We start from the raw sequence: 144,179 nt of genomic DNA, 5'->3' as shown, positions 1-144,179 counted from the left end.
ATTTTGTGGCATTTTTCAGAGTCAGGTTGTGATTTTATTTATCAACCTGTTCTTCATTTTGTTTTCCTTCTTCAATTCACTCTGGTTCCCCACCCCCCTTCCCTTAGGTTGTTCATTTTCCAGTTTGTTAAGTCAAGTGCTGAGTTTGCTCTCTGGCATAATGCTGGCAAATTTCTTCAGAAGTGTAAAGGACTGGTTAAGAGATGATTAGTGTATTACGTTTATATTTTATTTGTTATGATTCCATCCCCATTCATTTATCTATTCATTCACAAGTACTTATTTAGAAGAAAACCTTGTCCAGGGTGCTGGCGGTGGGGGTGGGGTGGTGATCAAAACACTGTCATTGCCTTCAAGGAGAAAAACCGAAACCAAAACCAAATCCACTGCCATTGAGTCAATTCCGACTCATAGCGACCCTATAGGGCAGAGTAGAACTGCCCCATATGGTTCCAAGGAGCGCCTGGTGGATTCGAACTGCCAATCTTTTGGTTAGCAGCTGTAGCTCTTAACTCCTGCGCCACCAGGGTTTTCAAGGAGAAAAACGTGGTGATTTAATGCCCTTTGTGGAGCAGGAGCTGTTTTTCCCTCTTTCTTGGGTCTGAACTGTTAGAATTCTACTGTGGAGCACGATGTATCAGTTAGTATCAGGCACTGTTAGTAACAAATTCAACAATTTAAACTTGCTATGTACATGTATGACTATTACGATCATTTACATGTACATGTATGACTATTACGATCATTTACATGAGTTTTGTATGAGTTCTTCTTGACTACCTATCTATAGATGCATGCTAGAATATACAGTAGCTCTTAAGAAAACTTGATCTGGGCTTTCTAGAGTAAGATGGGGGAGAGTTGCATCACAGAAGCTTCTTTCTCCTCATATGAAAAAACTAAAATAAAAAATAAGTTTAAGATGGCAATAACTACAGACACACACTGAAGAATAATTTAGTATGGCCAAGGGAGTCAAACGAATGGCTTTTATAATCAAGCCAGGAGGAGAGGCAGAGTATGACAGGCATGGTAAAGATTCTCTACCCCATCTGTCATGGGTTGAATTGTGTCCCCCTCAAAATTATGTTGAAGTTCTAGCCCCTGGTACCTGTGAGCGTGACCTTGTTTGGAAATAGGGTCTTTGAAGATGTTATCAGTCGATAAGGGATTGTACCAGAGTAAACAAAAAAAACCAAACCCATTATTGTCAAGTTGATTCTGACTCATTGTGACCCTACAGGACAGAGTAGAACTGCCCCATAGGGTTTCTAAGGGTTTCTAAGGAGAGGCTGGTGGATTTGAACTGCCGACCTTTTGGTTAGCAGTTGAACTCTTAACCACTGGGCCACCATGGCTACATACCAGAGTACGGTGGGTTCCAGTCCAAACCGAGTGGCATTCTATAAAAGAGACACAGAGACAGACAAATGTGCTGTATCTGCAAGTCAAGAAATGCCTAGAGTTGCTAGGGGTTGAGAGAAGACAAGAAATAATCTTCCCCTAGAACCTTCTGAGAGAGAGTGTGGCCTGTGGAACCCTGGAATCTGGCCTCCAGAACCTCCAGGCAGACAATAAATTTCTGTCACCCAATTAGTGGTACTATGTTACAGCAGCCCTAAAAAATGAATACACCATCCATCCCATAAGCAGGATGGGGAAAGAAGATGAATTAAATCTTGAAAAATATCACAGATCTCCGCCCCTTTGGTTCTGTTGGTTCATAGGGTCACTATGAGTCAGCACCAACCTGATGGCATCTAGCAACAACACCACTTCTTTAGTCCTCTTCTGTCCCACACACACTCATCACGATTTAAAGAAAAATGAGCAAGGGGCTGCGTGCTCCGTGTGGGGAAAACACACCAACCTTCTGAGGGTATAAAATAGAAACTGCTTTCTATCAACACACCAGAGGTGGTCAAGCTCAGCAGGGCTCACCTGCTGGGGAGTAAGCAAGACAGGGAAGTCTGAGAAATTACAGTGATCATCCAAATTGATTGAGCTTTAAAAGCACTTAGGGATTTAGTACGTTGTGGTTGTTAGTTTCCATCATGTCAATTCCGACTCCTGTTGACTGCGTGTGTGCAGAGTAGAACTGCTTCACAGGATTTTCGGAAGCAGATCGCTAGGCATTAGGGGGTAGGTTTGAACGACTGACCTTTCTGCTAGTGGTCAGGTGCTTAGCCATTTTTGCCACTCGGGAACTGCTAGGGATTCAGTATAAAAGGTGCCAAAAGAGAAAATAAAGCAAAGCCATCTGAGGGAAAAGATACTTGGCAAACTCGAGGTGAAATCCCATTTCCCGTTCTATAAACCAACCATTTATAGTTTTTTAAAAAAGAAAAGCTTGAGTGAGAGGGGAATGAGAGTAAAAAAAAAAAAAAAAAAAGACAGCGAATGAGAGAATTGAAGATCTGGGGACAATGAGCTACAGCCTAAGAGTTTTTTCATGCCAGTTGCCATCAAGTCAATTCCAACTCACGGAGACCCCATGTGTGCCAGGGTAGAACTGTGCTCTGTGGGGTTTCCAGTGGTTGATTTTTTTGGGAGGAAGATTGCCAGGCCTTTCTTCTGAGGTTTCCTCTGGGTGGACTCGAATCACCAACCATGGAGCTGAGCAGTAACTGTCCTACCCAGGGACTCTACGTGCTACAAGTAGCTTCGTGTTAATAAAAACAAACAAACAAAAGAAAACAAACTGGCCTGATGAGGAGGGGTGAACTAGGGCAATACACTTAAAAAACAAGTACCTGAATCATAAGTATACATCTTGATTAATTGGCAAAAAATGAACACACTCATGTGACTAGCGATCAGATAAAGAAGCAGAGCATTGTCAGTACCCCAGAGGCACTGTCTACCTCCCTAGGGCTTAGCCTTTATCTTAAACTCTAATTTCACAGGTTAGTTTTTGCACTTTATATAAATAGGGAACCATATAGGAGATTCTCTTTCTTGCACAACATTACGTGATATTCACCCATTGTGTACATGTAGTTTTAGCTTTTCGTTCTCATTACTGTATGGTATGCCATGTGTGAACATACTACATTGATTTTCAATGGTATTGTTGAGGTATTTGAGCAGTTTCCTGTTTGGAAATGCAATGAACATATTTTGCATGTCTGTTGGTGAACACATGTTGGATATAGACCCAGAAGCTGAAATGCTGGGTCAAGGAGTATACATACGAGCAGCTTTGGTAGCCAGGTGCCTCCAAGCAGTTTTGCAAAATGGTTGAACTAATTTGTGGCAGCAATCTATGAGATTTTTTGATTGTTCCAGGTCCTTGCCAAGCTAGTCTTTTTTTTATCTTAGCCATACATTTATCAGCCATTTGGATATCTTCTTGTGTGAAGTACTCATTGAAAACTTGAGTCCATTTTTGAGTACACTGAATTAAAAAAAAAAGAAAAGTATGAGAACAAATACCACAGCTTCAGCCAGACTGAGTCCAGCACAACTAGATGGTGCCTGGCGACCACCACTGACTGCTCTGACAGGGATCACAATAGGGGGTCTCAGGCAGAGCTGGAGAAATATGGAGAACAAAATTCTAACTCAAACACACACACACACACACACACACAAAACGACCGGACTTACTGGTCTGACAGAGGCTGAAGAAACACCAAGAATGTGCCCCCGGACACTCTTTTAGTTCAGTAATGAAGTCATTCCTGAGGTTCACCCTTCAGCCAGAGATCAGACAGGCCCATAAAACAAAATGGGATTAAAGGGTCACACCAGCCCAGGGGCAAGGACTAGAAGGCAGGAGGGGACAGGAAAGCTGGTAATGGGAACACAAGGCCAAGAAGGGAGAGTGTTGACCTGTCGTGGGGTTATTAACCAATGTCATACAACAATACGTGTATGAGTTGTTTAATGAGAAACTAGTTTGCTCTGTAAACCTTCATCTAAAGTACAAAAAAAAAAAAGTGTCTCAGTAATAGGAAAGGAAGATCAAAAGAATGTATCAAAATTATACAGGAGCAAATATATGGTGTTGATAGAACAACTCAAATGAAAAATAATTAAGACTAAAAGAAATGGCGTAAAAGGTATATAAAAAGCACTACAGTGAGAATGATTAAAGAAGGGAACAGAGTATAAAAACCAACAAACCAACAAACAAACCCCCATAGATAAAATGCATCCCATAAAAAGACTGAGCCAAAGAAATAAAGGAAATTCCACACAATGACAGATCTGACCACGGAAGAACTAAGAAGAATACGAATTCAGTAAAAAAGAGATTAAAAAAACAAAATGATAAGGCAATGTAAAGAGACAAAATGGGAGATGTTGGGGCCAAGGATACAAACGGGGGTGCTTAGTACAGAACTACTGAATAAAGTAGCATTAGCGAGGGTTAAAGTAGACGTGTTGAAAACAGAATTTCTGAAATGGAAAAAAGGCGTGGAATAATCAGAGTGATCTGATAGACAGAGAGCAGAGCCATAACTAAGGCTTGGTGGGCAGGGCGTGTGCCCTGGGCGCTGCTTGAGGAGGGTGCTAAGGAGTGCTTTCTATTGGCCATCACAGTTTCCTTCACCAGCTGTGAGAGATCATTCAGCAATTTAAAATGAATTGCCATAGGCCCTATTTCCCACAGATAAGCCCCCTGATACAGAGATTAAAGCAATTAGAGGGTGAGCAATAGATTGGAGAACAAATAACCACCATTCCACACCAAGATTATCGGTATAAATGAAAAAAAGAGAGTAAACATGGGAATAGAAAAAAGTGTCCACGAAAAGAATCATGAGTGCTTTTATAGAAAGAGGGAAGAACAGAAATTACAGATTAGCAGGCCCACCAACTTCTAGGAAACACTGACAGAGGAATGTTCGTCACCAAGGAATATTGTGAAGAATTTATTGAACTTCGAGGACAGAGAATTCTGCGAGGATCTAGGTAGAAAAGACCACATGCAGGAAACCTCAGACTTCCTCTGGTTCTGTGGTGAGACAATGCCTGTAGAGCTCTGATGGAAAGAACTAATTAAAAAAAAATTATGCAAACTGTGTTGTCATGTAAACATAAAGGCAAAAGATATCTTTAAACAAATGCAAAACCTTAGAAAATACAGTTTCTACTACTTCTCCACCCCTGGGTGGTGTGAACAGTTAACGTGCTCAGCTGCTAAGGTTGGTGGTTCAAGTCCACCCAGAGGCTCCTTGGAAGAAAGGCCTGGTGACCTACTTCTGAAAAATCCGCCACTGAAAACCCTCTGGAGCACAGTTCTTGTGCTCTGACACGTATGGCATCACCGTGAGTCAGAGTCGACTGGACAGAAATTGATTTTTTCCTTTGTTTTTTTTTTACTGGTCTGAGCCGTGGTGGCATAGTGGTTAAGAGCTTGGCTGCTAACAAAAAGGGCGGCAGTTCGAATCCACTAGCTGCTCCACGGATACCCTATGGGGCAGTTCTGCTCTGTCCTATAAAATCACTATGAGTCGGAAGAGACTCCACTGCAGCCAAGTTTTTTTGTTTGTTTATATCACTTAAAATAAAAATTAATAAATTAGACAAAAAAATCTCACCAGGCTGATGGAAGGAATGCCATACAGAAATTCTCATCCACTGTCCTGAACTCACCCCACAGAAAGACGAGCAGGTAGAGCTCTCAGTTCCTGAGTGTGTGCTGTTTGACCCTGCGAAGGAACTAGCCAGTGTGATTACTGGGACACGCAACTCCATTTCACCAGGTTCCCAAAACCCCTGAATCGAAACACTCTTTCATTAAAATCACCTTTGAAGTAGAATTTTTGTAAAATGGCAAAGTCCAATTGCAAGAAAAATTTAAAAGTGGAATTTCAGTAAGAGTTTAGAGACATTTAGAAAGTTTTCGTTACCCTCCCCATACCAGATTTGAGACACTACAATGCTATTGACATTCTTGCTTTCTCTCAGGCTCTAAATGTCCACACACACACAAAACCAAACCAGTTGCTGTCGAGTGGATTCTGATTTGTAGTGATACTACAGGACAGAGTATAATTGCCCCATAGCATTTCCAAAGAGCTGCTAGGTAGATTTGAACTGCCAGTCTTCTAGTTAGCAGCCATAGTGCTTAATCACTGCACCATCACGACTCCTAACGGCCATACCTTTCAGTAATTTAATACATAGGCTTTGGGTCTTTGGCATTTAGGACATGGTTCTTTAGAATTTAAAACTTTCCATGTTCTTTTCTCTTCATCTCTGTCTTCTATTAAAATTGAATTCCCTCTTCATTCTTTTGATTCATTTTCTATGATGCTGCATAACTGCAGAGTGCACGTCTATTTAGACAGGGAACCTGGAGCTTGAATACAGTTTCCAAAAGGACTTTGGAAAGGTTGATATGCCTTAAATACCCTGCAAGACCATCTGAACCAGCCTCTCAAAGATAAAAGTGAAAATTGCTTCTGTCTTGGTTGTTTATTTCTTATTAGTTTTAAGACAAATGAGATAAACATCTTGTGGCAGAATTCTTTTTTAAACTTATTTTAATAGATTTATTTAGATACAAAACAGCTCTGTAGTATAATAAATGCAACACAGATGTTCTTTATCCTTTCTTGTAATCCCTTTTTAAAATTTGCTGCAATAGAACTGGTCAAGAAAGCAAAGAATTTGTGGCTTTTAAAGGGTTGTGTCTTTTGTATGGTCTTTACTCTGGAATCAAATTTAAGGTCTTTGATTCTACTGTATTTAATAGTGTCTGCCCAATATTAACTTCTTTTGTGTGTTTATAGCACTTATCACTCTCTGAAAATCGTTTTTGGTACATTGTGTATCACATGTCTTGCCCACAGAATCACAGGTAAATTTCTCATCAAGCTAATTTAGGTTAAGCTTCAGAGTCCGTCACAGGTCTTGGTGAGAGCTAGGAGCTGAGTTCAGAGTGAGGAGGGGACCCCAGGCTACAATCAGGAAACCTTCCCACGTAGGCATTTCTGGTAAATTGTCTACGGACCTCTCAGAAGAAAGGGAGCTGAATTATCCAAAGCCCAGAAATGGGTTGAAATTTCTTCTCTTATTCTAAATATCCACTTTTGTATCAAATTTTGCATACTTAGTCTTGTAGTTTTTTGTTTCCCTTAAAGAAGTTTACATAATCTCTAAATTATGTACATTCAGATTCTAGAATTCTTGGATCTGTCACTGACTAGAATGTAAGCGCTGTGAAGAGGTCGTGTCTGCCATGCTTGCTTCTGTTCTAGAAGAGTGCCCAGCATACAGGGATGCTTCATAGTCTTTGCTGAATAAATGTTGACATGTGGAGGGTCAGAGAGAAGGAATTTTCAGCCAAGACAGCTGAAGTGAGGAAAAGGCTTGTTCCAGAGCTGTAGGAAACTCAGTGTGATTGGAAAACACGGAACGACAGGTAGAAGAAAAAGAGAAGCACTTGGAGATGTAGGCAGGGTCCAGGTGATACTAAGTGCATTGGAACATTTTAGGGATTGTGATGGTTAAGGTTGTGTGTCAACTTGGCTGGGCCGTGATCCTCAGTGGTTTGGCAGTTATGAGGTAGTTTGGCAGTCATGATGTAGTTTGGCAGTCATATGATGATATAATCACTTCCATGATGAGAGTTGATATAGTGTGATCACCTCCATGATGGGATCTACTGTGAGTAGCTGATCAGTTGAAAGGGAATTTTCTTGGGGGTGGGACCTCCAATACAGGTGAACTTTCTGGCAAAGCTTACAGGTTTTTGCTAACTTGGATCCTGCAGCTGGCCCCTGCTCATCTGAATTCCTGTTCTTGAGACTTGAGCTAGCAGCTTACTTGTCAATCTTGGGATTCGTCAGCCTCTGCAGCCTGGGAGCCAGGGGCCTGACATCTGAACTGTGGATCTTGGGTTCTTCAGCCCTGCAGCTAAGTGAGTCAGGAGAAGCCTCCAACCTGACTCATGAACTTGGGACTTTCCAGTCTCTACAACCAAGTGAGCCATTTCCTTGATATAAATTTCTCTCTCTCTCTCTATGTATATATTGCACTGTTTTTGCTTCTCTAGAGAACCCAGCCTAAGATAGCATTTAAGCATGACTGGCTTTTTAAATAGATGACTGTGACTGCTGTGTAGAACATGGATTAGGAGGGGAGGGACAATAGTGACAGCAAGTCTCCAGAAGAGTGGCATTGGTGACAGAGACAAGAATGGTGGTCATAGAGATGGAGAGAAGTGAGGGGTTCAGGATGGATATGGGGGGTGGCCAAATCAGCAGCATTTTCTGGTGGACTAGATGTGGACAGTGAGCAAGAGGAATCTACAATAGTGCTTGGGATTTTGTCTTGAGGAAGATGTTCTTGAAGCCCTGGTGGCTCACTGATTAAGCACTATGGCTGCTAACCAAAAGGTTGACAGTTCAGATTCACTAGCTGATGTTGGAAACCCTATGGGATAGTTCTACTCTGTCCTGTAGGTTCACTATGAGTCCCAATTTACTAGACAGTTGCGGGTAAGATGTTCTTTGTTATGTTGCACAATCTTGGGGGAAAATACAAATATAGAGTCTATGTAGCAACCAGTATGACAATGTTCTTCCTTCATAACAGAAATTTATACTTCAATGGCAGATTTCCCCTCGTGCTTTGAGCTATAGATTGAAAACAAGCTAGCACCAGTCTTGCATTGACTTTTTTCTAAAATATAAATTCTGGATAAATAGTTCCTTAAAATTCCTGATTCATGACAAAGCCTATCAAACCTCCTTGCACATATGTCCTCTGCTTTATTCCCCTGTTACTATGAATACTTTATTTTGCGCTGTTTATGGATGACCCTTACTCTTGGCACTGGATCTGACCCCCATCTTCATTTACCTCTTCAAGAGCATGGGTTATGGGGCTGTTTCTTCCCATTCTTTCATCATCGATATTTTCTTCTTCTCTAGATCATCAGCTTCATCAAATAAACCTGTTTAATCTCCCCTCCAGCTATCACCTCGTTCTTCCCCTGTTCCTCACAGCTAAGGTGCTGTCTTCTGTACTCACTGTCCCCATTTCCTGTCCTAGTCTCTCCTGAACCCAGTCTAATAAGGCTACTTTGCTCCCGAATTTCACCCAAACCATTCTTATCAAGATCATCAAGGACCTCTGTGTTGCCAAATCTAATGGTTATTTCTCAATAGTCATCTCATTTGATCTCCAGCAGCATTTGACGTAGTAGATCAGTCCCACCTTCTTGAAAACACTTTTTTTCCTTGGACTCTAGAATATTCCTTTCTCATGGTTTTCCCGCCTCACTCATTGCATTTTTTCAGTCTCCTTTGATGGTTCTTCCTCATCTTTCTGATCTCTAAACAATGGAGGTCTTCAGGGTTCAGTCCTCTGACCTGTTCTCTTCCCACCTCCATTTTCCATGATTTCATTTAGTCTCGTGGTTTTAATATCATCAATATAATGATATGTTATTTTATAAATGATACCACCACCCACCTTTCAGTTTGTTGCACTGAGGTGGCTTGTGTGTTGCCGTGATGCTGGTAGCTATGCCATTGCTATTTCAAATGTCAGCAGGGTCACCCATGGTGGCCACATTTCAGCAGAGCTTCTAGATTAAGACATATGAGGGAGAAAGGCTGGACCATCTACAAAAATTAGCCAATGAAAACCCTATAGATCACAACAGAATATTGTCCAATACAGTGCTGAAAGATGAGCCCCCAGATTGGAAGGCACTACACAATATAGCAGGACAATGAACTCAAACACAGCAATGATGATGAGGATGGTGCAAGACCAGGCAATGTTTTGTTCTTGTATACTTAAGGTGAAATCACCATGAGACAGAGCCAACTGGACAGCAACTAACAACAATAACATGTAATGATAACCTGCCAGCAGCAGAATGTTAAAGGCACAAGCTCTGGAGCCAGACTCCTGGCTTTGAAGGTTGCCTCCACCACTTACTAACTTTTAAAATATAGGAAAATTGCTTAACTCCTCTATGTCTCAACTCCTTCATCAGTAAAATAGGCATAATTATAGTATCTCCCTATCAAGTATTGTGAGAATTTATACTGGCCAGATTTAACCAGGAAAACATAAACCATTTCAAGTATTTGCAACAAAAGTAATAGTGCATTTAGGTAGCGACACAAAGGATTCAAAGAGCCGAGAAACCAACCAGGAGATGGTGAGGAGAACTGGATATTAGTAACAGCACTAAGCCACCACCATTACCTGGAGGGACAAATCAAGACTTACCATCTATTCAAGACAGAGTGGTATTGGCATAAGGGTATATGCATACATCAAAGCAACAGAAAGTCCAGAAACAGACCCTCGCGTATATGGTCGATTGAATTTTGAAATGGTGTCAAGGTAACTCAATGAGGAAAGTGAATTATTTTCAATGTATGACACTGAAAAAACTGGATATCTACTTGGAAAAAAATAAACCTCACACCATATTTAAAAATTAGCTTAAAGTCAATAACAGACCTAAACTTTAAAGCTAAAACTACAAAACTTGTAGAAGAGAACACAGGAGAAAATTTTTTGCAGCTTTAGTGTAGGTAAAGACTTCTGGCACATAAAAACAAACCATAGAAGAAATCTGATGAATCGGACCTTGTCTTCCTCTGGGTTCTTTAGAAGAGCAAAGCCAGTGAGACATGTACATATATGTGTATGTGTCGGTAGAGAAAGACTCACAGCGATCCCATAGGACAGAGTAGGACTGCCCCATAGGGTTTCCAAGGAGTGGCAGGTGGATTTGAACTGGCAACCTCTCAGTTAGCTCTTAACCACTGAGTCACCAGGTCTCAAAGAGAGAGAAAGAGATAGATTTATTTCAAGGGATTGGCTTACATAATTGTGGGGCTGGCGGGTCCAAAATCCATAGTTCAGGCAGCAGGCCAGAGACTTCTGCAAGCTTACACCCCATGATCGGAGGTCAGGCAATGAGAAGAGTACAAGGTCCAGAGAGAGCAAGTTTTGCCAGAACATCCACTAATATACTAGAGGCAGACCACACCTCCGAGAAAATGCCCCTTTCAGCTGATTCGTTGATCGCGTCAGATCACATCATAGAAGTTGTTTACATTCCATTCCATTACAGAACAGCGACCAGTTCAGTACCTGTCAAACCACGGAGGATCATAGCCTAGTCAAGTGGACACAAAAAATTAACCACCACAGCCTTCAGCACAGTTAAAATGTCTGCAATTAAGCCTTCGGTTGCTAACCAAAAAGTCATCAGTTTGAATCTACCAAGGCTGTAAGTCTTTACAGAAGCAGACTGCCACATCATTCTCCTGAAGAATGAATGATAGGTTTGAACCACTGACCCTTCTGTTAACAGTTGAGCTCTTAGCTACTGCACCATCAGAGCTGATGGAATGTGAGAGAGTTGGAAATTCGTTTTGTTTCCTCCTATATCTGCAACATCTGGAATGGAAACTTCCATGTAATAAGCACTCAATAAATATTTACTGAATAGTCAATGTATTCCATCTGAAGGCATATGTCAAACACAAACACACTATATTTTCTTTGATCTGAACTGTAGTATCTCTCTTTATGGCATGAAGTTTTATTTTTACTCTGTCTTCATTCCCTAAAACAATCACTCTGCCTCCATCACTTCATTGCGTGACTTTGCTGGAGTTAGAACGTGTATGGTACGAATGCTTCAACAGGCCTTCCATCATGGTTTCCTTCCCACTGAGCCTGTGGACTCAGTCCTGCTCTACCCAGAACTCCAAACAGACACCACTAATTAATTGGACTTAAGGGGAAATGTAAAACCTGTTTATTATCCTGGATGTAAATTCAACTCTCCTTGGTTATTGCTTTAGTCTTGATTTCAAAACTGGAGGCAGAGCCAAGATGGTGGAATAGACAGACAATTCCAGCCAGCCCTCTTACCAAAAAGACCAGAAAAAACAAGTGAAACAAGTATATTTATGACAAGTTAGGAGCCTGCACATAAAGGCAAGCATAGAAAATGAACTGAGGGGCAGGGGGAGGAAGAGACGGTTCAGAAGCAGAGAGGAGTTACCGGACTTGAATCGCAGGGAGCCCCCAAGCACCATTCCTGGGAGCAGCTGTGGCAGGCTGGTACTAGCATTCGGCTGCAGTTTCCTCAGGGAGACGCAGCCAGCCACGCTGCCTACTTACACCTCCGGAACCAGAGAAGAATGGTGCTCTTGGCAGAAGCTAATTACTTGCATATATTTTATGGCGCTCTCCCCGCCACCCTGCTTCCAAGCTGGCTACAGCAGCGGATTTCTCTGGGCCTGAGATAGGCCCTGTTGAGCGCCTACAGCCATCTTCTCGGCCTTGGAGAAGAAATAAATTTGCAATGGGAGGAAAAGATAATTTTCAAGCTCCACTAACTGGTGGAGCTCAGGACAGAAGCGGCTCCTGTCCAGGCATAAATGGTCTGTGGACTTTGAGTACCTTTCCTCTCTGTATGGACCTGTGTGGGCCTATATCTGGAGAATAGGCCCTTACTGGCAAATTCCAACCATTTCATCTGTGTGGCAGAGAGGTGGGTGTTTGATGTTTGACATTGCTTTGCCTATTAAGCAGGGTCCTCACCTACCCATATCAGGGGCCTAAGGACGGGTAGCTTCACTCAGGTCACCCAAATGCCCCCGACAGGTGTCCAAAGATAGCTGGCACCTCCCAGTCCTCACAACCAAAAACATTGGGTGCCCACGGTCCATCTGCAGAACCCACCCACCTGTACGCTCTAGGGAACAGGGACATGCTTCCCTCAGAGATACATGGGGGATGATTCTTAGCCCCCTGCCTTGTTCAGAGTGTGACCCCCCACTTCAACTAGATACCCGTACCTACACCAATCACCCCTGCCCCTCTAAGACTGTAGGACAGAGCCTGTACCACACACGTGATGATCAGCTACCTGGATACCTAAGCCGAATTCATACAGGAAAAGTAAATGGACTCCTAGACTGATATAATTGATAACAGCTCTAGCCATCTGGAGACAGGATGTCAGAGCTCCAAAGGTGAAAATAATCAAGCTAGCTCACTCAAGCAACCCATTGGGACATATCAAAACAAAACAAAGCAAGAAGCTATGACACAGTAAGCAAACATAAAATAAACTAATACAATAACTTAGAGATGGCTTGGAGACAACAGTCAATATCAAGTCACATAAAGAAACAGACCATGGTCGTGTCAACAAGCTCTCAAAACAAAGAATCAAGAGATCTTCTAGATGAAGGTGCCTTCCTGGAATTACCAGAGGCAGAATACAAAAGATTAATATACAGAACACTTTAAGACATCAGGAAGGAAATAAGGCAATATGCAGAACAAGCCAAGGAACACACAGATAAAACAATTGAAGAAAATAAAAAGATTATTCAGGAACATAATGAAAAAGTTAATAAGCTGGGGAAATCCATAGGCAGACAGCAATCAGAAATTCAGAAGATTAACAATAAAATTACAGAATTAGATAACTCAATAGAAAGTCAGAGGAGCAGAATTGAGCAAGTGGAAGGCAGAATTTCTAAACTTGAAGATAAAGCACTTGGCACTAATATATTTGAAGAAAAATCAGATAAAAGAATTAAAAAAAATGAAAAATCTTAAGAATCATGTGGGACTCTATCAAGAAAAATAATCTACTAGCGATTGGAGCACCAGAACAGGGAGGGATAACAGAAAATACAGAGAGAATTGTTGAAGATTTGTTGGCAGAAAACTTTCCCGATATCAAGAAAGATGAGAAGATATCTATCCAAGATGGTCATCGAACGCCACATAAGGTAGATCTTAAAAGAAAGTCACCAAGACATATTATAATCAAGCTTGCCAAAACCAAAGATAAAGAGAGAATTATAAGAGCAGTGAGGTATAAACGAAAAGTCACCTACAAAGGACAGCCAATAAAAATAAGCTTGGACTACTCAGCAGAAACCATGCAGGCAAGAAGGCAATGGGATGACATATTTAAAAAATTGAAGAAAAAAAATTGCCTGCCAAGAATCATATATCCAGCAAAACCATCTCTTAAATATGAAGGTGAAATTAAGACATTTCTAGATAAACACAAGTTTAGGGAATTTGTAAAAATGAAACCAAAACTACAAGAAATACTAAAGGGAGTTCTTTGGGAGTTAGAAAACTAATAATATCAGGTATCAACCCAAGACTAGAACACTGGGCTGAGCAAACAGAAGTCAACCCAGACAGGGAAATCCAAAAAACAAAGCAAGATTATTAAAAAAAAGCTCAAAACAGGGTAACAGTGATGTTATTATATAAAAGAAGACAACATTAAAATAATAAAGAAGGACTAAGAAATGTAATCATATACCTTCCATATGGAGAGGAAGATACGGTGATACAAAGAAATAAAAGTTAGGTTTAAATTTAGAAAAATAGGGGTAAATAATAAGGTAACCACAAAGGAGACAAACTATCCTACACATCAAAAAATAGAGATTCAGTAGAAACAAAATCAATCACAATGAATAAGAGGAAAGGACAATATATAAAGATAATCTACTTAGCACATAAAATTAAGTGGGAAAAAGAAACTGTCAACAACACACAAAAAAGACATCAAAATGATAGCTCTAAATTCATACCCACCCATAATTACACTGAATGTAAATGGACTAAATGCACCAATAAAGAGACAGAGAGCAGCAGAATGGATTAAAAAACAAGATCCGTCTATGTGCTGCCTACAGGAGACACACCTTAGACTTAGAGACACAAAGAAACTAAAACTCAAAGGACAGAAAAAAATATATCAAGCAACCGAAACCCTATAGGAGAGAGTAGACTTGCCCCATAGATTTTCCAAGGAGCTCCTGGTGGATTTGAACTGCTTACCTCTTGGTTAGCAGCTATAGCCTTAACCACTACACCACCAGGGTTTCCATATCAAGCAAACAGCAATCAAAAAAGAGCAGGAGTGACATTCTGAAAAAATAAGCTTTAAAGTTAAATCCATCATAAAGGATAAGGAAGGATACTACGTAATGATTAAAGGGACAATATACGAAGAAGATATAACCATATTAAATATTTATGCACCAATGACAGGGCTGCAAGATACATAAAAAAACTCTCTCAGCATTGAAAAGTGAGATAGACAGTTCCACAATAATAGTAGGAGACTTCAACACACCACTTTTGGTGAAGGACAGCACATCCAGAAAGAAGCTCAATAAAGACACGGAAGATCTAAATGCCACAATCAACCAACTTGACCTCATAGACATATACAGAACACTCCACTCAACAGCAGCCAAGTATACTTTCTTTTCCAGTACACACGGAACATTCTCTAGAATAGACCACATGTTAGGTCATAAAGCAAGCCTTAGCAGAATCCAAAACATTGAAATATTACAAAGCTTCTTCTCTGACCATAAGACCATAACAAAAGAAGAGATTGAAAAGGTAATCAAAAAACTCCCAACAAAAAAAAAACCCTGGCCCTCACGACTTCACTGCACAGTTCTACCAAACGTTCAGAGAAGAGTTAACACCACTACTACTAACAGTATTTCAGAGCATAGAAAAGGATAGAATACTCCCAAACTCATTCTATGAAACCAGCATATCCCTGATACCAAAACCAGGTATAAAAAAAAAAAAAAACACACAAAAAAGAAAATTACAGACCTATATGCCTCCTGACCTTAGATGCAAAAATCCTCAACAAAATTCTAGCCAATAGAATTCAATGACATATCAAAAAAATAATTCACCATGACCAAGTGGGATTCATACCAGGTATGAAGGGATGGTTCAACATTAGAAAAACAATGTAATCCATCCTGTAATTAAAACAAAAGACAAGAATCACATGATTTTGTCAATTGATACAGGAAAGGCATTTGACAAAGTTCAACACCCATTCATGATAAAAACTCTCAGCAAAATAGGAGTAGAAGGAAAATTCCTCAGCATAATAAAGGGCATTTATACAAAGCCAATAGCCAACATCATTCTAAATGGAGAGAGCCTGAAAGCATTCCCATTGAGATCGGGAACCAGACAAGGATGTCCTTTATCACCACTCTTAATTGAACATTGTGCTGGAGGTCCTAGTCAGAGCAATTAGGCTAGATAAAGAAATAAAGGGCATCCAGATTGGCAAGGAAGAAGTAAAAGTATCTCTATTTGCAGATGACATGATTTTATACACAGAAAACCCTAAGGAATATTCAAGAAAACTACCGAAAACTAATAGAAGAGTTCAGCAGAGTATCAGAATACAAGATAAACATACAAAAATCAGTTGGATTCCTCTACACCAACAAAAAGAACATCAAAGAGGAAATCACCAGGTCAATACCATTTACAATAGCCCCCAAGAAAATAAAATACTTAGGAATAAATCTTACCAGAGATATAAAAGACTTATACAAAGAAAACTACAAAACACTTCTGCAAGAAACCAAAAGAGACCTACATAAGTGGAAAAAGATACCTTGCTCACAGATAGGAAGACTTAACATTAAAAAAAATGTCTATTCTACCAAAAGTGATCTATACATTTAATGCAATTCCAATCCAAATCCCAAGGACATTCTTTAATGAGATGGAGAAACAAATCACCAGCTTTCATATGGAAGGGAAAGAAGCCCCGGATAAGTACAGCATTACTGAAAAAGAAGAACAAAGTGGAAGGTCTTACTCTACCTGATTTTAGAAACTATTGTACCGCCACAGTAGTCAAAACAGCCTGGTACTGGTACAACAACAGATACATAAACCAATGGAACAGAATTGAGAATCCAGACATAAATCCATCCACATATGAGCAGTTGGTATTTGACAAAGGCCCCAAAACAGTTAAATGGGGGAAAAGACAGTCTTTTTAACAAATGGTGCTGGCATAACTGGATATCCATCTGCAAAAAAATGAAACAAGACCCATACCTCACTCCATGCACAAAAACGAGCTCAAAATGAATCAAGGACCTAAATATAAAATCTAAAACGATAAAGATCATGGAAGAAAAAATAGGGACAATGTTAGGAGCCCTAGTACATGGCATAAACAGTATACAAAACACTATTAAGAATGCAGAAGAAAAACTAGATAACTGGGAGTTCCTAAAAGCCAAACACCTACGCTCATCCAAAGACTTCAGCAAAAGAGTAAAAAGATTACCTACAGACTGGGAAAAAATTTTTAGCTGTGACAATTCCGATCAGCATCTGATCTCTAAAATCTACACGATACTGCAAAAACTCAACTACGAAAAGACAACCCAATTAAAAAATGGGCAAAAGATATGAACAGACACTTTACTAAAGAAGACATTGAGGTAGCTAACAAATACATGAGGAAATGCTCACGATCATTAGCCATTAGAGAAATGGAAATCAAAACTACAATGAGATTCCATCTCACTCCAACAAGGCTGGCATTAATCCAAAAAACACAAAATAATAAATTTTGGAGAGGCTGTGGAGAGACTGGAACACTTATACACTGCTGGTGGCAATGTAAAATGGTACAACCACTTTGGAAATCGATTTGGCGCTTCCTTAAAAAGCTAGAAATAGAACTACCTTATGATCCAAGAATCCCACTCCTTGGAATACATCCTGGAGAAATAAGAGCCTTTACACAAACAGATGCATGCACACCCATGTTCATTGCAGCTCTGTTTACAATAGCAAAAAGGTGGAAGCAACTAAGGTGCCCATCAACGGATTAATGGATAAATAAATTACTGTATATTCACACAATGCATCGATAAAGAACATTGATGAATCTGTGAAACATTTCATAACATGGAGGAATCTGGAAGGCATTATGCGAGTGAAATTAGTCAGTTGCAAAAGGACAAATATTGTATGAGACCACTATTATAAGAATTTGAGAAATAGATTAAACAGAGAAGAAAATATTCTTTGATGGTTATGAGAGAGGGGAGGAAGGGAGGGTGGGAGAGGGATATTCACTAATCAGATAGTAGACAAGAACTACTTTAGGTGACGGGAAAAACAACACACAATACAGGGGATGTCAGCACAACTGGACTAAATCAAAAGCAAAGAAGTTTCCGGAATAAACCAAATGCTTCTAAGGCCAGCATAGCGGGGGGGTGGGGGGGGGGCTTGGGGACCATGGTTTCAGGGGACATCTATGTCAATTGGCATAATAAAATCTATTAAGAAAACCTTCTGCATCCCACTTTGGAGAGTGGCGTCTGGGGTCTTAAACGCTAGCAAGCAGCCATCTAAGATGCATCAGTTGGTCTCAACCCACCTGGATCAAAGGAGAATGAAGAACACCAAGGACACAAGGTAATTATGAGCCCAAGAGACAGAAAGGGCCACATAAACCAGAGACTACATCAGCCTGAGACCAGAAGAACTAGATGGAGCCCGGCTACAACCGATGATGCCCTGACAGGGAACACAACAGAGAACCTCTGAAGGAGCAGGAGGGCAGTGGGATGCAAACCCCAAAGTCTCATAAAAAGGCCAGACTTAATGGTCTGGCTGAGACTAGGAGGACCCTGGTGGTCATGGCCCCCAGACCTTCTGTTGGCCCAGGACAGGAACCATTCCCGAAGCCAACTCTTCAGACATGGATTGGAGTGGACAATGGGTTGGCGAGGGATGCTGGTGAGGAGTGAGCTTCTTGGATCAGGTAGACGCTTGAGACTACGTTGGCATCTCCTGCCTGGAGAGGAGATGAGAGGGTGGAGGGGGTTAGAAGCTGGCGAAAAGGACACAAAAAGAGAGAGTGGAGGAAGGGAGCAGGCTGTCTCATTAGGGGGAAAGCATTTGGGAGTATGTAGCAAGGTGTGTATATGGGTTTTTGTGTGAGAGACTGACTTGATTTGTAAACTTTCACTTAAAGCACAAAAAAATTAAAAAAAAAAAAAATCTGGTCAAAGCACCTAGGCTGTGTCACACCCTGGCTGTGTGGTCTTGGGCAAACTGCTCAATTTCTCAGCTATCAAGTTCCTAATCTAAAATGAAAATAGTATTTTCTAGCTCGAATGGTTGTTTTGAAGATTAAATGAGAAAAATTTATAAAGCGGTTAACACATATTTAAGTGCTTAATAAATGCTAATTTTTCTTCTCTTTAAAAGCCCATTTTTAATTGTCTGATTCCGTTTATAGAAAATGTCCAAAATAGGCAAATCCATAGATACAGAAAGTGAATTAATGGCTGCCAGAGGTTTGAAGGGTGGTGCAGGAATGGAAAGGGGCTGCTAATTCCTAGGACTTTCTTTTTAGGGTGATGAAAATACTCTAAAGTTGATTGTGGTGGTAGTTGCACAACTCTGAATATATTAAAAACCATTGAATAATACACTTTAAATGTGGGTTTTTTGATATGTGAATTTTATCTCAATAAAGCTGTTACCAAAAAAAAAAAAAAAACTGGCCAACAAACACGGGCCCATGGGGTCCCGTGGAGACTACACGCTCCATAAGGTTCTTCCCGCTTTGTGGGGAAGGGGAAGAAGAGGCAGAGAGCAGGCTACGAAATGACTGCTGCGTATTTTATTAAGATCCCAGGGGACTGGTTTAAAAATAAAACTTCCAGTCCTCCTTCATCATCTGTGCTTTATAAAATCTCGACTTAATTGTTTCACATTCCTCTGTAGCACCCTGAAGTCTAATCAATCACAGATCTCAAAGGCGTCTCAAACCCTACAAATTGCTTGCTTCCTTGGATATAATGACAGCCCTTTGCAAATGCTTCTCTTAACCTTTTCTGAAGTTGAACAGACACCACAAGTACAGCGAAACAGAGCTTCCAGGAACCTCTTGCCCCTAAAATCAAAGTGCTAACTAGGGTCCATAGTTGCGATGAAGTTTCTGGATATAAAATATTTACTATTGCCAGGGGATCTCCACCAGGACAGGGAAGCCCTAACTGAGGGGGAAAATAAATCTCAGAAAAAGCCCCTGCACACCCTGCCAAGTGGTCGAGACTGCGCTTTGCTGGTGATAAGCTTCTCCGATGGTCCAGGGACACACCAATCCAAGTTTTCTTTATGATCTCTGGTCACACTGCTCTGGTACTTGCTTGACAGATAACCAAAACCTACTGATGTGGACTTGATCTGACTCATAACGACCCTACAGGACACAGTAGAGCTGCCCCATAGGGTTTCCAAGGCCGTAATCTTTACGGAAGCAGATTGCCACATCTTTCTCCCCAGGAGCGACTGGCAGGTTAGAACTGCCAACCTTTCCATTAGCAGTCGAACACTTAAACGCTGTGCCACCACAGCTCCTGCTAGACAGGTAAAGGGTTTCTATTTTAACTCCTCTCCAAAGACCAGTTCTTCAAAACCTGAATCTTACTGTTAAGTTGAGGAGGGAGATCTACCTGTTATGCAGAAATGACTTTGAAAGGAGTCTTTTTTCTCGAGTACTTTGTACAGGCCTGTATGTAGCCTGATTCTTTAAGACATTTGGGCAAGTTTTCAAAATACACACTGAGTTAGTACTTTAATTTTGAATCTGTTGGTGTTTATGTATCTTTGGATTAAGGGATGTGTCCCTGTGTAGATGTAATTAAATTCCATAAGCTCTCAAATTTATTCTGGCCCAAGGGAAGAAGGTTACCTGGGATTTTCATTAACATTTTAATTAGCCTTCTGGTGTCTTCGGACCCCTGATGGATTAGTTTTGTTTTTAAAAGAACAAAGGTGTATCTGTTCATTGTATTCATTACAGACTGAACGTCCTTTATGAAACGCCCTCAACTGCTTTGTAGTTGTATTTTTTTATTTGATTTATCTGCTATTGTAGCCTTGAAGAATTGATAGAATGTTTTAACATCAACAGGAAACAATGCTTAGCAGACAAATGTTGCCTTTTAACATTGAACTGTCTCTTATTACTACACTTTTTTAAAAAAAGTTCAATTAGTCTATATTCTCACATGAGTTTTAATTGTATTGGTGCTTATATCAATGTTGTTGTGTGCCATCAAGTCAATTCCGACTCATAGCGACTCAATGTGACAGAGTAGAATTGCCTCATAGGGTTTTCTAGGCTGTAATCTTTACAGGCGGAGACTACCACATCTGTCTCCAAACCTTTCCCCCTCGGAGCAGCAGGTGGTTTCGAACAGCCAACCTTTCAGTTAGCAGTCAGTGCTTCACCGTTGTGCCATCAGAGCTCCTTGTTTATGTCAATAGGCATTTTGATTTGATCCGTTAAAATTACAGTATAAGGAAGCTTGTTGTTCTATTGTTTCTACTACAGATTTGAATGGATAGAAAATAACTTTTGAAACACATAACTTGCAAATAAGGGAAAACTGATTATCATAGAGTTAGCCTTGAAGATGGGCAATATTGTGCCTTCTAATTCCAGCAATATAGAAAGGGATTTCACTGTATTTGTTTATCCCGTTTATGGTGTTTTGTCAGTAGACGGTCGAAAGGTAGTGATATATGAAATCGTTTTACTTCAGGCTGGGCTTTTGATCCTGAACTTTGTGAAAGTCGGAATTCAGTTGCAATATAACGCTCCTTCTACTTCCAACGTTTGAGACTCTGAGGTTATTTTCCTCCTCTGATAGTCAGTCTCCCTGTCTATGAGATGTGGATAACCTTCTTCCGAGGATGTAATCAGATATACGCGCAGAAACAGAAAGCAGACAATGAAACATGGCAGTCGCTCTTGTCTCCTTTCCTTTCCTGACTCCTGTCCTCAGACATTGCCCCGGCTCTTCTCTCTGCTCCCAGATGTGGCTCCTTTCCAACATTCAGGTCTCAGATCGGACGTCACCTCACCAGAGAGTAACCACCCAATCTGAAATAACCCCCACCTCTAATTAGTCCCAACCATTTTATGGTGCTCTAAGCCCTCAAGACTAGACACAATTACCTTGTCGGTTTCCTTGCTTATTTTCTGTCTCCTGCTTATTAAAGAACTGAAGCTCCTGGAGAGTAGGGACTTTGTTTTGTTCATCAGGGACTCCCCCTCCACCCCCCCCGCCCCCAGAGCCTAGAACAAGTCCTGACATATAATAGGCAGTGAAATGAATGACTACATGGTGATCACCCCTTCTTTCCTTTAGCAGAGTCCTTTGGTATCCAAAAGAAAGGCAGAATCATCTATTTAGGGTGGTATTTTCCAATAAATAGGGGTCCCTGGGGAGTGCAAAGAATTAAAACTGCTTGGCTGCTAACCTAAAGTTTGGAGGTTGGAGTCCATGCAGAGGCACCTTGGAAGAAAGGCCTAGCGATCTAAAAAAATCTGCTTTTGAAAAATCAGCCATTGAAAACTCCGTGGAGCACTTTTCTGCTATGACACACGTGGCATCTCCGTGAGTTGGGGTTGACTCATCGTCAACTAGTCTGGTTTTTTGTGGTTGCCAATGAATAGATTTCTAAAGGTTAGTGAGTAGGTGACTGAAGGGCATTTCCCTTTATTTGATCGTGCTGATGAAAAGTAAAAATAATACCCGAGGCGAAATATTTATTTTATTCATTCTCTCGATGAACATTTTTGAGTTTGTGTGCCAAAGGTCCCTGGGTGGCGCCAAGAGTTAAAACTGTGAATCACCCCAGTGCTGCCACAGAAGGAAGGGCTGGCGATGTGCTTGCCTAAAGGTTACAGCCGAGGAAAACCCATCGGGAATTCTGCTCTGCAGCAACGAAGTCTTCGGGAGTCGGAATGGACTTAATGGCAGTTTTTTTGTTTTGTTTTAATATTATTCTTATTCTGTGCTAAGGATTGTGCTAGCTGCTGAGGTTAAGGCTTGTAAGACAGAGTCCATATCTTTAAAAAGCACCTAATGGGCCCAGTAAGCCCTCTCTGCCTTTAATCTGTTATTTTAAACCATCTATGTTTTTATACCTTCAATGTTATTAAAATGCTAAAACTACTATATAAACCCCATTCTGAGGGATTCTGTGAAGTCCTCGGGTGGTGCAGACAGGGAACATGCTCAGCCCCTAAAAGAAAAGTTGAAGGTTCCAGTGCAACCAGAAGTGCCTTAGAAGAAAGGCCTGGCAATCTGCCAATCTGCTTCCCAAAAATCAGCCTTGGAAACTCCGCGGAGGGCAAGTCTGCTCTGTGCCCAGGAGGCCGTCGGGGGTCGGGCGCGGCGCAGAGGCAGCTGGTGCTGGTGGCGGACTCCGGAGAAGGAGGCCTAAGGCAGACGCCTTGAAGCAGTGATAGCCAAGCTGGGCCTTACAGACTGACCTGAGGCTCTGGGCGGGGGGGGGGAGGGGGAGGGGCCGTCAAGCGGTGCGACTGGCGTGAGCAGTGACCCAGAAGGGCCCGGGGTCTCTGCCTGTGCTGAGCAGTGACCCAGAAGGGCCCGGGGTCTCTGTGTGTGCTGCGGGGAGGGGAGGCAAGGGACGTGTGGGGAGGGATCAGCCTTCAAAGCTCAAGGAACACAGAAGGAAGTACTCAGAGGTGGGACTGGAAGAGAAGCTGGAACCATAAGGAGCCATAAACACCAGGCACAGGGCTGTGGATTTTACACTGTAGCCAGTGGGGAGTGTAGACTTGATCAAAGCTGCATTTTAGAGAAGTTATCTCGACGGTCTTGCACCAGAGGAATAAGAGAGAAGAGGGAGAAGAGTCTTTGAGAGCTTAGAGCAGGAATCCTTTCAGCAGTCCAGGCAATAAATCAGGATGCCCTGAATCAGGGCAGTGAGACAAGTTTGGGGGAAATTCAGTGGGGTAGCACTGCCAAACCAAAGATGCCTCTGGAAATCACTGTGTGAGCTGACAAATACAAGAAATGCCAAGAGAAGACTTGAAGTTTAGATAATGATTTTAGGTAAGTTTCCATAAGACTGGAAGTTTAGGTAATGAGTTCTGGCTTGTCGAAGTTGAGATGCCTGCAAGATACCCAGGCTGATAGATCTGTTGGGTGGTTAATACTGGAATCAATGTCTGCTAAAGTTACGGTTACTATCCAAGCGGTCCGATGGCACAGATGAGCACAGTGAACTGGTTGTTTTGTAGGGAGACATACAGGAAGAAGTAAGAAGGAAACATCATCAGCGTCCCCCTGGACATATGTGTTCCTACGACTTACACCAGATACCAAGAGAGCTGGATCAGGTTGCTGCCTAATAGACTTACTTTTCTTATAAGGGAAGGAGGTGTCTGATTCTGCCATAGACCTTGAGGACAAGTAATGATAATAATAATTTGATATGCAGATAACAATCATTTATTAATTGGTTAGAATGGCTAGGCACTAACTCACTTCACCTTCATTTTATGAAGTAGGTATGTTATTATTATCTCCATTTTATAGACGAGGAAACAAACATATGGAGAATAAGTAATTTGCCCAAGTTATTTATGTAGCAAGTGAGTGGTGGAACCTGGTTCCAGAGTTCAAGCCTATGTGACTTGCAAAATCTGATACCTGGTGTCTGTTCATTTCTATAAACATCTGATACTACTCACTTTCGACTTTGTTTCTCCTTTTGTCTACAAATTTCCAGCATTCCCCCAAATTCATTTACCCTGCACTCTGAGGCCAGATTTCAGAGGAACAAATCAGAAACCTATCACAGTTTATCTCCAGCCACCTTGAAGACTAAGGTGCACCTGACCCGAGCCATGGTATTTTCAATCGCATCATATGCATGTGAAAGCTGGACAACGAATAAGGAAGACCGAAGAAGAATTGATGCCTTTGAATTGTGGTGTTGGTGAAGAATATTGAATATACCATGGACTGCCAGAAGAATGAACAAATCTGTCTTGGAAGAAGTACAGCCAGAATGTTCCTTGGATGCAAGGATGGCAAGATTCTGTCTTACATACTTTGGACATTTTGTCAGGAGGGATCAGTCCCTGGAGAAGGACATCATGTTTGGCAGAGTACAGGGTCAGCGGAAAAGAGGAAGACCCTCAACGAGATGGATTGACACGGTGGCTGCAACAAAGAACTCAAGCATAACAATGATTGTAAGGATGGTGCAGGACCGGGCAGTTTTTCATTCTGTTGTGCATAGGGGTCACTATGAGCTGGAACAGGCTCGACGACACCTAACAACAACAGTGAAGACACAGTCGGCTGAGCCGACGTTTTATGCCAACACTTTCCTGCTCTTTTTTTTTGTCCTCTACTGGCAGGCATGTGGTGGCCACAGCTAGGTGGCAGCTGGGTTGGTGGTTTTCTCTCAGAGCTGGGGACAGAGATGTGTGTGGCTACTATCGCACTCCACTTTCCAGCAAGCTGCGTTTCTCATTGTCTACCCCTGGAGGCCGGACCTGACAAGCCCGATCTTCCTTCAAATATTTGGACACAGCCTTGGGGCGCGGTGGTTAAGCACTCGGCTGCTAACTGAAAGGTTGGCAGTTCACGGCAGCCTGCTCCGGTAAAGATCACAGCCTTGGAAACTGTGGGTCAGTTCCACTCTGTCCTGTAGGGTCACTGTGAGTTGGAATCGACTTGAAGGCAACCAGTATTATGTTCAGAGATACTATTTTGTCCAACCATAACAATTCTACTTCTTCAGCAATTTCCTGTGTGGTATGGTTTTGAGTCACTTTAGAGTCCTTCCTGCTTTCCCAAAAGTCTCTGGTGCCGTGCCCCTCTGCTTCATCCAGTACCGGTTCCACCGTGGGTAGGACCATTGTCATTTCTCGTTGTAGAGAAATTCCAGTGTTTATGGTTTATGCACCTATCAGTCTGCACCTTGTTAGAAAGTTTATCCTTGTGACAAATTTCCCTGTTTCCATGTTACTTTCGAATCTCTACATTTTAGATCGTCAAATTAGGACAACATCTCTGTGAAGAGTATCAACAAAATGTTGATAATACCAGTTATAATATTAAAAAGTGAGCTAATATCAATGTTTAAGAATCAGGCTGAATGACTTCAATATCCTTCTTTCTGTACAAATTTACTGTTCTCTCCTCAAACTGCTGGGCTTATTTATCATTTTTTTGTGCAAACATGAGTCATTGTATGTAGCAAATTGTGAGTCATTGTATATAGCAAATTGTGAGTCATTGTATATAGCAAATTAAGCACAAAGTTGGGGGTGATGAAGAACCGCCCAAAGTGAAATACTAACAGCATAGGATGTATCGGTGTAGATAAGACTCTTAGGCTCCACATGAATTTAAACTGTCTATCATTTAAAAAACATGCAACAGAACTACTACTTCAGCCAAGAGTCTACGTGGTGGAAGCTCTCCCACATTCATGCAGGCATCCTTCCCCTGGGTTTCAGAGGAATAAGCCCCCAGTCCATCACAGTGTATCCGAGGCCACAGCACGAGCACAGCCTGTGGAACAAGGAACCCCACTCTTCAGTCTTCGGCAATGACAATCAACAACCAGAGTCACGGCCAGTCAAGGGGCCACGCAATTGCTCCCACACCACAAACCCCAACACTTTTACATTTCCACCACGTTCCACATATCCCCCACTCCAGCTTTCTGACTTGTTTCCAAAGAATGCCTGTGTGTCCTCTCAGTGTCCTCTGAAGCTGTAGATTCAAGGCTGAGCCCACTCACTCCCTGTTTTAGTCACCTAGTGCTGCTATAACAGAAATACCACAAGTGGAGACTTTAACAAAGAGAAATTTATTCTCTCACAGTCTAGGAGGCTTGAAGTCCAAATTCAGGGTCTCAGCTCCAGCGAAAGGCTTTCTCTCTCTGTCGGCTCTGGGGGAAGGTCCTTGTCATCAGTCTTCTCTGGTTAGGAGCTTCTCAGTGTAGGGGCCCTGGGCCCAAACGATGCGCTATCCTGGCTATTGTTTCTTGGTGGTATGAGATCCTCCATCTCTTTGTTCGCGTCTCTCTTTTATATCTCAAAAGAGATTGATTTAAGACACAATCTCATCGTGTAGATTGAGTCCCGCCTCATTCACATAGCTGCCGCTAATCTCATCTCATTAACATCATAGAGGTAGGATTTACAATACATAGGAAAATCACCTCAACTGACAAAATGGTGGACGATCACACAATATCCGGAATCCTGGCCTAGACAAATTGATACGCATTTTGGGAGGACACAATTCAATCTATAACACTCCCCCGAATAAAGAGTTTAGCAGTCTTGGGAGTCGAGCTTTACTTTCTAGGCACGTGGAGATCCTGCTTTTCATCACCCAGACCACCTCAACTCTAAGTTCAGGGCCGCATTTCCCTGAAGACCAGCGCATCCTTTCCTTTGCCTTGGCTCCTCTGCTTCTTCAGATCCTGCAGCCTGGCTCCTGAGAGAGCAAGAACAGTCCACTTTCTCTGACCCTGCCCTTCTCTCTGAGCAGTCTTCAGTGAATACATCTCAGAAGTTGCCCAGTGTAATGCACTTTACGGTAGCAAATTCACTCTTCTGTTAATTTTCAATCTGAACCATTTTTCAAATAACAAAATCTTACCCAGCAATTCCAAATGTAAAGACAGAAAAGTGGAGGCAGATTGGGATGTTGGGTGCTGAAGTCTGTATTTGGTCCCTCCCCTGATTGATAATGCCCCACAGAAAACCAAAAACCCTGCTGCCTTTGAGCTGATTCCAACTCACAGTCAACCCTATAGGATAGAGCAGAACGGCCCCATAGGGTTCCCAAGGCTGTCATCTTTACAGAAGCAGACTGCCACCTCTTTCTCCCGAGGAGCAGCTGGTGGCTTTGAACTGCCGACACTGGGGTTAGCAGCCGAGTGCTAACTGTGCCATCACACAGTTTAAGAAGTGGGGTAGGGTAACAGAAAATACAGAGAGAATTGTTGAAGGTTTGTTTGCAGAAAACTTCCCCAATATCATGAAAGATGAGAAGACACCTATCCAAGATGCTCATTGAACCCCACACAAGGTAGGTCCCAAAAGGAAGTCACCATGCTGTTGGCTGTAAGGACTGGGAGGCACCGCTTATTCTTGGACCCCTGCTAAGCCTATGTAAAGACTCATTTTTTTCCTTCTCTCCCTCCTTTCCTTCTTTCCTTCTTTTTTTTTTTAAATCCATATAGCTCCACTTTTAATTTGAAGTCATAAATTCTCCAGCTTATTCTGAAAACATTTTTTTTTTGCAGGGGGAGGTCTCTTTCTCCTTTGTTAACTAATCCATTAGCTTTTTCTTTGGCGTTCTACAGAATGCCCTGATGTTACTTGATTTCAGAATATTTCCCTGTATGTTTAATTTTTTTCAGCATGTGTTTACTGAACATGTACTGTGTTCCAGACGCTAGAACAGAACAGTCAAAAATCTCTGCCTTCCTGGAGCTCTCAGTCAAGTGGAGAAAAGCTAAAGGTAAGGACAATGAATAAGTAAATTATTTATTAGAATGTCATAAGTGTTAGGGAGAGAAGAAAGCCAGCAGGGTGACTAGAGGGTCTGTGAGGGGTGGTTTCTGTTTAAATCCTGTGCAGAGACGGAGGTGACCAATGGGCAATTCTTGGGGAAAGAACATTCCAGGCAGGGGACCAGCTCAGGGACACAGACCCCAGGTGGTAAGGGGTCTGGCAAGCTGGAGGATCGGTAGAGAAGCAAGAGTGGATGGGGTGGTTTGAACAAAACTGAGAGCCGGCGGAAGATGACTTCGGAGAGGTCATGAGAGGCCAGTCTTGCAGGGCCTTGTTATTCCATACAAGGACCTTGGCTTATTCTGAGTGAGAATGGGAAGCATGAGAGAGTCCTGAGTGGCTGATGACAAGCTCTGATTTATACGGCCCTGGTGGTGCAGTGGTAAAGCACTCAGCTGCTAACCAAAAGGTCAGCAGTTCAAATCCACCACCCACTGCTTGGAAACCCTATGGGGCAGTTCCACCATGCCAATAGGGTCTCTTTGAGTTGGAATTGACTCGCTGGCAATGAGTACGGGTATACTTTTCAAGGATCTTCTGGCTGCTGGGTGGGAAGAGGCCATAGCAGGGCAAGAGTGGAAGCTGGGAGGCCAGTTTGCAGGCTATTACTTTAGAAAGCCCACAACTCTTCAGTTCATCTCAGTGAATACACTGTTGGCCACTTACTGTTTCCCAGGTGCTGGGATGGGTGCTGGGGAGATGATGGTCAGCAGGATTTGGCCATCAGTATTTTTTTTTTAATTAGTTTTCTCTACCCCAAGACTTCCTGTTCATTTCTAGACCTGTATACATTCAGCAGTTCCTGTAATCCTCTTATCCTGTCGTTCCCACTTCTAGGGAAGAACGGATATTTGAAATTTTCTATTCTTACCTTACTTAAGAAATCTTTGAATATATTCAGCTACTCTAAAAAAAAGGCCATATCTTTTAGACAAACTAATTTCCTAGAGTCTTTGATATGGAATTATGAAACATTATCTGCTCTAGCAGTTTAGATAAAAAATCAACCCAGAAAAAAAGAAAGAAATTCTGTTGTCTAATGCATGGTTGCAAGGCGGGGGTTCACTAATTAGCAAAGCTTAGCAACCTCCTGCTTTGACGCACCCAGGGAAGGAGGCGTGGCTGGTGGAACCGTCGCAAGATACGGCGCAGGCTTGGGTTTGCAGCATCCCCAGTGATCCATCTTGTGACGGTGAGCACATCATGCCTAATCGTCAGCCACCCTGGGCCTCAGCCTCATCCACAGTTAAATGGACACGGGAAGAAGCCTCGCTCTTCCTGCCTCAGGAAGCTGTGCTTTGGAAAGAAGAGTCGGTCTGAGCATGTGCTTTGTAAAAGTGCTCAGCCCAAGTCCTCTGGCATTGTTTTCCAAACACCGCCTAGCCTCTATGGGCAACTGTTTCAGAGCTTTCCAACTTCTTGAGAATTCTGTGTCCAAGCATGTTGTTGTCAGCTGCAGTCGAGTTGCCCCTGAATCCTGGCGACCCCATGCACAACAGAACAAAACACTGCCCTGTTAATGGGTTGCGAAATCCCCACGATTGGTTTCGGCTCAGACCATCGTGATCCGTTGGGTTTTCATTGGCTGATTTTTGGAAGTAGACCTTCAGGCCTTTTTTTCTAGTTCGAGTTTGGCAACTCTGCGGAAGCCTGTTCCCATCAAAGCAGCACGCAAGGCTCCCCGCAGCCTGTGCTCGAGGTTCACTGGTCGGGAATAGAACTCGTGTCTCCTGCATGGAAGGTGAGACTTCTACCACTGAACCACCACGGCTCCGTGTCCAAGCACAGGCTTTCTTAAATGTTCTCTTATATGTGCATCCCAGAAGGCTTCCCTGTTTGATTCTGACACTGGGAAGTGGGTTGTTCAGGTTTTTGCTGCTTGCAAGTGACGAGATTGAATGGGTGTCTGTAGAGGTGGGTTAGCCTGTTCTGGTCTCAGGCTCTCAAAATCTCTGAAAGACCAGGGAAACCCTTGAAAAAGGACGCTAAACCTGGTCACAGATCCCACACAGATCCTAAGGACTGCTTCTGCAGCTCTGTCCTCATAACCACAATTTGCCCTGGTGGGAACGTGGTGAATACAGGTGGGAGGTAAGAGAGAGAGCTCGTTAACTGCGCATTGACCAAGGAGAGGAACATGGTCCAGAGAGCATCCACCTTCACCACCCACCTTCACCTCCCATTACGTAGAGCTCGAAGAATTGTTACTGTGTATTACTCAGCAAACAGCAGTTTGATTCCTAGGCTCTTATCTCTGTTTCTACTTGTCTTTAGGTTCCTACAAGTCCAAAGAACCTAATTAATTAACCTAACAAGTGTTTATTAGGGACCCACTGGGTACACATGACTGTGTAGTACTAGGTGTGATACCAAGGATTTCGTGATGCCGGTTTAAGAGTCATTAGCAGGGGCGGGTTACCCTCTAAGCAAGATATGCACGGGCTTACTTGTGCTTACTTACTAATCTGTAGTGCACAGTTTCACCTGTGCAGATTAGCAAGCAAGCACAAGTAAGCCTGTGTGTACCTCACCTAGGGGTTAATCCGACCCTGGTGATTAGCTATTAATAAAGTTCTTTATGGGATATAATAATGAAGGAGGAAAAAATTATGAAAATTTTGTAGCATACCATTTCATGAAAAAATGAATCTGCTAGAAGAATTCATGAAGTCCTATAAGCACTAATTCATGTAATTAAAATTACAGGGCCCATTGAAAGTCTACTTCGAGGAAGTTGGGTGTGGAGCACTGTTAGATCGAAAGTATGTTGTAAGATAATACTAAACTTTTATGTGCTATTAATATATTAATATAAGGGAGGCTTACAATATATATTGAGGAAAAACCAACCACTTTTGGTTTTGAATGGTAGAAAATTCGGGGGCCTTTGGCAACATTGAGGGTAACAAACAGAATAAGATTAAAGAAAAAGAAAACCCTCAGATATGTAAGTTTACTGTGCTCGTAAAAAGCATACCCGTATTGAAACGCAGTACCCAAGAACATATCAGTATGGTCGGTGACAGTAGAATTAAAACAATGACTTGATCTGAATTTTAAAAATAGCTACACGGAAGAATAAAGATCACCATGTTTAATCTTTCAGTTTCACCAAGGAAACTCAGAGAGGTTAAGCCACTTGCCCAATTTCTCTCAGGAAGCAAACGGCAGGACTAGCCCGGACCTCCTCAGCTCCTGCTGGGGTTCAGTGCTCCTTGCCTCACCCGCTTCCTTGGCTTGTTGGAGTTGCCTGCAGGCTTGTTTCCATGCGCGTGATGGCACACTCCCGCTTACTGAGCAGTTGTATTTAGTTTACGTCCATCATTTGGAACCATTTTCACAGAAATGACAATGAAGCAGGAGCAAAGCTATCAAAGCAGTTTTACTCTGTGCGGGTGGTTTCCTGAGCGGTTTTGTCCATTGACACTCTAAGGAAGCTTACCACATAGGCCAGATGATAGGAACAATTTTCACCTACAGAAATTTGTCTAATTTCTCATATTAAAGGGCTTTTTTTTTTACTTGTTGCAGAAGCGAACACAGCTAGACCCACTTTACTGTACCCACCGCCTTCCTTACTTACAAAGCCGTGATTGTGAACCTTTGAAACAATCACTTAAATATGTGTGTGTGGGGGTGGAGGATTTGCAAATCAAATCACATAGTTCAGCTAAATATAACCTTTGTCAGCAGAAGTAACTTGTGAGCGAATAAAAACTACGGGTTAGAATCTACTGTGGACTGTAACATGAAATAGCATCTACTGTTCTGGCTAAAGTGCTTGGCTGCTAACTCAAAGGTTGGTGGTTTGAACCTACCAGCTGCTCATTGGAGAAAGATGTGGCAGTCTGCTTCTGTAAGGATTACAGCTTTGGAAACCCTCTGCCCTGTAGAGTCCATGTGTGTCAGAATCGACTCCTTGGTAATGAATTTGGCTTAGGTTTTGGTTCCTATAGAATTTTCAGACTAACTGTGACCATTATACTTCAGTCCAGAACCAACCCAATAATGTAAAACTCTTGAAAAAAAATGACCCCTTGTTGTAGGGTAAAAACATCACAGTGTTTAGTAAAACAGAAAGAAAATTTTTTATCTGGCATGTATTCAAAAAGGCAAAAGTGGGAAGCGGGTAAGCATGCTGCCAGAGGAATGCCCGAATCTAAGGAAATTACAGAATAGACAAAAGTGGGAAAATGGACGAGCATGCTGCCACAGCCATGTCTGCCCGAGTCCAAGGAAAGGTACAGATAGATGGAAAAAACCACTGAAACGTCACCTTTTCACAGATGGGTAAGAAATTGCGATCCTAAATTTTGAGTCATCCTTCTTAACAATCATTGATACAGGTTTCAGTAAGGACAGTCAGGAGGGTCTTCGTTGGCCCAACAAATTTTCTGTTAACTAAATGCTAACAGAAAAAGAGTGGAAAATCTTTCGTGTTTTGGCTTAAGTGAAAGTTTCCCTAAAAGATGTTTTCCAAGACTATTCTATTTATTGTCTTTATACCTCAGAGCCCAGTTGATGTGTCCTTGTGAGACCTTGTGAGCCCAGCTCCAGCTGGGTCACTTTCTCTGTGCTCAGGAACAAGGAATAATGACTCCCATATTATTTCCCAAATCATTGTCTCCTTTTGATTGGAGATTGGAAATAACACATCCATGATCAATACCTGGACTTAGTCAAGCACCTAGCTGGGGACCATGGCAGGTTCTTTAAACTCACGGTACTGGTTTTCCACTGGACACCACCTGTGTTATTAAGTAAGGGTGACGTTCTCATCAATTGCATTGCCGAAGTGAGCAGACTCAATGTACATCAACATTTTAGCCTGAGGCTTTTCTTATGCCTTAAGTATGTAAGACAATAGAATATAAATTTTATCATGCCTATTTAATACTATCAGGGGAAACCCTGGTGGCAGGTCAGCAGTTCAAATTCACCAGGTGCTCCTTGGAAGCTCTGTGGGGCAGCTCTCCTCTGTCATAAAGGGTTGCAATGAGTCAGAATCAACTTGATGGTAATGGGTAATACAATCAGGATGCAGGCTAAGGATATCACTTTTCCTTTTGATAATGATCTAGCCCATATACTTATTCCTGAGGGTAACCAACCAAATAAATCTGGTGTTCGTAAGAGTGTTAGTATATAACCAAGTAGCTTGCTGTCTAATTCTATGTATGTTCTCTTCTCCTTCTCCTGTGTTACTTATCCAAATGCAACAAGAGGTTTTTGCTACAGCACAAACTATACTTTCTTGGGATAAGAAAAAAAATCTTAAGGCTATTTTGTTACCTCATGTCACCTTGGCTTATGAAGTCAGAGATCACTGTTGTGTTCCCATCTCACTAGTAACTTCATCTGCTATTTGTCCCATAGTAATTGATAAATTTCTTAAAGATTTTTCCAATTCAACTATAAGTGGGAATTAAAGCTCTTAGAAATGACCAACCCGAACCTGAGTGTTATACCAATGGACTTTCTTCTGACCCTTATTTTACAAAGGGTAACAGATTAACATTACCTTTCCAATATTACAAGCATCATTGCTATGAATACCTAAAGGTAACCCTAAGGTTTAAAAAGTGCATTGCCCACACATTAGTCAGGAGTCTAATCGAGAGATTGCCCATGTAAATTCACTATCAGTTGGAAAGGGATCGTCTAAATAAGTGTAGTTGGATCTACCATACAAAAACGTATATCCATAAAGCACACAAAGTTTGTCTAGAGAAAACAGAAGGTATAGAAAAATTTACATGTGACAAACTAGTTAGAGAATTTGTGATTAGCGAGATAATACAAGATGGACTTCTGTAGGAGGTCTCCAGTTAATCTCTTTAAAACATAGTAAGTGTTCTTCCTGAGGGCAAGTTGCCCCTCCTTGGTTTACCTATTAACAGTTCTGGGTCACTTTTTCAGAAGAAGTGGGACCTAAGATAAAATGGAGCCTGATCTCTTCAGAGAACTTTGTTTCTTGAAGATACATACATTCTTGCATAGTAAGAGAGAGTTTGACTACAAACATGGGACAGGTATTTCATACAAAGTTGCCTTGAAGACTGATTCAACTATTTACTGATTTACCCTAAACCTAATACTCAATCTAATCTTTGGAGTCTGTTTCCCAAAACTGACTGAATTCTTTAAAAAAAAAAAAAAAGAAACACAATGCCCAGAGCGAAAAGTTTTACTAGTTTATCTGGACCATTGTTTGACTTAAATTGGCTTCAGGAACCAGTTTTTTTTTCTTTCTCAAAACTCAAGGTTCAAAAGGACACCCAAAGGTGATGGCCTGTTTGGGTTGCCCCAACCTCCATGAAAGCCAGAAATCTGGATTCCAGGAGAATTACATACAACTCTCTCATGGTTCCTTCCTTTGGATCATGATCTTGCTACAGAATCTTTGATCAAAAACATTTAATAAATGGTAGTTGGGCACCATCTGGTTTTTAAGATCCCAGGCACCATACGGCAAACTAGGAAGTAGAATAGAAACACTAACAATGATATTAGCCCAGTTGTCTGAAATAACCAGTGAAACCATGACTCTAAGGTCTTTGAACCAAGGAAACAAATCTCGTGATGTTACCTAGTCAGGGTCCACGCCCTGGAGCAGTCGAGCCAATGGAACATATTCCACGTCAGGAAGAGTGAGAAACTTTATTAAGGAGATGTATACAACACCGGCGACCCAGCAGAAGCGACACAGGCTGTCTCTATGGAGTCCCAAAGAGCAATTTTACATTAGAGCTTATACAGAATTTTACAAGGGTTAGAAGCGTCTTTGGTAGTCGGCAGGTGGCCTGGCCTGAGGAGTTATGCATTATAAGATAGTGACAAAAGACTGTTTATCAGATTAAAGAGATACAGGCTGTACATCTCTTTATCAGGCCAAAGATATACATATCAGACACCTAGGCTCTGATTTTCCTGTGGGGAGCTTGTAAGCCACAGGTGGTAGGACAGAAAGAAACAAAGTGATTTGCATCAGATTAAAACAAAGCATAAAGTCATTAACATTAGGTCAAAACAAAGTCATTAACAGAGGTATGTGGAGGAGGCAAGCAGAGAAAGGAGAAAAACTTACAGGTTCATCATGGCCTTAGTTATGTCAAGCTCTCAGTCACCCATTTTGAAGAAGGAGAAAATATGCTGGGGAGTATTAGGGTCACAAGCAGCATCAGTAACTGCTTTTCATGTGCCTCTGTTTTCTGCAAAACCTCAGGTTGTGTATTATTAATATATAAAAAAAATAAATACAGCAACATTTATCTCTTAAGGCACAAAACCATTCCTTGAGAGAGTAGGAAATCTAATGCTATTCTGATTTGTAAAATAATAGCTCAAATTTCAGACACTTCTCTGGTTTTGATATTTACAACTTTGCTATGTTTATGAATTAAAAAAAAACAAACCATTGTCGTTGAGACGATTCCGACTCATATCAACCCTATAGGACAGAGTAGAACTGCCCCATAGAGTTTCCAAAGAGCTCCTGGTGGATTTGAACCACCAACCTTTTGGTTAGCAGCCACAGCTCTTAACCACTATGCTGCCAGGGTTTCCAAGTTTACTGGTAAAAAAAAGACCTTAAAACATCAGCAATATTAATATTCCCACATAAAAACCATAGTTTTTTTTAGTTTACTTGTGTTTTATGTAGCTAATTTCTGTTCCACGTGATTCTGGATCAACCTCAGTCTGCGAACACATCAGCTTCTGCAAAGGAGTTCTGGAAATCTTGATTGAGTCTAGTCAGCCTTTTTCATAAGTCCAACATAGTCCATCTTTTTGATTGAGATATTCTGGCCAAACTTTTTAGAAAATCAGCAAAGTAAAAACTTATCTGCAGATCACAAAACTTAATTTGGCCATGATTAACTTATAAAAATCATATTCCAAAGAGTGAAAGACCTGACAGAAATTACAAGCATAACATAAAGGCCAAATACAATCAGTTTAAAAAAAACTTAGATAAAAATATTTATAAATATAACCATTAACCGTATTTTAAAGAACTTCAGCTATAATACATAATAATCTTGAGACATAATACCAGAATACACCGAGAATATACAAGTCTCTAAAAACGTCACAGGTAAATGATGTGAACTCCCCAATCAAACCATTGGCTTTGATGATGCTAGATTCAAAAAAATAAAGTTGTGACCAAGTTAACAATAAAGAAATAATAATAAAATTATGACATAATATTATGTGTTTGTTGTCTAATATTGGGCAAAAACACAAGAGGAAATACTAACATAAATTTTAACCCAACGAGAAGGGATATTATATACATATATATACCCTTTATCTTGTGGCATAAAAAGCAAAAGTATATAAACTTAAATTATGACAAATATCTATTAACTCAGTTTAACATTAACATCGATAAGTTACCGAAAAGGTCTTGGAAATTATTTTAAGTGTGTATACCACAGAACATAAGAGTAATTGAAATAAAGCTTGTTTAAACATTCCAAGTTTTCATTCAATCTTCACTATTTCTCATATTTTTCCCAATCTAATTTTAGCCCTTAAAGATTTTATCAGCTGGCTTTGGAAATCACAAAGTCTCTGCTCAACTGACCAATTCATTGATATGGATATAACCTTAAGTCTCTGGCTACTGTTGGAAACATTTTCCCAGGCCATTTCAGGTGTGTCTCGCTGTGATTTCTTCAAGTTCCCCTACAACGGACAGAACTTGTTTACAGTTCTTTTTAAGATTGGAATCCATCCAATTTCTCTTAACTTTTTATAGCATAGGAGCATTTTTTTCTTATCTTTTTGTCTTAAAAGTGTCTCCACCTAGTTGGAAAGGGTCTTTCAAAAACCTTCCCTGGAGCTATATGACCTTGGAGTCTAGGGACTGCGGAGGCCTGATTGTGTCCCTCCCTCCCTATTTTTCAACTTGTGGTGGAAGACAAGATTAGGTCATCCAGTTCATTTACATATATTTAAGTAGACCTAGACATTTTGAAAGGCAAAAGATAACTAATTTCCCTTTTACTGTTCTGGAACTGCTACTTGAAGACAAAAGTATCGTTTTTCTTTAAATAAAACACTTCATACAATATCTAGCTTAAGTCACTTAGAAACCTTTTGCTTCTAAGATTGACATACAGAACATAAAGATCTTGGTGTACTTTTCAAGTAGACCAACTTATCTCAGAGTTTCTCGTAGTAGCTATTCAAAGCCTAAATCATAAGGCAGACACAAGATGCAGTTTTTCTGGACAAAGAAACAACTGAGGTTCTAAGACAGCCTTACAGAACCAACAATTGTCAGCCATAGCCTCTAATCTGATACAAGACAGGAACTTAGAGACCGGAAGCAAACTCTCAGAACAAAAGCAGACACTCACTGGACAACAGCACACAAACACAGATACGGGGATTCTAGTTCTTAAAGTGTGTGTAGCAATTTTTGGTAACAACGACTCCATTCAATGAAAAAAAACAGATCCTAGATAAAACTTACTAATTTGCCAGAGCTTCTTTTTTTTTTTCAGATGGAGGATTAGACCTTTTGACAAAACCAGGGCATCAAGCTCAAGTTCCCTAAAGAGGAAGACAACGCAGATCGAAGCTCATTTTCCCAGAATGGTCACTGAAATTCCAAATCACTTCCAGTGTGCTCAGTTTATAGAGTTTGTAAATGTGAACCCCAAACCAGAGTCTCAGTAACGGGGGGAAATCCAGGCTCATTGATCAAAGATGTTAAGCTCTAAGGTTCAAGCTTTTGGTTTCCTTATTTTTGAACTTAATTCATTCTGCTGGCTAGAGACCTAAAAAAAAGAAAAAACCAAACCCACTGCCGTTGAGTCGATTCCAACTCCTAGCGACCCTGTAAGACAGAGTAGAACTGCCCCATAGAATTTCCAAGGAGCACCTGGTGGATTCGAACTGCCGACATTTTGGTTAGCAGCCGTAGCACTTAACCACTACGCCAGCACGGTTTCCAGTCTGTTATTATAGACCTTAAATACCGTAGTCCTTCCAACTGGAAAGTATTTTAAAGCTACTGATGATTTTAACTTGAACATTGTGATTCTTCATTGAGAAACTATATCATACAAAAAGGTATGGAACTACCACTTCTTTCTTAAATCTCATTAACACAGGTCAGGAGCTGCCACCTGCCCCTGAGAATTTGGCAAAACAGAGCACTATTTTCCAGGTTTTCTCTGAGCCACAAAAAGAAACCTAAGCGGGAAAGCTGCAGGGTTTGGACAGTGCTTTGCTGAGACCAATCTGTATGTTCTTTGTGCTAGAGTTTGGCTTGTGAGTGGCAGGCAGCCTAGTGCTCTAGCCTCTCTCGCGACCACCTTGTCCTGTCACCAGAGACTTTAACGCTTGTGATGAGCGCTGGCGACTGCCCTAATGGCTTTTACTGGTCGACCTGTGCCGGAATTTTTCAGGCTTTTTTTTTTTTTTTTATAGTGACTCTAAGCTCTTTGAAAACAGAATTACCTCTTTAACGTTTCAGAGCTTCTGGTTTCTTTCTTTTTGAACTTCATTCTGCTGGCTAGAGACCACTCAGAGCCCAGCTGATATGGCCTTGGGAGTCCTGGCGAGTCACATTCTCCATACTCAAGAATAGGGAATAATGTCTCCAATATTATTTCCTAAATCACCCTAGAGATAACAAAAGCGCCCTTCAAATTTAAATGTGGTTCTTAAAAATGTAAAAAGCAATCTAAACTAATGGAGGTGGAACAACTTTGGGGCACATCCTAGAGAGAAGACAGCATTTTGTGGGAGACCCAACCACGTTTACCTACACGTAGAAAGCAACCAACCACCATTATCTTTTCTGGTCAAGGATAATATTACTTCTTATACGGTCAAAGCTGGAACTTGACGGGACCACCTTGTTTTTCCGGGTCTCACAAGTTTTCTGGCTAGTCTTACAACTTTTCTATTGCTCTCTATCAGTAGAAAATATTTGAGCTTTCCTTCTCTTACAGGTTTCTGCCTTGCATAGGCTCTGGCTTTCACAGGTTTTACTATATTAGTATCTGCATACCAAAAAAACAAAAAAACCAAACCTGTTGCTGTCCAGTCGACTCATAGCAAGCCTATAGGACAGAGTAGAACTGCCCCATAGAGTTTCTAAGGAGCAGCTGGTGGATTTGAACTGCTGACCTTTTGGTTAACGGCTGAGCTCTTAACCACTCCACCACCAGAGCTCCAGTATCTTTATTCAAAACCCGCTGCTGTTGAGTCGATTCTGACTTGTAAGGACAGAGCAGAACTGCCCCGTAGGGTTTGTATACCATAAAAACCAAACCCATCGCCCTCAAGTCAGAATTTAAAAAAGAAGAAGAACAAAAAACCAAGCCAGTTGCCCTTGAGTTGATGCTGACTTGTGATGATCTTATGTGTGTAAGACTAGAACTGTATTCCATATGGTTTTTGGTAGCTGATTTTTTAGAAAGGAGATTGCCAGGCCTTTCTTCCAAGGTATTCTGGGTTGACTTGAACCTCCAACCTTCTGGTTAGCAGTTGAATGTGTTAACCTGTTACACCAGTATCTTTGTCTTCTAGGCAGATTACAGAGAAGACAGAGTTAACCTTTATAATCTTTTATTAAGAGCAACCCAGTAATTAAGGAAAATATGGTCTTTTTTTCATAAGAGAGAAAACCAAAGTTTAGTTTTGTGTGCTATTTGATATTAAATAACTTAAAAATCATAAATAAACCTATTAAATCTTAGTTTTAACTATAAGAAATAATATTTTTTTTCCGGTACAACTTTTTAAAGTGGCAAAAAAAAAGAATACATTTCTTAGCCGACTCGTGTATACATATATCTTCTGTGTGGCATATATAAAAATAGAAAGTAAAAGCACAAAAACTTAAACTATAATGAATATTTATTAATTATTTCACTTTAGGATATCATCCCAATGTTTTAATTTATCTAAACCAAACCAAAAAACCTGTGCTGTCAAGTTGATTCCGACTCATAACGACCCTATAGGACAGAGTAGAGTTTCCAAGGAGCGGCTGGTGGGTTTGAACTGCCAACATTTTTGGTTAGCAGCGAAGCTCTTAACCACTTTGCCACCAGAGCTCCATTTTTAGCCTATATACTACAAAATATAATTACCGTTGAAATTAAGTTTGTTGGAATTATAACACAATTTAGTTAACCCAAACATATTGTTTGGATTTTAGATATACAGTAGTTTGTTTTACCAGTAAACTTGTATAAGTTAGTGAAAATAAATCCAAGAGGAAAAAAATATACACTTATAATTAATAAAGACAACTCAGAGAAAATTCAGCTGTTTTCATGAAACCAAAATTATTAAACTAGTCTAGTTTGTCAGAGATTTATTTAAATTATGTGAACTTGAATTTTGTAAAAGTTTCTGGTTTAGTTTGTATAAAAAACCCAATTAGTTTGTATAGTACCTCTTTTTTAACACTGAAAGTACTTGAGTTTTAATTTTTTTAATTTTAGGGACCTTTAGAAATATCTTATTCATATAATCACTTATTTATCTCTAAAACAATTAGAATAAATTTCTTGAAGAAGTGTTACAATTTAATATAATACCATCCAAAGGAAGGAAAATATTATATTTATAGGGTCGCTATGAGTTGGAATTGACTCAACAGCAATGGGTTTGGTTTTTTTAGTTTACTTCTTGTGCACTTTAAAGACTCTTTCAAAGAAGCAATTTAGATTTTTGTTTTTGTCTTTTTGAGGCCTTGTTATACCAATGAAAATAATCAATTCACTTTTTTTTTTTAGTGCACTTTTTAAATGAACCAATTTATATCAAAAAGTTTTCTAAGTGGCCACTGAAGGACTAAATCCTTTTTAGTGAAACTACATCATTTAGAAAAATTGACACAAGAATTAGGAAGCATATTTTTCTGAAAGAGAAGAGGATTGAGACTTAAAATGACCCCACCCCATGAAAACTGACAACCAGGCCCCGAGCCTGATGGCAGGCAAGAAAACCAGACAGAACTCTCCGTGGATCAAAGCCAAAGTCTCAAAACAAAAATGAGACATAAGGAGACCAGCACAACTTTAGACAGCAGCACACTCTTAAATAGCACGACAGAAAGCAAATCAAACAGGAACCCACTTCCCTGAAGTAGCTACTACAACTCCAAGTTGATTTTGATAAGGTCGACCCATTTCTGCAGAAAAAATAGGTTTTAGATCCATAATTTTATTTACTTACCAAAGTCCCAGATGGTGGGGCTGCAGACCCTTGAACTCAGCTGAATCCACTTTTTAAAATCTACCTGAGGCCTACATTGGGCCCAGTCTAACTCTCTTTATCAGACCCAGTCCAATTTCCCTTAGTCCAACAAGAGTGTTTGAATAATCAATAACAAAACCCAGCCGTCAAACAAAAAGTTCCTCAAAATGGCTACTGCAGAGTCAATCTCTGGTGTAGTTAATCCACTTTTAAGAAGCTGCAACATGTGACTCTGGAGTGAAAACAACACAACAAATGGGTACTCCATTCCCCAAAGTCACACTACGAATTCAAGTCGTCTTTGGTATAGTCAATTCACTTATTCAAAAACCTACAACTTGGGCCTCTATACTAAGACGTAAGAAGCAGGGATTAGGGGGGCTAGCAGAAGGAGATTTAGAACACAAGTGCATCCTTAGAATCCCTAAGGCAGCTATACCTAAACCGAGGTCCCTGTTAAAAGGCTGTCTGCAACAACATGAAATAGAACACAAGGGTTACTCGCCGAGATCACTTCTGGGCTGTACGCTCAAGCCATGCCTAGCCTGAGTTGTTTTAATAAATCTGGGAGCTCAAAATGCAAAGGGAGTGGAGCTCAGACTTGGGAGAGACGAGATGTTCCCCTGGGACCCCATAGTTGGCAAGGGGTCAGCAAACACAAAGGGTCACTCACCGTCCATGGAGCCGGTCAATGGTCTTCTTCTTTGGACCCCTCTTCTGACACCAAATAACTGTCCAAAATAAACAACTCAGAACACCATTAACAGATTGCTGTTCAGGTTTAATACGCGACTAAAGTTGGGCAACGTGTCATTACTAGGTAAATCAGTGCTCCAATTAATTAAGATTTTTTTTGTTTATATATAATTTTATCGGGAAATTTGAATGGAAATTTTTGGATTGGTTGATGATTATGTCAGAACACATAAATCTTTTTATTATTATTATTGTACTTTAGATAATGGTTTACAGAACAAGCTAGCTTCTCGTTAAACAATCAGTAGACATATTGTTTTGTGACATTGGTTACCAACCCCACTACATGTCAACACTCCCCCTTCTCGACTTTGGGTTCCCTATTACCAGCTTTCCTGTCCCCTCCTGACTTCTAGTCCTTGCCCCTGGGCTGGTGTGCCTCTTTAGTCTTATTTTCTTTTATGGGCCTGTCTAATCTTTGGCTGAAAGGTGAACCTCAGGAGTGACTTCATTACTGAGCTAAAAGGGCATCTAGGGGCCATACTCTCTGGGTTTCTCCAGTCTCTGTCAGACCAGTAAGTCTGGTCTTTTTTTCAGACTCTCTTAAAAGAAAGCAATATGTGTGCAAACATTAGCAAAGCTTAAATAGGAACCTTATGGAGACAATCACAAAATCAGCGAGCCAGAGTTGTAAGACCTCTGGGGTCTTGGAAACAAGACATGTTCATTAACCTTCTATTGTCTTCTGAAAGAGTAGGTTTCAAGTGTGTCAGTGAGTCTGATCACCTAAGCACAATTACGTGAAACAAGACAAGGTGCTTATAAAGGTTAGTTACAGTTTAAGGCATAATTACAAGCTTTAAAAATTATATAAATATATATATAATATCACATATATCAATATATCATATATATATAAGACTATATAGCACATCGGTTTCTAACTTTTAATAAGGTAACCTTTAGTGTACTAGGCAAGAGAACTCTCTTTGTAACCCATTGCCGTGAAGTTGATTCTGACTCATAGGGACCCTATAGGACAGAGTAGAACAGCCCCCATAGGGTTTTCAAGGAGCGGCTGAAGGATTTAAACTGCCAAACTTTTGGTTGGCAGCTGGGCTGTTAACCAGGCTGTAAACTTATAATTTTATTTCACAATACTCAATGGTGAAGAAAGCATCTTTCTTTGCCTCATGAGTTTACATTTTAGGGAGCACTAAACGAGAAGGAAACAGAAATAAATAAAATAATTGAAATTTTTAATGAGCTTGGTGAAGCAAAGACAAGGGCTGAGTTAGAGAACACTAGGAGAGAACTTGTTTGGAATGGGGTGGAGGATGGTTTGAGGAAATAAATACAAGCTAAGACCTAAAAGAAGATGATGAGATGATGTAGTTGTGGGGACGTGTGTCGGGGGAGAGTCTCAGGTAGAAAGAACAGTGTGTTCCCAGTTCCTGGGGTATAAAATGTGGAGTGAGGGGGCGAGTGGCAGAGATGAGATGAGATAGGTAGCTTGAGATCATCATGGCTTTGCAGTCCAGGGTATAGGGGCTAGATTTTCTTCTCCACAGGAGGGTTTTACACTAAAGAGCAACACTTCCATTTACCATTTGCATTTTAGATGGGGGAGTGGTTTGGAGGCAAAAGAGCAGAGGCAGGATGTCAGTCTGAAAGCTGTGCAGAGATCTGGGCACACAACGAAGCGGATGTGGACTTGGATGGTATCGAGGGGGTGGACAGAAGTGCAAATTCTTTGGGATTGAGATAGCTTGGTGATTGGATGCAGTGGCAAGGGGATGAGAGACAGAAAGAAATTGGGATGACTCCAGGGGATCAGGATTGAGTATCTGGGTGGATGGACAAGCCATTTATTGATAAGAGAGAGCTGGGGGGCGTGCTTAGATCGTACTGGACATTTTAAGATTGAGATCTCTGTGCTACGTACATGTGATGACAAGCAGACAGTTGGGTATGTGAGCGTGACGTTCACAGGAAGTAACATGGTGGGAGGTATAAATTAAGATCCATCAGCATAAAGATGGCACTGAGATTCTTGGGAACTGATAAACTCTCCAAGGGCAGGGAAAAGGACAGAGAGGAAGAGAGGTCACAGAATGAGAGAACTCGGCTGGAAGCATGGCGTCTCAAGGAGGAGGGGCTGATGGATGGTGTCCATCAGCCGTGAGATGAAGATGGAGCTGGCCCTTGAGCCTGAGAGGCATTGTAGCGTGGTGGTCAAGAGCTGTGATTCTGGAGCCTGACTGCCTGGGTTTGAATTCTGGATCTGACCTTGGGAACTAAACAGATGATGCTCCCTGTGCCATGTCAAATGTGTGTTAACAGTAGTTCTTACCTCCGTGGGGGTTTTGTGAGGATGTTGTGACTTAACGCACATAAACCCCTTAAGAGTGTGCCTGGTACATTCTGTTCTACAAATATTTATTGAGTGTCCACTGTATGTCAGGCACAGTATATGATGCTGGGGAGATAGATGTGGACAAAAATCATCTATCCTTATGAACAGAGGGGACACAGACAACAAGCAATTAGAAGGTGACAAGCACAAGGAGACGGAGCACCATAAAGATGAGGACAGTACGGGGTGGGCGAATCATTTTGAATAGTATCTGCCTTGGAGGAAGTATAGACAGAAAAGTCTTTAGCAGCTATGATGGCAAGACTTCATCTCTCTTACTTTAGACAAGTTATCAGGAAGGACCACTCCCCAGAGGACATCATGCTTGGTAAAGTAGAGGGTCAGAGAAAAAGAAGGCGGCCCTTAATGTGATAGACTGACACAGTGGCTGCAACAATGAGTTCAAGCACAACAACGATTGTGAGGATGGCGCAGGACCGGGCAGTGTTTCGTTCTGTTGTACATAAGGTCACTATGAGTCGGGACCTACTCAACGGCACCTAACATCAACAAGTCAGAGATGTAAGGAGGAAAACCTGCAGATATCTGGGTGAGAAGCAGTTCGGCAGAGGGAAGAAGCAGGAGATTTCTGGAATGTTCAAAGCACAGGGAGGCTTTTTGGCATGGACCACATGAGGGCAGAGGAAATATGATCAAAACCATATGCTCTGTTATTACGGTTATTGGTACTGGTAACAAAGAGGGCTTAATGACTGACATGGTTCAGTGTATAAGCCAGACTGAAGGAGGGGAGAAAGGAGAGAAAAGTTCAGCTCTGAAGGAGGGCAGAGAAATGGGGTGGGACCATGGTGCTTATTATCTTGTAACTGGCTATCAGCAGCTGACTGTGAGGGTTGGACTGGGATGAAGAGGGTTTGAAGACAGAAATCAAGGGAATGTTTTTTGTTTTCTTTTAATGGGAGATACAAGAACACGTGCTTGTGCCGACAAAAACAAGCTAGTCAAAAGGGAGAGGCTCATGGCGAGGGGAAAAGGGTGGATAACTGAAGAAGCAGCTCCTTGGAAAGGTGAGAGGAGATGGGATCCAGAGCACAAGAGGTGGGTTGGCCTTTCACAAGAGCCTGATGGAATAGGCTGGATCCCCGGAGAGGAGGCTAGGGTCCAGGGCAGGCAGTCTGAAGTTGAGATGATGGAAAGAGTGAAGGTGCTCACCCCTACGGCTTCTGCAGATGTTGAATGAGGTGTTATCAGAGCCTGTGAGGGGACGGCAGGGACGAGGAGGATTTGAAGACAGAAAAGGATTGAAATTTTTTCTTGGGAGTTGGAGAGACAACATGGAGAAAAGTGGAGGAGATTGCAGGGTCCTATTGAATATCCAAAGGAGTCTTGTTGCCTCAATGGGTAATCACTCAGCTGCTAACTGAAAGATTGGCTGTTCAAACCCACCCAGTGTTTCTGCAGAAGAAAACACCTGGTGATCTGCTCCTGTAAAGATTACAGCCTAGAAAACCTTATGCGGCCTCTCTACTCTGTCCTACAGGGTCACTGTGAGTCAGAATAGACTCGACAGCATACAACAATTAAATATCCAGGTGCCCCTGGGCGGCACAAATTCTTATGGCCTTGGCTACTAACTGAAAGGTTGGCGGTTCGAATACACCCAGAGGCATCTTGGAAGAAAGGCCTGGCTATGTACTTCTGAAAGATCACGGCCACTGAAAACCTTATGGAGCACAGTTCTGCTCTGACACACATGGGGTTGCCATGTGTTGGAATCAACTTGATGGAAACTGGTTTGATTTTAGTTTTATTGAATATTGATTCGAGGTTTCAGATCATGAATTAAAAATGAAACTAGTTAAAACTAGTTAGTGAGGTGTAACTGCAGGAGCTAGCTTTGCCTTCTTTTTTGACCCAAACCAGCTTCTATCTGAAAGAAATCATGGGAGGGGGGGAGGAATTTATCCCACAGGAAAACAAACAAAAATCCAAGACAGCAAAAAAAAGTAAAAGCTCTTTTAAGTTGTTTGTTTTTATAGAACAATATACATATCACATATACAGACCTTTCACGAGCATTACGAGGAACTTTGGTATTTAAGCACCAGGCAGACATTGATCTCTTCGGATAACTTGACAAAAATTACCATATACCTTGTAGAGGTGATGACTTCCTCCTTTTTAAAAAAGCACAGACAAAATTAACTACAGTATAGCTGTTGTTTCTCGGCATTCTAGCAATGAGCGCTCTTAATCAACTGATGCACGAGTCTATCAAGAGCGCAATGAGAATGGATAATGCATATTGTTGTTGCTAGTTGTCACCACGTCAATTCAGACTCACGGCGATCCACATGGGCAGAGCAGAATTGCTCCGTAGGGTTTTCATGGCCATAATTTTCCAGACGCAAATTTCCAGGCTTGTCTCCCGAAGCACCACTCGGTGTGTTCGAACCACCAGCCTTTTGGCTAGTGGTGGGATGCTTAATTGCTTGAGGTACCCAGAACCATATATATAAAACAAAACCCAAACCCGTTGCCATCGAGTCAATTCTGACTCATAGCAACCCTATAGGAGTAGAACTGCCCCATAAGGTTTTTAAGGAGCAGCTTTTGGATTTGAACTGCCAACCTTTTGGTTAGCAGCTTAACTCTTAACCACTGGACCATCAGGGCTCCCATACATATAGTACATACTCATTAATTCTTAGATTAACCAGCACGTCCAGGTTCCACATAATGTCATATAGCAAAGAGTGTACAACATTTTGCTGACATTTTCAAAGAGATACCAGAGAATCATGTCGGGAGGGGAGAAGCTCAGAATACGGTGTGACTGTTTCTCTCGGCTGAAAAGAAAAAGAACATGAAACTCATAAATTAGCAACAATTATGCTTTTCTGCGATGTGACTAGGCTCCATGAGATGTGTATGCTTGTTACTCCCTCACAAGTTCGTTCCTCACTGCTGGCAATTGTATTAGATATATTATTCAGAGTTATGAAGGAAGAAAAAAGATTTTTTTCATTGCTAAACTTAAGGGAATGAAAATCCCCTTTTCCTCCCTTGTGTCTCATGGAGCAAATCCAAGTGAGTAACACTAATTGACCCAAAGGGAGGTTTGAGTACAGTTCAGAACTGAGAAGCATAAAGAAAGATGAGATATAGCTCTATACCTCATTTCTTGACTCAAAATAAGCTTTTTCAGTCTCCTCTCCTAAAGACCTCAAACACAATCCTACCATTGTTTTCATTTTCACTTGCTTTGCCATCCGTCAAGTTTCTATATTCTCACCCCAACTCTACAAGACTCAGCCAACTTTAAGCTTTAGAATTGTAAGAAAAATTGAAGCAAATATAGTGTGTATTGTGATTGCATATTCCGGACCTTCATTTTCGAGACTATCACTCTTTGTAGCATGGGGTAGACAGGCAGGAAGTAGGAGCTAAGATGGGCCCTGAGACAATAGGATTGGCACTAGAAGTACAGTTGAGGTAAGCCTGGCATTCAGTCTAAGGAGCTGGCTGGCTTATCTGTGATTCAAGCCACACTACGTTCCAGGGTTTCTATCAGGAGGTGGACGCTCAGTGAGGATTCTAGGTTATTGTCAATACTTGGTTATCTGGTCATTTGGACAATCCTTCTATAGATGTACAGAACGATACTCCAGACTCTGAGAAGAAGAAACACAAGCCAGGAACAGTAGGCATCGGCTCCCCCCGTCCCTGAGTGTTAGTCAGGGTTGAAACCAGGACTCCACTTGGGGAGGAACTTAAGAGTAGAAAACAAAGCAGATGACAGCTATGGACTGGTCAGGACAGGCAGGGAGGAGGATTGCAACTCAGGGCCTCATGGACGTGGTTAGCTTGGTTAGCCCCAGGTCCTTGTCTGATCAACAGTGAAGGAAACATAAGGAGCAAAGCAGGAGCCCAGTGCCATGTTTCTAGGTTATTATACTGCTCCCATATTAAAGCACAGAAATTTTAAGAGTGAGCATAAAGCAATCCCCTTTCTAAGTTTTATCAATGTATTTATTACTACGATTTACTTTTATAGAGAGATATTAGCATTTATTAACGACCTATTATGGTCCAGAAACTTTAAGTAGCGTGATTTCTTTAAATTCCAGGTATTAATTATTTTCATTTTCACCAAAAGACACTGAGGTTCACAGAGGTTAAATAAATTGCTTAAGGAGACAAGCCGAAATTGTGAATCAGAGCCCTGGCAAGCAAAGCCCGTGATTTTTACACTATGCCACGTGGACCTTTTTATTGGGTAGTTTTGGCTGGTTTAATTTTGTCGTGCACCCAGGGAGCCTATGTGTATAGTTCATTTAACTTGTAAGAGTTGCTTTTCTACCATTTTGATATTCTGTGGACTGTAATGACAACGAGGATGTCCTTGAGGCAGAAATGTCCTCTTGTGCATTCAGCTTCACGGAAACCGATACCCAGCCCACGTGACTGACACTCAGGGGTTGACTCTGCCACACTTCAGAGAGGTTGACAAATTGCTAACAGCTGTCTGGGGTTAAAAAACTGATCTCTGAGAGCTGACCCTTCCTTGTTCCCTTTTTAAAGAGACAAGTGTGCCTCCTTTTCTTCTGCGCTCCTAATGACCGCTCTGCTCTGAAAGGGTCCTTGCACTTATCACCTGGTCTCACCAAGTATTTCCACTTTTCTCAGACCTAACTCCCGTTTGTAACCATGACAGAGTATCTTCTCATTCCTTCCACACTTTTTCAGATAGCACAAGAGATATTATTACATCTGTGTTCAAATAAGACATTCTACACTCAGAACTGCTTCCCTATTATTGCATTTAACTGGAATGGGTGACCTATTATCTCGTGGGGGAAGAAAAGGACTTCTGCATTCAGTGTAAGAATGTATTGTGAACTCCTTAATGTCGGTGATTTATCTGATGATTGAGGCCAACTGATGTCAGTGGTTTTCAGGACATTCATATCAGGGAGAAAAAAAGAGATGCTACTAGATATATGGAAATACAGTTATTATATAGACGAAAGAGAGTTTTGAAGTTCACCATCTCTAATGAACAAATATACAAGATCTTAATTTTATCCTCACCCAACTGTTTATGCCAGCCTTGAAATGCCTCTGATATGGGTATCGGTTTACTAAAAAAGTAATTAAAAGATTAAAAAAAAAACAAAAACCAAACCCCTTTGCCCTTGAGTCCATTCCAACTCCTAGTGACCCCATAGGACAGAGTAGAACTGCTCCATAGGGTTTCCAAGGAGCAGCTAGTGGATTCGAAATGCCAACCTTTTGGTTAGCAGCCTGAGCTCTTAATCACTGTGCCACCAGGGCCCTGAATTAAAAGATTAAAAAAAAAAAAATTAGTAAATAAAAATTCTTTATTTGCTGCATTTTTTTTTTTTTCCTTTTTAATTCCTCAGAATACTCCTGCACAGGAACCTAAATTTCTTTGCTTCTCAGAGTTGTCTACTATAAATACCTAGTTTCTAATTTAGTCAGGCTGTATAAAAGTCTTCAAACCATGACAATTTATAACTCATCTGGCCCACGTCTGGGTACTGTTTAAGTGACTAGTTGTCAAGAAGCCACACGACAATAATTACTCTATGTCACACTGTGACTTTCTAAAACATTTAACAATTTTTTTTAAAGCGGTGCTAGAAGATAAATACATTGTTTGAAGGACATCAGGCATCGCCATCCTTTTTTCTCAACACAAGTTTTGAAGAGGCTAAGGATTCCTATAAAATAACAAAGGTTAGAGCTTTTCATCAGGTCATAGTAGTTGTAACTGTGCTAGTATAGTATAGATAAGAACCTAACCCGTGTCTGTGAAGTCTCTCACCGTGTCTTAGCCATCTAGTGCTGCTATAACAGAAATACCATGAGTGCATGGCTTTAACAAAGAGAAATTCATTCTCTCACAGTTTAATAGGCTACAAGTCCAGATTCAGGGCATCAGTTCCAGGCGGAGGCTTTCTCTCTGTCAGCTCTGGAGGAAGGTCCTTGTGATGCATCAGTCTTCCCTTGGTCTGGGAGCATCTCAGCACAGGAACCTCAGGTCCAAAGGACATGCTCTGCTCCCGGCACTGCTTTCTTGGTGGTATGAGGTCCCCACTCTCTGCTAGTTTCCCTTTCCTTTTATCTCTTGAGGGAGAAAAGGTGGTGCCAGCCACACCCCAGGGAAACTCCCTGTACACTGTATCAGGGATGTGACCTAGTGAGGGTGTTAAAATCCTACCAAAATCCTCTTTAACATAAAATTACAATCACAAAATGGAGGACAACCACAGAATACTGGGAATCATGGCCTAAGTTGATACACACATTTTTGGGGGGACACAATTCAATCCATGGCACACCTGTACTGTACAGTAGAAGTATAATGACAGCCACATACGTGATTTTTTAAATTTTCCAGCAGCCACATTAAAAAAAAGGAAAAAGAAACAAGTGTAATTAATTTGAATAATATTTAACCTGTTATATCCAAAATATTATTACTTCAACATGTGATCACTATTAAAGATTATTAACGAGATATTTTAGATTCTTCTTTTGTGTATTAATCTTTGAAATTTGGTTTGTAATTTACACTTTGGGCATCTCTCTATTTGGAGTGGCCATGTTTAAGCACCAAATGGCCACATTTAGCTAGCGACTACTGTATTGGACAGAACAGGATTATGCAAAGAGTAGAGGAAATTTATTAAAAAGAAGTAAGAACACTTACTCAGAGTTCCCCCTATATTAAACAGTTCTTTTCTATTTTATTAAACTCTATAAATATTTCTTGAACCACTGCTAAATTCAAGACAAGTTTCTGGGCCAATGAGGATGAACTATATATGTTTTTGAAAGTAAAAGAAACCAGTTCCTGCCTTCAAGGACTCTGCTATCCAGTGGAATATAGAATTACTTCAGGCTGGACTAACATTTACTATGCAATGGACATGCGCAGGCATAGTGCTGGTCGATTGAAATTTAATTATTCCCTCGATGTGAAAAACAACACTGAGGATTTGTTCTTGCAAAATTTCTGTACTATATGAAAGCAAAGAAAGAATATTTCTGAGCCATGTGTTTGCTCCTATGTGTCACAAGAAGGATGATAAATTTTAAATGCACTTTGCGAATATCTAAAGTTAGGGTCAGAATATTATTATACTCCATTTTCAAATCACTCCATTATTTAATAATTGTCTTAGGTATCTAGTGCTCCTGTAACAAATACCACAAGTGGGTGGCTTTAACGAAGAGAAATTTACTCCCTCACAGTACAATAGGCTAAAAGTCCAAATTCAGGGGGTCAGCTCAGGCGAAGGCTTTCTTTCTCTGTCGGCTGTGGAGGAAGATCCTTGCCTTCAAGCTTCACCTGGTTAAGGAGCTTCTTAGGCTCAGGGACCCTGGGTCCAAAGGATGTGCTCTCCTTCCAGTGCTGCTTTCTTGGTGGTTTGAAGTCCCCCTGTCTCTCTGCTTGCTTCTTTCTTTTATATTTCAAGAGATTGCCTCAAGACACAATCCATTCTTGTAGATTAAGTCCTGCCTCACTAAACCAACTGCCTCCCAGCCTCCCTCATTAACATTGTAGAGGCAGGATTTACAACATATAGAAAAATCACACAATGCCGGGAATTATGGCCCAGCCCATTTGATACACATATTTTTGGGGAGGCCGTAATTCAATCCATGACAATAATTTATCTGTAAGTTCACTCATGCATTAATGAGGAAATTTTTATTCAAGCCATGGTGGCTAGCAAGGAGTCCAGCATAATCTAGGCAAAGAACTAGAATGTGTTGAGTAAACGAAAGACTGCGTTCTGGAAGACACTGTGTTAATCGCCATGAGGAGTACAATGACTGGACACAGAGCCCGCTCTCAAGACACTTCTATTTTTAGAAAAAAAAATGAAACATAAGCAGCCAAATACTGCAAAGGAGAAGGTGACAGGTATTAGGAGAGACAGAGGGCGCCTGAAGAGCTTATCAGAGAGAAAAGAAGCAGTTGGCAAGTGAGTGCTCCGCTTTGAATTTCCAAATTATATCCTGACCTTTCATTTTGAACAGATGCAAAAAATAAGTATGTTATTTGTACCATTTTCAGAGACCCACCACGCTTCCTTTTTTACTGAATGAGTCTTGTTCTACCCTGCTTCTCCCCCCAGGAAGGTGTCTGAAGGCGAGAGAGGAAGAGGGTTTAAACGTCCTCATCATAATGAGAAAAAGCAGAGTTTGTGGTAAAACAAACAAACAAACAAACCCATTGCCATGGAGTAGATTCCAACTTATATTGACCCTATAGAACTATAGAGTAGAACTGCCATATAGGGATTCCAAGGAGCAGCTGGTGGATTTGAACTGCCAACCTTCTGGTTAGCATGCCAACACTTAACCACTGTGACACCAGGGCTCTGAGTCCATGGTACTAGGTGTTAATATTGACAAGGCAATAACAATTTACCTAGGATTATGTTTCTGGAGTGGTGGTGGAATCTGTGTGTGTGGTGGGGGAGGAGGGTAACAATCTTTGATTCCTAAGAACAGTGATGGGTAGAGTCTAACATACTAACTTTCTTTACACTTCCTTTGTCTGTAGATTTTCTTTCAACAGTGATAGGTGTTGACTTATCAGAACTGCTATCCTAGGAAGAAGAAAAAAGGAAAGCACAAGCTAGGGAAAGAAAGACAAAAAGGGTAAGATAAGGAAAAAAGAAAAAAAGATAAGGAGAGCTAGTAAAAGCTTGGTTTTTGACAAATAACGACTCCGACAAAAGCAGTATGATAGTACAGATACATGTCTACTACATCTAGTAGACACACTAAATATTTGTTGAGTGACTGCAAACCTAGAGTCTCAGTACATATCCAACCAACTCAAACTACCCTTAAGGGAGAGCATTCCTATGTACTAAATCTGTTTAATAGTGACATTTATTGAGCACTTACTATATGCAAGAACTTGGGCCAAAGGCTTTCCACATTCTGTTCATGAAATCCTTACAAGAACCTCATAAATGAGACACTATTAACATTCCATTTTGTAAGCAAGGATTTTTTTACTATATGCAAGAACTTGGGCCAAAGGCTTTCCACATTCCGTTCATGAAATCCTTACAAGAACCTCATAAATGAGACACTATTAACATTCCATTTTGTAAGCAAGGCTTAGAGAAGCGTAGAATATCAGTATCAATAGCACAGTATTCAGAGATAGAGCTAGGATTTACAGTTCTATTTGACGGAAGTCTTAGCTTCTATAGTAGGCATTCTCACAGAAATGAATACCAAAATGAAGAATGTACTTATAATATAAGGCTTCTTCAAATGAGGTGGCAACATTTGACTTGTTACCTCCTTGTTATTCTCCATTCTATGACCTTAAACTGAGTATTTTCAATTTATCTGGGTGGTTGTGGTATTTAGATCCTAAAAAATTATAATTAAGTATTTTTTATGGCAAAAGATGTTTGATATTTGTTGGGGCCATAAAGCAAAGGAAAATAAATCAACCTGGCAGCAAGAAATGTCCTATCGAGTCCTCTTTAGGTTTAGGTGTTTTATCAGATGAAACGTGGAACATTGCTGTCACGATTAAGATTGTGGGTCGAATTGGCTGGGCCATGATTCTCAGAGTTTATACGTAATCCCCCCCGTGATGGGGTCTGCTGTGAGTAGACAATCAGTTGCAAGGGAGCTCCCTTGGGTGTGTGACCAGCATCCAAATATAAGCAGATGTTCTGGCTTTTACCTACATTGGGCCCTCCAGCTGGCTCCTGTTCATCTGACCTCCAGTTCTTGGGACTTGAGCTAGCTACTTACCTGCCAATCTTGGTATTCATCAATCTTCAACGCCTGTGAGCAAGGGCCCTTCTCTCTGACCTGCCGCCTTGGGTTTGCCACCTATGTGAATCAAGAGAAGTCTGGCAGTCTTGCCTGCCGATCTTGGGATTCGTAGATCTTCACAGCCTGTGAGCAAGAGCCCTGCTTTCTGACCTGTTCATCTTGGTTTCACCAGCCCCTGCAGCTATGTGACTCAGGAGAAGCCTCTGTCTTGATCCACACATTTGGATGTTCCAGCCTCTACAATTGTGTGAGCCGCTTCCTTGGTATAAATCTCTCTCTGTATATATTTATACACTTTACTGATTTTGCTTTTGTGGAGAACCCAACCTAGACAATTACTTTAAAACTCCAAGGCTGAGTGGAATAACTTACCCACTTATCAAAAGAGATTGATGTTAAACTATGTCTTTTGCAGAAGTCATACTCTGGGAGACAATGTTTCTCAATTTCCATTTTTTTTAATTGTCCTTATTGGCTGGTCCTAAACTTTTCTTTGGAATATATTAAATTTGTATTTTTTTCTTAAAAAAAAAAAGGTATCAAGTTACTAAGTTTAAGTGTGACTTATCTAAGTTTTGTTAGAGAATTATTGCAATAACTTTGCCATGGTGTATTTTTTCATAACTGGATAGTCTTATTAAACTAAGAGAGAGACTGTCCTGTCTCCTGATCACCCACACAGGAAGTATCCAGGGCAGTGTCAGTCCATATACAATATTTCTTTAAAAGGAAAGAGGAAGCTGGTTATTAAAGACAGTTTGAGAGGAGTGCTATAAATTCTTTAGACCATAAAAGGCTACTTATAGAATTGGAGAAACTACTACTCACAAACACACTGTACCAACAATTCTTTTTAATCTCTCAAATCTCACCTCAACATTTATGTATCCACTCAAACCTAAGAGTAACATTACTAAGAGAAGTAAATAAACAAAGGAAGTAATTATCTTCAACTCAGCCTCAAATACCACTTCAGGGTGCTGAATACACATTGAAGCACTAAGTATGGGGTGCAAGTGGGCAGTTTAAATGCAGATAAAGCATAATTATTTTCTAGGCTACTTGACCAGCACTGCCTAAAAAAATGTTCCGTGGAGAAGAAGAAACATTTATCTCCTGGAAAAGAGGTTTATAGGTTCTCATACCAGTTGCCGTCCAGTCAATTCCAACTCCTGGTGACCTCATGTGTGTCACAGTAGAACTGCGCTCCACAAGGCTTTTAATGGCTGATGTTCTTGAAGCATATCTCCAGTCTTTTCTTTTGGGGCACCTGTGGGTGGACTTGAACCTCCAACCCTTCAATTGAGCTCATTAGCTATTTGTCTACCTGAAGACAAAAAAACCTGTTGCCGTTGAGCCTATTCCGACTCATAGTGACCCTGTAGGACAGAGTAGAACTGCCCCACACAGTTTCCAAGGAGTGCCTGGTGGATTTGAACTGCCGACCTTTTGGTTAATAGCCGTAGCACTTAACTTCTATGCCACCAGGGTTTCCATCCGAAGACAAGGGTTTTCATAGATTATGTTTTTAACCTAATTTCTTTGCACTCACTAGTGTGTCAGTGTGCCTACATTTTCATGCCTGTTTTAGTTCCTCTGCTTTTATGCCCTTTTCTCTTCCTAATGTCCTAGACTTAATGCTTCCTTCCTGTTTTCCACATTATCCTCTCCACTCAGACAGCACTGGGTCCTCCCTGTAGTCCTCCTGTAGCACGGCCTTCATACCAGTGCTGTCGGGCTTGAATTCAGTGCTCTGTAGTTCGCTAACAGTGGCCATGTCTTTCATGGTGCATGGAGCAAAGGAGAAGCTTTGTAGTATATTTTAACTGTATTAAACTAAAATAAAATTGTAAGAAATCCATTCAAGGGTAAAATAGTAAAATACACACACACACACACACACACACACACACTAAGCCTTGAGCTATAATAATATTGATTATCATCATCATCAACCAAACAAGGCCATTTATCTGTTTTTAAAGTGATAACAACTGATTAAAACTATGGCCTTGCAACTGAAGTGACAACGTTAACGTTTTCTGTTTTTTCTCTGCAGAAAACGTGCTAAGAGACAAGGAAAGAGGTTCACATTTCTAGAGGAAGAGTCACTGGCAGAGGTCCTTGAGCTGCCTTAAGGTTATTGTATTTGTTGGATAGAAGCCATTACAGTAGGTGAGGAAATGGGTCTTCCATATCACTGAAGTCAACCATATATGAAGCCCCTAGTAAGTGTACAAATAGTCCTTCCATTCCTTATTCCTCCAAGGTTTGTTTGCTCCAGAATATTAAGGAGCTATATCATGTAGGCTTGCTATTAAAAGGCCTATTCTAAGGATTCAATATGGCGTTCATGAAGAGTATTGGATATACCATGGATATACCACGGACTGTCAGAAGAATGAACAAGACTGTCTTGGAAGAAGTAGAGCTAGAGTGCTCCTTAGAAGAGAAGATGGTGAGACTTTGTTCATGTACTTTGGACGTGGTATCAGGACGGATCACGCCCTGGAGAAGGACATCATGCTTGGTAAAGTAGAGGGTCAGCAAAAAAGAAGACCCTTGACAAGATGGATTGATACGGTGGCTGCAACAATGGGCTCAAGCACAACAATGCTTGTGAGGATGGCACAGGGCTGGACAGCGTTTCATTCTGTTGTACATGGGGTCACTATGAGTCCGAACTGACTCAATAGCGCCTAACAACAACAGCAGCAATTTTAAGGATTGATTCTTCTGCTTATTTAAAACTTGTTGTTTTCAAGAATAATGCTCTTTAATGGACAGAAATATTTCCATAACAGCTCTCCTCCCCTCTTCTTCATGAATGATGGTGAATATATGTAGTTTGTAAGCCTTACCTGTGTTTTAACTCTTGAAATAATGCTTTGTTGCCGCTGATACTTAGAAATACATGAGCTGATATCCTGTAACTGAAGTCAGACACAAGTAGCATTTGATTAAAGCTACTATTAAGACTGTATAAGATACTTTGAGAAAACCATGTTTTTTAATGAAACAAATTAAAATATACATGCCATGAATTTGATATTTCCTTTTGATTTAAAGAGAATTATTTTATATATCCGTGTATATAGTAGAACACACAGGGGCACAGTTATGAAAACTTTTTAGCCATAACCAAACACCTTGAGGGACTGAGTCATTGGGCTTGAGGGCTTCGGACCATAGTCTCAGGGACATCTAGCCCAATTGGCAGAACGTAGTCCATAAAGACAATGTTCTACATCCTACTTTGGTGAGTAGTGACTGGGATCTTAAAGCTCACAAGTGGCCATCTAAGATAGAGCTATTGGTCTCTTCCCATCTGGAAAAAAGAAGAGTGAAGAAAATCAGAGTCTCAAGGTAACAATTAGTCCATAGGACTAATGGACCACATAAACCAAAGCCTCTGCTAGCCTGAGACCAGAAGAACTAAATGGTACCTGCCTACCACTAATGACTGCTCTGACTGGGATCACAGTAGAAGGTCCTGGACAGAGTAGGAGAAGAACATAGAACAAAATTCAAATTCATAAAAAAGACCAGACTTACTGGCCTGATAGAGTCTGGTGAAACCACTGAGACCATGGCCTTTAACCTGTTGCCGTCGAGTCAATGCCGACTCATAGGGACCCTATAGGACGGAGTAGAACTGCCCCATAGAGTTTCCAAGGAGCGCCTGGTGTTTTTGAACTGCTGACCTCTTGGTTAGCGGCCGTAGCACTTAATCACTAGGCCACCAGGGTTTCCCTATGGCCCTTAGACATCCTTCAAACCTGGAACTGAACTCACTCCTGGAGACCACCTTTTGGCTAAACAGTAGAGAGGTCTATAAAGTGAACAATAACACATGTGAGGAATGTGCTTCTCAGAACAATCAATCATATGAGATCAAAGGGGCAACATTTGCCCAAAAACAAAGTTCAGAAGGCAGGAAGGGGCAGGAAAGACATGCAAAAGGAAACAGGGAACCCAGGGAGGAAGTGGGTAGAGTGCTGTCACATTGAAGGAATTGCAACTAATGTCATGAAACAAAATGTGTATAAAGTGTTGAACAGGAAACTAATTTGCTCTGTGAACTATCATCCAAACCCCCCCAACCCCCTCACATACACACAAAATAATAATGATAATAAAGAGAACTATTTTAGGTGTTTCCTGGCAATCTGTCCTCATTTGTTCATTATTTATAACACTAGTTACTGTCTTTCGTAGATACAATTTCATTCCCAGTGGCACTGGAAACACGTTCTGCATAAATATTGGCAGGAACAAGGCATAAATACTTGAACTTTGTTCAGTGAAAACATAGCTTACGTTGCGTTGGGACACCAGTGAACAAAAACAGCTTGGTTGCTTTTTATACTGCTCCTTTGGTGTTATAGTAGTAAATCTTTAAAACAATGGGCCTTAACTGGCAGATTTCTGGATATGTTCAAGAAAATGCAGAAGCAAGGCAATCAATTTGAGGCAGGCAGTTACTTCCTCACATTCACGGTATTGGTTTTTGAACCACCTAAGTGTTAAGACTTTCAGCTGAGATGCAGTCATCCTTGTACAATCAAAGTAGGGAGAAGTTAGTGATGAACACTGATATTATCATCAAACATAATTATTTGGAAGAATGTTTTTTCAAAATAATATTTTTATTTATTTTAGACATATATAATTGAGACAGAATCTTATAAAGTCGGGGGGAGAAAAACCATACTGGATCATCTTCTCCAATTATCCCAAGAGTAATGAGTAACGCACCCGAGTTTAGAACTGAAGTGTCTGAAACTCCAGCGCACTTGTTCCTGTGCTACGTCACATAATAGTCAGAAAGCCACTGGAAAATGGCCATCACAACTAAATTGCCTATGTGCTATTGGTCCAGTGTCCAGTGACCAGGTGACGCGGTGGCTCACTGTGCATGTTGGATCTGGGCCCAATCTGATTAGCCACAGGTAATAGCCATCAACCAATTTCGTTCAAGGAAAAGACCAAAATCACTTCTTTTAAGAAAATGTAATCACCTAGCACTGGGCTGGGGTTAACGATTGTTAACAAAGCACGGCACTTTGAAACCCACTTCTGATTTATTTCTCATTTAGATAATCTTAGGTTTATTTCCAGTTGGTGTGGCATATTAAATAGCTGCTCTGCTCCTACCTTAATAAATATATGTTGAATCTGTTAAATAGATGTAATTTATTTATCTTTGTAGTTTCCCAAGTACCTTACACACGTCTCTGCATATGAAACATGATATATTAATAGTGGTTGAATTCAATTGGTGGGGACTTCTTTCCCTCTCTTCTTGCCCTCTCCTCTCTCGTTTCTCCTCCTTGTTTTCCCAGTCTTCTTCAACTCCTTGTTCCTCTTCTTTAATAATAAATTATTTTGCTGAAGCCATCCCACCAATTACCCTAAAAATTTAGTTTCTTGTGATTTCCCAGCAGTTTCACAGGGTCAGTACATGTCACGTTGGGCAATTTTTGAGAAAATGTCAGTTAGCCCTTATAAAGCTCAGCTTTTTCGAGTTTAGATTTAGATCCAGGAAACTTGTTAGTGCTGTTGATAGAAATCAGCTCTCAGGTCCAATTTTCAGTTCCTTTGGTCACTTCATACTATCAGCTAAGTAAACACTCCTGCTGACCGGGCCCGTCACATCTGCTCCCCTGCCCCAAGTCCAGAGGTCCAACGAGGAGAATGCAGAAAACCACGCCTTGCTTGGCCAGTGGGGAGACTGGTGTAGGCATTACTCCACCTCCCTTAGCGGTGGCCGAGGGCAACCGGAGCTGCTGGCTGCGCTGTCCTTCTGCTCCTAGATGGGTTTAGAGACAGATGACTCTTGGGAATCTCCTAGCAATGAGGCTCGGTTTGAGTCTGTACAGACTCGTGCGAAGATACAAAAGGGCTCAGTAAATGGCTGTGGATGGAGTTACTGAGCATGTTCGCTGGACAGTTTACAAGAAATGTACATGTTTTTGGCTACACTGTCAGTATTTATTATCTGCATGAAATTTTTTTTTTTTGGTTGACTATAGCCTTGAGGACTCTGTAGATAATAATATATTTTCATAGTGTTTCATAATCTGTGGATCACATTGTTGTTTATTTTCTTCTTTAATTTTCACTAAATCCTATGAATAGAGGTGTCATTCTCACATAAAGAGCATACAGATAGGAGATTTATGTGTTTTACTAGAAGTCCCCTAGGGCTTTTTGACCATTTGGTGTAATAGGGTCACTTTGAGATGGCTCTCTCTCTCTCCATTCATTCATCCCTCCATCCGTCTATCTATAGACATATACATGGCAGTGGCGGTTCAGGGGTTGAATACTCACCTTCCACGTGGGAGACTCGGGTTAGATTCCTGGCCAATGCACCGCATGCACGGCCACCATCTGACTGTCAATGGAGGCTTGTGTGTTGCTGTGACACTGAACAGGTTTCAGCGGAGTTTCTAGACTACAATGAACTAGGAAGAACGGCCTGGCAACCTACTTCCAAAAATCAGCCAGTGAAAACCTTATGGATCACAAGGGTCCAATCCCATTGTGCGTGCATGACATAAGTCAAGGGCTGACTCAACAGCAGCTAATAACGACAACACACACACATGCAAACGTGACCTTACATAAGGTGAAGAAGTTTTTACTCATCTGTTATCAAAAAAGGTACACGGCATGTTCAGGCAAATAATGCCCACCTCTGTGTTTGTTGACCGTCTACACCCTACCCCATGAAGTATTTTCCTAAGACTTTAGGTAGCTCACCATTTGGATCCTTGAGGGAAGTCTTGGGACTCATCTATTTTCCTCAGTCTCTTAGAAACTAGGGTGCACTGAGACCCTTCCAACATTCAAATCTACCCCTATTCTGACTCTCATTTTCTCATCTAATAATAATAATTATTATTTTTCTATAGAGATACTCTCAGAATTGCATGAAATAATATAGATAAGGTGCCTGGGATGCAATAGGTATCAGCAGGGTCGATTTCCTATCAGGATTACTTTGTTCCAATGCATCTGGACAATCTTTCATGAACTCCTCATAAGGAATAACACCACTGGAGAGGTAACCAGTTAATGATGCTCTTTGTGGCTTTTGGAAAAGAGAAAAGTAACTGGTCCAGGCCAAAATCAAACCTGGAATTCTGACCTTGTGAGCAAACAGCAAAGAAGGCTGATTGGTCACAGACTTGAGGCGGCTCACCATTTGGATCCTTGAGGGAAGTCTTGTGCCTCAGTACACTCACCTCGTGCAAATGAAACAAAAGTAAGCCATTAAACAAGTTGAACAAGTGTGGAACACACCAGGGGCCATCTTCTGTCTCATCTCGCTAAGTACTCTCACCCTGAAAGAAAAGTTTGACTGTAAAAAGAATTGACATAGCCTCTTTGGAAGAAAGTTTAATAGAAAATCCTTCCCTATAATTTATTGATGGCCATGAGTGAAATTTCAACCACCAGTGGAAATTTAACCGTGGTTATCATTGAGTGATGGTAATTGTGAGTGATTTTTCATCTTTGCTTCTTTCTGGTTCTATTTTCTTCAACAAAAAAAGAAAAAAAAAATATATATATGATATAGTGGGGACAGTCAATCAATACATGTGGGGAAAACATACTGTCTGAGAATTCTTTTGGGATAGAATGAAAACACCTCCACTGAGTTCTTAAGAATTGCTTTTCACAGAGGGTGTCATAGATTGAATTGTGTCCCCCAAAAAGACATGTTGAAGTCCTAACCCCTGGTACCTGTCAATGTGACTTTGTTTGAAAATAGTCTTTGGCAATGTTTTCAGTTGAGTTAACATGAGGTCATACTGGAGCCAGGTGGGTCCTAATCCTGTATGAGCGGTACCCTCATAAGAGATGAGAAGAAACGCTGTCTGAGGAACCATGCCATGAGAAGTTGCTTCCACAAGCCAAGGAATGACTGCAGCTACCAGAAGCTGGGAGAGGAAGGATCTTCCCCTCAAGGCTTCAGAGGGAGCTGGGCCTGACTAGCACATTGATTTGGACTTCTAGATTCCAGAACTGTGAAAAAAAATTTTCTGATTTTTAAAGCGACCCCCATTATGGTGCTTTGTTACAGCAGGTCTAGGAAATGAATACAGACAGTAAATTCTTTTGCCCCATGGATGTGTCGAGCCTTTTCTGCTCAGAAGTTAGATTTTTTTTTTTCATGAACCAGCTCTTTCTGCCCACCCAGCATAATCCGTAGGGTTTCTATGCAGCTGGCTTTCCCTGTTTTTACTCTTGAATGGGTAGCTTATTTCTTTCCAGCAGTTCTTTTTATTTTTTATCTGATTGACCCAAAATGGGTGCAGATGTGGTAAGCAGATGCTGAAAGTTGAATATTATTTTCACCCTGAAGAAAGACCTGATATAAGCAATTTCAGATTGTGTGAATTCTTGATTTCACGGTGGCCTTCCAATGCTGGTGCCGTTGCCAGTGATAACAGAAACCAGGAAGAGACTTTGGGAGGTAAACCACAGGTTTATTTAGCTCCCTAAGGTTTGAAGACCTCGTGTGTTCCTTAGTGTGTGATCTTGTGAAATTCACATGATGTATGATATTTTCCCTGTATTTTTCAGTGTATACCTGTGAAAACCAACTTCTGTTATTTGCTTATTTACAACAAAGATAGCCCATTCAGGCCAATTCTAAATTTTGATTTTTCTTTTGGATCTTTCTAGTACCTTTCTGTTACCTGCATGGTATATTGAAGAGCCATTAAACTGGGAGCCAGAATCTGCATGTTTCCCCTTATTTTGTGAAATAAGTACATACGGCAAGTCTACAATTGCTGAAAAACAAGGATAATGTTATCTTCTATCTAGCCCTTACACACAATTGCTAGTCATGCTGGTCACAAATTGCTTTTCAAGGCTTATGGAAAACATGTTATTAAATAGTTAGGGTGACTTCATTTTTTGTCTGAGGCCTCAAACTCTTCATTCCAGAGATTCTTAGGCAGAAAATTTTCATGTTCCAACACTTAAATTTTGTTTTTGTTTTTTAACCTGGGGAAATGAGTAGATTTCTTTCTTAACAGAGGATAGTCGACGAACCTATTGAATTAGCACGTTTCTTCATAGCTGCAAGCATTCAAGGGCTAGATGGAGGCACCCGTTCCTCCATTTATTTAACAAAAAGGTACTGAGTGCCTACCATGCCCAGCACTCTGCCAGAGGCCACAGGAAAGTGGACAATTAGAGAAACACAGCCTCATATCAGTGTGGAGACGGGCAAATCAGTAATTCCAGTAAGAGCGGCTTGAAGGGAAGACCTTAACCTAGACCTGGAGGTCAGGAGAGGGATTCTGACAGGAAGTGAGGTCCAAAAAATGAGCAGACATTATCCGAATCTCTGTAGCCATTGAGAAAGAGACAGTATGTGTGCGTGTGGGTTATGCAGAGAGAGACGGAGAGAGAACACGTGTGTGCGAGCTTGCTAGAGAGAGAGAATTGGCTAACGGCTTAAGTCTACATCTGGAATGAATTAAAATAACACTAAAAGCTGGTAGGAACACACTTCTGATCACCATTAGACTCACACCAGCTTACTGGCCAGATTCAGTGTTTGCTTTCTGGGAACACATAAACAGAATTTAATAAATTTTTCCTTAGGGGTAGGAGAAAGTTAATAGGCCACTAAAAGGGCCTAATTTACCTCCCAGGATTAGATTACTCAGAGTTGAAATAGGGCAGTTAAGATGCAGATACCATGTTTAGAAGTTAGAAAGTATGCTTAGTGCAATTCCAAAAGACCACAGTCTTCCGGGAAGCACTGGACTTTGTTCAATGCACTGAAGTTTTAATTTCTCAGGACCCTCACACCTTGGTTTCAGGTAAAAAGAAAAGTAAAAAGTCACGCTGGTTCTGTTTTTCAGTCTGGGACACATTCTTGAAAGTATTAGATTGTTTGGTTTGGCAGTACAAGGATCAAATTCACGTTGTGAAAAGTAAACGTGATGATCTTTTCACGATACGTCTAAAGTTTCTTTTTGTTAGCTCGAAAGGAATGAGTCATACTGACTTCATACGAGGAAACCACGTTCTAAGATAAACTCTTAAACCTTAGATGGTCCTTCTCGGATTCTTTGGCGTATTTTCCTCATTTTTCAGTTGGACCATTGTACAACAACTTTTCTCACATACCTCAGAGCCCAACTGGACCACTCGATGGAGCTGGTTCTAGAAGATAGAGTGCCCCCTTAGCTTATTGTAGCAAGAAAAGAGACCAGGTCAACATTAAAACAAGCTGGTTTGATAGGGCTCTGAAGGCCCTTAAAACCTTTAAGATGCTTAAATTTCAATTCAAGGACTGGGGCATGAATTTATTTAAAGTATCCAAAAGACAGAGGATGCCTCTGAGTGGTCCTTCAAACTTGGGATTTATTCATTCATTCGAGAGATATTTACTGAACACCTACTGTATACCAAGCCCTCTTCTAGGTATAGTGGTGTGGCTGAAAGCCTAGAAGTACCCAGTATGGAGCCAGAATTTCAGTAACATGAGGCAAACCCTGCCCTTATTTTCAAATGTGGCACAGACACTCAGTAACCCCATGATCTTGAACAAACCTCTTCTCTCTGATCTGTGGTTTTCATGTTCCTTAATTGTACCTGCCGATATCTACTTTCACCAGACAGTTGGTAAAAATTGGATGTGATAAACTAAAGTGGGGGCTGCAATGTCAGAAAAATGTGAAACAGAACCTCAAATTCTTAAAAAAAAAAAATCCAGAATTACTGTGCTGGTTGAAACCAGTGGACTCCCTGAGACTGATGGCTCTGAGATAGTCTTTAAATCTTGAACTGAAACTATCCCCTGAGGTCACCTCTTAGTTAAATAACAAACTGACTCACAAAATAAAGAATATCACCTGTGAATACTGCGCTCCCTTAAAAAATTATCCATATGAGACCAAATGGTCAACAATTACTTAAAAAAAAAATACAGATGAGAAGGGAAGGAGGTAGGGAAACTAGATAACTGGAAAGAGAACAACTAGAATGGAAATGAGAACGTTTGAGCATTGTAAAGAACGTAACCAATGTCACTAAACAATTTATGTGAAAATGGTTGAATGGGAACCTAATCTGTTGCGTAAACTTTCACTGAAAACACAATAAAATACTACAATAAAAATAAAGTGGGGGGCTCCCCTCTGTGAGCTCTGCAGATGCACCATTGTCAGGAAGTATCTTTCTGGGGTCAGCCGACCAGTGGGCAGCTGTAAAATGGTAGCAGCAGTAATAGTGTCAGACCTTGCCTAGCTTCACGGGGAATAATGACCAGGATCAGCCCAAAGCTGATTCCCATGAGGCAGAGGTCAGACATACCTCCTCTCTCACCTTGCAACAATTCTGACACCAGCCAGCCCTCCTATGGCACCCTCTATTTCTCTTCTGAGTTCGATAATGCATTGCAGTGGCCACACAGAATTCACAGACCATACTTACAGTTAAGTGGTTTATTACGGAAGTAATAGGGTACAACTTGGGATCATGATCAGGAAGCATGCAGGCAAAGTCTCCCTTCCGCAGTGCAGGACAACTCTCTCAGCTCCTCTCACCCACTGAGTACAAGCTCCACTTAGCCCCCTGAGAACAGGCTCCTCTCAGCCCTCTCTGGACAGGCTCCTCTTGGCCCTACCATACGTCACCACCAATTCTGCTGGGGATGCCTTCTGGGTCTGTTGCTGCCAGCTCTGCCACTGGGCCCTTCTGGGTCTCTTGCTGTCTTCATTGTTATAGCCCTTGACTGGTGTTACAGCTCTTTTAGGAGGTTCCTAGCCTCCTTCTCTACTTCTTCTCTCTTACTTCTTTTTTCAGCTTTTCTTCCTGCTTTTCTCTCTGTCTCAAAAACTTCTGTGGGGCTGGTTGCATATATATAAAACTCCTTGTCAGTTTCAAGGTATGGTCCCTCCCAGTAAAGCTACAAGCTGACTAATTCTCCTCTGTAGGCCACAGACACTTCATTTGCCTAGGAGGCTACAGTCACCTCATTTGCATAGTCCATAGTTGCTTCATTTGTGTAGCATATTGACCAATCCCTACAAGGTGCATAGCAATCACAGAGCAGGCTGCAGCCCAGGGCCAGACAAAAAGTCAAGTTGTTTATAGCTTGACCAGTGATATGAATTGAATTGTGTCACCCAAAAATATGTGTCAACTTGGCTGGGCCATGATCCTCAGTATTATGTAATTATCCTATGTACTGTAAATCCTAACTTCTACAAAGTCAATGAAGCAGGAATAGAGGCAATTATGTTTATGAGGCAGGACACAATCTACAGGATTAGGTTGTATGCCTAAAATATAAAAGAGATTAAACAAGCGAGCAGAGATTGGGGGACCTCATTACCATTAAGAAAGAAGAGCTGAGAGCGGAGCTTGTCCTTTGGACTCAGGTTTCCTGTGCTAAGAACCTCCTACACTCAGGGGAGGATTGATCTCAAGACACATGGAGATCTCCAAGGAATGCCAGGCTCACAGATGTTAAAAAGAGGCAAGGACCCTTCTCCAGAGCCAACAGAGAAAGCCTTCTCCTAGAGCTGGCTCCCTGAGTTCAGACTTCCAGCCTCCTAAACTGTGAGAGAATAAATTTCTGTTTGTTGAAGCTTGTGGTATGTCTGTTACAGCAGCACTAGATAACTAAGACTTCCAGGAAATGTCAATCAACCTGGACAAAAGTAACAAACACTCTGGGGTAGAAAACTAGGGCAAAAGTAACACCTCCGAGCTTAGGGGGAAAATCTCTCAAGCTGTTTTTCCAAAGAACCAAGGAAAAGGCCATGGAAAGAAATTCATTTTGCCACAGCAGCCTGGGGTTTTACCTTCAGGAGTCAATTGGTGAACTCCTATTCTGATACTGTAGTCTCTGGGGGCTGCAAACGTTTAACGTGTTTGCCTGCTAACTGAAAGGCTGGGGTTCGAGTCCACTCAGAGGCACCTTGGGGGACAAGGCTTGGTGATCTAATTCCAAAAAATCAGCCGTTGAAAATCTTGCAGACCATAATTCTACTCCAACACACATGGGGTCACCATGAGTCAAAACCGAGTAATAGCAACCGTTTTTTCCTGGTTGACTCTAACTTTCAGGCCTTGGCTTCAACATGGCTTCAACGTGGCTTGTTCCGGAAGCTTTCCCTGACACCTAGATGCCATTGATATGCATTCCTATAGAGCCCTGCACTGTCTCTGTCTGATCGGCTGAGGCCTATCATAGCAATTTCCATGATTTATGATGATTAGCTGTTTAATACATTCACCTTCTTGCCAGATTCTAAGCTTAAGTCTGCAAGGACTGGACCAGTTCTTTCTGTTTTAGCTCCAATGCTTAGCAGAATCTATTCATTATTGTTGAATAAATAAATGAATGCATGTTTGTGTCCTTATTGTTGTTAGGTGCTATCGAGTTGATTTCGAGTCACCATGACTCCACGTGACAGAGTAGAAATTCTCTATAGGGTTTCCTGGCTGTAATCTTTTTGGAGCCCTAGTGGCTCAGGTGGTTAAGAGCTCAGCTGCTAACCAAAAGGTTGGCAGTTCAAATCCACCAGCTGCTCCTTGGAAACCCTATAGGGCAGTTCTACTGTGTCCTATGGGGCCACTGTGAGTCGGAATCGACTTGACAGCAATGGGTTAATCTTTATGGGAGCAGATTGCCAGACCTTTCTCCCTGGGAGCTGCTGGGTAGGTTTGAACCACCAAGCTTCTGGTTAGCAGGCACTTAATCGTTATGTTTCTAGGGTTCCTTGTATCCTTACTGAGGCCTGCTAAAGAGGGGCTTGAGGAGCTAGGAAAGGAGCACACTTTGTCTATAAGTTTGCTACGTGCTTGTACACATATGATATCATTTAAACCTCATGGCATTCTAAGTGGTGGAAGGACAAACATTTTGATTCCTGACTGCTGATGAGAATGAGGCTCAGAGATGAAAGCCACATGTCTGTGTTTGCACGGCTAGAAAGTGAGCGGACTAGACTTGGAACTCAATTTAGCCTGACACCAAATCTATTGTTCTTTTCTTTCAATCACAGGGTTTCTGAGCACTGAGGAACTGTTCTGAAATGTAGTGCAAAGGCAACTGTGATAAGAGCCACCTGGAATTTGATCTTTAAAGATACCTTTCTTTTTCATTTCTATCTGCTGTTCTCCTCTTATCAGATAAAAACAGCAGCTGCTACTGGTGCTGTTGATTGGGATTTCTGTTTGAAATTGAAATCTTGGCCATTTGTTCTCCCCTGTTATATATTACTCTGAAAGGAAACCTATTTTGTTGCTTTTTTTAAAAAATTATTTTTTAAAAGGTAATGCATGTGCATGGCAAAAATTTGAACAATACAAAAAAGTGTTTTGTTTTTTTATCATATGGTGGCAGGCTGTTTCTAGATCTGTACTTTGACGTTAAACAGTATGTCTTCAAGATTGTTCCATGTTGGTTCATAAAAATATACATTTCATTCTTTTAATGATTTACATAGCATTCCATTTAATGTGTAACACACAAATGACAGATTTCATAATATGATAAATGCAGAAAAAAGTAATCTAACATCAGAATTGACGATGTTTTAGTGAGTTGGGTCTGGGGACTTAAAAGGCTGTGAGTAGCCATCTAAGATAGTCCACTTGTCCCTCTCCATCTTGGAGCAAGGGAGAATGAAGAAAACCAAAGACACAATGAAGAAAACCAAAGACACAAGGGAAAGATTTGCCCAAACAACTAATGAACCACAACTACCACAGCCTCCACCAGACTGAGTCCAGCACAACTAGGTGGTGCCCAGCTACCACCACCACTGCTCTGACAGGTATCACAATAGAGGGTCCCAGACAAGGTAGGAAAAAAAAAATGTAGAACAAAATTCAAACTCACAAAAAAAGACCAGACTTACTGATCTGACAGAGACTGGAGAAACCCCAAGAATAGGGACTCCGGACACCCACAGTGCTGAAGTCACACCTGAGGTTTACCCTTCAGCCAAAGATTAGATAGGCTCATAAAACAAAATGAGACTAAATGGGCACACTAACTCAGGGGAAGGGAGGAGAAAGCATGAGGGGACAGGAAAGCTGGTAACCAGGAACCCAAAGTGGAAAAGGGAAGAGTGTTGACATGTGATGGGGTTGGCAACAGTCCCGGATTGAACTGTGCTCCCCTCCTCATATCTGAAAACTTAGCTGGGCCAAGAGTCTCAGTATTGTGTGATTGCCCACTATTTTTCATCTGATGTGATTTCCCTGTGTGTTGTAAATCCTATCTCTATGATGTTGATGAGATGGAATCAGCAGCAATTATGTTAATGAGGCAGGACTCAATCTACAAGATTTGATTATGTCTTGAACCAATTTCTTTTGAGATATAAAACAGAGAAGTGAGCAGAGAGACATGGGCTCCTCACACCACCAAGGAAGAAGGACTGGAGCATAGCGTGTCCCTTGGACCTGGGGTCCCTGTACTGAGAAGCTCCTCAACCAGGGGAAGATTGATGACAAAGACCTTCCACCAGAGCCAACAGAGAGAAAGAGAGCCTTCCCTTGGAACTGGCACCCTGAATTTGGACTTTTAGCCTACTAGACTGTAAGAGAATAAATTTATCTTTGTTAAAGCCATCCCCTTGTGGTATTTCTGTTATAGCAGCATTAGATAACTAAGACAGCAACCAATGTCACAAAACAGTATGTGTATTGATTATTTATTGAGAAACTAATTTGCTCTGAAAACCTTCATCTAAAGTACAATAAAAAGTATATTAAGAAAAAATAAAATAAAAAGTTATAGTTGGAATTAAAAAAAAAAAGAATTCACAATGTTTCACCTGGTGAACACAGGACTAAGTGTTATTTTACCATACGTTAAGTCAAGGTTTAAATCAAGCAAAGTGGCTGGTAAAAATAGAATTCCCAGAGAGCAGGAGAGGGCAGTATATATTTACGCTGAAAATAAATAAATGTATAGAAGTTCCGTCCCTTTTATTGTGAATCATTTGTGGCCAAGTATCACTTAGAATACTACCACAGAGTTTTAGAGCTAAGACTGACTAGATTTTAAGAAACTTTTGTTTGTGTGTGTGCACGTGACTTTTTCTTGAAAAGTAAGTTTCTACAGAGGCGTACTAACCCTTACTTATTGATCACCTATTGGGGGCTGGAATATTATGAGCATTTTACATCGTTATCCTATTGCTTACAACCATCACAGAGATAGGTACTGTTATCACATTTACTTTACAGTTGGGGAACTGAAACCAACGACTATCTGACCCCAAACCCTCTGCTCCTAACTGTGGTACGCTGTACCATCTACTAGATGTAAAATGACGAAATTCCAGGAGCGGTCTCAGCTCCAATCGCTGACCTTGGAGGCCTTTAAAGGGGCTTCTTTAAACCTTTGGGTTTTCAGATCATGTTTCAAAATCCTCACAGAGCCCGTGCCCAGGGCAAATAATCAGCTACTACTCACTGGTATAGTTGTACCAGTTTTGAGAATAGTAAAATATTTCTGAACAGGTTGGTAAAGAACCATTGCGGGGGCCCAGTTTGTCTCTGGAACATTCTGCTCCTCCTCCTAACCTGGAAACTAAGAGTCAATGCCTGGCACACACCAGAGGCCTCCTTTAGGGAGCTTGCTCTGGTTAGCTACCCCTATTTAACTGGTACCCTAATAATGGGCATTTTGTTTGTTTCCAACAAACTTCTGCAATGAGTTTTCTTGTACTCGTGTCCATATGTTCATCTGGGGATATACTTGTAGTAATGCCTTTCTAGAAATGAAATTGCTGGGTTGGTTAATTTAGAAAATAACTACGTGTGTTTTAGCGCTCTTCATAAAATAGCATTTTCTTTTTTTATTCGTCTAAGCAAACCTACACTTGTGGAAGACACTAGGGTGTTGGTTGGACTCTTTCTGGTCATTTGACAGTATCAGCTATCTTGCCTTTGAAGGAGAAAAACGTCTCAAAGCAGAAAATATTCCAAATGTATTAGAGGGAAGTAGCTTGAACTATTCCATCCCCTGAAAAATGAAGCGCAAAGCCACAAACAGCAGAATGTGTAGCCAGCTCTGACAATGGCCTTGGGTGGGAACAAATCTGCAGAGCTCCATGGCCGAGAATGGAGGCTTTACATGATGCCATTTCCCTACGGCATCCTCTGCCCACAAAGCTCATCATGATGACAGTTTTACATTACGTTCATCCCGTCAGGTCATTACTGTGCCTCCGTGTGGAAGTTTTCTCTTTCCAAAGGAGCAGGATCATTCACCACAGGAGCATGGTATGGTTTTGCCGGATGCCAGATGCATTAGCAAATGGGGTTCCATGTACACATTCATCAGTTCTGGCTAGTGCTTAAAGAAAATCATAAGGATGTGTCTCTGGAAAATACTGGTGGGCACTGAACATATATTTTCAAAATTGTCCAGACAGATATATGGTTCACTTAGTCACCGAAGAAATTTAGAAATAAAATAGCTTTTTTCAAAAGCTAGCTCTTCTTGACTATAAATTGAAAAAGACCAGAAGCAGAAATTCTCAAATGTGTCAGAATCACCTGGAGGGTTTGTTAAAACACAGATTATTGGTCTCCGCCCTCAAATTCTGGACTCAGTAGGTCTGAAGTGGATCTAAGATTGTGCAGTTCCTACAAGGTCCCAGACATCGCCGATGCCTCTGGAGAGGGGAGCATGTTTTGAGGACCCCTGTTCTTGACCAGTCTTTTACAGACGTTACCAGTCCCAGTTGTGTGGAGCTGCCCACGACTCATGGTGGCCCCACGTGTGTTGGAGTAGGCCTGGGCTCCATAGGGTTTTCTATGGCAGATTTTTTTGGAAGTACATCATGAGGGCTTTCTTTCAAGGTGCCTCAAGGTGGATTCAAACCTCCAATCTTTTGGTTAGCAGCCAAGCGCGTTAATCATTTGCACAATTACAAAACTTTAAGGCACATACGAATCTCCTGAGGATCTTCTTAAAATGTAGATTTGCATTCATAGGTCTAGGGTGGGCCTCAAGATCCTGCAAATTGAACAAGCTCCCAGGTGATGCTGATGTGGCTGGTCCTTGGACGACAATTTGCGTGACAAGGTTCTATTCAAAGTATAACACATTTTAATTGGTTGATAAGTTTGTGTTTTCTTGATCAACAGGCAAAAGTAATTGAAGAAATGTATGGAGTTTTGCAATGGCCCTTGGTTTCTCTGTCAAATGCTTCTAAGCTTTAGGAAAGGGCATAGCATACCAGCCCTGGGTTTTATGTCTTAAGTAAATAACTTAAACAGTCTAAACTTCAGTTTGTGCATCTATGCAGTCTCAGTGACCAAAAGTATTTGGTGCCCAGTTTCTATTTTCTGGCAAATAGTTGAAAACACATCAAACTAGGTCTCAGCAAAATAGGGAGGTAGAAATTATGGGTCAAATTGATTAAGTTTCCTGAGCAAGAGGGACAATTGGCCAAGTTAAATTAAAAGGCCTTGGAATCAGTTTCAAGGTATCAGCACCAACAAGGTGAGAGTAGATTACAAAGGCTATAAAGGAGAGAAGGAGATACCCTATGATTTGGTGATTGTGACAGTGTGCTAGGAATAGGGTGTGGCCTATCTGGGAGCTGAGAGTCCACTGGGGGCAATTACCTGTATACCTAACTTCTCTAGCTTGGAACTTTGGAGCAAGAAAGTAAAGGTCTCTCAGATTCGTGAAGCAAAAGCTTGATAGGGAACTTTGACCTGGTTCAGGAAGTCCTCAGTTTCCAGGATCCAGTCTCCATGTTGCCACTTCAAGTAGCCATTTATATGGGTTCAAACTGGGGTCATGAAGTTCTGGGGAACTGAATCACAGGACCACAGCATCTCAGAGTTGGGAAGAACCTTAACAGTCATCCAAGGTCTTTTCCCCTTTGAGACACTGATTCAGCCCTAATCAAACTCACCAGAGATGGCGAAACTCATCTAAGATAACATACGCTAGGTATCAGGACGCTCACACCGAAAATAAGAAGTAACTCTGACTAGTATTAAGATACCTCAGAAACTGAATGAGGCATTTGGTGAGCATGGAATCAATTAGTGTTAGGGGAGATGGGAACATTTGTGTGACATTTTACCCAACTCTGGAAGAATCTGAGCACTAAGTTGTTCTCTTACAAATACTACAACTGTTAGCCCTAGATTTTCTGAGCCAGACCTTCTCAGACTAATGCCATAATTTTGGGTTTAGAAAATATATAGTCAGCATAGCTAGAGAGCTCATCTTCCCAGGGGGTGATGGCATCTCTTGTCCCCGAGAGTCTCCTTATGTCCTCTGGAGAGGATGGCAGCCTGTGTAGATTCCTTCTGCCCAGCTTTCCTGACTCTGGACTCTGCACTGATACCTATACTTTGTTTGAGGCCTCACATTAAACACATGGCAACATCTTCAAACCTCACACCCCATATAAGTCACAATTCTGTGGGCTCAGAAGAAAGGTTAGCCTGTAGTGGTACAAAGGATGAGATAGAGACTTTGTTTTGAAGAAATACAATTTCATTACTCTCAAACACCATGGGTAAATCATTTAACCTCTCTTGACTTAAAACAGTCTATGAAAGCTTGAAGGTCCCTAGGTGGCAAAAACAATTTGGGCTCAACTGCTAACCTAAAAGTTGGCGGTTGAGTCCATCCAGTGATACTGTGGAAGAAAAGGTTTCCGTTAAGATTGCAGCCAAGAAAACCATATGAAGCAGTTCTATTCTGTAACGTGTGAGGTCGCCATGAGTTAGAATCAATTCAACAGCAACTAACAATAGAACGACGGCTTAAAAGACCCATGGCCATTCCCAAAATCTGAGTCCCTTCAGTTCCCCTGCCTTTGTTACCCTTTATATAACTATCTAACCAAATCTAGATGGATATTAATGTGCTCAAGCTTGATATTTACCTGTGTGTATAATCAAAACATAATTATTCATTCATTAATGGGTTGTTTATTTAGTGAGCATTTGTTGAACCAACCCCAATGATGTTACTCCATATACACAATGTTAGGTACAAGGGACACAAAAATGAATGCAGCATGGTCCCTGTCCTGAAGGAACTCACTGTCTAACCAAAACCAAACCCACTGCCATTGAGTCGATTCCAACTCATAGCGACCCTATAGGACAGAGTAGAACTGCCTCACAGGGTTTCCAAGACTACCTCATCTTTCTCCTGTGAAGCCACTGGTAGGTTCAAACCACCAACCTTTCAGTTAGCAGCTGAGCACTTAATCATCTTGCCACCAGGGTTCCACTCACTGTCTAGTGGGGGAGATAGACATCACATTTTTCATTCATTCATTCCCAAAATAGGTATTGAATTCCTATTATACATCAGCCACTGTTTTAAGCACTGAAGAACTTACATTCTAGTTCAGAGAGGAGGGTAAACCCTGGTGCTGTAGTGGTTAAGAGCTACAGCTGCTAACTAAAAGTTCAGCAGTTTGAATCCACCAGGCGCTCCTTGGAAACTCTATGGGGCAGTAAACAAGCAAAAAGACAAATGAGATAACATTGGTGATAAATGCTATAAAACATTAAAGCAGGGTAATGGAACCAGGTGGTCAGAAAAGTTCTTTCTGACCTGTTGTTAACAGAAGCGAGACTTGAATAATGAGAGGGACCAGGGCATGTGACAATTTGGAGAATGATCATTCCAGATAGAAGTAATGGGTGCTAAGGTCCTAAGTTCAGAAGAAAACAAACAAATAAACAAACAAAAAACTCATTGCCATCAAGTAGATTCTGACCCATAAAGAACTTTTGGACAGAGTAGAACTGCCCCATAAGGTTTCCAAGGCTGTAATTTTTACAGAAGCAGGCTACCACATCTTTCTTCTATGGAGAGGCTGGTGGGCTTGAATGGCTGCCTTTTTGGTTAGCAGCCAAGCACTCAACCACCGCCCCACAAATCCAGAAGAAACACCACGTATTCCAGGGAGAGAAGGTAGGTGAGGGAGTCTAAGGGTAATGACAGAGAGTGACATTGGGAACAGATAAGTGATAAGAGATAAAGAGAGATGGGGGATGTGTAATTAGCTGAAATGGCAGGGGAGCGTGGGGAGGTTTCAAGGAGGTGGCGGCTTTTGCAAAGTCTTTAAGAGTCGGAGCCTCTGACCTTTTTTTTCAGGGTGTTTCTAAGACTCTTACCTAAGGAGACTGGGGGAAATGAGTGAGCCGGGAGCTGGGCTGGGAGGGTAGCGATAGGAGGCGGAGCTGCCTAAAGTCTCCAGGTTCTTATATGCGTTCTCAGAGATGAAAATGTCTAAAAATAGTTTGCCTGCCGAGAGAAACAACTGCCTAATCATTTTACACAATCAGTGCCAAAGATATACTTTAGCTGAATCTTTTTCTGAGTGATCACAAATCTCAACTTAGCAAAGTCTGCATTAATGAGATGTTCATCTAGTCACGCCCTTTTGTTAAGGAAATTAAGATCTATGCCAAAAAAGCCTTTTCCTTAGCAAGGCCATCTAATGTTTTACATGTCTTTGTTTTCCTTTTTTTAATTGATATGTTGTGCTGTGCATTTTCTCTTTCTTTTTAATAGAAGTGTTTAGAGATAAAGCGTAAAAAGAAAACTTAGTCGTCTTGACTGGTCCTTCCTGATAAGGACTAGGGGAACTTTGGAAATGTTAGCTACTTTATGGAGAGAAATAATTTAATACATTAACATTTAAACTTAAAAATCAGATTTAATACAACATGGGCCTAAAAACTAGAAGTACAATTACGAAAGAGTGTGTGTGCGTGTGACAGAGAGAGAGAGGGAATCGTGATATTTTAAGACAATGAATGATTTAGGTGTGCCCTTGAGCCTTGGTGGCACAGTGGTTAAGAGCTCAGCTACTAACCAAAAGGTTGGTAGTTTGAATCTACCAGCCACTCCTTGGAAACCAATAGGGCAGTTCTACTCTGTCCTGTAGAGTCACTCTGAGTCAGAAGCTACGGCAACATCTTTCTTGGGTTAGAACACCACCGTTTCCCCAGGATCTTGTTGTTCCTCATTTTTGAGATCTGCTGGAATCTTTTTGTACCCAAACAAACACACAAACAAACCCTTGATGTCAAGTCAATCCTCACATGGGGACCCCATGGGTTCTAGGGCAGGCCTGCCCCACAGGGTTTCCTTGGCTGTTGTCTTTACAGAAACAGATTTGCAGATTTTTCTCCTGCGGTGCTGCTGGGTGGGGTTTGAACCACCAACGTTTTGATTAGTAGCCAATTGCAAGCTGTTACCTAGTGTTTTATCGGTAAAAACAAAAAAGTAATAGAAGTCATTTAGTATCACTGTAAACCATCTGAGGAGTCTCTGGGCTGTGCAGTAAAACTGCTGGGCTGCTAACCAAAACTTTGGAGATTCAAGTCCACCCAGAGGCACCTTGAGAGAAAGGCTTGACAATCTACTTCTGGAAAATTAGCTATTGAATACTGTGATAATTAAGGCTGTATGTCAGCTCGGCTGGGCCATGAGTCTCAGGAGTTTGGCTGTTATGTGGAAGTATATAATCACCCTCCATTTTGTGATCTGACGTGAGCAGCCAATCAGTTAAAAAGAGATTTCCCTTGGGGGTGTGAACTGCTTTCAATATGCACTACACTCACTCCTCACTTTTGGACATAGTTAGGCCCCAAAGACCAGGTCGTTCTGCAAAACCGGCATTATGTGAGAATTGGGCGGCCATGCTGCATCTTTGGCGCTGGTGCCTCCCCTAGTCTTTCACCCCTTGTTGGGCACCCCTGGTGCATCTTGGGATGAGCATGTCCCAGCAGGGTCACTCTTCCCCAACGCGCCTTTTCCACCACCGTGGAGCTCGTGGGGCTTGGTCGTGGTGGTCAGGTGTTGCCCACTACTTGCCCTGGGTGGGAACCCTGTTCATCATCCATCTACCCTGGTCCCATCTCCTGGTACCTTTAGGCCCTCTCCCAGCTTCCCCCATCAACCCACTACCTCACATCATCCCACATTGCCCTGCACCCTCTGTGACCAAACCAAGAGGTCTCAGATTAATGGAAGAAGGCATCCTGTGGCCAGTCAGTCACCATCCCTTGCATGGCCCAGTCATTGCAGGGGCCTTTGGTATATCATTCAGGATGGACCGTGAGGGTGACCCAGGCCTGGCTGTGGCCCCATGTGAAGCCCAGACCATCAGTGGTGCTGCCTGAGAATTTTTTTCAAAGTTGTTGCCAATGCAAAATGTCAGATAATGAGAAAGTCATTCAGTGAGGGGCAGGTGTGTACATACAGATGTTCTGGCAAAGCTCACTGCATCTGACTCGTCATCCTCTGACCTCCGGTTCTTGGGACGTGAGCCAGCAGCCTGCTGCCTGAGCTGCAGATTTTGCGTTAGTCAGCCCTGCAACCACGTGAGTCCGGAGAAGCCTCCAGCCTGACGCCTGACTCATGGATTTGGAACTTGTCAGTCCCACAACTGCCTGAGCCAGTTATCTCTATATTTATCTCAAGGAAATGGCTCATGCAGCTGTGGGGCCCATTTCTACCCTGACACACATGGGGTCGCCATGAATTAGAGTCAACTCTACAGCAATTTTTTTAAACCATCTGATATGTTCAAATTTCAAAAAACAAAACAAAAAGCAAACCCACTGCCATTGAGTCGATTCCAACTCATAGGACCCTGTAGGACAGAGTAGAACTACCCCACAGCATTTCCAAGGCCGTAAATCTTTACAGAAGCAGACTGCCACATCTTTCTCCCCAAGAGTGGCTGTTGGGTTCAGACCACTGACCTTTCAGTTAGCAGCTGAGCACTTAACACTGCGGCACCAGGGCTCCAATATTCTAAGAAGAACGTGATTCTACATTTTATAACCCTCCTTGAGTCTGCCCTTGCCCTTATCAATGAAACCAACAACAGAGCTAGTGTTGTCTCTTGCTAGCTCTGACAGACACAGGTAAGGGCATTATGAAGGTAGATTTCATAATTAGTTAAACACGAACTACTTAAATACAGCCAGAGTGCTCCCTGGAAGGGAGGATGGAGAGACTTCATCTCATATACTTCGGACATGTTATCAAGAGGGATCAGTCCCTGGAGAAGGACATTATGCTTGGTAAAGTAGAGGGGTCAGTGAAAGAGACGAAGACCCTCAACAAGAGGGATTGACGTGGTGGCTGCAGCAATGGGCTCAAACATCGCGATGATTGTGGGGATGATGCAGGACCAGGCAGCTTTTCGTTCTGCTGTACATGGGGCTGCTGTTACTTGGAACTGACTGGATGGCGCCTTATGACAACAAACCTGCATTTACCTCTGCTGCTTTGCATCCCTCTGCAGTCCTCTCAAAAACGTTATTTTTAACAAGGGGGACTTTAAATCTTGATATTTTGAACAATTGACATGGTGGTGTTTTTTTAAAAAATAAATTACATTTGTGTCCACAAGCCGAGGTTAGAAAAACATGTAATATTTCCTCTCACGTTTTATCTTTTAATAGAAAGATTAGAATAATAGCACTTCAAGTTCAACTCAGATAGCATTTTTTTAACCGTTTTTTTCTTAGTAGCCATATTTCTTGTTCTATCTTTTCTGCACACATTTGATTACTTTTAAAATCCCAAATTCAATACTCTCCCCCAGAGGTTTCCCTCATGGGAGATCGTGCATTTCCCAGGTAACGCTGCTCAGAGGCTGAAATTTTTCAAAGCAATTTGTTCGAGGTCGCACCTGAATTAATGCCATGGGTGCATTATACAGGACATTACTTTTTGAAATCCAAGACACGATCCAACCTTTTCAGCTATTCAGGGCCAACGTTAAAATACAAGTAAACGGTGTGACCTAAGATTTCAGGAGGGAGGCTGAGACTCTCTTTCCCGCTCCCCCCACTCACTGTTTCCTCAGGGTTTAGCATTTCTCTATCACAGACTCTCAGGCCTAGAAGTCTGAGAAGAGAATGCAGATACTTGTTGTAGTTAGTTGCTGTGCGTCAACCTTGACCGGTGGCCAGCCCAAGCACAACTGGATCTGACTATTGTGATTCCTAGGGCTTCCATTGGCCGATTTTTGGAAGTAGATGGCCAGTCAGTCCTATCTTCCTGGTCGGTCTTAGTCTGGGAGCTTTTCCTGGACCCTATTGAGCATCACAGCACCATGCAAGCCTTCACTGTTGGATGAGCGGTAGTTGCTCTTGGGGTGCATCGGCTGAGAATCGAAACTGAGTCTCCACATGGAAATCAGAATTCTACACAGAACTACCACTGCCCTCACAAATAACCTGTATGAGGGGTTAAATGCAAAACAGTGACTAATCTACAACTTCTCCACAGAAATGTATTTATTTAGCAGATTGCTTAACAAGGCCTCAGGGAAATGAGCACGGATACCTCATAAGTGGGCGAGTATATATGAGAACAGTAGAGAAGGGAAAGCCCTAATTTTCTCATCCAGAATGTATGTGAGGGATTGGAGAGCTTCAAAGGGAAACGGGGAATGTCTGAGTAATTGGTAGGAGGGATGAGGACTCTTGACCTGCCTGTCTGACTCCATTTTTCTCTACACCTCAGCACATTTGTTCCATTTCTTGGAATGCCCTTCCTGACCCCCTTCACGGCCTCTTAACCAACTTTTTCCTACCTTCAAGTTTCAACTCAAACAGTGCTTATTTCCAGAATTCTTCTCTGACCTTGGTTCTCTTCCTCCCTTCTTGCATGGTTAAGCACTTGCTCCTCTACTTCCAGAACGTCACACCTGTCTCTACTGCAGCCAGCTCCCCTCACATATTTGTTTAATTCTGTCCCAGGCCAGATTATGAGCCTTTCAGTGGCTGGAACTAAGTGTCCTTTAGTTTTCTTTGGTGGACCTGGCACAGTTTTTCAATAAATACATAATAAGAGTGTTGCAGTGCACTGCTCTTGAATGTTTCCAGGCTCACTTTTCTTGGATATTTGAAGATAAACATGCCTTTAATGTTTTGTTAATTTTTTTTTTTTTTTTACTCTGAGTTCCTTTCATTTTTTATAAAGTGAAAACTGGATGGGTGGGGTTTAACATCATATTCATCATGGTCCTTGGCTCTCTAATGAACACCATTCTCTGGCCCTTGCCCATCTCATTCAGAAGGGACAGATGGCTGTGCCCTGCTTGACAGAAAGAGGAGTAGCCACTGGGGTGAAAAATCACAACTAGCCTTCACTTGCCAGGTACTACTTCCCTCTTCCTTTGCAGGAGACTCCTTCACCATGTTCTACATCTCATTTTACTGGTATCCTTTGAGATATTGTTCCATCGAGGTTCTCCTTTTTTCCATTATCTTCAGTCACTCAGTGACTCCCTCCCCTCCCCATGTAAATATATCCAATTCTCTTTTCTCTTTAAATAAATTAAAAAAAAAAAAACTCTCTTACAAACAAGCCCCCCCATACACGCACATACATCTCTGTTCTTCCTTCACGTCCACGCAGAAAACAGCAATCTCTACTTGTAACCTTACTTGCAATCTTAATTTCACCTTTCATTTCCTCCTGAAGCCACTGGATCATCCATGACCATTGAGAAAGCCAATTTTTCTTCATCTTTAGTCTTACTTACCCTCTGTTGCATTCGACTATGTTAGCCGCAGGCTCCATTTTGAAACTTTCTTCCTCCTGGGTTTTTTTTCACGTTCCACATTGCATACCTACCCAGTCTACTGTTGAGCCTACTCTTTTCCTGTTGGCCCTTATGTGTTGATATTTTCCAAGATTCTGCCGTTGGCTTGCTTCTCTTCTCACTCTACACACCCTCCAAGGTAATTTTCTTCACACACATGTCAACAACCAGCTATGCTGAAAGACTTCCAGATATCTATCCCAATCCAGACAAAACGTTGTACTCCCAAGCACCCAGCCTGGACTGGGAGTCATTCTTGACTTTTTTTTTCTCTCTCATCTCCTACATCTAATAGTTTGCAACTGACTGGGGAGAGGAACCTGAAGCTGAGTAGCTTCCTTTTCCTCACTCTCTCCTCCCGAAGGAGGCCGAAGAGCAGTGCTCTGCATTCCCTTGTGGAAGAAACATTGCCCCATGGCTTGATCAGGTTCCGGAGCATTTTTTGGACACTGCCTTCGTGGGGGAAGTGTACACGGGTATGGTCTTTTGAGGACATATTGTTCCTCTCAGGAGCCTAGGGAAGGCTCTGAGTCATCCTTCCGTATCAGATACCTGTCTCCTCTCCTTCCCATCCCCCCCCTTCCCCCTTTCCTCCCCCCACCCCCCAGTGTGGTCTTTCTGTACACTGGAGAAAGCATTTCATTTCTCAGTAGACTAGAGAGAGAAAGTCTTTCATTCTGCTTTTATTGTAGCTTTTTAATGTTGAACTTGCTTAAGAAAAGGAACTTCTCTTGGGGACTGATAATTCACAAGAGCTGTCTGCTGGCATTTGAGTCAAAATCCTCAGACAGAAATAGAATGGATCACTTTACCTTGCTTTATTGTCTATGTATATATTTTCTTCTGAGATTCATGGGGAGAGGTAGGTAGCCCCAAACACTACTCACTTATTCGTGACTCTCTGGTCCATATAATTTCAATCTCGATGTGTCTCCCCCTTCACCAGCATTGAATCTGCGCTAGCGTTGGGACTTGCTTTGGCCCATAGGATGTGGCTGAACAACAAGCTGTGCAACCTGAGACTGGGTCTCCAGAAGCCTTGGGCACTTTTTGATTTCTTGGAGTCCTGCCTCCGCCATGTGAACAACCCCTGGCCAACCTGCACAACCTCTGCTAAGCCTGGACCAAACTGAAGACCCACAGAATCATGATCTAAACCAAAGTTTCCCAACCTTGGCAGGATTAACATTTTGGTCCAGATGTTTTTTGTTTTCAATGCACAGTGTGATGTTCATCAGGATCCCTGGCCTCTGCCTGCTAGATACCAGGACTACCCCTCCCAGTTGTGACAACCAAAAATGTCTCCAGACATTGCTAAATGTCCCCTGAGGGGCAAAAATCACAGTCCCTCTCCCCCTGGTTGGGAACTGATGAGCTAAATAAATGGTTATTGCTTTAAACCTCTAAATTTGGGGTGGTTTATTATATAGCAAAGACTAACTAATACAGTTCCCTTCTTTCCAGTTCCACTGCCATTGTCAGGCCCCTATAATTTTGCTTTGCCTTAATTATTACCAGCTGCCTAACCAAGCTTCCTACTTCCTGTGGCTTGTTCCTTTAAGCCATCCCACACATTTCCACCGGAGTAGTTAAACAAATAAACACACAAACACAAATTTGATTATATCGTATCATGCTTACAGCAACTTTAGTGGTGTCTCATTGCCTACGTGGTAAAATTCCAAGCTCCTGGCGTACAAGGTCCTTCAACATCTAACTTCTGCTAGAAGGCTGGCCTCCCACTTCTCTCCCAGCTACACTTGTTTTTCAGTCCCATCAAGCTACTTGTTGCTCTGGAATATGTGTTTTCTCCTCATGCTTTTGTACCTGAGAGCTAAATTCAAGTTATTGTTCACACCCTACTTTCTACCACTTTGTATCCTGAAGGACCGACCTATTGTATGGGACTGATTTCTTCCTGGGTAGACTCATGTTTTACCAATCTTGGATTATACATACACAAATGTATGCATGTACGTATGTAAATACACACAGACACACAGAGAGAGTCTCGTGAGATTAGAACTCAAATTCTATGGTTTTAAAGGGAATTTTGAGGAAGTTTTTTTTTTTATGCATTGCCGTCAAGTCTATTCCAACTCATAGTGACCCTATAGGACAGAGTAGAACTGCCCCATAGGGGTTCCAAGGAGCAGCTGGTGGATTCGAACTGCTGACCTTTTTTGGTTAGCAGCCATAGCTCTTAACCACTGCACTACCAGGGCTCTGAGTAAGTTTTCAGTACTCCTAAAAAACATTTTATTAACTTTTAAAGCCCTTAAGAATAGACCTTATACAGTATATATTTGCTTTTTGTGGGGGGGCATTCACTATGCCGTTTTATCTTGGTTTGGTAAAATACTTTTTTTTGGAGGGGGGAAGGAGATTACTTCTCCACTGTATGAAAGATTCAGAGGGGCTGTCAATCAAGGTGTCTTGCTCTTCCCAGCCAAAGGTCAAGAATGAGGCCTATCAGCATCTTCTCCAAGATGCTGCCTTTTGAATAGAATTATGTGAAAGCCTAAAAAATGGCTGAAACTTTCTCCTTCCCATGATGGCCAATTAACCACTGCAACCTGGTCTAGTTTATGATTTTCCAAACAAAAATCAAACCACTTGTGTCAAGGGGATTCCAACAACGGGACCCCATGTGTTTCAGAGTACAACTGTGCTCCATAGGGTTTTTAATGGCTGGTTTTGGGAAACTAGATCTCTAGGTCTTTCTTCTGAGGTGCATTTGGGACTGCCAAACTTTTGGTTAGCAGCCAAGTGCTCAACCGTTTGCACCACCCAGGGACTCCCAAAGTTGTTGCCATCGAGTCGATTCCAACTCATAATGACCCTATAGGACAGAGTAGAACTGCCCCATATGGTTTCCAAAGAGCAGCTTTTGAATTTGAACTGCTGACCTTTTTGGTTAGCAGCCATAGCTCTTAAGCACTGCGCCACCAGGGCTCCTAGTTCCTGTTATTTATTAAGCTTAGTTCAGGCTTCTGTTTTATTCTGTGAGCTGCCTGAGATGCTCTCCCTGTATCTCCCCTTGTTTATGCTATTAGGACTTGTTCTCTGTTACTAGCAACCAAACAACCCTAACTGGTATTTCAGGCTACCTAATTCATTTTTCTCAAAATAGAAAAACAACCATTAAAAATGACTAAAGCAAGAATGAATAACAATAGCCAGAATGTCTTTTATGACCTTAGATGCTATCTTATTTATCGAGGGCTGCTATAACAGAAATACCACAAGTGGATGGCTTTAACAAACAGAAGTTTATTCTCTCACAGTCTAAGAGGCTAGAAGTCCGAATACAGGGTACCAGCTCTGGAGAAAAGCTTTCCCTCTCTGTTGACTCTGGGGGAAGGCCCTTGTTATCAACCATCTGCTGGATCTAGGAGTTTCTTAGCACAGAGGCCCTGGATCCAAAGGATACACAGTGCTCCCTGTTCTTCATTCTTGGTGGTAGGAGGTCCCTCTCCTCTCTGCTTGCTTCTCTTTTTTTATATCTCAGAAGAGATTGACTCAACACACAACCTACTAATCTTGTAGATTGAGTCTTGCCTCATTAGCATAACTGCCTCTAATCCTGCTTCATTAACATCATAGAGGTTAGGATTTACAACTACATAGCATAATCACTTCAGATCACAAAATGGTGTACAACCACACAACACCGGGAATCACGGCCTAGTCAAGTTGACACACATTTTTGGGAAACACAATTCAAGCCATAACAGATGCATTGACAAAGCTTCTATTATTTTTCATATTAAAGTAAGTTTTTTTTTTTTAAGTACATTCCAACTATGTATTTATCATAAAACTGTACAGCAAGCTGAGTCCTTTCCTGGTCCAAAGAAAATCTGAACTTCCATGAAACCAGTAATTGGATAGTGTAGACATCAATGGGTCTAGAAGCCCCCAACTACGGCATGCCAGTTGCTTGGTATGTATTACATTCTTGATGATTTAAATAAACATACAAGTATTCCCCCTGACTTAAGACAGGGCTCTATTCCAACAACTCCATTGTAAATCTGTTCTGATGTCAGTCAAATACCCCCCCTTTTTAAAAAAATTTTTCATTATTATTACCTTTTGTTATCAGTATCTTCATAAATCCAATCCTTATTTGTCTTTGGGGATTGGAAACATTATATATAAATTTGCAAATATATTTTAATAATACATAAACCAAAACCAAACCATTGCTGTCGAGTTGATTCCAGCTTATAGTGACCCTACAGGGCAGAGCAGAGCTGCCGCATAGGATTTCCAAGGAGAAGCTGGTGGATTCAAGCTGCCCACCTTTTGGTTAGCAGCCTGAGCTCTTAGCTGCTGTGCCACTACATAGATACATAAAAAAAATACACAGATAGTAAAAATTTGTTGCAGAGATGAAGAAGAGTGGGACAGCAATGGCATTTTTTCAGTTGTGGTAGTAACTCTGCTTGTGGAAGGTTCTGAATCATCAGGGTTATCCCTGGGAATGAGGATAGCATTTCCAGTCAGAAAATTACTGAGAGTTGTCTGTATGGTCCTTTTCTGTTTTTCTTCACATACTTCACGGTAACATCCACTGCTTTCTGAATCTGCCCACCAACTTTTGCAAAGTGATGAGCATTTGGGTCCATGGTTTCAAGCAACTGCCCTGATTTAGTTTAGAAAAAACTTTAGCTAATCCTTTCACTGTAAAAATTTTTGACAACTTCTCTCCTTCCTCTTCCTCATTATTTCTTTCTCCTTCAGCATTTCTTTCCTCTTCAAAATCCTTCTACACCGACTTCATTGTAGACCAGGCTATAGCCTGCTACAGGGCAGTGTTTTGAACAGTAATCATAAAGTTGAACATGTGTGAGTGAACGTCTGAGAATGATAACATCAGTAAACTATATGCTGCAACATTGTAGGTACTAAGGATATGATGTACGAAAAAAATAAACAATGGATGATCATAACCAAGGTTCATTGTAACTTGAATATGTCGTAAGTTGGGGACTACCTGTATATGACTTACACGTCATTATTTGATATTTTCCCTTAAGAGTCTCTTGGCATACTAACAATAGCATCTTTTCTTAAGGACTCTGAAAAATAGTGCTAACATTCATTCAGAAGACTCAAGACCCAGCACTTGTTTTTCCTTTGACCAACTGACATAGCTGACAAACTCCTTTGTGACTCTTTGAAAGAGGAAAGAGTAGCTTATTCATCTTTTTAATACATGGACCTAGCCCTTAATAAATTTTTTTTTTTTCCTGCTGGAGGATGCTGCTTACACGTACTTTAAAATAATAATAATGATTTAATTTGAAGATATGTCATAATTATAAACCTTTAGATCATTGTGGATTCCCCCAAGCCTGTTTATATTAATGAGGTTTTATTTTCTCTTTATTATGTCTTTATGAGCACTTACTAGTTTCTCCAAATATTTATAAATGCTATTAACTTATGTCAGACAGGGTGGGAAATCAGGTCGTTTAGACGTTATTTATGTTGTGTGCCACACACAAGCAGAAACGATGCCATAAATTTTCTTCCTCTGACCACATTAGAAATTCATTAGACATGCTTAGGTTATTGAGGAAAAAAAAAAAAAAGAAAGAAAGAAACCGTTGCCATCAAGTTGATTCCGACTCATAGTGACCCTATAGGCAGAGAAGAACTGACTGATAGGGTTTCCAAGGGGCAGCTAGTGGATTTGAGCTGCCGATTTTTTGGTCAGCAGCCCTGAGGATATTCTTTCAAGGTAGTTATTAGTGCTGCTCACCTGGCGTTTCCTGTTATCTCCTATTCTGGGCACTTGGGATTATACTTCCAGTTCCCACTGCCATTGCATGGGGCTGTTTGATTGGTTATGGAGCCCTGGTGGTGAAATGGTTCATAGTTCGGCTGCTAACCAAAAGGTTGGCACTTAGAATCCATCAGCCGCCCCTTGGAAACCCTATGGGGCAGCTCTACTCTGTCCTATAGGGTGGCTATAAGTCAGAATCGACTCGATGGCACGCAACAACAACAATGTGATTGGTTCTGACTAATAGTTGTGGGTAGAAGCAATAAGTGTTACTTCCAGGCCAGTCATTGAATAGCCAGCGGTCCATCACTGAGTGTGAGATGGTGGGTTCTTCTGAGTGAACACTACGAGCAGAGTAAGATAGACACATAGACTGAGCAAGAAATAAAACTTTATTTTGGAATTGACACCTCGACAGTTGGTTACTGGTTGTTTTACATCAGTGAGGTTTTGCTGTCACTGCAGCGTAATGTATCTTAGCCTGACTGATGCTCGTCTCTATTTAGGACAGTGCTTCTTTTGGAATACCTACCTTTTCTGCTAACCGTGTTGGACAACCAAGAACAAAATCCAAATACCCCAGGGCCTCTCTTGTCACTAGTCAAGCGTTCCTACCACAGTCTTGTCATTTTTTGTGAAAGTTGGCACAGCCATCTGCCCTCTGCTTTGCTCACCTCCACAGGCTGGTAAAGTCTCCTCAAAGCTTGAAAACGTCTTAGACAAATTCCCATCATCTAAAACTCCACTTCTAAAAGGAAGAATGGAGGGAAAAAAAAAAAAACTCTCCCACCCCCCCCACCAAATTTCTTTTACTTTTTATAATCCTTTCCTTTCGCCTAATAAGAGTTCCAACAGCTGAGATTGTTTTGTATCTTGCAACAGGAGGGGAGAGAGTCACATTTGTCACCTTTTCTTACCCTCAGATTTAGTAGATACTCTTCCTTTCTCCTGTGGTCTTCGTATGTCTAAGTTAGCGCTCTATTGCTGTTACCTTGGTCTTGATGTCCTCATCCTGAAGAAGATGAGAGTCATATGAACATATAGACAGAGGGTCACAGCAGGTGATTTTTCATTTCCAGCTTAAATCTTCCCCTGATTAAAAAAAAAGAACAAAAATTTACTCTTAGAATTGGTACTCAGACTAACACTGTTTCAATTGTTTTTATGAAATTTGGAGTGCGATAGCCTGCAGGCTATGTGTTTCCAGAGGGATTCTATGGCTGCACGTTGACAGGAGGTTATAAGAAAGCCTCTTTCTTCTACTCTTTCCATTTAGCTTGAGCTAAGTGGCCCTACAGAGACCAATGAAAGCATGTGCGCAGCTGGGAAGCAGGAGGGCTATGGGTCATAGGTAGTGAATGAAGCAGGAGTAACGTCAGTGCAAAGTATGCAGTTCAATAGTTTTTGCAAGCCATAGTGGCAGAACTGAGATGTTTTCGTTTAAAAAATTCAAGGTTGAAGCCCCCGTCTTCTTTTTTTTAAACAATAAAAAAAATTAAGACAACGATTCTGGGGAAAATAAACGTCTTCAGGATGTGTTATTTTATTTTATTTTCTATAATTTTGTTTTACTCTTTTTATGGAGAACTAGGCTTCTTAATTTTTTTTTTTTTATTTCCTGGAAAAGGTTGCTGTATAAGTAAAATGAAATAGTTCACGTATCTCTCTTTGAATGGTTGAATTGCTCGGAGTGTCCTGTTGAAAAATATTCTAAGGCTCAAGTTTGGCCTGGTGGTAAGGGAATACCTGTGTTGGCCAAGGGCTTAGGTGCTCTAAATTTATCATCCTTCTTCTAGAAAGTATCTGAGGAATAATCTATTACATTTCTGTACTTCAAGGGAGAAAAGGGGCTGTACTCTAGCCTCAAAATACAATTACTCATTTTTTCTCGTTCAACATCTCTAGAAAAAAGAGCCTCAATTGAACATTTTCTTCTGTCGCAGGATTTTTTTAGTCTAGAACTTCTGAAAGGTAAGCTAGAAGGCAACACTATGCAAGTTTTTAAAGCTTTTTCAGGAGTTTTTGTTTGTTTTTACTGAACTCTCACACAGAACTCCAGTACAGAGCAAGTACCAAGTGAGCTGTCTTCTTTAAAGAGGAAGCAGTGATCCAAGACCCAAACTCCCTAAATCCCCTCCCTCTCGTCTTTTGTCACCTTGAGGATCTCCATACGGCCCCACTAAATGCAACTGAAAACCTCAGTAACAATATTTGTGTTTGAGAAACTTGGATTTGAATCTTGTGTTGTTTCCTAGCTACGTAACCTTGAACAAGTGTTGGCTCACGTTAGCCCTGGTTATCTGTTAGATGGAAATAATAGTCCTTAGCTTGCAAAGCTGTGAGATTGAATTGAGGTACCCGAGCACAGTGCTACTGCATACATAGGTGCTCAACATAGGTAATTCCTCCCCTGCTTGGAGCTTTGTTGTTAGCTGTTGTCATGTCGGCCCCCGACTCATGGTAACACCGTGCACAATGGGATCAGATGGTTGTGATCCACAGGGTTTTCACTGGCTGATTTTCAGAAGTAGACTGTCAAGCCTTTCTTCCTAGCCCATCTTAGTCTGGAAGCTCCACTGAAAACTGTTCAACATCATAGCAACGTAGAAGACAGACAGGTGGGGGCTGTGCATGAGGTGTGTTGGCTGAGAACCTAACTGAGTTTCCTGCATTGAAGGCAAGGATTCTAGCACTAAAGCACCACTGCCCCCTGTTTTCCTCTGTTGCCCAAATCGGCCCTGATTTAGTCTCACACGGTGAAACAATAGATAAAACATTTTCTCCAATATTTTGTATTTTTCAAATTCTCACTAATAGGAATATCTCACTTTTATAAATAAAAACTAATTCAAATAAGCAACATCATGATAAAAAGAGAAAATACTGAAGTTGTCAAGGATCTCATTTTACTTGGATCCACAATCAATGCCCATGGAAGCAGCAGTCAAGAAATCAAACAATGTATTGCATTGGGCAAATCTGCTGCAAAAGACTCCTTTAAAGTGTTGAAAAGCAAATATGTCACCTTGAGGACTAAGGTGTGCCTGACCCAATTCATGGAGTTTTCAATCATCTCATATGCATGTGAAAGTTGGACAATGAGTACAGAAGACTGAAGAAGAATTGGTGCCTTTGAATTATGGTGTTGGCAAAAAATATTAAACATATCATGGACTGCCAGAAGCACACACAAATCTGTCCTGGAAGAAGGAGAGCCAGAATGCTCATGAGGCCAAGATAGTGAGACTTGGTCTCACTTACTTTGGTCACGTTATCAGGAGGGACCAGTCCCTGGAGAAGGACGTCATGCTTGGTTAAGTAGAGGGTCAGGAAAGAGAGGAAGACCGTCAGTGAGATGGATTGACACAGTGGCTGCAACAATGGGCTCAAATATAGCAAAAATTATGATGATGGTGTGGGACCAGACAGTGTTTCATTCTTTTGTACATAAGGTCACTATGCTTTGGAAAGGACTCGATGGCACCTTACAGCAATAACATTTCAAATAATTAATACCACAGTTTTAGAATTATATCATTGGTTTTTATTACTTAGCTGGCTTCATCATTTAATAAATGGTGCTCAATGTAACTTCTACAATTGCATAATATGTATTTAGGAAATTTTCTTCTTCACAAATGATTTGCTTAAAACTTCTTTCTTTATATATATATTCACATGCCACATAACGTCAGTTCGGGTAACGTTCGACCGTGGTCCCATGAGGTTATAACAGAGTTTAGAAATCCTGATTGGGGACCAGGATGTAGTGGACATAACTGAATGTAGTCCACTGCAACAGCTTCCCACACACGACACGTGTATCTCATGTCTCTTGTGTACAAAGAGATTTGCATGGGATGAAGTGACCAAAGAAGGCATGAATGGTATATGGAAAAAAAACACCGAAGCAGTATGTGCCCGACTTAAGGGATTTGAAAAGGATGACGAGATTGCAGGAATTAATAGAGCTGGCTGTTGACATGGTAAACGACAGCCTGAACCTACACAGTGTTGTACAGTATTAACCTACATACTACCTTGCCAGATAGATTAGCTGAGATACGGTACTGCATGTGTACAGTATCTTGGCTATTTAGTCAATACAGGTACACTACAGTATCCTCTGTAGCTTTGGTAAGCATATAATACGGCGCTCACACAAAGTCCAAATCACATAACATCCTATTTCACAGAATATATCGTGGATGTTAAGCAATGCATGACTGTACACGACTTCCAAAAGCTTCCAAGGTTATACATTGTTATGTCATTTGCGCATGTTCATGATGTAGAAAAAGAAACAGTGAAAATATGAAATTATAGCTTAATGTACTTTTCTTTACACAAAACTAGCCCAGCGAGTAGTAGGATGATATTTGTGAAGCCTGTCACTTTGTTTTTTCCTTTGCTCCTTCAACTTAACTGTCACAGGATGCTTTTTTTTCTTTCATCTTTCTTTCTTTCATCTTGGCGTATTCTTAGGACTTTTGCTATAATCATTAACTGGTGCAGGTTGGATCATGAATATGGTACAAGACTGGGCAACGTTTCTGTTATACACAATGTCTCCATAAGTCGGAGCCACTTCAACAACAGCTAGCAATGAGAATTGCAGGTTATTTAAAACTTGGCTTCATTATGTCTTTGTGATTTTTTTTTTTTACTCCACTCCTGCCCCCTGCTTTCCAATAATCTCACCTCAGTTCCCTTAAATGTTGAAAAGTTTGGGAAAAAGATTCAGTGAATAAAGGATAAAAGTTCCTAGAATGACCTTAAGAATCATTGTCTTATTTATTCATAGGATTATCAGATAGTGGTTTTCATGAGACTAATACTTGAAAAAGGTCCCCTTTGAAAACTGGAATGGAAAAGAGTTTACTATAAATAACTAAAAAATAATTACTTCTATCTTCTTCATCAGGGTATACATTATTTTAACCTGAATTCCCTGCTTATTAAAACCACAATCTTTGATGCTCTTCTTTTGTTACAGCACATAGGTGAGAGTTGAAGTGACCTTTTTGGCCATGGTGACTATGTTGTGAAATAAAATGCCTCTTCTATGTAATGGAAACAAAATAGTAATATAAAATAATATGCATAAGTAGGAGGAGATTAACAAAAAGATCAGCTTCTAAGATGACCTGGGAAAATAGGATGAGAGGAAAAAACTTAGTTTAGAATAAAAATTATGAGATTGGAAAGATCCGACATGAATAATTTTCAGCAACCAAAATCAAGTTTACATTCCCGACCCATTAGCTAAATCTAAAAGGGAACTTGACATTCTAACCCAAGTTGTTGCTTGAAGAGTTTAGACAACTAACTTTCTTTGAGTAGATATTTAGATAAGAGTTAATGAGTGTGTTTTACAGAAAATTATTTTCTCTGTGACATAGAATTTAATGGAAGAAACATATTTTCTAGAAAAACAGGCTCAAGGGAAAACAGCTGGGATTCTTACAGGCTGTAAATGAAGTGCCTGAAGGTAGCTTTAATATAGTTTGCTAAATGTTTCCAAAGAGTTGCCAACAGGTCTCCACGTCTGTAAACTAAAACACACGGAGTTTATTAAGGAAACTCAAAGCCGATCCAAGCTGGCACAGCATTTCTGGGCCATGGGATCCAATGAATTAAACTTTAGTCATCGCTTCCCAAACAAAGTGGAGCTGAGCTTATGTGGGCAAAACTTCCCCTGTCTCCACAGAGAGGGCTGCTTTTGAAGGTTCTGTATGGGGCCCAGGGGAGTTTCGATTTGAGAATCACAGGAAATGTTTTTTCCACCTTCCAATAAAATTGAAGGTTTGTATAATACGTCGATGCAGGCACTCTCGGACGGTTCTGCTTTACTAACTTATTCGTACGGTGAGGTAGGTCAGTCACAGTGGAGAACGATGGAGGGGTGTGCGCATGTAAAAAACTAATTAGTAATTACAGCCCTTTTTCAACCCTTCAGAGATGTAGCAGAGATGAGTCACTTGGATGTACATTTTGATGTTGCTTCTTTAAGGAATGTGTTGTTCACAAAATTATCCCAAGAGGAGAAAAAAGTCCTTCTACTTTACTAAAACATGTATAGACATTTTACTACCAGATTGGAAAAATCTCGGAGAAAGTTTCCGTCTGTAATTTTGAAGTTATCTTCGTTATTTCGCAGGTGTAATTTTCTTTATTCTCCATTTATGTGGGTTAATTTTTTTAAAAAAAGTATTTAAAAGTCTTTGGTCTTGGAATCAGAAGAGTTGTTTGACCAAAAACAAACTCCCCCCCCCCCCCCAAATCCTCTCTTTTACGCTTGTGGCTTTCTCTAGTACTTTTAGTAGTTAGACACTTCACACTTTGGTGGATTTTTAACAGCCTGTATAAGAAAGCAGTACTCCCCCCATAGGGTTTCCAGGGAGAAACTGGTGGATTAGAACTGCTGATCTTTTGGCTAGCAACAGAGCTCTTAACCACTGTGCCACCAGGGCTCCAATGAATGGGTAGTAGAAGTTTTTGCAAACTAGAAAAAAAATTAAGTTAACTTACCAATAAGAAGCTATAGAATGTTATAAATGCCAAAATGACAGGTATTCTACCAAATTTTGACCTCATACCCTATCAGTAAAACATTTGGAGTACGCACAATTAATACATGCATATTTTTTTTTATTCATACCACTGCATCAATTTATCACTTAAAAAGTACAAGAATAAATAAAGCATTCTCTCATACCTAATAAAGTGGTTAGGAGCCCTCGTGGTGCAATGGTTAAGCGAACGGGTGCTGAACAAAAGGTTGGCGGTTTGAACCCACCCTGAGGCTCTGAAGGAGAAAAGGTCTGTCGATCTGCTCCTGTAAAGATTATAGCCTAGGCAACCCTATGGGGCAGTTCTACTCTATTACATGGGTCTGCCGTGAGTGGAAATCGATACCTCTACAACAATAACAACAAAGGAGCAGAAGCAATCACGACAGATTGAGAAAGAAAGTAACGTAGCGTTTCCTTTATTCTGTGTTTCTTTCAAGATTCTAATACTAAAACCCATTGCCGCTGGGTCGATTCCAACTCATAGCCACTCTACCGGATAGAGTAGAACTGCACAATAATGTTTCCAAGGAGCAACTAGTGGATTCAAACTGCTGACCTTTTGGTTAGCAGCTGAGCTCTTAACCATGGCACCACCAGGTCTTCTTCAAGACTCTGGAGAGCCTCTGTAATGGGGACACAAGCGGCCTCTTTACCAGGTGAAAGATGACAGGGGACAGGTAGGCACTCCTCACCCCAGTCATTGGGCATCAGAAAGAATCACCTATGTGTTTTAAAAAATACCAATGCTTGGACTTTAGCCCCAGGGATTTGGTTTGAATTAGTCCAATGCGGAGGGAGGGAGTAGGCATTGGTATTTAAAAAAAAAAAAAAAATCCTCCCAGGAGAAATTTGTGTACAGCTGGGTTGAGAAGAGCTGCCATATATCCAGAATCTTCTCCACATAGTGTGGGCTCCAGTGAAAGTCCCCAGCAGGAAGTGGCCCAAGTGCCCAGCCCCAGAGATCTGTGGGTCATTACAAGGGCTGAGGGGACAGTGTGGAAGGAGTGTGTCTGCTAGAAATGACTGCAGTGCCTTGGGAAGGTGCCCATCGAAATCAGGAGAAAAAGCCATGCCCTCTGGGATGGTGGTGCCCAGCAGAGGTGGTACAGTGAAGGTAAGGCTGGGCTGGTATAACAGCCCTCGGAAGTCCTCAGAAGGGATGTCGCAGGGACTGAGATCCTGAGTGAGCAGGCGGGAGCTAGAACTATCTATTGCAATTTAAAATTAATGCCATTCCTATGTCATTAGCCCTCCACAGCCTGAGGATGCCTAGGGAGACTCAGGTTACAGCATTAATATTATAACAATAATCAACTTTTATAGAGAGCTTCACAATTTACAAAGCCCTTTTGTATACATTCGGTTACTTGATCCACACTTCATCCCTGGGAGGTGGTGGGGCAAATGCTATTAGTTCCATTTTCCAAAGGAAAAATAATGAAGTTCAGAAAAGCTAAATATTTGCCTGAGGTCATACAATATTAAATTAAACTCCAGCTTACGCCTTCCAATGCTCCATCTTCTTTTCCTTTTCACTCTGCCTTGAGCTGGTATAAAGTGTTTGCTGATGTACAGAAGGATGAATTTATACGGTTATTAATTTGTTTAGAAGTGGGGTAAATCCCTCTGGGGACTCTTTTAATTTTCACCGTGGCCAGAGCTAACATTCAGCCATGAAAATGCTGAAATCCTTCTTGATCATTTGGTAAATAGCTACTGTCTTGAGCCCCCGAGCTGTCCACCACCACAATTCCCACCACACCCCCTACCCCCAATATTCCTCTGGAACCTCCAAGAGCCTCTGATAATCCAGCAACTAAGAGGCTGATGTCTGGCACAGCAAGGGCACTCCCAGGCTCTGGCTTAGAGAGGAGACCGAGAGTGGGTGTTTGGGCTTTTAAATATTTTGTTGTTAAATATTTTAAAATATTATCTTTGACCGTAGCCTTCATTTTTAAATTCAGGTATTTTTACAAATTAATTTCATTGATCAAAATCAGGCATAGAGAATGGACAGAAAAACATGCATCCAACCGTCCTTCCATCCAAGAATTCATTCAGTCGGTGATTGAGCTCTTCGGATTCTGCCTCAATATCTATCTTCTGTCTCCTCCTCCACCCCAACCACCACTGCCTTAATTCCGGCTTTCCCCACCTCTTACTCAGACTTTTGCTATGTGTTCCCCACCCTTGTCTAAAACTCCCCTTCAGCTTGCTCTCACACTGCCCCCCGAGGGTTGCTTTGTGATTAGTTGCTGTTGACTGAGTAGGCTCCTGACTCATGACAACTCCTTGCACAATGGAACAAAACATTGCTCAATCCTGTACGATGCCATGATTGGTCGTGACCCAGGCCATTGTGATCCACAGGGTCTTCATTGGCTGGTTTTTGGAAGTAGATTGCCAGGCCTTTTTCCCTAGTCCAGATTAGGCTGGAGGCTCCGCTGAAACCTGGGCAGCATCATGGCAGCACGCAGACCTCATGGCACTGACAGACAGGTGGTGGCTGTGTATGAGATGTATTAGCTGGGAGCCACACCTGGCGTCATGCATGGAAAGTGAGAATTCTGCCGCTGAGTCCCCAGTGCCCCCTTAGTTCTAAAATTCAGATTTGATCGTGTCCCTACCTTTTTAGATTATGTCGAAGGCTTTATCAATAGGATTTTGTTCAACTTCCGGCCTGAAATGCAATGTCCTCTTTACTCTGGGTCAGGCTCTTCTCTTGAGCTTCACATCCAACTGAACCCAGCTCTTCTTTTATCTTATGTTCAGGCCACAGTGAATTACTCAGAGTTCTCCACATATGCCCTACTGATGTTTGCCACCACTGTGTCTTGTCTCAAGGGTCCCAAGGTCGCCTGATGAATACCACCACATTTCCTGGGCTTATCCATTGACCAACATTCCGACTCCCCTTTGCTCCACTTAGTTGTCACCCACTTCCTTTATGAACTCACTGTACTGCATGGGTACCTCTGTCAGAGCGCCTACGAAGCTTTGTCACACTTACTGGATTACGTGGTTCTGTCTTTTAGACTGCGTGCTCCTTGAGGGTCTGAACTCCGACTTGCAAATTTTACTATCACCAGCATCTACAATGGTATCTGACATTCTAGGTATTCATAAATGCTTATTAAGTGAATGGATCTGTTTGTTTCAAATCTATGAAATAGTCAATAGTGATATGTCTATAAATGTTAGCTGAAAGGCCCTACAAAGTGTTTTCCAAAGTGGTAGTGGTCCTGAATCCAGACGCATATGCCAACTACCAAACAATAAATTGGCATCTTAATAAAGTCAGCTAATAGCTTATTTGGAGCTGGGTAATCTCTGCAAAAATAGGGATATTATTTTCAACCAGGAAAGTGGTAGCATTAAGTTCTGGCAAATTCCTCTTTTATGTGGAGAGGGATTTTAAGCATCACCTGGATACTTAAAGAGAAACACATTCATTTCAGCCATTATTAGTATCTAGACCTGTGTCATAATTGGCTCTTTTTTTGTTTGTTTGTTTTAAATTTTTGCACAGGATCTGGTCTGTAAGGATAATTGCTAAATGGAATTTGAAAATGGGCTCCAGTAACCAAGATTGTGTGAAAAGCTATGCAGTAATAGGAACAAAGAGGAAAAAAAAATTTTTTTTAATTAATGTTTTCCTACTTTTCCAACTAGATGGGGAATTCCCCTTTTGGAAATTAAGAAAGGGAGGAAAAAAGAAAAGAAAACAATGCAAAAATGCCTGGCTAAATACCTAAGACATAAAATGGTTTAATTTTTTGTTTTTGAATACTGAGAGGCAGCCCTGGTGACACAATGATTAAGAGCTATGGCTGCTAACCAAAAAGGCCAGCAGTTGGAATCTGTCAGTTGGTCCTTGGAAACCCTATGGGGCAATTCTACTCTGTCCTATAGGATCTATATGAGTCGGAATCGACTGAGGGCAGCGAGTTGGGCTGGTTTTGAATACTGAATCACATCTTAATTGCTAAGATATAAACAACATTTTAACAGTCTCTTTGTGATTAGCCTACCTTGTAACCTTGAAAGAAACCTTGAAAGAAACCCAAAGCATGAACCATTTTTAAGTGAGTTAATAACTGGAATTTTTACCCCATTGGACTCCAGGATTAAGGAAGATGCTCCGGATTGTTTTGGAAGAAGATGGAATAATCATTTCTAATATCTAATCCACTGTACAAGGAATCAAGAAGTGTTCATATATGCACTGAAATGACTTCGCAACTTTTCTTATCTGCAAAGAGCCAACTCTGAAATATATGCCAAGTGATGTAGAAGGCTACATCACTTGGCATATATAGTACGTGTGAAAGAAGCTTGTGTATATAAACAGTTATGATATCACCATTGGTCTGTCAGTTTGTTGTACTGTGGTGGCTTGTATGTTGCTATGATGCTGGAAGCTATGTCACCAGCATTTCAAATACCAGTAAGGTCACCCATGGTGGACAATGTTCAGTCCAGACTAGAAAGAAAGGTGTAGTGATGGACCTCCAAAAATTATCCAATGAAAACCCTGTGGATTACAAGAGCACGTTGTCCAATATATGGCTGGAAGCTGAGCCCTCTAGGTTGGAAGGCACTCAAAATGCACGGTTGCTGCACCAATGGGTGCAAGCATACCACTGATGGTGAAGGTACCGCATGACCAGGCAATGCTTTGCTCTGTTGTAGATGGGGTCACCATGGTAGAAGCCAACTCAGTGGAAACTACCAAGGTTTGACAACTAGTGTAATATGAATTTTGAAATGATTTAATGGTTCGTTTTGTCAGAACAAGAATGAAGAACATGAAATAAGAAGAAAAAGGTAAGTGTATATTTACTTTTTTAGTTAAAACACATAGCCATGTTTTATAAGTGGTTTCGAGGAATTTAGAGCATTAGAGTGTATCCCTTATTGTACTGTGTTACTTGGACGAACAAGGAAATTGGTGAGCATGTTTTTGTTGTTAGTTACCATTGAGTTGTTTCTGACTCAGCGACTCTCTGTACAACAGAACGAAACACTGCCTTGTCCTGCGCCATCCTCACAATGCTTGTTATGCTTGAGCCCATTGTTGCAGCCACTGTGTCAATCCAGCTCGTTGAGTTTTTTCCTCTTTTTCAGTGACCTCCTACTTTACCAAACATGATGTCCTTCTCCAGATCCCTCCTGATAACATGTCCAAAGTATATGAGACAAAGTGTCACCATTCTTGCTTGGTGGGGTTAGAGAGTAAATTAGAAGACCAACAATTTTATTATTTGCCAACAGAGAAATGAGCAGATGTTTCCTAGTTCTAAGAGGTTTGCTAGAAGTAAGATTGGTTCAGAGGGAACCCCTTTAAGACTTGGGCAAAGTGAGGGTGGCTTAGGTTTACAGCCTTCCATGTTCACTCTTATGTCTGTGTTTTCTGTACCAATGTCTACACGTGCTCAAGCCTGACCCACAAACCGGCTGGTCGGTACTTTGGTTTCAAAGCCTCCCCTTCAAATGTAATCTACTACTTCTGAATTAAAAAAAAAAAAAAAATCAGATTAAAAGATCTGACAAAAGATAGTTTTCAAGTTTGTCACTTATACAGTACAGCTCACAAAAGCATTAAAATTAAATCACATTTATTTATAATCTGGCGAGCAACCTTAATAAGAGGAAATAAAGTTGTATGGAGTTGGGACTAATTTGGAAATTCCAGGAGGTATGCAAGCATATATTTTTCAATTATTTTCTCAACCCTTTGAAAATTCTTTTCCAGACTTTAGATCATGCTGCCGGGGGTTTTGCTCCACCTAAGAAAATACCAAGAACCCCTCTTTTCACATTTTTGGGAAAACCACTGGTAGCTTGGAGTTTGATGATATCAGAGGAGAATCAATACACTAAACTGTAAGAGGCAAGTTCATCCACCCCTTTCCTGTTGAAACCGTCTCATAAAAATGGACAGTCTTCAATACGAGAGGAAAAAACCGCAAACGCCAGCAATTACAATACCTCTTCAGTTTTAATTTAAAAATAACTGAAGTTTTTGAGCAAGGACTACGTTTTCTACTAGCAATCCTATTAACTCCAACTCCATTATACGTCTCAAATTGTGAAATTGCGTTTTTTGAGATAGCACAGTAAGGTGGGCAAAGCAGAAGGCTGGGGGCCTTAGTCCCGATGCTGATACATGCTTGAACACTGCATGATCCTAGGTCATCTCTCTGAGCCTCGGTTTTCTCGTTTGTGAAACAAGAGTAATAATGCACACTAGGTCCCCTTCAGAGTGGTCGAGAGGCTCAGGTGAAACAGTGTTCGTGGAAGCACTCTGAGAGCTGAGGATGTGCTGTTCCCGCTAGGGAACAGGCAGGAGATACGGGCCAGCGCCTGGTGGTGAGATGGTGTCTTTGTGCTCAAGCTTCCCACACTCACAGCTTCCTGTGGGGCTCAAGTCTGGCAGCAAGGCAGAAGACTCGTTCCAGCCTCTGGCTTCCATTTCCGGTATCTCAGTTACCTTTTCCCATGGATTCAACAGAGGCTAACCTTCTGGCTGTCACTGCTCCCTTCTAGCTTTGTCCCTCTTGTTCTTTGTCTTGTGTTTCTGTCCCATAAAAAATGCTGATCATGTTTTCGAGACAGGTTATGTCTTTTTGGTCTCTCTGTTACCAATCTATGTATGTGTTTGGAGTAGAGGGTATGCAATAAAGCCTGAATTTATGGAGCCAACCAGACTTGAAGACTTCACTGATGAAACTATTTTCTAAACTGTAAATTCGATATACACATTTAAGAGATCATGTCAATGTGATTAAGAAAGGAAGCCCAAAGTTCATCCTTTTCTGAATTTCACCAGGCATCTCTGAGAATATTTGGCAGTTCTTGGAAAAGAGGAAGACCCTCAACAAGGTGGATTGACACAGTGGCTGCAACAATGAGCTCAAGCATAACAGTGATTGTAAGGATGGCGTGGGACCAGGCAGTGTTTCGTTCTGTTGTGCATAGGGTCACTGAGTCAGAACCGACTCGACGGCACCTAATAACAACAATAATAAATGATTAACACAGGAGGAAGTGATGTTTCAGTGGTAGAATTTTTGCCTTCCATGAAGGAAATACAGTTCAGTTTCTGGCCAATATACCTTATGCACAGCTACCACCCGTCTGTGAGAAGAGGCTTGCGTTTTGCTGTAATGCTGAACAGGTTTCAGAGGACCCTTTAGAACAACACAGACTAGAAGAAGGGCCCGGTAATCTACGTCTGAAAATCAGACAGTGAAAACCCTATGGATCACAATGGTCTGATGCCCAACCGATCATGGGGATACCACAGGACGAGGCAGCATTTTGTTCTGTTGTGCATGGGGTCGCCATGAGTCAGGACTGACTCAGTGGCAGCTAACTACAACAACATGATCAACTCATTTCAACAGTGGCCAAAAGGAGCCCTGGTGGCACACTGGTTAAGTGCTTGGCTGCTAACCAAAAGGTCAGCGGTTTGAACCCACCAGTTGCTCCATGGGAGAAAAATGTGGCAGTGAGCTTCTGTTAAGATTTATAGCTTTAGAAACCCTATGGGGTAGTTCTATCTGTCCTGTAGGGTTGCTATGATTTGGAACCATTTATAGTGGCCAAGGTCAGTGATGTTCGAAGTGAAGTGGTCCACGTACTGGTTGTTCATAAGCTGTTACTGGTTTGTGGAAAGATAAGTTTAGAAATTGAGAGTGGGCACTGAGATAGTTTTAGAGCAATTAGACAAAGTAATTCTACATTTGTTGAATCTAATAAAGATTAGCTTACTTTTTGTCTTTTTATTTCATTTTCCTTGTATTTTACAAAAGTATCCATCTGATGAATGAGAAATTAAAATCAGTAGGTTCTTTGCACAGATAGTTTGAGAAATACTGGTTTATGCTGTTACTTTTATTCTATTTCATCAGATATAACATTCCAGCAATTTAATACATTTTATTATTTTATAGAATCACAAAGGAAGAAAAAATGCTGCCAATTAAGCTATATACAATGCCTAGCTATCACTTAGGGTTTTTTTTAACTTATATTTATTGAAAGAGCTCTTTTAGACATTTGACATAATTTTTGAAAATTATGTATCTCTTTTATAGATATAAAAAGGAAAACATTAACATAGTAAATTAATAAATGTACTTCTTAAGCTTGACATTTGGACATGCTTAAACTTACTTTTCAACATAGAGTTGTTGAGGCCTGTGTTGTTTCAAAGAATATCATCCAATGTGTCATCAAAAATGTTCCTGTCATGATATTTCTTTAAAGATTTCTCCAATATTCTCTGCAGATTCTCTTTAAAAGTACTCATCTCACTATAAAGGGTCAATGGAAGGTTACGTGTATTTTAGGAGCAAGGCATAGCATAACCATTTATGCTTATAAATGTCATCTTTTCTTAGGTCCCACAGAGCACTTGGCTATTGCTTTATAAGAAAAAAATGCTATTGAGCTATCCCTTCAAAAATGAGTATTTGCTTCTCTACTAACAACTATACACTCAGCTGCTCTGTCTTCATGCTTTTCCTCAGACACAGTAACTTTCTGTTTACTACTGAGTTAGAGTGTAATCTTTTTGAAGGCAATTAAACCCAATGCATATAGAGCATCAACAGGGTATTTAACTCCTTGGAAGTGATGAGAGTCTGAAAGCTATGATTGAGCTCATGAACGCTTAGGCAAGGCAGACTGTAATCTCGAGATGTAATCATAGATTGTAAAATGCATCCTGATATCAGAGATGTTAAAATGTGGAAAGATTGTGCCTGTAAATTGATGAAATACGGTAATTTGGAATTAATTACTCTAAGAGTGAGTTGTCATTTTACTTTAATAATTTAGAGACACATAAGCTCATGATTAAATTCATTCCTAAAAGTAACCCTAAACTTATTTAATGCATCTAAACTTAAATACACCATAATTTGATGGTGTTGGCAAAGAATATTGGATATACCATGGACTGCCAGAAGAACGAACATATCTGTCTTGGAAGAAGTACAGCCAGAATGCTACTTAGAGGATGGTGAGACTTTATCTCACATACTTTGGACGTGTTATCAGGAGGGACCAGTTCCTGGAGAAGGGCATCATCCTTGGTAAAGTGCAGGGGCAGTGAAAGAGAGGAAGACCCTCAACGAGATGGGTTGACGCAGTGGCTGCAACAATGAGCTCAAACACAGCAATGATTGTGAGGATGGTGAAGGACTGGGCAGTGTTTTGTTCTGTTGTACACGGGGTCCTATGAGTCAGAACTGACTCAACAACAACATCTAATTTAAATCCATTAAATTTGAAGGGTATCTGCATAGAGATTGCAGGATGTTATTGACTAATTCAACTCACCCGTGACAGTTTGCTAACCATCCAAGAAATTTAATTTATTGAATTTCCTACTGTAAAGACAGTGTATCTAGACTCTTTAACAAATACTCAACAATCACTGTATGGCAGGCATTACTCAGAGCAGGCCATTAAGCTAGGTCTCCACTAGTTTCCCCGTTTGTAAGATGAAGCAATGAGGGCACAGAGAGATTATTAAGCTCTGTGGTCATGATCAAAACCCATATGATCTGTCCCTAAGTCCAAACTTTATGCTTTTAACTTATACAATGCTGCTTTTCAACAAGTGAAGTTATTTTGGCTATGCTTCTGGTTTTCAGATCACATAGTTGATTTAAAAAAAAAAAAAAAAAAACTCCTAGAACTTTCCAGAACTTGAGAGAACATAATGGAGGAAGAAAAAATTCTGAATTTAAATGCACAAACCATCTGGACTGGTCTTGAGTGTGAGTGGAAGCAGCTGACGAAAATGTGGCCCAATGAGAGCCTTTACCAACTCTTGGTAATAAATGCCCTTGGCAAACAAACACAATCAGAACACCAGTTTCTAGTACCACTGAAAGGAAAAATGTTGGCAGGGACTATGGAAATGTGGTGACTAGTAATTATTCAGTTGAAGGGAAACATAAACTGGGGCTTTCATAGTCTTCGGGTGCTCAGCAAAACTATAACAATGAAATATTTGTAAACCAAAACCGCGGCCCAGGTCTCAGCGTGTCTCCACTATTGTCTACGCAAAGGTGAAACTGATCCACCAAGGATAAAGCAGGTCCTGATACCAACTGTTTCTCAAAAGGAAATCTCAATAGAAATGAAACTGAGTTTTTTTAAATTCAGTTGTCTCAAGTGACTGCATCTCCTCTTTTGAAAAGATTTAGACAGCAATTTCTTGCTTACCCAAAATGCAGAGCCTAAAGATGTCCTTCGGCCAGGTACAAACAAATCCTGGCCTTCTGTGAACATCTTTATTTAAGAAGTGCAATGCACAAGACTTAAATACCATAGGATTTTACATGTTTCGAGAGGATGCAATTATATTTCATAGTACGTGAGTTTCCCACAAGTTAAGTGCCTTTACAGATTGCTGTTTGATTAAGTAGTTGGGCTTCAAGAAATTTGAAAGCTAAAGAGTACGCGAGAGCAAACCAAAGATGAACAAACAAGTAAATAGGAAAAAAAAAAAAAAAGAATTTGGAATGATGATATAAATCAACACCAAATATTTTATTTTACCTAGTTATTTAAACTAAACCAAAACCAAACCCATTGCCATCGAGTCTATTCCGACTCATAATGACCGTATAGGCCAGATTAGAACTGCTTCATAGAGTTTCCAAGGAGAACGTGGTGGATGGGAACTGCCAACCTTTTGGTTAGCAGCTGTAGCTCTTTACCACTATGCCACCGGTGTTTCCAGTTGTTTAAACCAAGACACACTTTATTCATTTATACCAGTTACACTTTTCAGTTCAATCCTTTTTCGTTTAGAAGAAAACCACCCTATGATATAAAAGATGATTCACTCTAGCACCTTGAAAATAAAATACATCTTTTATATTCATTTATTTTTATATTTATATAATTATTATGTAATATATTGATATCTGAAAAAAATCAGACATTGTATTTTACTTATTTTGAGACCAGGATTGGCCCAGGAGCCCTCACTTGGTTAGTATGTCAGAGTGTGGGAAGCTTCCTGCCAGAAGGATTAGTTCCATCCTACGGGGGAGTTGAGAGCGGGGCTGTCATTGGTTTGCTGTCTCCCAGAAAAAAAATGGAAAATACATTACAATTTATAAACCAGTTCTAACTAAAACCACCTTCACAAAATGGGCAAGTAACTTGAAAAATTTATCCCATATAGAAAACTCAAATCGAGGTTATATTAAAATCAACATTAAGGCACTTCATAACTACACGAAAAAATAATCATGGTTTAATTAGATATGAGAAGCATATTACAAAATTCCAATTATCAGGAAATCTATTTGAAATGAATTAATGATGAACTTTGTCCTAAGTGTATATTATGCCAAGAAATGATACTTTTACTGATAGTTGTGTAGTTTTTAAATAAATAGCAGGGTATATGTACATAAGCCCTGGTGGCGCAGCAGTCAAACACTCATAGGTGGTTGGCACTACCAGCTGCTCTGCAAGAGAAAGACGTAGCAGTCTGCTTCCATAAAGATATACAGCCTCGGACGTTCTATGGGAAAGTTCTACTCTGCCCTATAAAAAAAAACCCTGTCCTATAAGGTCAATGTAAGTCAGAATCAACTCAATGGCAATTAAAAAAAAATATATGTACTTAATATTTTTCAGTGAAATTGATAATCATTCAAAAAAGTTCAGAGACTATAATTCTGGATGAATTGTTATTGTTAAACACAATGAAGCTCTTAAAAAGTTGACTGGTAAAAATAAATGCCTTAGAGCTAATCTTCGCTGTTAGACGTCAGAATAGTAGTTACTCTTAGAGGCGATGGATAGTGACTGATGACTGTATCTAACCCATCTGTCTTAGTTATCCAGTGCTGCTATAACAGAAATACCACAAATGGACGGCTTTAACAAACAGAAATTTATTCGCTCCCAGTTTGGGAAGCTAGACGTATGAATTAGGGCACTAGGTCCAGGAGTAGACTTTCTCTCTCTGTTGGTTCTGGGGAAAGGTCCTTGTCATCAGTCTTCCCTGGTCTAGGAGCTTCTCAGCACAGGGACCAAAGGATGCGCTCCACGCCTGGTGCTTCTTTCTTGGTATTATGAGGTTCCTATTTTTTATCTCTCTGCTCAATTCTCTCTTTTATATCTCAAAAAAGATCGACTCAAGATATAACCTAATCCTGTGGATCGAGTCCTGCCTCATCAACATAACTGGCTCTAATCCTGCTACATTAACATCATAGAGGTTGGGATATACAACCCAAACCAAACCCACTGCCGTCGAATTGATTCCGACTCATAGCGACCCTATATGAGATGATGGGATATAGAACACATAGTGTAATCAAATCAGATCACAAAATGGTGGACAATCACACAACACTAGGAATCATGGCCTAGCCAAGTTGATACACATTTTGGGGGAACACAATTGAATCCATAACATATGTCTTGTGTGGGTATTTCTTCTAACTCTTCAAACGTTTAGCTCTTGTTGTTGTTGTTATGTGCCTTTGAACCAGTTTAGACTTGTAGCCACCCTATAGGACAACTCCCCCATAGGGTTTCCAAGGAATGGCTGGTGGATTTGACCTGCCAACCTTTTGGTCAGTGGCCAATCTCTTAACCACTGTGACCCCAGAGCTCCGTTTAGCTCTTGCTGTTGTTGTTAGGTGCCATTGAGTCGGTTCCGACTTATAGCGACCCTATGCAAAACAGAGCAAAACACTGTCTGGTCCTGCGTGATTCTTACAATTGTTGTTATGCTTGAGCTCATTGTTGCAGCCACTGTGTCAATCCACCTTGTTGAGGGTCTTCCTCTTTTCAGCTGACCCTGTACTCTACCAAGCATGATGTTCTTCTCCAGGGACTGATCCCGCCTGACAACATGTCCAAAGTGTGTAAGACACAGTCTCACCATCTTTGCTTCTAAGGAGCATTCTGGTTGTACTTCTTCTAAGACAGATTTATTCTTTCATTTGGCAGTCTATGGTATATTCAATTCTTCGCCAACACCACAAATCAAAGGCATCAATTCTTCTTCGGTCTCACTTATTCATTGTCCAGCTTTCACATGCATATGATGCGATTGAAAATACCATGGCTTAGGTCAGGCGCACCTTAGTCTTCAAGGTGACATCTTTGCTTTTCAACACTTTGAAGAGGTCCGTTGCAACAGATTTATCCAATGCAATGCATCTTTTGATTTCTTGCCTGCTGCTTCCATGGCTGTTGATTGTGGATCCAAATAAAATGCAATCCCTGACAACTTCAGTCTTTTCTCCATTTATCATGATGTTGCTCATTGGTCCAGTTGTGAGGATTTTTGTTTTCTTTATGTTGAGGTGCAATCCACACTGAAGGCTGTGGTCTTTGATCTTCATCAGTAAGTACTTCAAGTCCTCTTCACTTTCAGCAAGTAAGGTTGTGTCATCTGCGTAATGCAGGTTGTTAATGAGTTTTTCTCCAATCCTGATGCCCAGTTCTTCTTCACATAGCCCAGCTTCTCGTGTTATTTGTTCAGCATACAGATTGAGTAGGTATGGTGAAAGTATACAACCCGGAAGCACACCTTTCCTGACTTTAAACCAATCAGTATCCCCTTGTTCTGTCCGAACAACTGCCTCTTGATCTATGTAAAGGTTCCTCATGAGCACAATTAAGTGTTCTGGAATTCCCATTCTTCGCAGTGTTATCCATAATTTGTTATGATCCACACAGTCGAATACCTTTGCATAGTCAATAAAACACAGGTAAACATCCTTCTGGTATTCTCTGCTTTCAGCCAGGATCCATCTGACATCAGCAAGGATATCCCTGGTTCCACGTCGTCTTCTGGTTTAGCTCTTTTTAATGATTACTAAGAGGTAAACTTTTTTTTTTTTTAATGCTTACTAAGTTTAGCTCTTAGTAATCATTAAAAAAAATTTTAGCCTATGTAATCATTGAAAAATTGCATTTTTAATTGATTTGTGTCTTTTTGTTTTGATATTATGTCATGCTTGCTTACGATCTTTTGTTTCTCATCACATCATTGCTTATTTGGTTCTATCTGTTCTCATTGATACATCTAGTAAATAGATGCTGATTCAAGAAATGACTTTTTCTAGTTCCACAGGGAGATATCAGACCTGAATTTTGGCTTTTTGAATAAGTGCAAGCATGATGAAAGGTGTTATGAGATGGTGTGATATAGTGTTTATGAGCACAGTTCTGACCAGACTCGCCAGGTAGGAATCACAGGTCTTCGTGATCTTGAGCTGGTCTCTCTTTGGGTTTCTGCATCTGAAAAATGGGGATGGTAATAATAAAACCCATCTCACAGACTTTCTGTGAGGGTTAAATACACTAAAATACATGAAGTGTTGAGAACAGTAGCTGACCCATATAATGCTCTATAAATGCTTGTTATCAGGTAGATTTAAATTCACTATTATGCTTTTTCTTGATGTCCTTTGAGCTCTTTCCTTTTATTTTGACTTGCATCTTGCACATTCTCTGTGAAAAAACATTTAGTTAAAAATATATATATATATATATATAAATAACTTTGTTAAGAAAGAGTAGCATCTATGAAACTAATAGAATATATATAAGAATCCTGCAACATCAGGGATTACTACCAGGATTCTTCTTAAATATCACAAACACTTTCTTTTTCATACAAGGTCAGAAATAAAAATTCAAGCTATAGGAATTCAGATCCCTTACACACAATAAGAAATTGTATTTTCCTTCAAACGTCCTTTTGAGTGATTGCTGTGGGATTCTATCTTCTCTCACCTTCAAACCAGGTTGACCCCTAGTTCACGGCTGTTGTTAGGTGCCATTGAGTGGGTTCCAACTCTTAGCGAGCTTATGTGCAACAGAGCAAAACACTGTCCAGTCCTACACCATCCCCACGAAGGTAAATTCTGTTGATAGACCGACTGTGAAATTCCTCCAACACTGTATATTCCATTGGTTCTACACGACCATCCACCACAGCGCATTAGCTGTTAAAGGTCTCTGTAAAACCTTTAAATACCTCTGCCGCACCACTGAATACCTCGAACAGCATTCACACAATGAAAACACGTTTTCTGTACATTCCCCGACAGAAAACAGGCAAGAACAGACTTTTGAACTGAAGACAAAATCTAAGGGAAAAAGTTTTCAGGACAAAAATAGGTTCTTAGGGAATGCTTGGGGAGCATACTATTCCACTACTTAACCCTGTCTTTTGGAGGGCACACCGTTGCCAAGGTATGAAATAACCTGGAGGAATATTACCAGGTGATGACACACTTTTCGAGTCCTAGCTACGAATGCTATCACTTTCTTCCAAACCAAACTCTGCAAAATTTTCAAAGGGAGGCTTGGTAACATTGCAATATCAGGAGGAAAATAAAAAGGGAGGGAGGTATCCTCCCTTGTGGCTGATTACACCCCAGAGCCTGTAGAAGACTGAAAGCTGCCTAGACAGGCACTTTAAGATGAGATGTTTCAGAAGTGGGAGGAATGTCAAGGTGTCTGAAGAAGAAAACATATTGAAAGCGTGACGTGTAATTAGAGCTTTAAAAACGAACGTTATCTCCTTACGCCCGATTCGTGAGGCATAAGGAGCATTTGAGATTATTAAAAGAACAAAAAGGTATTAAATCAAAACAATACTCTGAGTTTAGAGCCATAATGTAATGATACATTTTACAGGGAACGAATATGAAAACACAGCTGAGTTTACAATGACATTAAAAATGAGTGTCATATAAAACTGTGTGTTAGACCTGTTATCAATGACACTTATACTCTTAATTTATAAATCTAAGCTATATAATGCTCATTCCTACTCCCAAGGTGCACTGGAAAGAACAATACATAACTCAGCTCTTGGGTATTATCATTTGAAGTATTGTCGTCAATAAACGATAGCTAAATGTTTTTCAAAGGCTTTGCATCCACTTCTTTTGGGGGGAAAAATACAGTTTTGACTATGAACAGGCAAAAAAGATTGAATTTGTTCAAATGAGGTGAAATAGAATCTGAATAATGAAATACTTTGTAATGACTGACTTCTACTGAAGTACACAGCTTGTCCCTGCGGGGCGAGCTGAAACGGGAGCTTGTGGCCCTGGATTCGCTGAGGGAGTGTCTTTCCCTGACAAGGCTGTCTCTCAAAGGCTCAGACAGCAGCGACAGGAGACGTTGCTGGAGGCCTAGAGAAGCAGCCTGTGTTTCCTCTGTCAGCCCCCCAGCCCTCAGCTCATAGGACCCCTGGAAGCAACCTCATGCACAACAGGACAAAAAGGGCAATGACTTTCTCATTGTGAGAACCACAACTGGCTTCACAGGATGGTGGATCATCATCTTAAAGGAACACACACACTTTATGTGGTTTGTAGTCTCCTAATCCCTCCTCTATTAAATTACTGGTTATAATGTAACAAGAGTCTCTGAGTGGTGCAAATGGTTAAATGTTGGACTACTAACGGAAAGGTTGGAGGTTCAAACCCACCCAGAGGCACCTTGGAAGAAGGGCCTGGCAATCTACGTCAGAAAGCCTTGAAAATCCTACAGAATGTAGTTCTATTCTGCACATACGGATTTACCCTGGATCAGAACTGACTCGACAGGAACTTGTTTGGTTTGGTTTTTTATAATGTAACAATATTGTTAATTTTTTAAAATCTCTTCCCCTTCAATTTAATCATTGAAAACCTATTTTGTCTTTTGGTGCTAATTTATACAATTGTTTTCATCTATTTTTTTCTTAGCTTATGTTTATGCATTTTATTTTCTTTTATACCTTTTATTGTCACGCTATCTTGTCTATTTTTATTCTGGTTTCCTATTTGCCTTTTTTGTGTATTCTTTATCATCTTTCAGCTTATTTAATTTTTAAAAGTTACCAGCTAATGTATCATATCTCCCACCCTTTTAAAAAATTTTGATTACTCTCCTAGCTTATTAAATCATAGGCAGGAATTATGACCCATGTAATAAAGTGGGTGCTGTAAAGTTAAATCACGCCCCAAGAACAGACACCAAAACCAAACCAAACCTGTTGCCATCAAGTCAGTTCCAACTCACAGCAACCCTAGAGGACAGAGTAGAACTGCCTCAGAGGGTTTCCAAGGAGTAGCTGGTGGATTCAAACTGCTGACCTTTTGGCTAACAGCTGAGGTCTTAACCACTGTGCCACCAGGGCTCTACGCTTCCCTGGCCCTTTTAACACAGCCAACCTTCTGCCCAGTATTATAGAGGGTGAGTCAACACAGGGAAGGAAAGCTAACCTTCTCATGCACTGACCCTGAGCTCTCTCCCACTGTGCAAACCCGTTCCTTTTATCTCATTCCTATTCGTGTTTATGTGGGATGGTTTCCACTTGTCCACCTGTTACTGCTTGTCTTAGTCACCTAATGCTGCTATAACAGAAATACCACAAGTGGATGGCTTTAACAAAGAGAGTTTATTTTCTCATAGTAAAGTAGGCTACAAGTCCAAATTCAGGGCACCATCTCCAGGGGAAGGTTTCTGTCTCTGTTGGCCTTCTCATCAATCTACCTCCAGACTAGGAGCTTCTCCACACAGGAACCTCAGGTCCAAAGGACAAGCGCTGCTCCCAGTACTGCTTTCTTGGTGGTATGAGGTTACCCTGTCTCTCTGCTCACTTCTCTCTTTTATATCTCAAGAAATTGCCTCAAGACACAATCCAATCTTGTAGATTGATTCCTACCTCACTAACACAACGGCCACCCATCTTCCACCATTAACATCATAGAGATAGGATTTATAACATACATGAAAATCACAAAATACCAGGAGTCACGGCCCAGCCAAATTGATACACACTTTTGGGGGGGACATAATTCAATCTATGACACCGCTTTCACATCTTGGCTGTGCTAGCTCTTGTCTGAATAATGCTCCTGGCCCTTGTTTTGGGTTACTCATTCAGGTTCCCTGGTTTGCCTCCTTTACAGTCACCTTACCCCCTCCCAAGTGATCAGCCCTTCAAGTTCCCATCTTTACGGAAATTCCTATAATTCGCTGTAGAAGCTTTTCCTTCACTCTGCTCATCCTCAAGGTTGCCCTCAAGTCCTCCACTGGCTGGGTCAGTCCAACTTCTCGGCAGGAGGTAATAATGAGAAGGCCAACAGCAATAGCAAGGATCAACTAATATTCATTGACCCCTATGTATGATGGGGCCCTGGTTAAGAACTTGGCTGCTAACCAAAAGGTTGGCAGTTTGAATCCACCAGCCGCTCCTTGGAAACCTTATGGGGTGGTTCTACTCTGTCCTATAGGGTTGCTATGAGTCAGAATCAACTCAACAGCAAGGGGTTTTTGGGTGTATGGATCAGACATTGTTCTAATCCTTTCCATATATCAATCCATATCATCCTCACGATAATCTATGAAGCCGATCTTCTCATTATTCCCATTTCACTGGCTGCAGCAGGCTGAGGCCCAGAAAGGCTGAGTAACCAGCTGAAGGTCCACATATAGCAATTGCTGGGGCTTCAGACCCCAAGCTTCCAGTCTCTGGACGATGTGCTCAGAGCTCAGATAGCTTTTGTGCCACCAGCTGAGCCTCAGCAGACCTTCTAGCTCTCTCCAATAAATCTCTCTTCCTATTTTTAACTTTTCCTCCTCTTTCGCTAGCCCCATCATTTCTGTGACCAGCAGGGACAGTGTCATCTGGTCCCTCTTTGGACAGCTGCATGATGCAAAGTCGACTGACTCTGCCCTAGCTCTTCACTGGCAAGTCTTCAAAATAAATCACTACATCCTTGGAGGGTTATTCCGCTCAGATAAGGACCTGCATCTTAGCTACCAAGGTAGCACAGTAATGAGGAACCAAGTAGCCATTAATCCAACAAATAGTCCCAGAATGAGACCCAGTGAGGTGTCCTAAACCAGGGTTTTTGATCAGTATCACAACAACCTGCCTCAAACACATAAATTACTCATTTGCTTTACTTTCTTTCCGAACAGGTTACATTTATGGTTGATATTCTAAAGTTCCACCCCAAAGCATAGGACTCAGCCCAGCTCCTAGTATATAGTAGGGGTGGCTCTGCAGGAGAAAAGACCTGGCAATCTGCTCCACTAAAGATTACCATCTAGGAAACCCTACGGGGCAGTTCTACTCTGTTATAGAGTGATGCTATGAGTTGGAATAGACTTACTGACACACAACGACAACAACAAAGGTAAATTATTGATGGAAGGAAAGAATGAATTTGGAGAATTGAGGAAAAGTTGTCCAAGACATAGATTGTTCCCTACAGTGGGTTTTCAAAATCGGGCACAGCATTAGCGCATTTGCAGGGTTACTACAACAAATTGAAATATTTTCGTAAATATTGAACGACAAAGATTGAACTGGCAAAAAAATGTCTGTGAGTTCAATAGTAATACTGTGGGTTTCAGTTATAAAAAGTATTCAACTACAGCTCACACTTCAAACGGTCACTTGCATGTGAAATTAGGCCTTGCTTTTTACATTACAGTTGGTGAAATAGTCCTATAAATTGTGCTCAGTGGCTGCATGTACTTCAAGTGCTCTATCTGTAGGCCATCTGAAAGTGTATTATGTATTTGAAATTTCCCTTCGTATATTTATTTTAGTGTTGAAGGAACAGAACTCAAGATCAAGAGGAAAAACATAGAGGGCATCTTTCCCATTCTTCACTTAAAAAAAAACAAACAGGAAAGAAGAATTCACTACTGAGCTGCACATTTCATTCCAACTGTGAAGTTAAATAATAGTTTCTTCTGAGTGTCTTAGTCTTCCAGTGCTGCTATAACAGAAATACCACACATGGATGGCTTTAACAAAGAGAAGTTTATTTTCTCACAGTAAAGTAGGCTAGAAGTCCAAATTCAGGGTGTCAGCTCCAGGGGAAGACTTTCTCTCTCTGTTGGCCTTCTCATCAATCTTCCCCTGGACTAGGAGATTCTCCACACAGGCACCTCAGGTCCAAAGGACATGCTCTGCTCCCGGCACTGCTTTCTTAGTGGTACAAGGTTCTCCACCGCCCTCCCCACAACTTCCCTTTCCTTTTTATCTCTTGAAAGAGAAAAGGTGGTACAGGCCATACCCCAGGGAAACTTCCTTTACATGGGATCAGGGATGTGACCTAGGTAAATACGGTGTTATAATCCCACCCTAATCCTCTTTAACATAAAATTACAATCACAAAATGGAAGACAACCACGCAGTACTGGGAATCATGGCCTAACCAAGTAGACACATATTTTGGGGGGACACAATTCCATCCACGACACTGAGGTTGTGTTTGTTTCTTCATAATCAAGTCTTTAATGTCTATATAGGACGGGAAAACAAGTTTATTCATGAGGCCACGGGGACTTGTTGCTTTTAGCAGAAGAAGGAGATCTGAGCAAAGCTTAAAGCAGAAGTGTGCAAGGTGAACGTGGAAACCACACACTAAGAATGGAATATGGTCGAGATCCAGTGCGAACTGACTCAAAATTCTCACCCAGTCACATATGATGATTTTTGCAGATGCTAGTTAATGGTTTTTACTTCTGCATTTTTCACAAGCCCTGGAATTCATCAGATCTGGAAGCAAACGTCTCAACTGTTCCCAGAGAATTTCTGGCCTACCCAGATTCGGGAAGTTATGGAGGTCTCATGGGAAATCTGTCTTGTAATAGTTACCGTCCATTTTGCAAATTCTGAAGAGTTGAATTGGGGTCAGCAGCAGCTACTATTTATTTGCTGCCTGCTGAGTGACAGACATTGTGCTAAACATTTTACGGATATTATCCAATTTATGCCTTACAAAAACCCTAAAAAAAAAAAAAGTTACTGTCGATTCTGATTCATAGCGACCCTACAGGACAGAGTAGAACTGCCCCAGAGGGTTGCCAAGGAGCTGCTGGTGGATTTGAACTGCCAGCCTTTTGGTTAGCAGCCATAGCTCGCCACAGCTCTGAACCACTGTGCCACCAGGGCTCTACAATGACCCTAAAGATGATATTATTATTCTCATTTTCTAGTGAGAACTCTGAATAATTCCCTAATATAGTTTTCTGATGAGAACTACGACTTGCCTCAGGTCATACAGCCCATAAGTGACAGAGCTGGGATTGGACTGTGATCTTAGCCACCAATTAACACTGACCCAGTAAATATGGCAAAATTTCCAAATGTTTATGTAAACTCTGAGAAGAGCAGCCATCTAAAATTGTACGTTCAAATATTTTGTGGTTAACCTTGAATTAATTGGGAGGCAAGCAAATGCATTTGAAAAAAATTTGTTATCGTCATTGCCATCTTCTTCAGCATCACCTAAAAATTACTGACACATGGTACCATATGAAGATTTATGAGCAAGGACACTACGTAAGCCATAGCTGTTGCTGTGTTTTATCAAGTGGAGAGGATATAAGACGTCAAATGATAAAGACAAAAATTTCGATCTGTGAAAGTTACACGAAGTAACGCATATTATATTAAACCTGGACCAGTCACCAGTGTTTGTATACCCAAAGTTACAGCTTTTCTTTATGATTCAGGGCCTGCCTTGGGGTTCTAGCTCCCTTTCCTTGTACCCTTTCTTACCTTCTTGCTGCCAATCATTTCCTCTATACTTCAATGAACATCTGCTCACTAAATTTCTTAAATTAAAATTTATAAATGTTAGCATAATTATAACTAAACTATTTGAATACATACATTGGCTCAAAAGATTTTCTATGTAAAAATCTTGGATTCAAGGGCAAGGTAAAAGATTCTGTTAGTCTCCAGTTTTCAGATGATAATTTACCAAATTCCAGCACTTTCTTTCTAGAGTCTCTAAAATATGAAGACTTCTCTTTTATTTAGGGTTGGTTTCTTCCAACATGTTCACTATTTCAACTTTCACTTACTCTTTCCTCAGGTCAAATATCTTCCTACATACCCATTCCTTTGACCTTTTACTATTCATGTCTACATGGATGGTTTCCCTTTGCTTTCCAAATATGGGTGACCTTGAAGGCTCGTTGGCAACACCATTTATTGACAGTGTTCTATAGTCCAGGCAGTGTGTTAGTACTGGGGTACAAAAAAAGACTTATACCCTTTCCCTGGACACTTACAGGTCAGAGGATGAGCTTTTCCTGCTGATGAACTCTTCTTATTTCCTGGTTCCCACACTCTATCCAAACAAAATCTTCCTCTCTGTTGACACTTACATGCAGTTATCCCCTTAGTCAAATCCTAGAGACATTGCTTTTGTTGCTGTTAGGTGCCCTCGAATTAGTTCCGACTCACAGTGACTCCATGTACAACACAAGAAAACACTGCCCAGTCCTGACTCCATGTACAACACAAGAAAACACTGCCCAGTCCTGTGCCATTCTCACAATCGTTGCTATGCTTGAGCCCACTGTTGCAGCCACTGTGTCACTCCATCCCGTTGAGGGTCTTCCTCTTTTTTGCTGACCTTCTGCCTTACAAAGCATGAGGTCCTTTTCCAGGGACTGGTCGCTCCTGATAACATGTCCAAACTACATGAGACAAAGTCTCTCCATCCTCGCTTCTAAGGAGCAATCTGGCTGTACTTCTTCCAAGACAGGTTTGTTCATTCTTCTGGCAGTCCACGGTATATCTGATATTCTCTGCCAACACCATAACTCAAACGCATCAATTTTTCATTGGTCTTCCTTTTCTTTGTCCAGGTAGCACATGTATATGAGGCGACTAAAAATACACTGGCTTGAATCAGGTGCACCATAGTCCTCAAGGTGGCATCTTTGCTTTTTAACACTTTTAAAGATGTCTTTTGTAGCATATTTTCTCAATGCAATACATCATTTGATTTCTTGACTGCTGCTTCTATGGACGTTGATTGTGAATTCAGGTAAAATGAAATCCTTGATCACTTCAATACTTTCTCTATTTATTGTGGTGTTGCTTATTGATCCAGTTATGAGGATTTTTGTTTTCTTTATGTTGAGGTGTAATCTATACTGAAGCCTGTAGTCTTTGATCTTCATCAGTAAGTGCTTCAAGTCCCCTTCACTTTTAGCAATGAAGGTTGTGCCATCTGCATATTAAAAGTTGGTAATGAGTCTTCCACCAATTCTGATGCTACCTTCTTCTTCTTCATATAGTCCAGCTTCTTGGGTTATTTGCTCAGCACACAAATTGAGTAAGTCTGGTGAAAGGTTACAGCCCTGACGCATAATTTTCTTGGTTTTAAACCACGCGGTATCTCCTTGTTCTGTTTGAACGACTGCCTCTTGGTCTATGTACAGGTCCCACATGAGCACCAATGGGTGTTCTGGGATTCCCACTCTTTACAATGTTATCCATAATTTGTTATGATCCACAGAGTCAAATGCCTTTGCATAGTTGATAAAGCACAGATAAATATCTTTCTGGTATTCCTAGCTTTCAGCCAAGATCCATCTGACATCAGCAATGATATCCCTCATTCCACGTTCTCTTTTGAATCTGACTTGAATTTCTGGCAGTTCCCTGTCAATGTACTGCTGCAATTGCTTTTGACTTGTCTTCAGCAAAATTTTACTTGTGCATGATGTTAATGATATTGTTTGATAATTTCTACATTCTGTTGGATCACCTCTCTTTGGAATAGGCAAAAATATGGATCTCTTTCAGTCAGTTGGCCAGGTAGCTATCTTCCAAATTTCTTGGCGTAGACTAGTGAGCACCTCCAGTGCTGCATCCTTTTGTTGAAACATCTCAGTTGGTAGTCTGTCAATTCCTGGAACCTTGCTTTTTGCCAATGCCTTCAGTGCAGCATGGACTTCTTCCTTCGACACCAACTCCAACTGAGTCAGGAAAAGGCACAAGAACAGAGATTCTCAGCAAAGATGGCAGAGCTTCCTAAATAAGCCTGAGACTTTGGTGCAGATAGAATCCTTTACACTATTTTTGAAGACATGTTTGCTTCTAAAGTAGTTTTTTTTTTTGCTGCTCTGGTTTATCATCACCATCATCAATCATCATCATCATTGTATAGTGCCTTACCGTGGACAAAACGTTTTTATATGAAATACTCCATTTAATCCTTACAAGAACCCTATGAAGAAGTTACCACTGATTTTTTTTAAGAGATGAAGAAATCAAAACTCAGAGGTTACATGATTTTCCCAGTATTATACAGCTGATAGCCAGATTGGAACTAGAAGCTGTATCTTCTGACTCTTGTTTAATAGTTTAGTCTTAGAATTGACATGCACTGTCGTGTCATTTGTCCCAAATCACAAAACCTTGGGACTGTCTTTATCCTCATGAAAGTGGGTCCCCAATTATCTAAAAGTTCCTTTGAGCACCTTGATATTTTAGTTCTCAATGCTTATAAAACCAGAGGTCTAAGCAGGACAGGAAGAATTCTGAAAGATAATTGTTGCTGAGGTTAGGAATACTATTTTAATCTGCTCACACTATCCTTAAGTGACAAATTGTTGGCAATATTCTACTCTGAAGTCTTTCTTGATATATTTCCATAAATATACAGTTTTCCCAGTGCTCCAATTTTGGTAGTTAAAGAAAAAAAAAGTGTTATTTTAGGCCCCAAAGCAAAGACTATGAAGGTTATGGCAAATAACGCATTGTCAAAGCTCTCCAGATCTCACATAGGCGCAGTAAATGTTTCCAGTTCCCAGACGCTATGTTGGCTCTTGTCAAAGAACTCCAAGCCCTGTTTGTAACTCAAACAGCCTCCTTTACCCAGATAACACCCTTGGTGTCAGGCTCTGAAAACACAAAAGCTGTCAAGTGTCAACATTTTGTGGAGAGGGGTCAAATTAGCATTTCCTCCCGAGAATTTGGGCCAGCTTTTCCTGTTACCGGCTCTGGACTGTTTGTTATTCCTAAGACTTGGATGAGAACGAACTCAGCTCTGTTGCTCTCAGGGGATGGTGATGATACTCGATGGCAAAGTGAAAGGGAGATGAAAATTCCCAACTTTGGCAGGATTTAAAAAAAAATTTTTTTTTTCTGTGTTGGCTTGTAAGAGAAATCTTAGCAGGTTGTATAAAAGAATTAGAGAAACTGTATCAATTTGAGTTTCACTGAAATACATCTTTACAGGATTCATGTTTTTAGTTCAAACATTTGCTGAGCCTGTACTCTGTGCATGGCTCTATGGGAGATAAAAAGATGAGTTTTTCAATCATGTTCCTCTGGGAAGCCTTCCCTGATACCTACACCAAGACTACGTAGGGTGATCATCCCATGTGCTTCAATGGTAACCAAGACTTACCTTGATCATAGCAATCTTTCAAAAAATATTCATTGAAGGCCTTCTAAAATGCTAGGCAATTTGCTAGATCTTAAAAATACAACATCTCCCTGACTAAATGTGAGCAACCTAAAGGCTGAGATTCAAATGGAAAGTACACGAATTGAAATGATACTGGCTAGCTACCCTAAACAAATGGGTAGAGTGGGGAACCAGACCTAGGGAAAGATAAGAACTAGGGAGCCATTGGCAAGTAATGATATATTAACTTTTTTTTTCTTTTTTAAGCATGGGCCTACGTTTGACCAGAAGCTCCTGGACTGACGATCCTATTAACCAGCACACAGCAGTGGAGACGGAATTCACCCAAACAGAGAAGGATGTGTTACCAAATCAAAGAGGAGTGGATGCAAGGCAACCAAGACCCAACAAAGATACATTACACATGGCAACCTTAAAAGATAATAATAATTTTGCAGATAGGTTCAGGGATTAAACAGAGAAATGCTTACCTTAGGGTTTCTCCAAAAAGATTAACTCCCTTCTGCTCCCTGGATCTGCTCATTTTCCCTGACCTTCAGTCAAAAAGAATCTGGAGTGTCAGCCATTGCTGATAGTGTTCAACCAAACAAGGTAGTTCGAGAATCTGTAAGCCACAGAATTCTTAAGCAACTTTTAACACCTTTGACTCTGTGGTCACCTAAAGGTTCACTTGCTTTATATCTGTGCTGAATTATGTATTTTTTTTGAAGTATAAACATTTCTTTTTCCTTGTAATTCAGGAAAGTGAATTCCCTCCCCTTAGACTCCTGGTTCTTTTAGGCACTATAATAGCCACACTATTTAACGTCTTTAAGCTTCAATTTTCCCACTTATAAAACCGGAGCTAGACCAATCCACTGTTAATGCCGTTTTGTGGTCTAAATGCTTATGATATTCAGACATACAGGTACTTATTTTTCTTTCAGCAACCTTAACTTTCAGTCAGATGGCTCCAGGGGAAAAATGGAAAAATAGGTCACCTTTAACACTAAAAAAAAAAAAAATTTTTTTTTGTTTAACTCTGGTGCTTACCCCATTTTGCTTCCACTGATCTGTTCATTTTTTCTCTTGTTTCTTCCTGTCCATTCCCATATTTCTCTTTCCTCTTTAGTGAGCTAAATACCGTCTCTACGTCTGTGACAAAACTTTTACAACAGTAAGTCTTCAGAATATAGACCTGTGTTCTGAGTTCCACTTATGCAATTTACTCAAATCTCACTGTAATATAGTCGCATTTTCCAGGGCCCATATCATGGTCTGACTTTCCTCATATGGGCTGGTGTATCTGATGATCTCAAGATTTGCATATCCTGCCTCCTCTTAGTTCTGAGGACTCTGCCATCAATTCCTCAGCAAGAAGAGGAATTCCAGAGTTGTACATGTCATGCGGTACAAACCACATCTGAGGTTGCCAACCCCACAATGTGTCAACACTTTTCCCTTCTCCACCCCAGTTTCCCGGTTTCCATTTGTCCAGTTTTCCTGTCCTTCCTGCCTTCTCGTCCTTGCTTTTGGGTTGGTGTGCCTATTAGTCTCATATACATGACTGAACTATGAAGCACGTCCCTCATGTGTGTTATTGTCGGCCTTATAAAAAAAAATTATTGTTGGCCTTATAGACCTGTCTAATTTTTAATCTTTGGCTGAAGGGTGAACCTCAGGAGTGACTTCAGTACTGGGTTAAAAGGTTGTCCGGGGGCCATACTTTCAGGGCTTCTTTAGTCTCTGTCAGAACAGCAGACCTGGTCTGTGTGTGTGTGTGTGTGTGAATTTTGTTCTGTGTTTTTCTCCTGCTCTATTTCGATGCCTGCCAGAGCAGTCATTGGTGGTAACTGGGCACTGTGGTTGTTCTGTGCTCAGTCTGGTGGAGGTTGCAGTAGCTGTCTTTCCCTTGTGTTTTTGGTCTTCTTCATTGTCTTTTGCTCCAGCTGGGATGCGCCCAGTAGATGTATCTTAGATGACTACTCTCAGCCCTTTAAGACTCCTATAACTGAATTTTTTTTAATGCTGAACAGGTTCTGGTTGTCCCTAGACATTTTTCTATTCTTAGTCTTTCTGGTCTTGAGAAAGAATAGCACGCAGTTGTTCCTTTATCCCTTGAGTGCCCTTCAGGTCCTCATTTCTCCCTCACTCTCCTGTCACTGGAGTGACTGATCAGCTTTCTCCACCCAATATCAAGAGCTTCACATCCAGAGTAAAAGTCATTTTCCAGGTGAGCTTTGCAAACTTCTGGTGATCAGTAGACTCCCCCCAGATTCATAATGTTTTTGATAAAAACATTATGAATGCCACAGTATCTTTAGCTTCATGAAAGTGAATTCTTAAAAATTGCTTATTTAAATACCTTGGCACTCCACAACTATATTAAACTGCCTTTTGGAAATAGTGTGAGATTCTAACACACTGGAAGACCAAAGACAATGCCATCTTATAAAGATTAGGTAATCATGAATATTGTTGAGCCAGACTTGGGGGAAATATTAATAATAGTTCCTGAGAACCTACTCTATTTTTAAAATTTTTTTATGGAAATAATTTCAACTTACAAAAAGTGGAAAAAATAAAAATAGTAAAAGGAGCATTGGTCTATTCTTTTACTCAAATTCACCTGGTATTACCGTTTTACCTCATTTGCTTTATCATTTATCGTTTGCTCTTTCATTGAGTATCTGCTCTTTTGTCTGGTTCTTTACAGACTCACTCTTTCTAATCCTCACCCTAACGTTATTCAATATCATCCATATTTTAGATACAACAGAAAAACCAAAAAACCAAACCCGTTGCCATCAAGTCGATTCTGACTCATTGCGACCCTATAGGACAGAGGGTTTCCAAGGAGCAGGTGGTGGACTCAAACTGCCGACATTCTGGTTAGCAGCTGAGCTCTTAACCAGTGCCCCACCAGGGTTCCTAAATATAAGAGAACTAAGGCTTTAATAGATGAGGTAGGTATCTGTTACTTTTGGGCTCTTCTTGTAAGTATATCTCAATTTTCCTTTGGAAAACCTTACTCTCATCCATCTCATTCAAATGGATGATCTTTCCCTGCCTCTTTGCTACACTGATTGGTCGGAGATGGACATCTGACCCAACTCCGGTCCGTTAGAACCAAGAACAAGGCAGTATCAGCCTCAGGGCGTTTTTCTGGACCAGTGGGGAAAGTGGTTGTCTTTTCCTTACAGCGTTAAAGCTGTAGAATTGGAGTTTGGAGCTCCAAGGCCCCCCCCCTTTTTTTTGCTTCCACAAAGAGCTATTGTGAGATTGGAAATAAAGCCAAAAGAGAAGAAAATGGAAGTGAAAGAGCCACAGATTCCTGGAACCATTATTTGAAAGATAATGACTCAGTCATGTGCTCCCAAAAAATTCCCATTTTGCTTAAATCAGGTAGATTTGGGATTCCGTCACTTGCCACTGGAAGCATCCTGACTAATCTAGAAGGTACGTCCTCCCTTTAAGGCTATTAAATGTCAGCAGCTGGGATTTAAATTAAATTCTGTCTTAGGCCAGACTCCTCGCTCTTTCCAGTACAGATCATGCCTCTCAATTGTCACTGAGAGCTGGAGAATAAAGAGAAGAAAATCGAACACATGCAACTTTTTATGGAGCACATTTCAATAGATTGGTTAGTTTTTAATGTGTCTGGCACATATTCTGCCCTTGCAGAGCGCCATATTCAGTACTGTGGCAAATGAAGAAGACAGTGGATATCAGGATAGTTCTTGTCTGATGCTCACAAAGTCATGGAGGATAAAGAGACATGTAAGTTATAAAAAGTAAAACAGGAAAAAAAGGGTACTTTAAGAAGTTTGATCATTTTGAACTAAGCCAACACAGGAAACATTTCGCTCTAAAGTAGGGAGTAAACGGCCATATCATACTTTCAAGCCCTTACCTGTTTCTGGTGTTTCCAACACTGTCCACAGATTCATGGGTCTCAGGTGCTGTAGGTACATAACACCAGAGTCGTCTGCAGTTCTCTCTCTTTTGCCTCCAACAAAAAGTCCCTGAATAAGTCCTGATGATTCTGTTCCCAGAACATCACTCTGTCTTTGGCATTTCCCTGAATCTAAGCATATTAGTATTAAGCTAGAGCTCCGGCAACTAGATGCTTGTGATACTTCTCCTTTCGTGCAGGAGGATCCTTCACCTAAGCACGTACTAAACCGGTCAATTTAAACTATGGGACACTATCCATCATTTCATCTAGAAATTGGTTAGGCAGTCATAGCCAGTATTTGTTTCTGCATCAAATGGGATGGAACAGAATAGAAAGAATATAATAGGAGAGAATGTGTTGTATGTTGCAAGGGTAGGTATTGCAGTACAATGCTTTTCCTTTACGTAGATAAAGACATAGGTATGGATATAGATTTAGGTATATGACATGAATGTGTGTGTGTGTGTACATGTATGTACCCTGGCTTGCCATGTAAAAGAGTTCGAAAAAAGTTCAAAAGCCAGTGAACTTGACAGAGTAAAAGTCGGCAGTAAATCAGAGAGAACACATAAACAAAGTACCTAGCATACAAACATTGCTTTAGGGAGCATCATTATAAAGTAAAAATCTGATTTCACACTATTCTTGCTGTAAAAATTACAATTAATACAAATTTTCCTAAGTTCTAAGAATTTTCAAACGTGCTTTAAGGTTGGACACTAGATGTGGTGCAATCAGTTATATGGCCTTTCCCTAGGTCCTTTGGAAAAACAGCTTGAGAGCTTTTTCTCCTAAGCCCTGAGGAGTTACTTTTGCCCTAGTTTTCTACCCCAGAGGGTTTACTTTCATCCAGGTTGATTGACAGTTCATTAAGCTGTAAATGACTTAACGGTCTGATACCTTCTGACCGGCCCTGGGCTGCCTCCTGCCTGTGGTTGGTACGCACCTTGCAGGGATTGATCAACATACTATGCAAATGAAGTGCCTATTTACTATGCAAATGAAGTGACTGTGCAAATGAATTACTGTGGTCCACTGGGAAGATTGGTCAGGTTGCGGCCCCTGCTGAGAGGGTCAGGTCTTGAAACTGACAAGGAGTTTACTTAAATAAGCAGCCAACCCCACAAAGTTTTCAGAAAAGAAAAAAGGTAAGTGAGGCAAGGAGAGAGAAGAGGCAGAAAGAGGAGGTGAGGAGCCTCCTGAAAGAGCTGTAACACAGGTCAAAGATTGTAACCCTGAAGACAGGGAGAGGCCCATAAGGGGTGCCGTGGCAGAGCTGGCAGCTGTAGGCCTGGAAGGGGTCCTGTTGCTAAGAAGGCAGCTGAGGGAGTTGAACAAAGCTGCTACACTGGCTATGAACTGAGTCAGTTAGCAGTGGAGAGGGTGTTGGCAGGGAGGCCGAAGGCAGAGGGACCTGCACGGCTGAGAGGGGGCCTGCACAGCTAAGAGGAGGCCTGTCCTGAGGGGGCTGAGAGGGTCCTGCATGGCCGAGAAGGGGCATACATGGCAGAGAGAAGGCCCCGCTTCCTTGCACAAGTGTTCAGAGCTGAGACAGCTGCCCTGCACTAAGAAGGGAGGGATGTGTTCTCCACTTCGGGGGAGATTTCTAGACTTCGCTCATATGCTTCTGGATCCTGATCCCAAGTTCTATGCTGCTACTTCCTTAATGAACCACTTAACTTTCAGTATAATAGGTGAGTTCTGTGTAGCCATTTGCCACAAATTATCAAACCCAGCAGAGAAGTAGAGTGCTGTGAGAGGCATGGCTGGTGTCAGAATTGATAAAAGGGTTGGACCTTTTTATCCTCCACCTCACAGGAATCAGCCTTGGGCTGATCTTGATTCTCGTTATCCCCCCTGAAGTTGGACAGGTTCTGAAGATACCACTACTAGCACCACGTTAAACAAGATGATGCTTCTCGTGAAAAAATCCTTGTTTCTCATTATTCTCTGACCGTTGCTTCTCTTCTCCCACCTGTGCCAAGTGACAGCACTACCTTCACTCAGGATCTCAGTCAAAACACACTTCCTCCACAAAACCGTGAGGAGCTTTGTCCTTCGGGAAAGTTTGTTTATACCTTATTTGATTAAAATATTTTAAATTTATTACTAAAACAGTACATACTTATTGTAGAAAATTTAGAAAATACAGAGAGGAGAGAGAGAGAGAAAGGAAAAAGCAAATTCACCCATACAAACAAAAAAAAACCTGTTGCCGTAGGGTTGATTCCAAATCATAGCAACCCTATAGGACAGAGTGGAACTTCACCATAAAGTTTCCAAGGAGCGCTAGTGGATTTGAACATACCCAATCTAAATATACCCATCATTAACATTTTGGGTAGCTAGAAGACACGTATAGAAGGCCACTGAATAATTTTCATTATGAGATGCTGAAAAGGATTCATAATATTTCCCCAAAACTTTACCAGTTGAGGTTTAAATAAAAAATCATTGTGATGGTTAAGATTGTGTGTCAGCTTGCCTGGGCTATGATTCTTGGTGGTTTGACAGTCGTATGATGTTTTGATCACTTCCATGATGAGATTCGATATAATGTCATCACCTCCATGGAGGGATCTGCTGTGAGTAGTCAATCAGTTGAAAGGGGGTTTCCTTGGGCATGTGGCCTGCATTGAATAGAAGAGGATGTTCCGGCAAGGTTTGTGGGCTTTAGCTCATTCTGGATCCTGCAGCTGGCTCCTCTCTGACCTCTGCTTCTTGGGACTTGGGCTAGCAACTTACCTGCGGTTTTGCCTGTTGATGTTGGGATTTGTCAATCTTCACAGTCTCTGAGCAAGAACCTTGCTCTTTGACCTACGCATTTTGGTCAGCCACAGGGGCTGGCGAATCAGGAGATGCCTCTATCCTGACCCACAGACTTGGGACATTCCAGACTCTACAACTGCACAAGCCACTTCCTTGACCTAAATCTGTTTCTCTCTCTATATATTTATGTTTTACTGGTTTTGTTTCTCTAGAGAATCTATCCTAAGACAATCTTCAATATTGGAATAGATTTTTGGTAATTAAAAAAGTATCATCATTCCAGAGTTTTAGGTACAAGAAGAATAAGGATTTAAAAAAAGCTTTCTGGTAATTAGAGGCTATTTATAAGAATTGACGTAGCTTATTAGTTTCATTAGTAGATTGTGCCAATTTTGCTTTGATTCAGAGAAGCCAGTTTTCAGAGTGCCATAATGATGTTTTGGGTTGGCAAAAATATGATATACACTGTCTGGGTGAAACCTGACGAGTAAGGATTGAACAATTCATGAAAGGAAAACATGTGGGAAACATTAGACTAAGTCCTTGAGAGAAAAACAGGAATGGGTCTGTAACCCAAGTTCACATGTCTATGTCTTTTCTCCCCTATCTCTGCCAACCATCCTTCTAAATAAATTAATGATAAAGCTTGCAAGAATGGTTTTGTTGAAATGCTGATACATATTTTATTCCTCTACTTAAGCATTAGGGAAACTAAATCTGAGGTTATGAATGTGAAATTTCGTGGCCCTATTTTACAGTCTCCTCCTTGTGTTCCATCCCCAGGTTTCTGGGCCAGACTCAGAAAAGAAAAAAAAATTTTTTTTTTTTTTTTTTGAGCTCCCATTAATGCCCAAAGGAGCTTTGCCCTGAGGCAGGGAACTGAAGCATTTTGGTGAACAGAATGAAGATTTACCTCAGTGGGAACGAAGTAAAGAAAAAGGAAGTTAGCTTTTGTTAAAAAAAAAAAAAATCTATCTAGAAGCTGGAATAAAAATAAAACTTCTTCAGATGTCTTTGTTATTTGAGGTAAAAACTGAGGCTCTGAAGTTAGTATTTAATAGTTTTTATTCAATTGCCTTTCAGGAAACACTAGTGTCCGGTGGACACTGCGGCCTTTCCTGAAGTGTCTTTCCTCATGACGGATCATGAAAACTTGTGGTAGGAATTTAACAAAATGGTCAGTGTTTAAGATATTCAGATTCCATCTTTGTCTTTTCTAAGGGGGGACAAAAAAGTTTACTGTCTACTTCAGCAAATATGATCCTTAGAGAACTTGGAAAATGACCAAAGGAATGGAAAGAAAAGCATTTAATATCCCCCCAAGAAAAGTTATGTAAGAGATAAGGCACAGCTAGCTTTTGGTTGAATTTCTCCTCAACTAACAAAAACCTTTAATACAGGCCAAAAAAAAAAAAAAAATCAACCACCTTAAAACCACCTTAGATGGCTAAAAAATTAATACCCGATACTCAGTTGTCCATCTTATTTTCTATGAACTTTTCAATAAACTGCATTTCAGTTCAGGCAGGTTAAGTGCCCCAGCAGTGCCCACCTGGATAGCCTCTTCCCTGGAAAAGCTCACATCTGTCGAGTTCACGCTATTAGGTTGAAGCATTTGAAATTGCTGGTTATAGGTAGTAGGCACACTAAGAAATGCTGTTGCTTTAATCCCTACAACACCGCTCTGAAAAGGTAGACGTTAAAAAAACAAACAAAACCTGGCATTGTTAAGTCAATTTTGACTCACGGCAACCCCATGTGTTAGAGTAGAACTCTTCCAAAGGGTCTTCTTGGCTATAATCTATATGGAAGCAGATTGGGAGACCTTTCTTCCACAGAGCCACTGGCTGGGTTCAAATCTCCAATCTTTAGGCAAGTAGCTGAGTGTATACCATTAGCACCACTCAGGAGCCTGAGGTAGACACTACGGCCCACACAGAGCAGATGAGGAAAGGAGGTCAGGGTCACAGTGTTATCTGCCTGGGTTAAAGTCACTGGCTTGTCTGTGAAGTTGGTGTTCAAACAAGGTCTGACTCTAAAGTCAGTGATGAGTTTATCAGAGAACTCAAAGTTACAGAGACATCCTTGGAGGCCCCAAATTAAAAATGATTCGCTATGTGTGTGAAGGTGAATATGGGTCTACACTCTTTGGAAAGAAAAAGCAGAAAAAATGAGGGGAAAAGAAATGTAGATCAAGTTGGTTAATTATTGCAATGAAGGGCAGAGTTAACTGTGTACAATCAGCCATGCCTGGGACAAAATAAAGTAATAATTTGTCTCTCAATGAAGAGTAGCAAGAAGTAGAATATAAATGCAATGGCACGTGGCATACAAAACGAACTCTAGAGATTGAAGAGAGCACAGACTGTGGATTTTTAAAAAGTCCTGAAAATTTTTATCATAAAAAAGTCTTAGGCTCCTCAAAGAGTGTCTAAGAGATCTGACCCAAACTATGCTCCTAGGGCATTCTTTTTTGTTAGCTGTAGGTGATGAATGCATGCAAGGAGCTTTCTGAGGTGATTTACCCATGTGCAGACGTGCCCAGGTCACAGAACCCACGCTTTTTGCAGTCCCAAATGCAGGCATGGCTTTCTAAAGGATGGGGAGGAATTCATTCAGTCAGCTGGTTTATGAGGGGTAGTTCCTTCACTTCTAGTATTTAGACCAAATACTCTGAAGAAAAACCCATTGCCATCAAGTCGATTGTGACTCATTGCAACCCTACAGAAGAACATCACGCTTGGTAAAGTAGAGGGTCAGTGAGAAAGAGGAAAACCCTCAACAAGATGGATCGACACAGTGGCTGCAACAATGGGCTCAAGCATAGCAACGATTGTGAGGATGGTGCAGGACCAGGAAGTGTTTTGTTCTGTTGTACGCAGGGTCGTGATGAGTTGGAATCGACTAAAGGGCACCTAACAACAACAACTCTGATGAATTTTCTTTTTTCCATCTGTGTGAGCCTATCGTATATGTAAATAACCATCATTTAACTTAATTTTTTTCTCCCTCTGAAAATATTCACCAAAAGGCAAACCTTCACTGCACCTCTGCCCAATTGGTTCAGGCCACTTACCTATTGCCATGGAGTCAATACTGACTCGTAGCGACCCTGCAGGACAGAGTAGAACTGCCCCACAGGGTTTCCCAGGCTGGAACCTTTAAGGAAGCAGACTGTCACATCTTTCTCCTGTGGAGTAGCTGGTGGGTTCCAACCTCTGACCTTTCGGTTGACAGCCGAGCAGTTAACCACTGTGCCACCAGGGTTACTTCAGGCCACCTAGTTTAGTAAAACATGTGCATTTAGTGGTGGTATTTTCCCTGCAGAGCAACCTAGAAGTGAGGTTAACTGTGTTCTCTGTATTACTCATGGACTCTGAATTGCAATGACAAACATTAAAAAGAAATGATTACTTTTCTAATTTTTAATGGCTCAATCTTTTTCATCTTAAAATTTTATTTCCCTTAAATATATACTAGGGATCTAATATATTCAGTAGGGCTTGAAACAAACTAATGGTTATAAAAGTACCTTGGAAAATATAAAAGATTTATAACACCATTAAATAGCAAGACCTTAAATGTTGGTTAAAATAAGATTAAACAATTCATAATTCCACGAGTGAAAAACCTTCCTTAACTCTCAAGTATTATTAGGTACATTGGTTTTTTTGCGTTATCTGTGGCCTTCGTATTTTAAATTCCTCTTTTTCCTTTCATTGTCTGACTTTTTAATCACCTGACAGTTCACTTAGAAAGGTACCAAGAGGTTTGATTCAATGAACAGGCTGGATGGGAGGGAAACTTTAAAACTGCAGAGCGTCAATCTTAGATAAATTACAACGGACAAGGCTCAGATTAGCATCACTTGCCTCAGGAGCAAAATCCAAGGAGGCAGCAAAAATTTCAGTCATCAAAATAAATAATGTTTTAATGCAATATTGTAAAGAATTAAAATGAAAGCAGAAATCCATGATGAATAAAATACCAGAATTTTACATAAAGATAGGCTGTTGTTGTCTGTTTGCTTTATAACCGTGTGTCAGTGGTTGTGCAATGGGACCAGTCTTTTGTTTCCAGCCGGCCTGCCATTTGCTTTCAGAGCAAGTTCTCACAGCCACAGCCAGACAGGTCTTCTGGGGTTGACGGTGGTGTGTGAACAGGTCGACATTCAGACATTTATCTATAGTCATATATTTTAACTGTAGACCTTTTATTAATTTTATTTACTTGGTTCAAAACAAGGGAGGCTATTTTGAAAAATATATACAGGTGCACACGAATTTCCCTCGCCTCAGGCTCCAACATGGCTCCGCAGGTACTGAGAACGGAGGTCAGCAAGTGAGTCCCAAGCAGCTGATAATTCAGAATGCGTTAGCATTTACCATTGGTTTTGAAGAAGAGTTTCATGTTTTGAGAATTTGCTTCAGATAACACTAGAAGGACTTCATGGGGACCTAAATGGATTAAAACATGTTCTAATTTCCCTGTCTAAATGCTCAATGTTTTAGAATACCACAGTCAATCTTAGCACTGCTCTAACCAAAAAGACGTGACAAATCTCTAGTATAATGTCTGAAATGCATTAGTTTCTCAATAAACTTTAACTCACTGATCTCTCGAATTTCTACAGGTAGAAAACAGCAAAACAAAACAAACAGACACCGTGGTCTTAGTTAAGTAGAAAGACATAGTAGTGATAACAATAATTCAAATTTATTGAAAACACTTGACCTTAAATGATTATATTTGGTAGCCTCAAAATCTGTTCTCTTTGTGCTGCTGGCCTTTTATATTTCCTTTCAAGGCTGTGAAGACCCCACTCCCATCTCTCAAAGCCAAAATTAAGCACAGCCGAGAATCTATTTTCCAGCTCCTTTCCCTATAGGAAAAAACTGGAAGATATGGCATTGAGGTTTCTATGAGATTGCGTCCTATCTCAATGTGTGGAACTCTTTGAAGCTATGTTCAGTGTCTTGAACACCATAATTTCTTTTTTTTTTTTTTTGATCAATAAATTTTGAATTAAATGCTAAGAACTGGAATTGTGGCAATGGCCTGACTACCGATTGTTACCTTATTCTCTTCCAAGTTCCAAGGGGATGGTGGCTTTCATGTGATTGCCTAATTTCAGCCTGGAGCCGCACAATGCTTCATGTGGGGACAAGCAAAAGTACCTGGAGAGAGCCAAGTCCCCAGTAAAGCCAATCGGCTCCATGCCATGCATGATCCCGTGGAGAGTTTAAAAGCTTTCTGGGGAAAATAACTCCGTCTGCTTAGAAGGGTTCCGAGTAGCCTGAATCCCTTTCCCTACACCATGTAAAGATCTTTTTCTTGCAATAAATATAAACATTAGTGAAAAATGGAAAAGTACATATTATAGAAAACCTCAGAATAGGGAGCGACAGCAGGTTGTAATGCAGCTTCCTTGAGTGAAAAGTTGAAGAGGAACCTTCTAATCAGGTGGTTTGAAGATCTTCTACAAATACATTCTAAGTTTCTGGTATTTCTCCTTTTTCCCCCAATCAGTCAAATTTATCTATGCTGTGTTGTATTTTCTCCTTTCCACCTATCCCAGTGCCTTGTGTGATGAACTCATTGTCTGACATGTTGATATTTGTTGTTGTTGTTATTGTGTGCTGCCTACCAACCCAAACCCAAACCTGTTGCCATCAAGTTGAATCCGACTCATAGCGACTCTATAGGACGAGGGAGAACTGCCCCATAGGGTTTCCAAGGAGCGACTGGTGGATTCGAACTGTCGAACTTTTGGTTAGCGGCCAAGCTCTTAATCACTGTACCACTCTAGCAGAATTCAAGTGCAAGCTTTCACATCTTATTTAGTTTTAATAAGAGTGCTTTTAGAGAAAAAAATAACATGACCTGAGGGATTAATAATAATGCTGGGAATTTTAGATTGCTTATCAGGCTGGTAGACCACAGACTAGAGGATAGGAAGATTCCTGGCACCTTTCAAGGCTCACTACCTAAACAACAACCTCAAGTATGTGCAGCCTTAGGAACAAGTCAAGGAAAATAACAGTACCTAGATTAGGTCATGTGGAATGTTTTCATATCTGACATTCACCTTCTGGTTTTCAGAACAGTCAAAGGAAATATGACTTGTTGAGGCACTTGTTAAGGATGAACAATTCTGATTATTTTAACACAATCCCCAAAAGTTGTACAGAAAGCTTCTGGGGAAACAAAAGTCAACCTTATGTTGTCGCTTAAAACTCATTGGGATATTATGCACATAGTATGTGTTCAAAGGAGACCCTGGGTGATGAGTTTGAATCGACTGGATGGCAACTGGAAAGAAAGAAAGGTATTCAATACCTTTTTGAAATTGGAATTTGATAGTATCATTTTTTATCATTATTATGCAAAGTCCATAGGCAAAGTCCTTAAAATGCAAAGTCCTTAAAAGCAATATTTTATACGGCTTTAAGTTTTACTCAGTTTTTGTCATCGTTGTTAGGTGCCATTAAGTTGGTTCCAACTCATAGCGACCCTACATACAACAGTATGAAACACTTCTCAGTCCTGTGCTAATTACTCAGTAAAAAACCAAACCTGTTGTCATCAAGTCAATTCCAACTCATAGTGATCCTAAAGGACAGAGTAGAACTGCCCCATGATAGAGGAATGCGTATATTTTTTTCTACATCAAAATACATTACTTTTCTTTGGCTGTATGTCCATAGTGGAGCCCTGGTGGCAGAGTGGTTAAGAGCTTGGTTGCTAACTAAAAGGTTGGCAGTTCAAATCCACCAGCTCCTCCTTGGAAACCCTACGGGGCAGTTCTCCTCTGTCCTATAGGGTTACTACAAGTCGGAATCCATTTGATGGCAACGAATTTGGTTTCAAGGGGTATGTCCACAGTAATCCCACTACACTTAAAAGATATTTATTAATATATTAGGTATAATATAAACTAAACAATGAATTATTTACTTTTGTTTCTTAAGAGGCTCAAAACCTGAAAATGAAATGCTATTCTGTCTGCTGGCCAAAAAAAACCCAGCTACAACCTTATAAAACATTGCTATAGAGGACAAAAATCTGTATTCATTGTACAAGGGTAATCTTGAGGAGTATAAAGTAGCTTCTTGTTGTTGTTATTTTTACTGCTTTTCAACACTTTAAAGAGGTCTTTTGTAGCAGGTTTATCCAATGCAATGCGTGTCCCAAAACAAAAAGTTATCGGAGGAAATATTTTTGATACCTTGAGCACAGAACGATTTGACTTGGATTTTTTTTTTAATAATTTTTATTGAGCTTTAAGTGAACGTTTACAAATCAAGTCAGTCTGTCACATATAAGCTTATATACACCTTACTCCGTACTCCCACTTACTCTCCCCTTAATGAGTCAGCCCTTCCAGTCTCTCCTTTCTTGACAATTTTGCCAGTTTCTAACCCTCTCTACCCTCCTATCTCCCCTCCAGACAGGAGATGCCAACACAGTCTCAAGTGTCCACCTGATACAAGTAGCTCACTCTTCATCAGCATCTCTCTCCTACCCATTGTCCAGTCCCTTCCATGTCTGATGAGTTGTCTTCGGGAATGGTTCCTGTCCTGGGCCAACAGAGGGTTTGGGGACCATGACCGCCGGGATTCCTCTAGTCTCAGTCAGACCATTACGTCTGGTCTCTTTATGAGAATTTGGGGTCTGCATCCCACTGATCTGCTCCCTCAGGGGTTCTCTGTTGTGCTCCCTGTCAGGGCAGTCATTGGTTGTGGCCGGGCACCATCTAGTTCTTCTGGTCTCAGGATGATGTAAGTCTCTGGTTCCTGTGGCCCTTTCTGTCTCTCGGGCTCATAGTTATCGTGTGACCTCGGTGTTCTTCATTCTCCTTTGATCCAGGTGGGTTGAGACCAATGGATGCATCTTAGATAGCCACTTGTTAGCATTTAAGACCCCAGACGCCACATTTCAAAGTGGGATGCAGAATGTTTTCACAATAGAATTATTTTGCCAATTGACTTAGATTGACTTGGATTTTGAAAGCCACGGAGGCTAGCTGAAAAGTGATAGGTGGTGGTGTAACTGGTTTTACTGCTGTTCTAAAGGAGAAAGATTTTAGCAGCACTTTTCACTTGAAATCCATTGATTGGACTGGAAGGAGGGTCCGTCAGAGTGACTCTAATAGCTAAGGATCACTCACATTTTCTTTCAGTCTATTTGTCTGGTGTAACAATAGGTCAAAAACTTTAATGTATAGCATTTGAAAAAAGCTGTTAGAATTTCCAGACCGTTCTAGGGTGCCCACAATAGAAATGTCCATGTGGGCAGCCCAGTGTAGGAAAGGTGGTCAAGCTTATCTATTCCACTGCATTGATCAATGAAAGCAGGGAAATCTCAGGCTTCCCCATGTTATTAAGGCGTCACTGGGAACGTACTGATATTTAGTTTGGTATTCAGCCTGATGTTGAATAGTTGTCAACTCCCCAGGTCAATTTGAGTCATGTTAAAAATACTTTGGTATGTGTGGCTGGTTAGTTGCAGGTGTTTGGCTGTGAAAGTCCAGGAAGCACAAACATGCAGTTAGAACATTGTGGTTATGTGAGTACTGCTGGTTCACGATGATTTCAATGGAAGCTGGAAGAAATCATCATTTTATTACCAATTAATTGACTTCCTTTTCGGAAGTGTCTCTGTGATGCCAAACATCTGGGTGAAAAATAAGAAACCTCAGAGAATATTTTGCAAAGATTTTTTTTTCTTCATCCCTCCAAACATTTATTGCCCAACAAATATTTTTTGGGTACTTATTATAGCAAAGATATCACTTTGAGGACTAGGATGTGCCTGACCCAAGCCATGGTATTTTCAATCGCCCAATCGCTTCATATGCATGTGAAAGCTGGACAGTGAATAAGAAAGACGGAAGAAGAATTGAAGCCTTTGAATTATGGTGTTGGCGAAGGATATTGAATATACCATGGACTGCCAGAAGAACAAACAAGTCTGTCTCGGAAGAAGTACAGCCAGAATGCTTCTTAGAAGTGAGGATGGCAAGACTTCATGTCACATATTTTGGACATGTTATCAGGAGGGATCAGTCCCTGGAGAGGGACCTCATGCTTGGTAAAGTAGACGGTCAGTGAAAAAGAAGAAGACCCTCAAAGAGATGGATTGACAGTTGCTGCAACAATGGGGTCAAACATAGCAAGGATTGTGAGGATGGCGCAGGACCATGCAGTGTTTTGTTCTGTTATACAAAGGGTCACCATGAGTCAGAACCGACTCGATGGCACCTTACAACAATTATAGGTATGGTCCTACCTCCAAAGAGCTTAGAGTCCAGAAGGGGAAAGAGTTATGCCCACAAACAAATCTTATCCTAGAAGTTAGAAAGAAATTAGAGACTGTTACAAGCGAAATGTAAATAAAATATTACGCCTGGGCAAATTGCTTACAGATGTCTGAGAGATTCAGAGAAGCCTTTATGGACAAGACGGCATTCAGCTGAACCTTAAACTGTATGTTTCAAATTTGTTTTAAACTATCGCAGGAGTTTTGGCTATGTGTCAGAGACTCTTTTGGTTGCAAAATGCAGAAAACACAACTAGAATTTAAATTAAGATATGGAGGAGAGAGAGCAAAATCTGTAAGAATGTGATGTTTCCTATTCAAATCTCTTGATTGGAACATGGAAGAAGCATTTCTTATAAGAGTTGGGAGGAAGAGGAGTGGGGTACACACCACAGAACTTAAGAAGAGGTTAGTTCATAAGCTGGTGTCCTTTATATGATAGTCTAATGTGTAAGGCTGTAAAGTTACAGCCAGAAATGTTAGACAAGGCATATTGGACATTACTCAGTCAATTAAAACAAAACAAACAAAAAGACAACAAACCCATTGCCATGGAGTCGATTCTGAGTCATAGCGACCCTATAGGCACGGTAGAACTGCCCCATGGGATTTCCAAGGAGTGTGGCTGGTGGATTCGAACTGCTGACCTGTTGATTAGCAGTTGAGCTCTTAACCACTTCACCACCAGGGCTCCACTCAGTTAACAGCAGAGGAGAAATGGAAGTAAGGAGGCTAATTTGGAAGCTATCGCAGCAGTCAAGATAAGGGCTTGGATTACAGTCCTGAGGTGATGTTAATGAGGGGGTATGTATTCCAGATTTGGCAGCTATAAATTCAATACCACATGGCATCTAAGTTGAATGCAAATATTCACGATTTTCACGGTCCTGCAAACAAAATTAAGTTGTAAGGAGAAAAAGCAGGTGTCAGAGAGCTGAGAATATATTCCATTTGGTGCATACAGGGAGCCCTGGTGGCACAGCGGTTAAGAGCTCCACCGCTAACCAAAAGGTCAGCCGTTCAAATCCACAAGTCTCTCCTTGGAAACCCTATGGGGCAGTTCTACTCTGTCCTAAAATGTCACTATGAGTAGCAATCGACCTCAATGGCAACAGGTTTGGTTTTCGGTTTGGTGCATGCATATTGAGGTTGAAGTGTAGGTAGGCTATCCAATGGACATGCGGAGCAGGCATCTTGATATTAGTGCTGGAGACATATCTGGATGAAGCTATAGCTCTCAGAGTTGTGCAGAGGTGATAATAGAAATCCAGTGACTGTCCAGAATGTATGCAGAGAAAGATGAGAGCAGGAGAAGATGGGTGAAATGTTTGATGATTTGAAACACTGGGACATTTGGGAAAATAGCAAGGTGTTATGTTCCTAAATTGCCTGAATAACTGTTTAATTTTTTTTTTTCCACTTTTCTTCTAGATGGCTTAGTAGCATCAGGACACCTATATTTTAAATATTGTATAGTGATTTTAAAATTTATTATTATACGCAGAAATGTGTGGCTGATTCCTAATATATGAGCTGGGTCTCAAGACCTATACCCAAATTTCTTCTTAATCTTTATTTTTCAACCTGAAAAGCCCCAATAACCAAAGGGGTTTTCTTAAATACCCTTTTCAGTTACAGATATAATTTTTTCATACACTTTGGTCATATCCAATCATATTTTGCATCTGGATCTTCAGTTGAACTCAACCTGTCTGATTTCTTTACTGGAGATTATTACAATTGGCTCTAAAAATTCATCTTTGGGGGATATGAATTCATCTTTATTATAATAAATATTTGAGAACACACTTTTAAATCATTTGTATCAGCTAGTTTTTGGAATGAAGAATATTTCAAAATCCAAAGGACTTTGGACATCACACTCAAACTTTCATAAAAGCCTGTGCTTTCCTTTGTTTGCTTTGATGCCATTTAAAGTGATGTAGTAAATTGTCTTATTACATAAAGTCATCTCATTTAGGACAGTCTATATATTATTGGTGGTTAAGTGCAATGGCTGCTAACCAAAGGCTCGGCAGCTTGAATCCGCCAGGCGCTCCTTGGAAACTTTATGCAGCAGTTCTACTCTGTCCTATAGGGTTGCTACGAGTCGGAATCGACTCGATGGAACTGGGTTTTTTTTTTTATTATTTATTGTTGTGGGAACAGAAGGCAAGAGGTCTCACAAATGTGTATTCAGTAAATGCTAAACAAAAAAACCTAACCTGTTGCGGTCGAGTTGATTCTGACTCATAGCAACCCTATACGACAGAGTAGAGCCCTGTAGGACAGAGCGGCTGGTGGGTTCCAACTGGCAACCTTTTTTGATTAACACCTGAGCTCTTAACCACTGCGCCACTAGGGCTAAGTTAAATTAGAAGTGGGCTTAGAAGGAGGTTGGCTCCTTAATACTTTAGAAATTTTAATCTTGCCTAGCTTTATAAACGGAGCAACATTACTGCTGAGAATAAGCCTGGTGGCATCCTTAATAATCATCACAGTTAGAAAACAGCATTTTCATAACGTTATATCATTTGTGCATGGAAATGTTGCTATGTAAGCAAGAGAATTCCAGCTGGAACAACAGATAATTTGACATTTGTGTTGAAAGGCCTGGAAAAAATACAAAAGAGATTCACTTAAAGGCTTTAAAGACAGTTAAAGGATGAACACGTTTCATAGATGGCAGAATTGAAGGATGTACATGAGTGTATATCTAGATGCTAAAATGTATTATTAAACAAGGCTCTGAAAATGATATTTTGGGGAAGAGTATCTATAAATTTGGGTGGCTGAGAAAGTTTTTTCAGCCTAGAAGCTTAGAGAGAGGCTAAAGCTTTATTTGTAGTCAATCCCTGTAGTCCTGTGGCTCTGTGAAGTTTCTCTGGGAGTAATCTACAACTTTCATGCCTGCCAGAATGACCAAAAGTTAAACCCATTTTATTTACACAGACCTTGTGCCATCCAGTCGAGTGGAGCTAAAATAGGAGCCCTGGTGGCACAGTGGTTAAGAGCTATGGCTGCTAACCAAAAGGTCGGCAGTTTAAATCTACCACCAGCTCCTTGGGAATCCTATGGGGAGTTCTACTCTGTCCTATAGGGTCGCTATGAGTCAGAATCAACTCGATGGCAACAGGTTTAGAGCTAAAATCGGCTTTTTGAGAATTCATTGCCCTCTCAGCTTAATGTGTTGCTTTAAAAGCAAGCGTAATTATACCCTTGTTATAGCGGCTAGAAGAAAACAGAAAAGATTGCAATGGCCCAGCGATTGTGATTTCTGATCTAGGTGTCCTCCGTTTAACTTCCGCATAGGAAGGTTTTTTCACACAACACAAAGGAGTGGGAGCATTTGGGAAGTTTACTGAGCTAATGACAGTATAGAACCAAATAAGTTTAGTTTCTCTGACAATTACTTAGGGCTTATTTTTTTTAAAAGGGGAGCTGCTTACGTGCTCTCCAGAAATGGATGAACCCATTACCTGAATAAACACTGGTCCCTTCTCTGCAGATAAACGTGAAGTCAAACCAAAATAACCAATTTTGGGTATAATGCTTTCTGGTGTTTTTTTCCTTGGAGCATCCCACCGTTAAAACTTCAGAGAACTAACTCAGGGTTTGGGAAATATTTCTCCTCTATTCAAAAACAAAGGGAACTGAAAGGGCGCTTATTTTCAGGGAATTGTAATTTTGCAGTTTTGAGTTACCTAACTCCGAATGCACGCACATGTTGTTTTGTAAAAACTCAAAGGACTTCTTTGAGCCTTTGTCTTAAGAATAGGAAGTTCTTTTTTTGCCAAATGTGAGTGTAGGTGCCAAGAGTTTCAAGTTTTACTTAAATTAAGACTCATATTTGAGGAAACTTGGCACAAGCCTGGCGACACGTTATCATCGAAAAACAAGAGCTGCTTATGATGGATGAGTTTCTTGGGACCTAACAAAATAATGAAAAAACAAAAAAACCTAGCGGAGTGAATGCCGCTGGAGACAGGCCCTCTCTGTGACTGACAGCTCAGCCATTGTGAATCTTGGAAGAAGCCTTGCCAAATTGGGAGAAATTATTTTCTTGAGGGTAATATTTTGTCACAACTCCGCATTAGAAACCACAATATTTTACATTTCTCGAGGGCTTGTTCAGTGCCAGGAACTTCAACAAGGGCTTTGTAAGCTTAATGTGATTTAATCCTCTCAACAGCCATGGACACTAGTATTGTGTTCCTTCAAGGGGTGAGAAAACTGAGCAAAGGAGTCGCTGGGGACCTTCTTCTCGTTTATACAGCGAGAAGGAGGTGAGTCTGGGATTTGAGCCCAAGGGTCTGACTTTAGCGCCAGGCTGTCATCCAGTGACCATGATGCATCCCACTAAATAGAAATGACCATGTCCTAAGGAGGGGAAAGCGTGACTAGTAATCACCAGTCTAACCCGTCTCTGGTGAAAATGCTTTTTGGTATCCTTCCGATTCAATGTAGAATGGTTAGTACCCAAAACCAAAAACAAACAAACAAAAAAACCCAGTACCCGTTGAGTCGATTCAGACTCACAGCGACTCTGTAGGACAGAGTAGGACTGCCCCATAGAGTTTCCAAGGAGTGCCTGGTGGATTTGAACTGCAGACCCTTTGGTTAGCAGCTGTAGCACTTAACCACTATGCCACCAGGGTTTCCAGAACGGTTAGTAGACAGAGAAATTATGAGAACTTCCTTTATTCTAATTTAATATCTTTATATCTGTGATTCTTCGTCTTTTCTGGGTCTCACATCGCTTCTGTAGTTAAACAAATGCTAAGGATGGCCTTTCCCAAAAAATTCACATACACACAAATCTTTATTTAGAGCTTCAGGGGAATCATAGATCCCAAGTAGCTTCTAAGGTTCCTGTCTTTCCCTCATTTTCCCTTCCCCCGTAGCATCACCTTCCTAGAAAATTGAAATGTTGTTAATGTTGAGGATGGCAGATTCCCCGTTAACCTACCACACACTTCACCTGTTTATTAGATATGCTACGTATTCCCTGTTGCCGATGAGTGGATTCCAATTCACAGCAACCCTATAGGACGGGGTAGAATTGCCCCATAGGGTTTCCAAGGCTGTAATCTTCATTACAGCAGACCGCCACATCTTTCTCCCATGGAGTAGCTAGTAGGGTCCAACGTCGACCTTTCCATTAGCAGCCAAACACCTAGGCACTGAACGACCAGGACTCCATATGTTACCTACTAGATACGCAAAACCGTAGGGCTTAATTACTCTCATTCTCCTCTAAAGAAAACACATTGACTTGAGTTTGCGTTCAGGGTAGAGGGAAGGTATTTGAACTGAATCAATCTCACACAGCACCTAAACACTTGACCGGAATTTGAGTGATGCATTGGAAAGTTCACTGTGTACCTCTCTGCGTTCCTGTGTAACTGTGAATCCTCAGACTTCTAACGGGATTAGATGCATGACTCAAAGAAATCTGAATTTACCTTGCTTAGTCTAGCCCTGTCTCTCTGAGGTTTAGATTATCCAGCACTCCTGGCTGTTGTCAGGTGCCGTAGAGGAGGCTCCAACTCAGAGAGAGCCCATGTACCACCACAGAATGAAACCCTGCCCCACCCACACAATCATTGCTTTGTCTGAGCCCATTGTTGCACCCACTGTGTCCATCCATCTTGCTGAGGGTCTTCCTCATTTTTGCTGACCCTCTACCTTACCAAGCATGATGTCCTTCTCCAGGGACTGGTCCCTGCTGATAACATGTCCAAAGTACCTGAGACGAAGTCTTGCCATTCTCATTTCCAAGGAGCACTCTGGCTGTCCTTCTTCCAAGACAGACTTGTTCATTCTTCTGGCAGTCCACGGTATATACAATATTTTCTGCCAACACCATAATTCAAAGGCTCCCCAGGCTATGCCAAATCCTAGAGCTGATGAGCTCTTAACATAATGAGATACTCGTAGTTTTCTTCCCTTCATTGAGTGAGATTTAGTTTTCAAAGGTTATAGCACTTGGGATGTAATTAAGCCTCAGTTTTATACACAGAATCATGACCTTTATAAATTGCTGCCATCATGGTGGTCCTGCGGCTCCTTTCTCTTGTGTTTCTGACACCTGGGGAAGCCCAGCCTTATTTCTGATTTTTTTTTTTTTCCACTGCCTCCCAGGATTCTCTGCATCTAACATGCTAACTTTCTTTGTTCAATACTCTTTCTTGGTCCCTCCTATTTCGGTGCCCTCTAACTATTAATGAATTCATTCTTCCTGGAACTTGGTAATTGTGAACTGCCAATTCTTTCCAATAAGAGTTTTTGGGGGGATCATTACCTTTGTCCTCATGGTTCTCTCATCCTTGTCCGTTGTCTCTATGCCTCAGTTTCCTTGTCTATAAAGTTGGGATAATAATACTATCTATCCCATGGGATTATTAGTGGGGATTAAATGAGCTAATAAGGGTGAAGAACTTAGAACAGAGTCCGGCATTATGTAAGTATTGGAAGTGGTTATTATTATCATTATTGATACTATTACTATCAATAATAATAGTTTGAACTTAGCCATGTAAGAATGGCATATGGCCAGTTCTTAGCCACAGTTTATGGTAGCCTACTTCTCAAAGCCAGTTTGAGAGGTCAAATTCAGACATATTTATTCAATAACTCTTCTGCTATCTACCATGCGCCAGGCATGCTGTTATTTGCTGACAACTTTCCATGGTCTAATGAAGTCAGACGAGGAGTATTCAACAAACGACTGAAAGTGTTGAAAAGATACACCCAGAGTTTAATGTAAAGCATGCCCAGACATGTGGTTCTTGGTAGTGGTGCTTGTTAGGTGCCGTCGAGTCACTTCTGACTCATAGCAACCCCGCGTATAACAGAACGAAACACTGCCTGGTCCTTCACCATGCTCACAATCGTTGTTATGCTCGAGCCCACTGTTGCAGCCACCATGTCAATCCATCTTGCTGACTGTCTTCCTCTCCTTTGCTGACCCTCTACTTCACCAAGCATGATGTCTTTCCAGGGATTGGTCCCTTCTGATAACATGTCCAAAGTCTGTGAGATGTAGTCCTACCACTCTCGCTTCTAAGGAGCATTCTGGCTGTATTTCTTTCTTTTTTTTTTTTTTTTTAATTTTTATTGTGCTTTAAGTGAAAGTTTACAAATCAAGTCAGTCTCTCATACAAAAATTTATATACACCTTGCTATTTTTTTTATATACTCCTAACTGCTCTCCCCCTAATGAGACAGCACACTCCTTTCCTCCACTCTCTGTTTTCATGTCCATTCCACCAGTTTGGCTGTATTTCTTCCAAGACAGATTTGTTTGTTCTTCTGGCAGTCCATGGTATATTCAATATTCTTCACCAACACCATAATTCAAAGGTACCAATTCTTCTTCAGTCTGGAGTGGAGGGAGTGGCATTTCTTTTTCTATCACTGCTGAAGCATGGAAGCCCTTCCCGAATGCTCTTTTAAACTATCAACATTACTCTGTAATCCTTTCTCTGCTTGAGGAAGGCACATTGTCTCTATTGCTTCATCTTTTTTTTTCCCCTATGGTAGTGATATATATATACACCAGAACACCTGCCACTTTAACTATTTTTACAGGTACAATTCAGTGACATTAATTATATTCACCATGTTGTACAATAACTACTCCTATGATTTACAAAATTTTTTTATTACCCTTAACAGAAACTCTGTTTCTGAAGCAGTATCTCTCCACGTCCCCCTCATACCCACCCCTGATGAGCAGTGATAAAGTTTATCTCTACGCACTTGCCATTTCTGGATATTTCATGAAGTGGGATTATGGAATATTTGTCCTTTTGTGTCTGACTCATTTCACTCAGTATAATGCTTTCACAGTTCATCTGTGTTGTAGCATGTATCAGAACTTCATTTCTCTTCTTGGCTGAATAATGCTCTATTGTATGGCTATATCAAATTTGGTTTATCCATTCATCTCTTGATGGACACTTGCGTTGTTTCCACCTTTTGGCTGTTGTCAATAGTGCTATATGAACATTGGTATACAAGTATCTGTTTGAGTCCTTGCTTTCGGTTCTCTTGGGTGTATACCCAGGAGTGGAATTGCTGGATCATAAGGTAGTTCTATGATTAATTTTTTGAGGAACTGCCAAATTGTTTTCTATAGCATCTGTACCATTTTACAATCCCAAGAGAAATGGATGAGGGTTCCAATTTCTCCACATCATTACCAACCTTGTTATTTTCCTTTTTTTCTGATAATAGCCATCCTAGTGGGGGTGTACACTGACTCATCTTATTTCTTCTCTGGGCCTCCAATGGTCAGATTGATTTAATCACTTCCCAGATATTATGAATGGCTATGGTATGCTCTTTTCACCCTATTTATGATAGTTCCTGATAGCTCCTCTTGGAACCATCTCCTAATGGTTCTATAGGTTGATTCAGTCCAACAAGTTTATTTACTGCTGTGTTGTGCCAGGTATTGAGGTGAAAACGTGAATATGACACATTGTTTTCAGCCTTGAGAAGCTTACAGGCCTGTGGAGGAGACAGATCCTAAAGCAGGACATCCTCATATGTTATGATGAGCCTGAGTCCACAGGATACCATGGAACCCATCCATGTCCCAGCTTTCCCTCCACACCCCCACTTCCCTACAGCACCAACCACCCCCATCATAGGAAACCCAGGGCTCCTGACTCACAGTCCCATAGGTAGTGTCCTCTGGTATTTGATTTCTTGGTTTTTTTTCCAGTACTGGCAATGGGTTGCACTGAATCATTTATTTACACTTTCTTGGTCAGTTCACTTTGACATATGACATGTATTTACTGATGGAGTAAACACATGAAGTTTTGCCAGTGTGGTGCAATATTTTCCCTGTGAAAAGAGAAGCAAGAGGGAGCTCATTTAGCTTTTATTAGCCAGATAGTCACCCCGATGTTCTTAAAAGGGTCCAACTAGTACATTCTATATGAGGCCTTCTGTGTGTATATGCATGTGCACACATACATATCGTGAAGGGTTGGAAAGATATGGGAACATGTATACAATATGGACGAATATTTGAGACAAAGAAAAGCAAATACCACATCATTAATTTGGGTCCTTTTTACACATTTGCTATCATATTTATTTGTTTGGACTAAGCACCTACACCTTCACTAATCTTTAGTGCTTTCTATAAAATAATTTCCTGTCTGGTGGTTTTCTTTTTTTTTCAGTGAAGATCTAGGTTCGGCCAGTATTTAATATAGTGCCAATAATTGCTTTCACTTTATTGAATTTGCATTGTTCATCCAGCTCTACAGTGACTTTTATTTCCCTGTGGTTACTGTGTCTGCAGTTCTGGTTATTTCTATAAGGAGAGTGAGACCACAGATTAGATATCCCCGTGTTTGGATCACGTAAATGTAACATACTAGTATATAATACAATTTCTTATACAATGCTTTGGCCAAAATATAATTCTGTTACTTTCCTCCAACTTCTCTGA

This window comes from Loxodonta africana, chromosome 23 (genome assembly GCF_030014295.1).
Source record: "Loxodonta africana isolate mLoxAfr1 chromosome 23, mLoxAfr1.hap2, whole genome shotgun sequence".
Lineage (NCBI taxonomy): Eukaryota > Metazoa > Chordata > Mammalia > Proboscidea > Elephantidae > Loxodonta > Loxodonta africana.
The sequence above is the reverse complement of the archived record's forward strand: the minus strand, read 5'-3'. Positions refer to the sequence as shown.